Genomic DNA, 140,236 nt, shown 5'->3' on the forward strand with positions numbered 1-140,236 from the left:
CATCGTCGAGCCCGAGGTCGACCTCCTTGATTTCCTTAGACTTGGTGGAGGCGCGAGGAAGCTCCAGCTCTGGGATCTCCATGTCATCAGCGGGCGCTGTCTTGGCTTCGGCGACCACGCTAGCCATCTGGATGGAGAGGTCGGTGGCTTCAGCGAGAGCGAGACTCTCTGTCTTGCAGGCATAGGCAACGGAGAGGTTGGCCCGTAGAGCCAGGACTCCTACAGGCGAAGGCATCTTCATCACTAGATATGCATAGTGTGGTATGGCCATGAACTTGGCTAGAGCTGGCCATCCAAGTATGGCGTGGTAGGCGGTGTCGAAGTCAGCGACATAGAAGTTGATATGCTCGACGCGGTAGTTGCTTGCCGTGCCGAACTATACTGGTAGGGTAATCTCTCTAAGTGGTTTGAATGCCCTTCTAGGTACTACACCCCTGAAGGAGGAGTCTGAGGGTGTGAGATCTATTATCGCGAGGCCCAACTCCCTTAGGGCCCCGGTGAATAGTAGGTTCAAAGCACTGCCACCGTCAACGAGGACTTTTGTGAAGAGCACCTTCTGGATGGTTGCGTCGAGGACGAGGGGGAAACACCCTATGTAGTGTATGTCTGCCCACTAGTCGGCCCTGCTGAAGGTGATGGGGACCTCGGACCATGGGCGATAGCTAGGGTTGGCGGTGGTTTCCTCTGAAGTGACAGCGAGCACTCGTCAGGGCGGTGAGCTTTCATTCTCTTCTACTCTCAGTGGAGGTGAGACCCCGAAGATGGTGGCGACCACCTTATCGTGGTCCTGAAAGGCATTGTTGTTGCCCCCAAGTGATCGGCGACCTCTGGCTCCATTGTTGGTGTTGTCATCGAGCCTCTTGTCCTGGAACTCCTTAGCTAGGCCAATGCAGTCCTTCATCTTGTGTTTGGTGTTCTTGTGAAGAGGGCACAAGGCCATCGAGGATCTTTTGGTACTGTTCATCATAGTTGCGCTTAGCGCAAGGTTGACTGACAGCGGCGACGATGTGTTCTGGACGACGGCGGCAATTTTGGCCAGGCCTGTGTCCTCCTATCCAATCACGGCCGCTGTCACGATGGTAGCTGCGGTCGTCGGGGCGGCGGTCGCTGTGGCGCTGGTCGTCAGGGCGATCGTCGTAGCGGTGAGACGGGCGATGAGTGCCTGCATCCTTGTTGAATCGCACCTCGGCTTCCTCAGCGTTGGCGTACTAGTTGGCGGTAGTTATCAGTTTGCCGATACCGGTGGGCGGCTTGCGGTTGAATTTGGAGCAAAGCTCGCGATGGTGGAGTCCTCGGATAAAGGCGGTGATGACTTCAGCTTCCGTGATGTTGGGAATAGAGTTCCTCATCTCAAAGAAACATCGGATGTAGCTGCGGAGGAGCTCGGATGGCTTCTAGTTGATGCGGCTGAGATCATGCTTCATGCCGGGTCGAGTACACGTGGCCATATAGTTGTCGGTGAAGACTTTCTTTAGCTCTTCCCATGATCCGATGGAGTCCGGCGTAAGGCTGGTAAACCAGCTCATGGCGGGTGGCGTGAGCATGATGGGGAGATAATTCGCCATGACACTGGTGTCTCCTCCGGTGGCGCAGACAGTAGTGGTGTAAGCCTACAGCCACTGAGTCGGGTTCACTCTTCCTTCATAGGGCTCAACCCCGGTGATCTTAAAACCATAGGGCCACCGAAGCGTTCGGAGTGCCCTTGTGAAAGCTAGAGGCCCCTCAGGGTTGTCAACACCGTCGTCTACGGTGTTGCGGTTGGGGATAGGCTCAAGGGTTGAGTCTGGGTTGCCGTACTCCTTTTTGTACTCCTGGCGGCGACGCACTTCATCTTCATGGCGACCAAAGCGACGTTGCTCGATATGCCATCGCGTGTCCCAGAGGTTGCTGAGATGCACTCGAGCGTCCTGTTCGACCACCTGGTCGTGTTGGCAATGGTGTTCAGCGTGATGCCCCCTAGCCCCCCCTAGGGAGGTAGTGACTGGTCGGCGAAATGGCTTTGACTAGGGTGGCGATTGGATCTTGGCGCAGCTGATCGATGAATCGTGCTCGTGGAGCACGAAGGTCTCTGATCCTCGTGAATCTCATTGACGTGACAGTGAGCCGCTTTAAGCATGGCGGCGATCTTGGCGAGCTCGGGCATTTGAGGGAAACGAGTGAGCTCATTGGCGGCTACTGCCAAATTGGCGCTTGGAGTCTTGAAGACATCGTGGCCGTCAACGCAGAGAAATTCTTCGTCAAGATCGCGGTGGAGCGGGAGCGGTCTTCCTTGAGAATCGAGCTGATTATTCCGGGCAGCCTCGGGCCTCGCAATGGCTGCCTCATTTTCTCACCACTGTGCGTGGTTGATGTTCTGGTTCTCTCGAGCAACGCGCTCCTCCTCGGTTTCGCCATTTCGAGGAGGGCTGTCGATACTGACGTTGAAGATCGCACCACCCCAAAAGGGTGGAAGGAGAAATTGCTCGGAGAAGGTTTCGGCGAGGGTCTCCATAGAGCCCCGAGACTCAGAGCTCGGAGTTTCTTCCGAGATGGTCTGGAGGGGTACCCCGGGGCTCTGGCCTAAGTGTAGCATGTTGACGGCTGGCAGAAGCTCGATGGCGACCTGGTCGGTGAGTAGACGGGCGCAGTCCACCTGGTTGGCGAGTTTGCCCCTCAGGGCATGTTGGTAAGTGGCGGTGGCATTGGTGAACCCGAAGGGTAGGGCCATAACCCCTACGGTTTCCTAGGCAGCCTCTGATAGATCTAGATTGGAGGGTGGTCGGTGCTGAACTAGAGTGTCCAGAGCCGATTCGGCGTTGGAGAGACAATCGGCGAGCTTCAGTCCGACCCGATCGATGGACTCGATCAGATCGTCATTATTGATGTGCCTCCTCTGGTAGCAAGAAAGCGGGCGGCGAGTTGTTGCTGAAGGAGACCTCGGAATTGGCTCCGAGATTGGATCTGCAGTTGCAGGTGCGGGGGTGGTCGGCGCAGAACCGATCTGCCCTAGCTCGAGGAGCTCTCTGACTCCATCAGCGTTGATGACCCACGAGATGGATCCGGCCGTGAAGATCTAGCCGGGCTGCAGAAGGGACGAAGAGCCTACGGAAAAAGCCATCTTGTTCGACAAGGAAACAACACGCTTACCCCTACCTGGCGCGCCAACTGTCGATAGAATATCGTTGGCAGTCCTCCGAGGGGTATCCCACGAACGTAGATTGATCAGCAGAGGAGCGTGAGATCAAGAACAAGAAGGCTGTCAGTATGATGTAATACCCTACTCCTATGGTCTGTTGGTTTGTATTAGCTATAGTATGATATGCCGTGATTTTAGAGGGGGTCCCTGCGCGCCTTATATAGTCCAAGAGGCGGGGTTACAAGTCGGTTAGATCTGAGAGATAACCGGAAAGTAATAACTGATTACAGGAATCTTGGGATCATACATATCCTAACAGATCTCGTAGTATCTTCAGGATATCTTCCCGGTGTCTTGCGGGAGGCCACCGAGCAGAGTCGTACCCCGCAAGGCTTCGTCTTGTGGGCTGGGCCACCCCTAGGGGCGTAGCCCATGTGGCCTGCCATGGGTATCCGGGGTCGTACACCCCACAGCTATCCACGGTGTTACCCGCGTAGGAGCTTGGCCCTTGCGAGAGCATCCTTGTGAGGGGCTCCAACGAGGACTAGGGGGAGCGTATGCTTCTCGATACCTCGGTAAAAATATTGGCGTCGTTGAATAGGAGTTTGCATTTTCTACCCTTAAGCTTCTGCATTTATCTTTTGTACTTAGGTTGTGTGCTTTACATTTCTAGTTTAGCTTGCTAGGCTAGTTGATAGGATTGGAACCTAGGTTGCATAACTCTTTTGTGGTAGAGATAGAAACACAATTAGTAAAACCTTAGTAGCACATTCTAGATGGATAGATTAATTTATTGCATAGGTTTTGAAAGGGGAAAATTAGAGGCCACAGTTTAGAGTAGATTTTTAGAAAGCCTAATTCCCTCTCTTAGGCATCAAGGTCCCTTTAATTTTGTCAGTCACTTTTTATAAGTTGGCTTATGGATTGTTTTGTTGTTCATATAGATGGATCGAGGATGGATGTACATGTTTGGCACATAGAAATGTAGAGTTTGTTAATGGTGTGTATGTTCTTTTTGTGAGGGCCACCAATGCATACAACACAACTAACTTATGAGATGATGGATTCATATACCTCCCATGTGTCAATTGCAATCCATGGTCACATGCTTATATATGAAAGGTTTCAGAAAAAAAAATACTATATATATGGCCCGAAATATGCATGAGAAAGATGGTGAGAACTTACCTGATGAAGCACCCAGCAAACCAGCTAGACAACTGGTGCTAAAGAGGTGGGTTGACAAAGCCTTCTAGCAAACCAACTTGGCTACTAGTTTTGGGGAGGCGCTAGTCGACTAAGCCTCCGAACAAACCATCCACTTAGACATTGCCAATGAGCGACTATTTGACGAGAGCGTAACACTATGTTAGTTGACGACCCTTATGTGGAAGATGGTGTAGACCTTTGCGCGATGCGGAGCAAGAATTCCTTGATGCAAGAAATTTTAAAAATTTTGAGCGAACAAAATAAAGGATGCAAAAACATAGTTGTACCAGAGTCACAAATGTCAAAATTGAAGCATGATCTTATGTTGTTGTAGCTGAGAGCAAGTAATGTTGGTCCAATGCTAGCTTCATTGAAGGAGCTGCATGACAACACTTACCTATCCAAGAAAATGATATGTCCAATGGGATACAAGTACAAAAAATCCATACATGTCACAGTAATTGTATATTTGTATCATGTCTGAAAGGATCAAGATGCCCAAGAGAGGGGTGAATTGGGCTAATTCTAAAATTCTTTACAATAATTAAACCCTACACATAGCCCACTTCACCCCTTGTGCCTAGAATATGATTCTAATGATCTACCACACAAAAGTTTAGCACCCTAAGTTCCAATCCTACTCTAGCATGGTAATTCTAAGAATGTAAAGACAAGAATTGAATTGCTCAAAAGTAAATGCTCAAAGTAAAGAGAGGAGAAGTAACGCGGTGATGTTTTACCGAGGTATCGAAGAGTCACCACTCCCCAGTAGTCCTCGTTGGAGCACCCGCGCAAGGGTGTAGCTCCCCCTTGATCCGCTCAAGGATCAAGTGCTCTCTACGGGTTGATTCTTTGACACTCCATCGCGGTGAATCACCCACAACCGCTCACAACTTGAGTTGGGTCATCCACAAGCTCTGCCGGATGATCACCAAACTCCCGATCACCACCAAGTCGTCTAGGTGATGGCGATCACCAAGAGTAACAAGCACGAACTCTCACTTGACCACAACAAGCCTAATGAGAAGGGTGGATACACACTTGTTATTCTCCTTGCACTAATGAGGCCTTAATCTTGGATTCTCAAATCTCAATCACCTCACTAGGCTCTTGCTCTCCAAAGCACTCTCAAGGGTGTTTCTCAACTGATCAAATGGGGAAGAGACCTCCCTTGAATGAATAGAGGAAGTATTTATACCCCATCATTCAAAGCGAACCGTTAGGAGGTCGCGTCAGCGTTCTGCGGGGTGATCGGACGCTCTGGTTAAGGTGACCGGATACTCCGGTCAGTTGTCCCCGCCATAGAGCCGTTAAGCTGTGACCAGACTCTGACCTGCGTCCGGTAAGCTCTGACCGAACGCGTTCGGTCACGAAAACTGCTCTCTGTACCCTTATTGATGTTGACCGGACGCTGGAGCCCAGAGTCCGGTCGCTTCGCTATTCAGTGTCCGGTCAGCAACCAGAACCGGACCAACGTTTGGTCAGCACTGACCGGACGCGTTCGATCAGGATTCTCCCTCTCTGGAATATTACTGGAGTTGACCGGACTCTGGCACCCAGCGTCCGGTCACATTTCACTCAGCGTCCGGTCGCAACCAGACGACTTCTCCTTGATCAAATGAACTGACCGGACTCTACTACTAGCGTCTGGTCACAACCGGTTCAGCGTCCGGTCAACATTTGACCCTCCATTCACTTCCAACTCGACAACATATGTGAATGAAGTTTGCTCCAATTGATCTTAGGGCTACTTCGGAGCTACCTAGTGCTAGATTTGATAAGTGTGCACCACACCTATCCCACTAGACTCACCTAAGTCAAGCTACTAGTTCATACCCCCTTAATAGTACGGCCAAAGAAAAAATAAAGTCCTAAACTACTCTAAGTGTCTCTTCAACACCAAACGACACTTAGAACTAGTCCATCCTTAACCTTGTCGTCCATCCTTTGAAAACCGAAACGATTTCCATCGTAGGGGCATGACAACCATGATTGCCCAATCAATTACCATTACCATGACCTAACTTAATTGCCTCTGCAAAACACATGTTAGTCATAGTAATCACGTATTGTCCTTAATCACCGAAATCCAACTAGGGGCCTAGATGCTTTCAATGTCGATTATATGGACTTTGATGCATGTCCTGTGTACATAGCTTCATGGTACAAGTACAAGATGGTCAAGGAAAAGGTGGCGAATGGCGAGCCACAGAAGAAACCACCCATGAAGCCATGAAGGTTGTCATATTTCCCTATAATTCCTCATTTGAGGAAGTTGATCAAGGAGACAACAAGATACTGTGGCATGGGAAGAGCAAATACTAAAAACTTTCAAAAGCAAAACATACTTCCCCTGATCATAAATATAACGAAGTCCATCTAGTATGTTTGCCTTAAGTCAATTTTTTAAAACTATGGTCATCAGTTTCTAAAATTATATATAGATTGACAAAACAAGATTGACATTAATAGGTTTATTATAGAAAACCTTTGTAATATAAAGTTAGCTTAATTAAGATAATTTATATTTTGATATATGCTACATGTGGAAGTAAAAAAAATGAACTTTTATTTGTGACGAAAGGAAGTATACCCATCAAGTTTGTAATAAACTTGACAACAATAGCCACTGGATCTATTTTTTATATAAATTCTCCATGTAGGCGATTATGAAAAATAAATTAAAAATAACGATATAAATATGCATAGGAAATGATTGATATAGAGTTATTATTACAAAAGTGTGCGATTTATAATAGTATTAAGATCGTTCATGTCAACAAAACTTCATGATTTGCCATCCCAACTAACGCAAATTAACCGGTTCTTCTTGCTACTCGCATAATATAGAACAGATATTAAATAATGGAAGTACTTACATGTTGCATCCACAGATCAACCCAAGAAATGGGACCAAAATTCCATTAATGGACAAAGCAGAAACGACGAAACAGGAGCAAAGGGGCCCGAATATAAAGTCAAATACATGCATGCATGCATATAATATGCTGAGCTAATCACATAATAATTCACATTTTTATTTAACCACATGCCCCGTTCATCTCTCTGTCCCTCTCTCTGCACTATTTACTCATTAACAACATCGTATATGTACTTTACATGTGTGTTAAACACTTCAAATGTAATCACCACACACACGAACTTATCCGCTGCTCATCAACACAGCAACATCAGAATATAAGAAGGGGAAAAAATAACACCAGATGAAATGCCGGTAGTAATTTGCATCTGCAGGCTATATAGCCAAGTATTTAATTCACACTGATGAACTGTTTCTTCTTCCGTGGTTTCTTGCACTGAGTGATGCATTAGCACCCGTTGCTTAGCCCATGGACGTCGAAGTGCACCGGGACGTCATCCTTGCCGCCGTAGACACACTGCCCCGTGGCCTGCAGGGCGCCTTGCTGGCTCGCGGCGGCCTGGAAGGCACTGTCGAAGTACTCCGACCACCTGAGCTCGTCCAGCGCACCGGCGTAGCAGCTGTCGACGTGGCCGGCATCAGCCACCGCGCTTGCCCCGAGCTCCAACCATGGGAGGCTGCCGCCGGTGATGTTGGTGTTGCAGTGTTCGGCCTCTGCCATCGAAATCAGCGTGATGGAACTGGAGGCCGACGGGACGACCGGCCCCGGGATGGAGCCGCAGTGCTGCTGCTGCAGCGCGTCCATGTCGAAGCAAGCCCCCTGCAGGTAACACGGCCTTGACAGAGACGAAGACGGCACCCTGTCGCCGGCGACGGGCCAGTCCATGTCCACCGGGAGCTTGGTCACGCCGTCCAGCATTGGCCCCTCGAACGGCGCCGCCTGGATCGGTGTAGTAGTCGGGATGAGATCGACGTCCCCAAACACCGCGCGGCGGCTGTCGGTGGTGGTGGCCGCCGGTGCCGGCGCCACGGCAGGCTCGGCGAGCGGCTGGTGGGTGGCGGGGGTCGATGCCGCGCTCCCTGAGCCTCTTCTTGATGTACGAGTTCCAGAAGTTCTTGACCTCGTTGTCCGTCCGGCCAGGCAGTTGCGCCGCAATCTGAGACCACCTGGCCATATGTGAATCACCATGCACACAGAGTTATTAGATTCTCGCTAGCTCCATTGTTGCTCGCCATGCATGCATTTAACTATAGATGCAACTAACATCGAAGAGCATAATTCTTGGCAGACAATGCAAAAGATGTATGAAAAAAAGTTTACTTGTTTCCCAGCAAGGAGTGGAGGTGTATGATGAGGTCCTCCTCCTCTTGTGAGAAGGTTCCCCTCTTGAGGTCTGGCCTCAGGTAGTTTATCCACCTTAGCCTGCAGCTCTTGCCACACCTCTCGAGGCCTGAATAGAAACAAATCGATTAGCCAAAACAACACTGTAATGTACCACAGTTTTACTACCAAGTACTGAACTTCTGCTGCTGCTGCTAGCCTGCTAGCAAGTGAAGGTTCGATCCTAGCTAGTAATATAATTCTGTGCGTGTATACATGCAAGTAATTGATACCTGCAAGCTTGGGTACGGAGCTCCAGCAGCCGTTGCCGTACTGGGCAATGTGGTTCATGAGCTTCTCGTCCTCCTCGGGGGACCAGAGCCCTCTCCTCAGCTTCTTCTTGTGGCAGCACGACTGCTTCGCCATGGCGGGCAACCCCGTGGATGTCGTCGATGGATCGGTTGGGCTCGCTCTGCGGCAGGCGCCAACTAACCGATCCTTGACGACGATCGATCGTTATATGGAAGGCGAGATATGATGGTGGCAGGCCAGGGGCCGAATTGAAGAGAGGCCAGGAGAAAGAGAGAGATATATAAAAGATGCCAGCACCAGCAGCTAGCCAGCCGGTGTGTGCCGTGCCGAGCTGCCTGGAGCGAAGAGCGAGAGGAAGAGGAAGGTCGCTCTCAGGTAGGTGCAGGTACAGTGCGGTGCCGCTTGGCTTGGCTGCCTTTACAAGTGGAGCAATAGCTAGCGCGCGCCCACACTTTGCTGGGTTGCACGGATGCACAGCGGTGCAGCTCGCTTCTCTTGGCTCGCTTTGCTAGCTGTGTAGTGCGAGTCTGCTAGAGGCCCCGGAAAATAAATAAAGTTTGGCCATGGATCGTGTCGTGATAAGGCAATCTTCGTTCGCCAGTGCGTGCTCATAGGCATAAGCAGGAGGGGCCTCTCTCTTGTAACTGTCCACACAGCTGTGTTGGGGCAGTTGACCCCCCGGTGGCCCTTCCTCTTAATTTCTGGCCCCCTTTTTCTTCTTTCCTTCCCATGCATAATATATTGTGGGGATATACCCCGGTACCCATAAGACAAGACATGGGTCGCACCACCAGGGAAGATCCAGCCCATAAGATCAAGGCATTCGGTGCTTGGTTCTGGTCGACGTGCACCGCAAGGCAATCAGAAGAATCTTGGAGATAGAGAAGGATTTCAGATATGATACACTACTGGAAACAGGGCCTTTGCCGAGTGCAAACTACTTTGCCGAGTGTCAAAAATCGGACACTCGGCAAAGACCTGATTTGCCGAGTGCCGCACTCGGCAAAGAATTGCACTCGGCAAAGAATTCTTTGTCGAGAGCCGGGCACTCGGCAAAAAAAGGCACTCGGCAAAGGACTTCTTTGCCGAGTGCCAGGCTCTCGGCAAAAGCGCGGCACTCGGCATAGGCTGCTCCGCGTAATGGTGTTCGTCCACGTCCTTCTTTGCTGAGTGCATGCTGTTAGGCACTCGGCAAAGATTTTTTTTGGAAAATACTTTGCCGAGTGCCCCTGACACGGCGCTCGGCAAAGATTCAATTTATTTTGAAATGTCTTTGCCGAGTGCCTAACAGCTTCGGCACTCGGCAAAGGGAGGAATTAAAAAAATTACTTTTTTTGAAATAAGGGAGGAACTAAAAAAATTACTTTTTTTGAAATACCTTTGCCGAGTGCCCCTGTGAAGGCACTCGCCAAAGAGGAAATTTCTAAACAAAAATTTAAAAATTCTTTTTGTCGAGCGCCTTATTCTTGGCACTCGGCAAAGACCCCCTTTGCCGAGTGCCATGCCCCGACGCTTGGCAAATTTTCTTTTTTTGGCCTCCAAATTTTTTGTTCAGCCCTTTTAAAGTACCAGGAACTCCTCGTTAGAATTTGGGGATTTTTTGTGGCTTTTTGATATATTTAGTTACTTTATTTCGTTTACTTGAATTTTTTCAAAAAAAATATAAATTTGAATTGCACGTGGTACGAATAATGAAATTTAATGATTCAAAAAATGATAGTCATGTTACTGAGTGTAGTGTGAGGCCGAAACGGACCCAAAATTTCGGACATCTTGTTCACGAAACATGACCGCGAACTTGCGTGCGAAGTATTTTTAAATTCTATAAAAAGCAAACGAAGTCCGAAAATCATGAAACTTGTTGAGATGTCGTGATATCGTATGTGGAGGCTATGACAAAAATTTTAGAAGATTTCGTGCAAGTTTGTCACGTACGATGCTTGCAAACCGAAGAATCTCCGAAGAAGTTTCATGATTTCGTGAAGAGGCCGACAAGGTGGTAAGCATCGTACGTGACAACTTACGCGAAACCTTCTCAAATTTTTATCACAGCCTCCACATATGATATCATGACATCTTGACAAGTTTCATGATTTTCGGACTTCGTTTGCTTTTCATAGAATTTAAAAATAACTCGACCGTAAGTTCGTGGTCATGTTTCGTGAATAAGATGTTCGAAATTGGTGGTCTGGTCCTGGATACGGCCTCACATTATACTAAATAACATGAATATCATTTTTCCATTCATTTTTTCATTATTCGAATGACTAGCAGTTATAATTTGAATTATCCAAGAAAATTCAATTAAATGAAATAAATTAAATAAATATAAAAAAAGTCCGAGAAATGTGACACATTGGAACATGGAGTACCAGGTATTGTATGAGAACTCTAGAAAAAGTTTGGAGGTCAAAAGTGAAAAAATATAGTTTGCTGAGTGTAAAAAATGACACTCGGCAAATAACCGTTTTGCCAAGTGTCAGGACGTATGACACTCGGCAAAGAACTTTTAAAAAAAAATTAAAAACCCCCCTTTGTCAAGTGCTAGTTCGGGGGGCACTTGGCAAAGATTTTTTTTAAAAAAAAACCTCTTTGCCGAGTGCCAGGCCAGGTGGCACTCGACGAAGAATTAAAAAATAAAAAAAACTTTGCCGAGTGCCAGATCGGGGGCACTCGACAAAGGGGGGATTTAACTCCTGGCCCAGCCGGCCCACACACACCACACACACACACCCGCCGCCGCCGCCGCCCGCGCCAGCGCCGCCCACGCCCTCCCGTGCCCACGCCAGCGCCGCCTGCCCACAAGCTCCTCCCCATGGTCTCCCTCCCGCTCCTCTCCTCCTCCACCCACGCCGCGCCGCTCCTCCTCCACGCCAGCCGCTGCCTGCCGCTCGCGCCCCTCGTGGCCTCCTCCGACGCCGTCGAGTGGGCTGACAAGGAGGAGGAGGAAGAGGAGGCCAAAGAGGCCTTCGACGAGGAGGCTGGGGAGGTTGAGGAGGAGGTGCTGGCCTCAGGCGACGAGGGTGAGGGGGAGTACGCCGTGGTCGAGCCGCCCGAGGAGGCCAAGGTCTACGTTGGGAACCTCCCCTACGACATTGACAGCGAGGGACTCGCGCAGCTCTCCGACCAGGCCGGCGTCGTTGAGGTCGCCGAGGTGAGCCGGACGCGTCTCACCCCCTAAATTTCCTATTGACTTTGACGTGCGATATTCAGTTGGTTATAATTGCTATGTTGTGCTTGACGAAACCTAGAATTTACAGTAATAGCCTGTGCTCATTGTGAGTATGATCTTCAGTTGCTTCCTGTAACTAAATACTGCTCAGTAAACGTTTGATTCTGTCTATGGACTCGTTATGAACTTGTTTGCTATGTGCACAACTGTACATTCATGTTGCCTTCAGAATGCGGTGTTTCCCCAGTTTGATTCTGTCATATACTCATACGTCTTAGTCTATGGTACTTGTTGTCAAATGTTCCTAGAAATGACATGAGATGAATTCTTCTATTTTCACCCGTTTATGCTCTACCTATTAACAATACCTTTTTACAAATTTGGACTTATGTCGTGGAATTTAGAATGGATGTGTATGCAAAAGGGAATGGAAATGGAAGGAAATGAATTAGTAAACAGTTATCCATGGTGAGTGGCCTTGGAGTGCTGTCGCGTGTGTCACCATCGTCGTCACTGCAAGCAGAAGAACCAATCTTCTAATGGCATCGCATCAAAGCCAGGTCTGTGATGACACGTCCATGAGCCATGGCCATCATCTGCAGCTAGTTCCCTCTGCACATGCGTGTGCATGGAACAGAATATACAATGTTATCATCACCAGTCATCATGCTGGAAAATATGCATACTAGATTCAGTCACATTCAGTACTAGATTCGGTACATTGTAGTTAGATTTCGATCTATGGAGTGATACGAATGCTACATATATAAGTTCTAGTCAAAACTGCTATCTATCAAAATACTGTGGATCAACTCAGGAATTATTCCCATGAATCTCAGCATTTGCACACTACAAAAAGATGGTGGACGGTGGGAGAAGGAGGAGGAGCAGTCGTAGGAGGGAGCCGTCGCCTGCCGCCCCGTCGTGTGAGGAGGAGGAGGAGGTGCAGGTGCCCCAGGAGGAGGACGAGGAGGAGGAGGAGCAGGTGCCCCAGGAGGGTTCCGCTTCCTCCGACTCCTCTTTGAGTGTCTACTTGCGAGGTCCCATGAGCCTCCCACAGGTTCCGCTTCCTCACCAACGCCCAGTGATTCGTCCCGAAGGGCAAAAGTAAGTAACTTTATATGTTATCACCACTACTTCATATGATATGATGAAAAAAAACTAATAATTTTTCTTAATCACTTGTGTAGGAACTGGGTGGTTGTGTCGGGTGGTAGCGAACGGCTAGTCAACGGCATCCTAGGTCTTCTGTGCAGGCAACACTTCCCGGCATTGTCGCGTATGCATCGAAGATGGAGCCAGCCTACTCGTTTGACCACTATGCCGTCGCCCTCGATGCGGTGTACCCCAACAAGGCGGCGCGGGTGAAGGCAGAGTTTTGGGTAAGTCTCCCTCGCACAACATTGCTCAATACGTCGCATTCATTGGACTTTTCTTGAAATAATGAATGGATACATCACTTTTGTATGCAGACTTATTACAGATGCGAGGAGGGATTTGAGGCCAGGGCGGAGCAGGTGACTACCAAAGCCTGTAAAAAACTCGTCACCGACATGCATCATGAGGTGCGCATCCAGGCCATCGTAACCTACTACGGGTCGAAGCTTGGAGAGAGGAAAACCAAGAAAGACGCAAGAGAGATGCAGCTGACCCAGGAGCAGTACCTTGAGGTAAATGAAGAACATCAATATTGATTCATTTGAGATTAAGTTGGTTTAATTTGATCTTCTTATATGTCCAATACTTGATGACGTGTAGATAATTCCCTGGTGGTGCCAAGCGTATCCCGAGTGCTGGGCGATGATGGTGGAGAGGTGGTTCACGGAGGAGTACCTCAAGATACACAGGGATGCCCGAGACCATCGTTTGCAGATGCAAGGTCCAGCACATCATTAAGGCAGCCGCAGCCTCGCCGGATACAAACAAGCATGGGTACGCGAATTCATTTATCTATTTTGACGCTCAGTTCTGCCTGATTTCTAATCATCGTACTGTCTTTCTCATAGTCGGCGTCATATAGTGGCCAGGCTTGCTCGGACTTCTAGGCATGTTCTATGGCCCACAAGGGCAAGGCGACGTCCGACGTCTCCTTCAACCAAGAGGACTCGCCCGAGGCATACACGAACCCGAGCGTCCACACCCGCATCAGTGAGTACACTGAGGTGGCGAGGTCGCTCCATGGACCAGACCACAATCCGAGCACCCAGGACTTTGATGGAGAGGCCGTCATGAGGGCGGGGCAAGGCAAGAAGCATGGGCGGTTCTGGCTTGGCGACGGCGTCATCGACATGGCCTCTACTCCCTCTCTCTCCTCATATCCGAGCATGGAGCACGAGCGAGAGCCCGGCCATTCGCACACGGCCGACCGCTGCACAGCACCGGGTCGACGCACTCGAGGTTATTCCTGTTTTACTCGTCATATATTGATCTTTACACACCTTAATTAGCTTTGCATTACTGAAACATTAGAGTAAAAATATTACAGGCCCGGCTGGAACAAGAAATAAGGCAACGTCAGGAGCTAGAGGCCGGGCAGCAGAGGATGGCGGCCTAGCTGGAGGCCGAGCGGTAGGCCCAGGCGCAGAGGCTGACGGACATTATGAAGTTCCTACAAGGGCTTGGGCAACATGTGGGCTTCTCTCTGCCAGCTGGGCTATTGGTTCCACCTCCGCCTCCACGTCTGTAGCTGCAGCTACTCCTATGAGTATGAAAGTTTTTTACTTTCGCTTGTGCTTTGCTTGTATGGCCTCTACCTTCCTAGATTAGCTATCCAAATAATCTTGTCTCACATACAATCTTTTCTCCTTTCTGCAGTCTCCATCTGACGGTGGTTCGAATAATCCACCTCATGCACCTCTGAATGATGGAGTTAGGCCTCACCACAGTCGTAGTGGCCGAGATGAGTGCACGTTGTATTTTTTTCATTTGTTGTTCACTTGGTGACGGACTTGTGATATACTTGTGATGCACTTGTGGACTTTGATGGACTTGTGATGGACTTGTAGATTTATTTGGATGGACTTGAACACTTATTATTATATATGTGATATATATTGTGATGGATGTGATATGTGTGGATGGATGTGTGGATGGGTGAGATATATATGTGATGGATGAGATATATATGTGATGGATGAGATATATATGTGATATATGTTTGTATGAATTTATTTGTCATGGAATGTAAAAAAATTAAAAATTACCGTTTTGGGTCACTTTGCCGAGTGTTGCACTTGGCAAAGGACCCCTGTTGCCGAGTGCCATGGTCACAGCACTCGGCCAAAGCTGAAAAAATGGGCGCTCGAAAAATCATTTTTCTAGCTTTGCCAAGTGCCATGACCACGGTACTCAGCAAAGAATTTAAAAAAAAATCAAACTTTGCCTAGTGCCGGCCAAGGGCACTCGGCAAAGAATTTTTTTTTAAAAAAATTCAAACTTTGCCGAGCGCCGGCCAGGGGACACTCGGCAAAGAATTTTTTAGAAAAAAAAACATCTTTGCCAAGGGCCGGATAGAGAGGCACTCGGCAAAGATTTTTTTTTAAAAAAAAATCTTTGCTGAGTGTCCTGCCGGGTTGGCACTCGGCAACGCGACCATCAACGGGACCGGCCGTCCGTGCATGGTCGCTTTCTTTGCCGAGTGCCCCCCGGGGCTCTCGGCAAAGCCTTTGCCGAGTGCCCGATAAAAGACACTCGCAAAGAGGGGGCTTTGCCGATCAATTTTTTACCGTGTGATCTTTGCCGAGTGCAATTTGGCCTTTGTCGAGTGCCTCAGCCACTTGGCAAAGAACCTGAATCCAGTAGTGATAGATATCGTATTCCTTGTAAATACTTATCATATGGCCGAATAGATCTAGATCTAACCGACTTGTAACCCTACCCCCAGACTATATAAGGCGGGCAAGGACCCCCCCTCGAAATCATCTGATATATAATACAATACACCAAAGACACAGGACGTAGGGTATTACGTCGATCAGACGGCCCGAGCCTGTCTAAATCGTTGTCTCTGCGCCTTGGTTACCATCTAATTCCTGATCATGCACACCTCTACGACAAATCTACCATCTCGGGATACCCCTCGATGAACTGCCGAACATCTTTTGTCGACAGTTGGCGCGCCAGGTAGAGGAGTACATGCGTTTCATGGCGAACAAGATGAATTTCAAGATCAACAACACGTTCTCAGCCACGGCCCCGTGCATCAACAACACGGGCTGCCGCTGGGGAGGTGCAGCAACACAGCAAGCTCGCCGCTTGATTCGACCTCGAGACGTCGTTCATAAGCTCCACCACGTTTGCATGCCGGATCGTGCTCGAGATCTCCACCTACGATCGAGTCAACATCAAGATCAATCTACTCGGCAATTTCTTCCGTGCCGTGCGGTCAACAACTCGGCGGAAAGTACGCCGCCAAGAGACATCAATACCTCGCAATCGCGTCGACGGATCGCTACTCGGCACCAATCGACATGCTCAACGCTACACCGGATTATATGGAGGAGACTGGCAACGGCGGTGGTGCGCGAGCACATGCAGTACCACGACAAGAAGGCTGCGTCTGAGACATGCCATGCCATCTACAGCTTCATGCATGCTTGATGACGCAAGCAAGCAATCTATTGAAGGAACCGATGTACATGCAAGCCAATGACAAACAAGCAAGCTAGATCATCATGCAAGCCACAGATACTTCCATGTATACATGCATCTACGCTCGACGTTCTCACGAACAATTTCACTGTGCTCGTGTTCTCTTCTTGGTGCATAAGCCCGACTATGTCCAAGAACTTCGCCTCTCCACGTGGATCGACTCCATCCAGCTCCCACTACGCCCGTTCGAAGATGACCCCACGTACTCGTTTGACTACATTGAGCTGCCAAGCGAGCCGCCCGAGCCACGGAGCGAGCCATGCCGCATAGCAACAATGATCACCGCGAAGAACGATACTATGACAACTGCCGCCACGACTACAGGCCGGAAAGCTCAAGGGCCGGGAGATTTCATCGACACCGACCAGACGTTTTGACTAAAGCTAAGTACCTCTCCTATATCTGCATTTAATATAGCTTTCTCCAATTATTTTATCCAAGTTTTCGCCATGTTTCTCCAATTATTATTTCTCCAGTCATTCTCCATAATTAAATGTCTCCATATTTAATATCTCCGTGTTAAGATGCTCCATAATGCAATATCTTCTCCGTAAACTCGTCGACCAGCCACGTTCTCACTAGCGTTACTAGAAACAGCCCTGTTCTATATCTCACTCCTACACGTGCACGAGCGCCAGCCCTCTACGTTATGGGTGGTCGGCAGTGGCTCCTCGGCAACGCCTGTGCTCTTACGCGTACACGGGTGCCAGCCACTCCGCGCTATAGAGTTTGGGCTAGTTGGGGCTGGTGATGCGATACAGAACCAACTGGCAGGAAGCAGGCACGGAGCCAGTGGTGGGGCTAGGGGGGCTCCAGCCCCCCTACCGCTCGCGAGCAAGCGAAGCCCGTAGAGCCGGCGTTTGAAATTTCAGCTGTAGATGTATAGGTAGGAGGAGCTGAGATTTGCTGAACCTTTTCTTGCTAATTGTCGTTGTTTAGCCCCTCCTAAATTTTTTCCTAGCTTCGTCCCTGGCAGGAAGTACTCATATTAAAATATGAACACTTCAAACAAACATAATGTTTGTCTACTCCGCTCTGTTGCCTTCATCGCCAAGTTCCTATATTTATTTTTACGTCATGTACTATCAATTCTACATATTTATTGTAGGATCATCATCCCGGTGGTCGCACACCTGGCATTTGGACTTCTCCGCCAATCAACTGGTCGGGCCGCTAGGTTCATGGACTTCGACGCCGATCAGTTGGTTAGACTGCGGTGCATGATTCTTCACCAACCAATGGTCGGATTATCCCGTCGCTTCATCGTCAGCTACGCTGGGGCTCGCAGCTAAGCTGGAGACTCCTCGTGGCGGTAGTTATCAGTTTGCCGATACCGGTGGGCGGCTTGCGGTTGAATTTGGAGCAAAGCTCGCGATGGTGGAGTCCTCGGATAAAGGCGGTGATGACTTCAGCTTCCGTGATGTTGGGAATAGAGTTCCTCATCTCAAAGAAACATCGGATGTAGCTGCGGAGGAGCTCGGATGGCTTCTAGTTGATGCGGCTGAGATCATGCTTCATGCCGGGTCGAGTACACGTGGCCATATAGTTGTCGGTGAAGACTTTCTTTAGCTCTTCCCATGATCCGATGGAGTCCGGCGTAAGGCTGGTAAACCAGCTCATGGCGGGTGGCGTGAGCATGATGGGGAGATAATTCGCCATGACACTGGTGTCTCCTCCGGTGGCGCAGACAGTAGTGGTGTAAGCCTACAGCCACTGAGTCGGGTTCACTCTTCCTTCATAGGGCTCAACCCCGGTGATCTTAAAACCATAGGGCCACCGAAGCGTTCGGAGTGCCCTTGTGAAAGCTAGAGGCCCCTCAGGGTTGTCAACACCGTCGTCTACGGTGTTGCGGTTGGGGATAGGCTCAAGGGTTGAGTCTGGGTTGCCGTACTCCTTTTTGTACTCCTGGCGGCGACGCACTTCATCTTCATGGCGACCAAAGCGACGTTGCTCGATATGCCATCGCGTGTCCCAGAGGTTGCTGAGATGCACTCGAGCGTCCTGTTCGACCACCTGGTCGTGTTGGCAATGGTGTTCAGCGTGATGCCCCCTAGCCCCCCCTAGGGAGGTAGTGACTGGTCGGCGAAATGGCTTTGACTAGGGTGGCGATTGGATCTTGGCGCAGCTGATCGATGAATCGTGCTCGTGGAGCACGAAGGTCTCTGATCCTCGTGAATCTCATTGACGTGACAGTGAGCCGCTTTAAGCATGGCGGCGATCTTGGCGAGCTCGGGCATTTGAGGGAAACGAGTGAGCTCATTGGCGGCTACTGCCAAATTGGCGCTTGGAGTCTTGAAGACATCGTGGCCGTCAACGCAGAGAAATTCTTCGTCAAGATCGCGGTGGAGCGGGAGCGGTCTTCCTTGAGAATCGAGCTGATTATTCCGGGCAGCCTCGGGCCTCGCAATGGCTGCCTCATTTTCTCACCACTGTGCGTGGTTGATGTTCTGGTTCTCTCGAGCAACGCGCTCCTCCTCGGTTTCGCCATTTCGAGGAGGGCTGTCGATACTGACGTTGAAGATCGCACCACCCCAAAAGGGTGGAAGGAGAAATTGCTCGGAGAAGGTTTCGGCGAGGGTCTCCATAGAGCCCCGAGACTCAGAGCTCGGAGTTTCTTCCGAGATGGTCTGGAGGGGTACCCCGGGGCTCTGGCCTAAGTGTAGCATGTTGACGGCTGGCAGAAGCTCGATGGCGACCTGGTCGGTGAGTAGACGGGCGCAGTCCACCTGGTTGGCGAGTTTGCCCCTCAGGGCATGTTGGTAAGTGGCGGTGGCATTGGTGAACCCGAAGGGTAGGGCCATAACCCCTACGGTTTCCTAGGCAGCCTCTGATAGATCTAGATTGGAGGGTGGTCGGTGCTGAACTAGAGTGTCCAGAGCCGATTCGGCGTTGGAGAGACAATCGGCGAGCTTCAGTCCGACCCGATCGATGGACTCGATCAGATCGTCATTATTGATGTGCCTCCTCTGGTAGCAAGAAAGCGGGCGGCGAGTTGTTGCTGAAGGAGACCTCGGAATTGGCTCCGAGATTGGATCTGCAGTTGCAGGTGCGGGGGTGGTCGGCGCAGAACCGATCTGCCCTAGCTCGAGGAGCTCTCTGACTCCATCAGCGTTGATGACCCACGAGATGGATCCGGCCGTGAAGATCTAGCCGGGCTGCAGAAGGGACGAAGAGCCTACGGAAAAAGCCATCTTGTTCGACAAGGAAACAACACGCTTACCCCTACCTGGCGCGCCAACTGTCGATAGAATATCGTTGGCAGTCCTCCGAGGGGTATCCCACGAACGTAGATTGATCAGCAGAGGAGCGTGAGATCAAGAACAAGAAGGCTGTCAGTATGATGTAATACCCTACTCCTATGGTCTGTTGGTTTGTATTAGCTATAGTATGATATGCCGTGATTTTAGAGGGGGTCCCTGCGCGCCTTATATAGTCCAAGAGGCGGGGTTACAAGTCGGTTAGATCTGAGAGATAACCGGAAAGTAATAACTGATTACAGGAATCTTGGGATCATACATATCCTAACAGATCTCGTAGTATCTTCAGGATATCTTCCCGGTGTCTTGCGGGAGGCCACCGAGCAGAGTCGTACCCCGCAAGGCTTCGTCTTGTGGGCTGGGCCACCCCTAGGGGCGTAGCCCATGTGGCCTGCCATGGGTATCCGGGGTCGTACACCCCACAGCTATCCACGGTGTTACCCGCGTAGGAGCTTGGCCCTTGCGAGAGCATCCTTGTGAGGGGCTCCAACGAGGACTAGGGGGAGCGTATGCTTCTCGATACCTCGGTAAAAATATTGGCGTCGTTGAATAGGAGTTTGCATTTTCTACCCTTAAGCTTCTGCATTTATCTTTTGTACTTAGGTTGTGTGCTTTACATTTCTAGTTTAGCTTGCTAGGCTAGTTGATAGGATTGGAACCTAGGTTGCATAACTCTTTTGTGGTAGAGATAGAAACACAATTAGTAAAACCTTAGTAGCACATTCTAGATGGATAGATTAATTTATTGCATAGGTTTTGAAAGGGGAAAATTAGAGGCCACAGTTTAGAGTAGATTTTTAGAAAGCCTAATTCCCTCTCTTAGGCATCAAGGTCCCTTTAATTTTGTCAGTCACTTTTTATAAGTTGGCTTATGGATTGTTTTGTTGTTCATATAGATGGATCGAGGATGGATGTACATGTTTGGCACATAGAAATGTAGAGTTTGTTAATGGTGTGTATGTTCTTTTTGTGAGGGCCACCAATGCATACAACACAACTAACTTATGAGATGATGGATTCATATACCTCCCATGTGTCAATTGCAATCCATGGTCACATGCTTATATATGAAAGGTTTCAGAAAAAAAAATACTATATATATGGCCCGAAATATGCATGAGAAAGATGGTGAGAACTTACCTGATGAAGCACCCAGCAAACCAGCTAGACAACTGGTGCTAAAGAGGTGGGTTGACAAAGCCTTCTAGCAAACCAACTTGGCTACTAGTTTTGGGGAGGCGCTAGTCGACTAAGCCTCCGAACAAACCATCCACTTAGACATTGCCAATGAGCGACTATTTGACGAGAGCGTAACACTATGTTAGTTGACGACCCTTATGTGGAAGATGGTGTAGACCTTTGCGCGATGCGGAGCAAGAATTCCTTGATGCAAGAAATTTTAAAAATTTTGAGCGAACAAAATAAAGGATGCAAAAACATAGTTGTACCAGAGTCACAAATGTCAAAATTGAAGCATGATCTTATGTTGTTGTAGCTGAGAGCAAGTAATGTTGGTCCAATGCTAGCTTCATTGAAGGAGCTGCATGACAACACTTACCTATCCAAGAAAATGATATGTCCAATGGGATACAAGTACAAAAAATCCATACATGTCACAGTAATTGTATATTTGTATCATGTCTGAAAGGATCAAGATGCCCAAGAGAGGGGTGAATTGGGCTAATTCTAAAATTCTTTACAATAATTAAACCCTACACATAGCCCACTTCACCCCTTGTGCCTAGAATATGATTCTAATGATCTACCACACAAAAGTTTAGCACCCTAAGTTCCAATCCTACTCTAGCATGGTAATTCTAAGAATGTAAAGACAAGAATTGAATTGCTCAAAAGTAAATGCTCAAAGTAAAGAGAGGAGAAGTAACGCGGTGATGTTTTACCGAGGTATCGAAGAGTCACCACTCCCCAGTAGTCCTCGTTGGAGCACCCGCGCAAGGGTGTAGCTCCCCCTTGATCCGCTCAAGGATCAAGTGCTCTCTACGGGTTGATTCTTTGACACTCCATCGCGGTGAATCACCCACAACCGCTCACAACTTGAGTTGGGTCATCCACAAGCTCTGCCGGATGATCACCAAACTCCCGATCACCACCAAGTCGTCTAGGTGATGGCGATCACCAAGAGTAACAAGCACGAACTCTCACTTGACCACAACAAGCCTAATGAGAAGGGTGGATACACACTTGTTATTCTCCTTGCACTAATGAGGCCTTAATCTTGGATTCTCAAATCTCAATCACCTCACTAGGCTCTTGCTCTCCAAAGCACTCTCAAGGGTGTTTCTCAACTGATCAAATGGGGAAGAGACCTCCCTTGAATGAATAGAGGAAGTATTTATACCCCATCATTCAAAGCGAACCGTTAGGAGGTCGCGTCAGCGTTCTGCGGGGTGATCGGACGCTCTGGTTAAGGTGACCGGATACTCCGGTCAGTTGTCCCCGCCATAGAGCCGTTAAGCTGTGACCAGACTCTGACCTGCGTCCGGTAAGCTCTGACCGAACGCGTTCGGTCACGAAAACTGCTCTCTGTACCCTTATTGATGTTGACCGGACGCTGGAGCCCAGAGTCCGGTCGCTTCGCTATTCAGTGTCCGGTCAGCAACCAGAACCGGACCAACGTTTGGTCAGCACTGACCGGACGCGTTCGATCAGGATTCTCCCTCTCTGGAATATTACTGGAGTTGACCGGACTCTGGCACCCAGCGTCCGGTCACATTTCACTCAGCGTCCGGTCGCAACCAGACGACTTCTCCTTGATCAAATGAACTGACCGGACTCTACTACTAGCGTCTGGTCACAACCGGTTCAGCGTCCGGTCAACATTTGACCCTCCATTCACTTCCAACTCGACAACATATGTGAATGAAGTTTGCTCCAATTGATCTTAGGGCTACTTCGGAGCTACCTAGTGCTAGATTTGATAAGTGTGCACCACACCTATCCCACTAGACTCACCTAAGTCAAGCTACTAGTTCATACCCCCTTAATAGTACGGCCAAAGAAAAAATAAAGTCCTAAACTACTCTAAGTGTCTCTTCAACACCAAACGACACTTAGAACTAGTCCATCCTTAACCTTGTCGTCCATCCTTTGAAAACCGAAACGATTTCCATCGTAGGGGCATGACAACCATGATTGCCCAATCAATTACCATTACCATGACCTAACTTAATTGCCTCTGCAAAACACATGTTAGTCATAGTAATCACGTATTGTCCTTAATCACCGAAATCCAACTAGGGGCCTAGATGCTTTCAATGTCGATTATATGGACTTTGATGCATGTCCTGTGTACATAGCTTCATGGTACAAGTACAAGATGGTCAAGGAAAAGGTGGCGAATGGCGAGCCACAGAAGAAACCACCCATGAAGCCATGAAGGTTGTCATATTTCCCTATAATTCCTCATTTGAGGAAGTTGATCAAGGAGACAACAAGATACTGTGGCATGGGAAGAGCAAATACTAAAAACTTTCAAAAGCAAAACATACTTCCCCTGATCATAAATATAACGAAGTCCATCTAGTATGTTTGCCTTAAGTCAATTTTTTAAAACTATGGTCATCAGTTTCTAAAATTATATATAGATTGACAAAACAAGATTGACATTAATAGGTTTATTATAGAAAACCTTTGTAATATAAAGTTAGCTTAATTAAGATAATTTATATTTTGATATATGCTACATGTGGAAGTAAAAAAAATGAACTTTTATTTGTGACGAAAGGAAGTATACCCATCAAGTTTGTAATAAACTTGACAACAATAGCCACTGGATCTATTTTTTATATAAATTCTCCATGTAGGCGATTATGAAAAATAAATTAAAAATAACGATATAAATATGCATAGGAAATGATTGATATAGAGTTATTATTACAAAAGTGTGCGATTTATAATAGTATTAAGATCGTTCATGTCAACAAAACTTCATGATTTGCCATCCCAACTAACGCAAATTAACCGGTTCTTCTTGCTACTCGCATAATATAGAACAGATATTAAATAATGGAAGTACTTACATGTTGCATCCACAGATCAACCCAAGAAATGGGACCAAAATTCCATTAATGGACAAAGCAGAAACGACGAAACAGGAGCAAAGGGGCCCGAATATAAAGTCAAATACATGCATGCATGCATATAATATGCTGAGCTAATCACATAATAATTCACATTTTTATTTAACCACATGCCCCGTTCATCTCTCTGTCCCTCTCTCTGCACTATTTACTCATTAACAACATCGTATATGTACTTTACATGTGTGTTAAACACTTCAAATGTAATCACCACACACACGAACTTATCCGCTGCTCATCAACACAGCAACATCAGAATATAAGAAGGGGAAAAAATAACACCAGATGAAATGCCGGTAGTAATTTGCATCTGCAGGCTATATAGCCAAGTATTTAATTCACACTGATGAACTGTTTCTTCTTCCGTGGTTTCTTGCACTGAGTGATGCATTAGCACCCGTTGCTTAGCCCATGGACGTCGAAGTGCACCGGGACGTCATCCTTGCCGCCGTAGACACACTGCCCCGTGGCCTGCAGGGCGCCTTGCTGGCTCGCGGCGGCCTGGAAGGCACTGTCGAAGTACTCCGACCACCTGAGCTCGTCCAGCGCACCGGCGTAGCAGCTGTCGACGTGGCCGGCATCAGCCACCGCGCTTGCCCCGAGCTCCAACCATGGGAGGCTGCCGCCGGTGATGTTGGTGTTGCAGTGTTCGGCCTCTGCCATCGAAATCAGCGTGATGGAACTGGAGGCCGACGGGACGACCGGCCCCGGGATGGAGCCGCAGTGCTGCTGCTGCAGCGCGTCCATGTCGAAGCAAGCCCCCTGCAGGTAACACGGCCTTGACAGAGACGAAGACGGCACCCTGTCGCCGGCGACGGGCCAGTCCATGTCCACCGGGAGCTTGGTCACGCCGTCCAGCATTGGCCCCTCGAACGGCGCCGCCTGGATCGGTGTAGTAGTCGGGATGAGATCGACGTCCCCAAACACCGCGCGGCGGCTGTCGGTGGTGGTGGCCGCCGGTGCCGGCGCCACGGCAGGCTCGGCGAGCGGCTGGTGGGTGGCGGGGTCGATGCCGCGCTCCCTGAGCCTCTTCTTGATGTACGAGTTCCAGAAGTTCTTGACCTCGTTGTCCGTCCGGCCAGGCAGTTGCGCCGCAATCTGAGACCACCTGGCCATATGTGAATCACCATGCACACAGAGTTATTAGATTCTCGCTAGCTCCATTGTTGCTCGCCATGCATGCATTTAACTATAGATGCAACTAACATCGAAGAGCATAATTCTTGGCAGACAATGCAAAAGATGTATGAAAAAAAGTTTACTTGTTTCCCAGCAAGGAGTGGAGGTGTATGATGAGGTCCTCCTCCTCTTGTGAGAAGGTTCCCCTCTTGAGGTCTGGCCTCAGGTAGTTTATCCACCTTAGCCTGCAGCTCTTGCCACACCTCTCGAGGCCTGAATAGAAACAAATCGATTAGCCAAAACAACACTGTAATGTACCACAGTTTTACTACCAAGTACTGAACTTCTGCTGCTGCTGCTAGCCTGCTAGCAAGTGAAGGTTCGATCCTAGCTAGTAATATAATTCTGTGCGTGTATACATGCAAGTAATTGATACCTGCAAGCTTGGGTACGGAGCTCCAGCAGCCGTTGCCGTACTGGGCAATGTGGTTCATGAGCTTCTCGTCCTCCTCGGGGGACCAGAGCCCTCTCCTCAGCTTCTTCTTGTGGCAGCACGACTGCTTCGCCATGGCGGGCAACCCCGTGGATGTCGTCGATGGATCGGTTGGGCTCGCTCTGCGGCAGGCGCCAACTAACCGATCCTTGACGACGATCGATCGTTATATGGAAGGCGAGATATGATGGTGGCAGGCCAGGGGCCGAATTGAAGAGAGGCCAGGAGAAAGAGAGAGATATATAAAAGATGCCAGCACCAGCAGCTAGCCAGCCGGTGTGTGCCGTGCCGAGCTGCCTGGAGCGAAGAGCGAGAGGAAGAGGAAGGTCGCTCTCAGGTAGGTGCAGGTACAGTGCGGTGCCGCTTGGCTTGGCTGCCTTTACAAGTGGAGCAATAGCTAGCGCGCGCCCACACTTTGCTGGGTTGCACGGATGCACAGCGGTGCAGCTCGCTTCTCTTGGCTCGCTTTGCTAGCTGTGTAGTGCGAGTCTGCTAGAGGCCCCGGAAAATAAATAAAGTTTGGCCATGGATCGTGTCGTGATAAGGCAATCTTCGTTCGCCAGTGCGTGCTCATAGGCATAAGCAGGAGGGGCCTCTCTCTTGTAACTGTCCACACAGCTGTGTTGGGGCAGTTGACCCCCCGGTGGCCCTTCCTCTTAATTTCTGGCCCCCTTTTTCTTCTTTCCTTCCCATGCATAATATATTGTGGGGATATACCCCGGTACCCATAAGACAAGACATGGGTCGCACCACCAGGGAAGATCCAGCCCATAAGATCAAGGCATTCGGTGCTTGGTTCTGGTCGACGTGCACCGCAAGGCAATCAGAAGAATCTTGGAGATAGAGAAGGATTTCAGATATGATACACTACTGGAAACAGGGCCTTTGCCGAGTGCAAACTACTTTGCCGAGTGTCAAAAATCGGACACTCGGCAAAGACCTGATTTGCCGAGTGCCGCACTCGGCAAAGAATTGCACTCGGCAAAGAATTCTTTGTCGAGAGCCGGGCACTCGGCAAAAAAAGGCACTCGGCAAAGGACTTCTTTGCCGAGTGCCAGGCTCTCGGCAAAAGCGCGGCACTCGGCATAGGCTGCTCCGCGTAATGGTGTTCGTCCACGTCCTTCTTTGCTGAGTGCATGCTGTTAGGCACTCGGCAAAGATTTTTTTTGGAAAATACTTTGCCGAGTGCCCCTGACACGGCGCTCGGCAAAGATTCAATTTATTTTGAAATGTCTTTGCCGAGTGCCTAACAGCTTCGGCACTCGGCAAAGGGAGGAATTAAAAAAATTACTTTTTTTGAAATAAGGGAGGAACTAAAAAAATTACTTTTTTTGAAATACCTTTGCCGAGTGCCCCTGTGAAGGCACTCGCCAAAGAGGAAATTTCTAAACAAAAATTTAAAAATTCTTTTTGTCGAGCGCCTTATTCTTGGCACTCGGCAAAGACCCCCTTTGCCGAGTGCCATGCCCCGACGCTTGGCAAATTTTCTTTTTTTGGCCTCCAAATTTTTTGTTCAGCCCTTTTAAAGTACCAGGAACTCCTCGTTAGAATTTGGGGATTTTTTGTGGCTTTTTGATATATTTAGTTACTTTATTTCGTTTACTTGAATTTTTTCAAAAAAAATATAAATTTGAATTGCACGTGGTACGAATAATGAAATTTAATGATTCAAAAAATGATAGTCATGTTACTGAGTGTAGTGTGAGGCCGAAACGGACCCAAAATTTCGGACATCTTGTTCACGAAACATGACCGCGAACTTGCGTGCGAAGTATTTTTAAATTCTATAAAAAGCAAACGAAGTCCGAAAATCATGAAACTTGTTGAGATGTCGTGATATCGTATGTGGAGGCTATGACAAAAATTTTAGAAGATTTCGTGCAAGTTTGTCACGTACGATGCTTGCAAACCGAAGAATCTCCGAAGAAGTTTCATGATTTCGTGAAGAGGCCGACAAGGTGGTAAGCATCGTACGTGACAACTTACGCGAAACCTTCTCAAATTTTTATCACAGCCTCCACATATGATATCATGACATCTTGACAAGTTTCATGATTTTCGGACTTCGTTTGCTTTTCATAGAATTTAAAAATAACTCGACCGTAAGTTCGTGGTCATGTTTCGTGAATAAGATGTTCGAAATTGGTGGTCTGGTCCTGGATACGGCCTCACATTATACTAAATAACATGAATATCATTTTTCCATTCATTTTTTCATTATTCGAATGACTAGCAGTTATAATTTGAATTATCCAAGAAAATTCAATTAAATGAAATAAATTAAATAAATATAAAAAAAGTCCGAGAAATGTGACACATTGGAACATGGAGTACCAGGTATTGTATGAGAACTCTAGAAAAAGTTTGGAGGTCAAAAGTGAAAAAATATAGTTTGCTGAGTGTAAAAAATGACACTCGGCAAATAACCGTTTTGCCAAGTGTCAGGACGTATGACACTCGGCAAAGAACTTTTAAAAAAAAATTAAAAACCCCCCTTTGTCAAGTGCTAGTTCGGGGGGCACTTGGCAAAGATTTTTTTTAAAAAAAAACCTCTTTGCCGAGTGCCAGGCCAGGTGGCACTCGACGAAGAATTAAAAAATAAAAAAAACTTTGCCGAGTGCCAGATCGGGGGCACTCGACAAAGGGGGGATTTAACTCCTGGCCCAGCCGGCCCACACACACCACACACACACACCCGCCGCCGCCGCCGCCCGCGCCAGCGCCGCCCACGCCCTCCCGTGCCCACGCCAGCGCCGCCTGCCCACAAGCTCCTCCCCATGGTCTCCCTCCCGCTCCTCTCCTCCTCCACCCACGCCGCGCCGCTCCTCCTCCACGCCAGCCGCTGCCTGCCGCTCGCGCCCCTCGTGGCCTCCTCCGACGCCGTCGAGTGGGCTGACAAGGAGGAGGAGGAAGAGGAGGCCAAAGAGGCCTTCGACGAGGAGGCTGGGGAGGTTGAGGAGGAGGTGCTGGCCTCAGGCGACGAGGGTGAGGGGGAGTACGCCGTGGTCGAGCCGCCCGAGGAGGCCAAGGTCTACGTTGGGAACCTCCCCTACGACATTGACAGCGAGGGACTCGCGCAGCTCTCCGACCAGGCCGGCGTCGTTGAGGTCGCCGAGGTGAGCCGGACGCGTCTCACCCCCTAAATTTCCTATTGACTTTGACGTGCGATATTCAGTTGGTTATAATTGCTATGTTGTGCTTGACGAAACCTAGAATTTACAGTAATAGCCTGTGCTCATTGTGAGTATGATCTTCAGTTGCTTCCTGTAACTAAATACTGCTCAGTAAACGTTTGATTCTGTCTATGGACTCGTTATGAACTTGTTTGCTATGTGCACAACTGTACATTCATGTTGCCTTCAGAATGCGGTGTTTCCCCAGTTTGATTCTGTCATATACTCATACGTCTTAGTCTATGGTACTTGTTGTCAAATGTTCCTAGAAATGACATGAGATGAATTCTTCTATTTTCACCCGTTTATGCTCTACCTATTAACAATACCTTTTTACAAATTTGGACTTATGTCGTGGAATTTAGAATGGATGTGTATGCAAAAGGGAATGGAAATGGAAGGAAATGAATTAGTAAACAGTTATCCATGGTGAGTGGCCTTGGAGTGCTGTCGCGTGTGTCACCATCGTCGTCACTGCAAGCAGAAGAACCAATCTTCTAATGGCATCGCATCAAAGCCAGGTCTGTGATGACACGTCCATGAGCCATGGCCATCATCTGCAGCTAGTTCCCTCTGCACATGCGTGTGCATGGAACAGAATATACAATGTTATCATCACCAGTCATCATGCTGGAAAATATGCATACTAGATTCAGTCACATTCAGTACTAGATTCGGTACATTGTAGTTAGATTTCGATCTATGGAGTGATACGAATGCTACATATATAAGTTCTAGTCAAAACTGCTATCTATCAAAATACTGTGGATCAACTCAGGAATTATTCCCATGAATCTCAGCATTTGCACACTACAAAAAGATGGTGGACGGTGGGAGAAGGAGGAGGAGCAGTCGTAGGAGGGAGCCGTCGCCTGCCGCCCCGTCGTGTGAGGAGGAGGAGGAGGTGCAGGTGCCCCAGGAGGAGGACGAGGAGGAGGAGGAGCAGGTGCCCCAGGAGGGTTCCGCTTCCTCCGACTCCTCTTTGAGTGTCTACTTGCGAGGTCCCATGAGCCTCCCACAGGTTCCGCTTCCTCACCAACGCCCAGTGATTCGTCCCGAAGGGCAAAAGTAAGTAACTTTATATGTTATCACCACTACTTCATATGATATGATGAAAAAAAACTAATAATTTTTCTTAATCACTTGTGTAGGAACTGGGTGGTTGTGTCGGGTGGTAGCGAACGGCTAGTCAACGGCATCCTAGGTCTTCTGTGCAGGCAACACTTCCCGGCATTGTCGCGTATGCATCGAAGATGGAGCCAGCCTACTCGTTTGACCACTATGCCGTCGCCCTCGATGCGGTGTACCCCAACAAGGCGGCGCGGGTGAAGGCAGAGTTTTGGGTAAGTCTCCCTCGCACAACATTGCTCAATACGTCGCATTCATTGGACTTTTCTTGAAATAATGAATGGATACATCACTTTTGTATGCAGACTTATTACAGATGCGAGGAGGGATTTGAGGCCAGGGCGGAGCAGGTGACTACCAAAGCCTGTAAAAAACTCGTCACCGACATGCATCATGAGGTGCGCATCCAGGCCATCGTAACCTACTACGGGTCGAAGCTTGGAGAGAGGAAAACCAAGAAAGACGCAAGAGAGATGCAGCTGACCCAGGAGCAGTACCTTGAGGTAAATGAAGAACATCAATATTGATTCATTTGAGATTAAGTTGGTTTAATTTGATCTTCTTATATGTCCAATACTTGATGACGTGTAGATAATTCCCTGGTGGTGCCAAGCGTATCCCGAGTGCTGGGCGATGATGGTGGAGAGGTGGTTCACGGAGGAGTACCTCAAGATACACAGGGATGCCCGAGACCATCGTTTGCAGATGCAAGGTCCAGCACATCATTAAGGCAGCCGCAGCCTCGCCGGATACAAACAAGCATGGGTACGCGAATTCATTTATCTATTTTGACGCTCAGTTCTGCCTGATTTCTAATCATCGTACTGTCTTTCTCATAGTCGGCGTCATATAGTGGCCAGGCTTGCTCGGACTTCTAGGCATGTTCTATGGCCCACAAGGGCAAGGCGACGTCCGACGTCTCCTTCAACCAAGAGGACTCGCCCGAGGCATACACGAACCCGAGCGTCCACACCCGCATCAGTGAGTACACTGAGGTGGCGAGGTCGCTCCATGGACCAGACCACAATCCGAGCACCCAGGACTTTGATGGAGAGGCCGTCATGAGGGCGGGGCAAGGCAAGAAGCATGGGCGGTTCTGGCTTGGCGACGGCGTCATCGACATGGCCTCTACTCCCTCTCTCTCTCATATCCGAGCATGGAGCACGAGCGAGAGCCCGGCCATTCGCACACGGCCGACCGCTGCACAGCACCGGGTCGACGCACTCGAGGTTATTCCTGTTTTACTCGTCATATATTGATCTTTACACACCTTAATTAGCTTTGCATTACTGAAACATTAGAGTAAAATATTACAGGCCCGGCTGGAACAAGAAATAAGGCAACGTCAGGAGCTAGAGGCCGGGCAGCAGAGGATGGCGGCCTAGCTGGAGGCCGAGCGGTAGGCCCAGGCGCAGAGGCTGACGGACATTATGAAGTTCCTACAAGGGCTTGGGCAACATGTGGGCTTCTCTCTGCCAGCTGGGCTATTGGTTCCACCTCCGCCTCCACGTCTGTAGCTGCAGCTACTCCTATGAGTATGAAAGTTTTTTACTTTCGCTTGTGCTTTGCTTGTATGGCCTCTACCTTCCTAGATTAGCTATCCAAATAATCTTGTCTCACATACAATCTTTTCTCCTTTCTGCAGTCTCCATCTGACGGTGGTTCGAATAATCCACCTCATGCACCTCTGAATGATGGAGTTAGGCCTTCACCACAGTCGTAGTGGCCGAGATGAGTGCACGTTGTATTTTTTTCATTTGTTGTTCACTTGGTGACGGACTTGTGATATACTTGTGATGCACTTGTGGACTTTGATGGACTTGTGATGGACTTGTAGATTTATTTGGATGGACTTGAACACTTATTATTATATATGTGATATATATTGTGATGGATGTGATATGTGTGGATGGATGTGTGGATGGGTGAGATATATATGTGATGGATGAGATATATATGTGATGGATGAGATATATATGTGATATATGTTTGTATGAATTTATTTGTCATGGAATGTAAAAAAAATTAAAAATTACCGTTTTGGGTCACTTTGCCGAGTGTTGCACTTGGCAAAGGACCCCGTTGCCGAGTGCCATGGTCACAGCACTCGGCAAAGCTGAAAAAATGGGCGCTCGAAAAATCATTTTTCTAGCTTTGCCAAGTGCCATGACCACGGTACTCAGCAAAGAATTTAAAAAAAAAATCAAACTTTGCCTAGTGCCGGCCAAAGGGCACTCGGCAAAGAATTTTTTTTTAAAAAAATTCAAACTTTGCCGAGCGCCGGCCAGGGGACACTCGGCAAAGAATTTTTAGAAAAAAAAACATCTTTGCCAAGGGCCGGATAGAGAGCACTCGGCAAAGATTTTTTTTTAAAAAAAAAATCTTTGCTGAGTGCCTGCAGGGTTGGCACTCGGCAAAGCGACCATCAACGGGACCGGCGCCGTGATGGTCGCTTTTCTTTGCCGAGTGCCCCCGGGGCTCTCGGCAAAGCCTTTGCCGAGTGCCCGATAAAAGACACTCGGCAAAGAGGGCTTTGCCGATCAATTTTTTACCGTGTGATCTTTGCCGAGTGCAATTTGGCCTTTGTCGAGTGCCTCAGCCACTTGGCAAAGAACCTGAATCCAGTAGTGATAGATATCGTATTCCTTGTAAATACTTATCATATGGCCGAATAGATCTAGATCTAACCGACTTGTAACCCTACCCCCAGACTATATAAGGCGGGCAAGGACCCCCCCTCGAAATCATCTGATATATAATACAATACACCAAAGACACAGGACGTAGGGTATTACGTCGATCAGACGGCCCGAGCCTGTCTAAATCGTTGTCTCTGCGCCTTGTGTTACCATCTAATTCCTGATCATGCACACCTCTACGACAAATCTACCATCTCGGGATACCCCTCGATGAACTGCCGAACATCTTTTGTCGACAGTTGGCGCGCCAGGTAGAGGAGTACATGCTGTTTCATGGCGAACAAGATGAATTTCAAGATCAACAACACGTTCTCAGCCACGGCCCCGTGCATCAACAACACGGGCTGCCGCTGGGGAGGTGCAGCAACACAGCAAGCTCGCCGCTTGATTCGACCTCGAGACGTCGTTCATAAGCTCCACCACGTTTGCATGCCGGATCGTGCTCGAGATCTCCACCTACGATCGAGTCAACATCAAGATCAATCTACTCGGCAATTTCTTCCGTGCCGTGCGGTCAACAACTCGGCGGAAAGTACGCCGCCAAGAGACATCAATACCTCCGCAATCGCGTCGACGGATCGCTACTCGGCACCAATCGACATGCTCAACGCTACACCGGATTATATGGAGGAGGACCTGGCAACGGCGGTGGTGCGCGAGCACATGCAGTACCACGACAAGAAGGCTGCGTCTGAGACATGCCATGCCATCTACAGCTTCATGCATGCTTGATGACGCAAGCAAGCAATCTATTGAAGGAACCGATGTACATGCAAGCCAATGACAAACAAGCAAGCTAGATCATCATGCAAGCCACAGATACTTCCATGTATACATGCATCTACGCTCGACGTTCTCACGAACAATTTCACTGTGCTCGTGTTCTCTTCTTGGTGCATAAGCCCGACTATGTCCAAGAACTTCGCCTCTCCACGTGGATCGACTCCATCCAGCTCCCACTACGCCCGTTCGAAGATGACCCCACGTACTCGTTTGACTACATTGAGCTGCCAAGCGAGCCGCCCGAGCCACGGAGCGAGCCATGCCGCATAGCAACAATGATCACCGCGAAGAACGATACTATGACAACTGCCGCCACGACTACAGGCCGGAAAGCTCAAGGGCCGGGAGATTTCATCGACACCGACCAGACGTTTTGACTAAAGCTAAGTACCTCTCCTATATCTGCATTTAATATAGCTTTCTCCAATTATTTTATCCAAGTTTTCGCCATGTTTCTCCAATTATTATTTCTCCAGTCATTCTCCATAATTAAATGTCTCCATATTTAATATCTCCGTGTTTAAGATGCTCCATAATGCAATATCTTCTCCGTAAACTCGTCGACCAGCCACGTTCTCACTAGCGTTACTAGAAACAGCCCTGTTCTATATCTCACTCCTACACGTGCACGAGCGCCAGCCCTCTACGTTATGGGTGGTCGGCAGTGGCTCCTCGGCAACGCCTGTGCTCTTACGCGTACACGGGTGCCAGCCACTCCGCGCTATAGAGTTTGGGCTAGTTGGGGCTGGTGATGCGATACAGAACCAACTGGCAGGAAGCAGGCACGGAGCCAGTGGTGGGGCTAGGGGGGCTCCAGCCCCCCTACCGCTCGCGAGCAAGCGAAGCCCCGTAGAGCCGGCGTTTGAAATTTCAGCTGTAGATGTATAGGTAGGAGGAGCTGAGATTTGCTGAACCTCTTTTCTTGCTAATTGTCGTTGTTTAGCCCCTCCTAAATTTTTTCCTAGCTTCGTCCCTGGCAGGAAGTTACTCATATTTAAAATATGAACACTTCAAACAAACATAATGTTTGTCTACTCCGCTCTGTTGCCTTCATCGCCAAGTTCCTATATTTATTTTTACGTCATGTACTATCAATTCTACATATTTATTGTAGGATCATCATCCCGGTGGTCGCACCACCTGGCATTTGGACTTCTCCGCCAATCAACTGGTCGGGCCGCTAGGTTCATGGACTTCGACGCCGATCAGTTGGTTAGACTGCTCGGTGCATGATTCTTCACCAACCAACTGGTCGGATTATCCGTCGCTTCATCGTCAGCTACGCTGGGGCTCGCCAGCTAAGCTGGAGACTCCTCGGCGTTCCGTCATTTCGCCGCCGACCAGTTGGTTGGGCTGCTCGGTGCACGTTTCTTCGCCAACCAACTGGTCGGATTGTCCGTCGCTTGATCGTGAGCTACGCTGGGGCTCGCTAGCTAAGCTGGAGACTCCTTGGCGTTCCATCACTTCGTCGCCGACCAGTTGGCCGGTTTGGCTACTCGGTGCACGTTTCTTCGCCAACCAACTGGTCGGATTGTCCATCGCTTCATCATCAGCTTTGCTGGGGCTCGCCAGCTAAGCTCGGGACTCCTCGGCGTTCCGTCACTTCGCCACTGGCTAGTTGGTTGGGCTGCTCGGTGCACGTTTCTTCACCAACCAACTGGTTGGATTGTCCGTCGCTTCATCGCTAGCTACGCTGTGGACTCCTCGGTGTTCGGATTCTTCATGCAAGCGTCGCCAGCTAAGCTGGGGACTCCCTTGGTGGTTGGATCTTGCTACGTCCATTGGTGTACTATCAAGCTGCTCCATGCTATTCGGATCAGGGTGCTGATCTTGGGCAGCAAGTCTGGGGTCTTGATATGCGCGTGTCAGATGACGTCGGTAAGCTTTCAGACTTCTTTTCTTTGATGCTGCTTCAAGATTCATTCTTCATCTTCCAGCAGGCTCGAGGACTAAGTGGCTACACTTCACCTGGCGGTGAATGTAGTGCTTATTTCTTGACTTACCCTCCTTATTGACGGAGTCTAAGTGGCTACACGTGAAAGGTCCTAATGGCTAGAGGGGGGTGAATAGCCTAATAAAAAATTCTACAACAACACTTAACCAAATGGTTAGACAATTATGAGGCGAAGCAAGTGTTGCGCTAGCCTACTCAAAATGCAAGCCACCTACCACAATTCTAGTTTAGATAGTGTCAATTCACACAAGAGCAATGACACTACCCTATGTTAGTGTGCTCTCAAAGGCTAACTAAAGAGCCACACCAACCAAGCATGCAAGCTCTCACAACTAGCTACACTAAAGAGCTTGTCAACTAGTTTGCGCTAAAGTAAAGAGAGTGATCAAGAGGGTTATACCGCCGTGTAGATGAATGAACCAATCAATCACGAAGATGAATAACAATGATGACCAATCACCTCGGAATCAATGATGAACACAATGATTTTTACCGAGGTTCACTTGCTTGCCGGCAAGCTAGTCCTCGTTGTGGCGATTCACTCGCTTGGAGGTTCACGCGCTAATTGGCTTCACACGCCAAACCCTCAATAGGGTGCCGCACAACCAACACAAGATGAGGATCACACAAGCCACGAGCAATCCACTAGAGTACCTTTTGGCGCTCCGCCGGGGAAAGGTCAAGAACCCCTCACAATCACCACGATCGGAGCCAGAGACAATCACCACCCTCCGCTCAACGATCCTCGTTGCTTCAAGCCGTCTAGGTGGTGGCAACCACCAAGAGTAACAAGCGAAATCCGCAGCGAAACACGAACACCAAGTGCCTCTAGATGCAATCACTCAAGCAATGCACTTGGATTCACTCCTAATCTCACTAAGATGATGAATCAATGATGGAAATGAGTGGGAGGACTTTTGCTAAGCTCACAAGGTTGCTATGTCAATGAAAATGTGCAAGAGAGTGAGCTTGAGCCGGCCATGGGGCTTAAATAGAAGCTCCCACAAAATAGAGCCGTTGTACCCCTTCACAGGGCACAGCACGGGGTGACCAGACGCTCCGGTCCGATCGACCGGACGCTGGCCCTCAGCGTCTGGTCACGTGATTCACGCCACGTGTCCTCTGCTTCAAATACTGTTCGTCAGATTTCAACGGTCGTCTGCTGACCGGACGCTCCGGCAAAATTGACCGGACGCTGAACCACCAGCGTCCGGTCGTTTACAGTAAGGGTCCAAATCCGGTTTTCTTCGATCGGACGCGTCCGGTCCACCTTGACCGGACACAGACCAGCGTCCGGTGCAAAACCCCAGTCACTGTGTCGCCATGTCAGTTTGACTGGACGCAGAAACCAGCGTCCGGTGCATCTCAGGTCCAGCGTCCGGTGTTTTCAGACCCAGCGTCCGGTCAGTTGACCGACGCCAGCGTCTTTGCGATCAACTTGTTTTCACTTCTAACTTTTTCACCCTTGCTCCAATGTGCTAACCACAAGAATTTGCATCCGGCGCAATAGAAAATAGGCATTCCATTTTCCCGAAAGCGTCGAATCCCGCCGAGCTTGAGGGACCCAAACCCATCTCAACCCTGCAAACACCACCTCCTTTGTAAATGTGCCAACACCACCAAGTATATCACCTTGTGCACATGTGTTAGCGTATTTTCACAAATATTTTCAAGGGTGTTAGCACTCCACTAGATCCTAAATGCATATGCAATGAGTTAGAGCATCTAGTGGCACTTTGATAACCGCATTCCGATACGAGTTTCACCCCTCTTAATAGTACGACTATCAAACCTAAATGTGATCACACTCTCTAAGTGTCTTGATCACCAAAACAAAATAGCTTCTACAAAATATACCTTTGCCTTGAGCTTTTTGTTTTTCTCTTTCTTCTTTCCAAGTCGAACCACTTGATCATCACCATGCCATCATCATCATCATGCTATGATCTTCATTTGCTGCACCACTTGGAGTGTGCTACCTATCTCATGATCACTTGATAAACTAGGTTAGCACTTAGGGTTTCATCAATTCACCAAAACCAAACTAGAGCTTTCAACACGTCTCCTAAGGGGAAGAATTTTCAAATTTTATCTTGAGCCCCTTACATCCTTCTAGCAAGCCTTACTTGGCTAAGTCCGAGGTCTTCTAGCCAGTTAAACTGGTCAGCATTGACTTTCACCGCCCAGGTCACCAATTAAACTGGTTGGCATTGACTTTCACCGCCCAGGTCACCAGTTAAACCGGTCGACTTTGATTTTCACTGCGTAGGTCACCAGTTAAACTGGTCGGCTTCGACTTTCACTGCTCGAATCACGGGTTAAACTGATCGGCTCCACGTCAAACTGCTCGAACTTCTTCAAGACAGCGTTGCTCAAAGGATACAAGGTGCTCGGGGACTAGCTGTGGGGATATACCCCCCGGTACCCATAAGACAAGACATGGGCCGCACCACCAGGGGATGTCCAGCCCATAAGATCAAGGCCTACGGTGCTCAGCTCTGGTCGGCGTGCACCGCAAGGCAATCAGAAGAATCTCAGAGATAGAGAATGATCTGTTCGAATATGATAGATATCGTATTCCTTGTAAATACTTATCATATAGCCGAATAGATCTAGATCTAACCGATTTGTAACCCTGCCCCCAGACTATATAAGGTAGGCAGGGACCACCCTCGAAATCATCTGATATACAATACAATACACCAAAGACACTGGACGTAGGGTATTACGTCGATCAGACGGCCCGAACCTGTTTAAATCGCTATCTCTACGCCTTGTGTTACCATCTAGTTCCTGATCACGCGCACCTCTACGATAAATCTACCATCGCGGGATACCCCTGGTGGCACTTCCTCTTAATTTCTCGCCCCCTTTTTCTTCTTTCCTTCCCATGCAAGATATCTTCACTTACCTTACTTTTTCCATGATCTTTCCTTAATCATTACTACTCTTTCATAAAAAAAAATCATTACTACTCTCGCCCTTCTCAGACAAATATATATATGTCGTGTTTTGACCTTGCATTGCTAACAGAAGATGCATGTATCATGATGTACACTTTCCTTTCCCGGAGGATATCTCCTGGATGTGGCAGTTATCATTTGCATGCACCTGTGATAATATAAGCTTTCGCATAAAGAGGCAATGTCCAATGTTTTCATAGAATATTATTTTTAGACAAATTTTAAACCTCATAAATTTATTTATTTTTGGACAAAGAGAGTACGTACTGAACAGTTTTTAAGAGAACCATATTGAAGGGAACCATAGGCTGACCCCAAGGGGAGTGATCGAGGTGAGAGCATCTCCAATAGATTACTGATCATATATCCAATGCCAAAAAAAAATGCAATATAAGGGAATGTGGTTACTCTGATAGATTACTCATCTTATCCCTAATACCTAAAAGTTTTAAGTTATTAATCAAAATCCACAAAAGTTTTAAGTTATTAATCAAAATCCACCCACCTCTCCCTCAAATGTAGGAGATCCACCAGCTCTCCCCTATCCATTTTTAATGTATTGATAATCTTTTGAGGAGGAGAAGAAAAAGCTACACTACCAATAATAGAAGATCGCATATATAGACTTTTAGGAGACGAGGGATAAGTAATCTGTCTGAGATGCTCTGAGAAGAATTAGATCGCAAAAAGAATTAACCTACAGCTCTAACATGAGACTACACAAGATAAACTAAAATTACCTAGTCAGATGTGCACTCAAATTTATCTAGTGTGCTATGTGCAAGTCACTGGTCATCATCAGTGTATGATCCGATGGATCTTTCTTCCCTTCACCGGATTATCCATTATTGTTCACTATGAACTTGATCCAGTGCTTCTCTTGACATCATTTCTTCTTGGATCTCGATTGTGCTTCTTCCATCCCTTGTTCCTTAGCATCCATTGGACCTATGTAAACAGGCCCTAAGACATCTTAGCATAAACGTCAGTTCTATTGATCATGTACATGGTTTCAGTCACCAAAACACCATTAGCACCTACCATGCACCTGGAGAAAAAATAAAGGTACCTAAAAGATACCATGTTGCATGCATGCATGGCCCTGTGGGTGCGGTTCTCTTCCCTCCCTTTACCCAGCTCGATTTGCTAGTGCCCAGAGCCGATCCGTTGGATTGCACGCCACTCAGCAATCCCGCGGTTCTCCAACAGAGCATTCGAGCGGAGCAGCAGACTCTACAGGCACGAGCGGGAGCATATGCACACGCCGCTTGCGCGGCGGCCTTCTTTCAAGCCTCCGGCCGGCTGGCTGCGCCACCTGCGGACGCGGAGCAGCCGGCGCACTCACGCAGTGCGGAGCTGGTTCGCGCGGAGGTGACGGTGCGGAGGGGAAGCCACCGGGCTTCCTTTATCCTTAGCGGATGGTCCAGCGCGGGGGCCGGAGCGGGAGCCGCAGACGACGGCGGCTGCTCCGCGCCCAACTTCCCCGGCAGAGTCGGTGTGCTTAGCGGCGGACCGAGGGGATGCCACCGGGCTTCCTTTCTCCTCCGCGGACGGTTCACCGCGGGGCTGCAGCGGGAGCCGCAGACGATCAGCCTGTTCGCAGGATGTTTTCAGGGTCTATTTCTTTTTCTAACCAACAGTGTTTTTCGAGCTTATCACTCAACAAATCAACCAACCAGCGAACCGACCGGATGGCGATGGCTTCCGCCCAACTTCCCCGGCAGCGTCGAGGTCCTCCGCGACGGACCACGACGCGCTGCCGTCGATCCGCGTGGCGCCGTCGGAGGTGGACGAGTTCTCGATGTGGACGGACGCGAACTGCTGTGCCGACCGTTTCGTTGTGGCGTGCGACCCGACTACGGTCCAGTTCGTTTGGTTTATAATTTATACTTTTGATTTGTCTTTTTAGTTAGAATAATATTTTTTTATAATAAATTAGCTGGAACACTATTCCAATTTGTTTTTTTGAGCGAAAGGAACGGGCCTACGTGGCGCGTCGCGGACCTCTCCCTCCGCGTGGAGACCGACGACGAGGTGATGGCGCCCGCTCCTGTGCTCCATGGTCGGGCCCACATTCTGCGCTATGGGGCCCGCCAATGCAACGCGTTACGCATGCAGGAGCAAACGGCGTCCTCCTCAGTCCTGTCTACTGCTCGAGTGGGAGTGTGGGACCCTCCATTGCCTTGCGTGCTCATTCTGCATGTTGAACACGCAACCAAGCTCTTGGAGATCCTCCACGTACACATCATGGGGCCTACCACATGTTGTATCTGAGAAGCTTCATTTTGGTATTGTTCTCTGCTACTCAGGTTTCTGTTTTTTCAGCAGGATGGGAATATGGAAGTGGCAAAGCTACTCTGCTGTTCGGGTTGACCGCCGATACTCGTCGATGCTGATCCTCAGATTTAACATTAGGGCCATGTTTAGTTACCCCATTTTCCAGAATTTGGCACTATGCAAAAAGAAGATTCCCCGTCACATTAAACTTGCGGTACATGTATGGAGTACTAAATGTTGACGAAATCAAAAACTAATTGCATAGTTTGGTTGTACTTTGCGAGACGAACGTTTTGAGCCTAATTAATCAATGATTGGACAATTATTACCAAATAAAAACAAAACGCTACAGTGCGCTACAGCCGCCGCTCTTTCCGGCGGCGCCAACTCTGGCAAGCAACTAAACGCGGCCTAGGAGAAGTGGAGCCAGACTCTTGAGTCCGGTGAAGCTCATACGGTATCTACGACTCAAGATCAACAATGAGGATCTCCGATGTCTCCGTCGTGGCCATGCCTCTGCCATGGTCCGGCGCCTCCGATGAAGATATCACCACCAGTGTTTTCTCCAGCATGGTCCGGCGCCTTCGATGGAGATATCACCACCAGTGTTTTCTCCAGTTGAAAGATAGATTATCTTCTTCAAGAGCGACAGATGTCCAAGAGGATAGACTTTATTTGAGTCATTATGTTGACTCCTTTCTATTTTTGGGACGTACAGTCCCAAATCTTTGCACTCCGTTGTTATCGTTATAATATATGGAGTATGTGTTGTTGTCAAACAAACAAACAAAACCTTTGGCTTCGTTGGCTGCCAACGTGCTAGCTGCATCTCCCACGTGTGTAAAACAATGATTATATTGGGCACACAGGTAGACACGTGGATTAATTAATACCGTTCCCTTCTATATATATCTAGATCTCTCTATATAGAGAGAACTCGTGTAGCTGGCTACAAAATAACTTATTCTATAGCCACTTTGAGTTACGATAATTACTATATTAATTTAAGATATTATAGTAACTTCATACTAAGTGGTTTACTATAACGTTATGGTAAATATCTCCATGTATTATAGTAACTCAACTATCGTAAATATGTATTGATATTATCATAAATTAATATATAAAATTATCGTAAATAGAATGGCTACGGAATAACTTATTTTGTAGCTGGCTACTGAATATATATAACAAAAATTAAAATTCATAAATTTGATTATATATATATATGTTCGATATTAGAAGCTCTGCGCTTCCAAACTGCATCTACCTGTGTGCCCAATATAATCAAATTTATGAATTTTAATTTTTATTAATTTCAAATTTATGAATTTTATTTTTTATGCATCCCGTGGATTTGAATATTTTTTTGAAAAAATTAAAATTCATAAATTTAAATCATGACACGTGATGCCGATTGAATGCATAGAATCAATGGTAAAGATGCGTAGAAAAGCTTTTGGCGCTGACGATGCATAAAAATTAGCAGTTAGATGAATAAAAATTAATTCGCTACCGCGTAGAAACCTCTTCACGAGCTGGATGTTCCACCTGACATAACCTGACCAGGCTGACGCACGCATGCATGCATGCAACCCAATCCAATCTCGTCCATTTTTTCATTATAATTCTTCGACGAAGCATCCAACTCAAAAACAGTTTTCACCGTTGAACTCCAGACATTTCTGTGCACGATTCAAGATCCATTGTGAATATATTTTTGAAAAAAAATAAAATTCCTAATTTTGCACATTAGAATATAAATATTTATGCTTCTGTCTACGCATAGAATCTTGTGAATGAGAGCATACAAACATGGAGACAACCTTGTCTTCTCCTAAATTTGAAATTTGAATCATGGCACGATACAGCCGATTGGGTGCATAGAATCAATTATCAAGATGCACAAAAAAGTTTTTGGTGCCGACGTTGGATACAAATTAGTGGTTGAATGAATAAAAACTAATTTTGTTACCGCGTAAAAACCTCGACACATGGAGACGACCTCGTCTTCTCCAAATTTTGAAATTAGAATCGTGGCTCGTGATGGCTGATTGAGTGCATAGAATCAATAGTCAAGATTCGCAGAAAAGTTTTTAGTTTCAACGTTGCGTACAAATTAGTGGTTGAATAAATAAAAATTAATTTTATTACCGCGTAAAAACCTATCCACATGGAGACAACCTCGTCTTCTTCAAAATTTGAAATTTGAATCATGGCACGTGATGGCCGATTGGGTGCATGGAATCAATGGTCAAGATGCGCAGAAAAGTTTTTGCGCCGACGTTGTATAGAAATTAGTGGTTGGACGAATAAAAATTAATTTTGTTACCGCCTAAAAACCTCTCCACGAGATGGACATTCCACCTGACACACCCGTGATTGCCTCCACCAACATCATACTTCCCACTATGGGGGTGTATAATTAACATGGGACCTCTCACACCAAATGGAGAGGAATCGATTCCAGTCATCCTACATCACAACAAAGACATAGAAACATGTCTCACACCAAATGGAGATGGCTCGATTCCAGCCATCCTACATCACAACAAAGGCATAGAAACATGTTTTAGTAGGCGCAGAAATTTTACAGTGGCAAGAAAGGCATAGAAATATGTTTTAGTAGGCGCAGAAACCTTATAGCGGCAAGAAAGGCATAGAATCAAGTTTTAGCATGCACGGGAATCTATTCGTGAAACTAATGTCAGTTATATTAATGCAAAAATCACAACAACATAGCATATAAATCTAACTTGACAAGCGTACAAAGCTCAGTGGAGAGAAAGCAGTTGGAATGTACATCAAAAATCCAAAATTGCGTGTAAATCAATTGCATAGAAACCTTGGTTTCTTACACATAACACTCAATGGGCAAAAGCAATTGGAACATAAATAAAAAAATAAGAATCTATTGGATAGAACAATGTATAAAATTGTGTACACAAGCAACCAAATCTGATGGTGAGGGGCGCGCGCGCACACACACACACGTGGTGAGAGGGTTGTTGCAGGGGCGGAGCGCATCACCTCGCCGTCGAATGTTGCTGTTCCGTGTCGGACCCACATGAGCTCGCCGAAGCTGTTGCTGTTGCCTCCGCGACCTCACCGGTGCTGGAGCGGCGCTACTGCTCGTGCCGACGCCAGGGGCCACGCATCTAGCGTGGTGGTCGGGAGGGGCCGCCATGGGCTGTCGTAGGGAGGGGGCGCCAGGATGCAGCGTGGGGAGGCAGGCGAGCACCGCTGGATCCGCTGCTCTGAGAGTGAGAGAACTAGAGGAGAGAGAAACGTGGGATTTCAAATGAATTTGAAAACATGCGTTGATGGCTTATTATCTGGGCATGCGGGAGCTGACTGCGCCCACCCATCAACGACAACGTCGGACCCACGCACGAGACGCTGGCTTACGGTGGGAGGCTAGTTAGGTGTAACTAGGTGGATGCAATTTAGGCTGGGGCTTCCACTAAACTATTGGAAGCCCAAAGCTCTCAATATATATATATATAGGAGCTATTACATTCTTGTCCCTATTTTGAACCCCAATTGTGATTTTACCCCTATTTTCTTCTACTTTGTGTTTTTACCCCTGCTTTTTCAAAATGAAGGTTCATTTTACCCCTACTCCGTGAACAGCAGGTAACGGTGTTAAAAAAATTGAAAGATGACAAGTTTGCTCTTTTGAATATTGCGTTTTGCCCCTATTTCAAACCTCAATTGTGATTTTACGCCCACTTTCTTCCACTTTGTGTTTTTACCCCTACTTGTCCAAAATGAAGGCTCCGTTTACCCCAATTCTTAACTCAGTTATCTACATCCAGATCAAAGCAATTAAAAATTAACAAAAGCCCTGTGAAAAGACAAACTTACCCCTTATCTCTCGGTCGTCTCTCTCAGGGCCGTCCCTCTCAACGCTAGCAGGCAGCGGGCGGCTGGGTGCGGTGGCGGTGGCAGCGGAAGGGCAGCGTCAGGCCGTCGGGTGGGCGCGGCGAGCGGGCCCGTGCGGCCAGGTGGAGAAAGCAGCGTGGGCGCGCAGCCAGGCACGTGGCTCTGCTTGGCGCGGGCGCGCGCGGCTTGGCCGGCGTCGCGAGCGCGCTTCTAGTGAAAGCAGCCGACCATGGAGCCGAAGACCTGCCTCTTCCTCGAGACACGGGTCTAGAATTGAGAGAGAGAGGCGGGTCTTTGGCTCCATGGTCGGCTGCTTTCATGAGACGCGTGCGCCAAGCAGAGCCACGTGCCTGGCTACGCGCCGACATCAGGCTAAGCCACGCGCGCCCATGCTGCTTCCTCCACCTGGCCGCACGCGCCCGCTCGCCGCGCTCGCCCGACGGCTCGATGCTGCCTTTCTGCCGCCACCGCCGCCACACTAAGCCGCCCACTGCCTGCTAGCGTTGAGAGGGACGACCCTAAGAGAGACGACCGAGAGATAAGGGGTAAGTTTATCTTTTCATATGGCTTTTATTAATTTTTAATTGCTTTGATCTGGATGTAGATAACTGAGTTAAAAATTGGGGTAAACGGAGCTTCGTTTTAGAAAAGTAGGGGTAAAAACACAAAGTGGAAGAAAGTGGTGGTAAAATCACAATTGGGGTTTGAAATAGGAGCAAAAACACAATATTCGAAAGGGCAAACTTATCATCTTTCAACTTTTTTAACACTGTTACCTGCTGTTAACGGAGTAGGGGTAAACTGAACCTTCGTTTTGGAAAAGCAGGGGTAAAAACACAAAGTGGAAGAAAATGAGGGTAAAATCACAATTGGGGTTCAAAATAGGGGCAATAACGCAATAGCCCCATATATATATCCTACAACTAAAAAGAACAAAGTGTGGACATCGTTTTGGTGCGACAATTGCATTGGTTCGTCTGTCTGCCACTCCATGCGATCAATTACACCTCTCACGCTGTCCAACGGGCGAGCGAGAAAAGGAAAGGCACGATAGAAAAAGAAACGGCCATCCCTGCAATCCCTGCCTGCTTTGAAGGAAACAAATCGATCACCTAAAGCCATATGCATGGAAGGAAACAATAATCATGCATGGAAGGAAACAATAATCATGCATGAAACAATAATCATACATGGAAGGAAATAATGATCATCTATGGAAGGAAACATCTGTTGTGCCAAATAAAAGATGTACAGGTTATACATGGTGAGACTGGTGAACCTTCTGTAATTTCTTAAATGAATATTCCCACCATTAGTATATAGGTCAATTCCCCTACGTTTCTTCGTGCTCCCATTAGCATATAATATGAAAGTATTGTTGTGTCCATCACCACTTCCAATTGACTACTCCCATTAGCATATACTTCCTCTACCCTAAAATATAAGTCGTTATGGGATGCGTGCAGGTCAAAATTTCTCAACTTTGACTAGATTTGTAAAAAATACATGCAACATTTATATCTCTAAATAAGTTTATTATGAAAATATATTCAATGTTCTATGTAATGATACTAATTATGTATTAAAAATATTAATATTCTTTTATATATAATTGTTCGAAGTTAAAAAAAAGTTAACTTCTCGGGAAGCGAGAATGAATTCTATTTTGAGACAGAAAGAGTATATGAAAGCAGTGTTGAAAATATTTTAACAATCAACTTCGTCTTTGTCTGATTGGTAAGCTTAGACATCATAATGACATCAAAAATTTCGACTCTCATTTACACCCTAATGGATCAGTGCAAAGCATCACAATCCTACAGCATACTCAAATAGCAACCTTAAAGTTATGATATTTTCAAAGGGTGGACAATAAAGACCATCTTAGACGTTCTGGCATTAGAGTATATACGTGCAGACATATATGTATGGTGGTGCAAGTGAGTAGCCAGCAGGAGTCAAGAGTCAGGGGTGTTTGGATCCTAGGACTAAACTTTAGTCCCTGTCACATTGAATTTTTAGCAGTGTTTTCCTAAACGCTAAACGGTAAACAGTCGGTCACCTACCGTTTAGCCATTATTCGGGCTAAATGGTCCACTAAACGGGCTAAACGGTCAATTAAACGGGTTAAACGGACGATTAAACGGAAACGGCGCACCACCGTGTAGCGTGTACACGGCGTGTACACGGGCTACACGGCCGTGTAGGCGAACAGTGATTTTTAGATATCAATTAGGAAGACTAAACATGAGCTAATTATAAAACTAATTACATAAGTTGTGGCTAATTTGCTTGCCAGCGCCATGTACAGAATGGTATGGAGATGTGGTGAAACTTATTCGTGGATTTGTTGGCGCACGAAAGAAATGGATATCGGAAATATCTTCCTGTCGGTATAAAAAATGATCTTATCCGCATCACGGAAAGATCTACACAGTAGAGTTTGTGAGCCACGACGCCACGCTCTCTGTGACTGTGTAAATTTCACGAACTTAGATTTTTGGATTAAATGTCACTTTAACGTCGGTCATATACTTTTACAGTATTGTTATCTTATCGTGCGATCCGTGTGTTTTTAGTACAAATGTTTAGCTGTCCCATAGCAACGCACGGGCACGAACCTATTTGCATATATACTCGAACCTGTGTGTACATGATTATATGGAGATGCAGCGGAACTTATTCATAGATTTATTGGCGCATGAAAGAAATGGATATCGTAGAATTCTTTTTGTCGATATAAAATATTATCTTAGTCGTATCACGAAAAAGTCTATACAGCAGAGTTTGTGAGCCTGCGACGTCGCGCTCTCCGTGACTATGTTAATTTTACGAACTTTGCTTTTTTAATTAAATGTTATTTTGACGTCGGTATTTAATTTAATAATATTGTTATCTTATCGTGTGATCCGTGTGTTTTTAGTATAAAAGATTTAGTTGTTCCGTAGCAACGTACGGACATGCTACCTAGTGTGTATATATATATATATATATATATATATATATATATATATATATATATAGGTACGAGGTTTGTATCCCAGTGATGATTGATTCATTTTACACACGTACTTACGTGTGGCACTACAACACAGATAATTTTTTACAATCACCACTTATTTGTTCACTTAGCACACCATCTCTAACTAGATCGCAGAGCTATGCCTCTTACGAATTGTTCCTCAAAATTTATTCTCGAAGGCGCTTTTTTAGCGGTCTGTCTCTAGAAATGTAATCATTTTTAAGGAAAGTTTTCTGAAAACGATCATCCCAGAAATATTTTCTGGGGTTCACTTAAGTGTACCACTCCTGAAATAGGAGAATTTAGGTGCGGTAGGCTTAAATGAACTATACCACTACTACAGAATCAGCCTTCAATGTCACCTGTCGGTTTCGTTGTAACCGGCAGTGATAAGTTTTCACTGTTAGATCTTAGCTTGAAAATTAGAAAATGGACAATTGGGGTCCCGAAAAACTGACAGCGAAGGTCCATATTACTGCTCATTGGTGGCTGAAACCGGTAGTGATATGTCACTACCAGTTCATGGCTTGAATCGGCAGTGCAGTTGTGCTATCACTGATGGCTTTTGGCTTGAGCCGGTAGTAATAGCCGCAAAGTAGAAAAGCCGATGTCATCCTCCCTCCTCCCTCCCATCCTAAGCACACTCAGCCAAGAGGCGCCTGTGGCAGAACCGCACAAAATAACACGCTTTCGAAAGCGCTCGTCTTCCATTAGACACTAAGCACCTCGAAAGTTAGCTACATCGGACAGCTCCGTCGAACCAACCCCAATGGAGAACTCGAAACAATCCACGTTTTACATCCAGAATCCAATAATGAGTACAAGCTTACAATACTTAGTCCATTTCATACAACAAAAGTTCTTGGAAATTATTTATTACACTACCAGAGTTCAGAGTGCGATAATTAAACAGCGGAATGAAAATAAACATCTAGCGGAAACGATACAAGGATCTGTCTATGCCCACCAGAAGAATCTTCCACACAAGAGCTACTCCTCAAGCTGCACCTGCAACAGGGGTAAAATAAACCCTGAGTACACAATGTACTCGTAAGACTTACCCGACTAGTGGGAATAGTTTCCCGACTCTCAAGGATATTAAAGGCAATATGGGTTTGTTGTGTTCTTTTTATTTACGAAAAGCATTACTAATAGTTCACCCTTACAGTCAAGTTTTATTAGCAGTCATGATTACTTCATTAGCTAACCATTTTAGGTAAGCACATGTTCTAATTTCAAGCAAGGGTTCAGTAATTAGAACTATTTCACTATCTTTCATCTTTTAGTTCTTACTACGGTGCTAGACCGTAGCCAAGTCATACCGTCTCACGAAAATGGCGATTCGTGAACCAATGAATCCCAGCTGGGTACCTCGAAACATATGCCCCATTTGTACCCCAGGCACAAACAAGACCAACCCATTCCACTCCTGTTACGGGGTCTAGGTCTCCATCCAAACTTAGACTCCAAGCCCCCACACTTGAGATCCGGTCTCAGTATGGTGCTTAGACTTCCACCTTTCCCCGCCTTCAATCAGTCAATCCGGAAAGAGCCGGAACCCACGACAAGAGCGTAAGGAGCCTTTCCGCTCCCATAAGCAAGTATGTGCTCAGGATAATAAGTCTATGACCTGACTACCACCCACAGCAACGGACGGTCCTTAATCAACACGAATAGAGAAAATAGTACAACTAAGCTAAGCCCCATTAGCCGCAGGACATAACCTGTTACACCCACCAATACCCACACTATATCTCTGCCCTGTCTCCATTTTTTCTTTCATCATTTTATCATGAGAGTAATTATAATAATCACCTATTATGAGTAACGGCAGGTTACTCACGCTACCAAAAATCTAAGCATAGCAGCTACTCGAACATGTACTAATAGGACTCATAGGACAGTTATATCTATGCATGTGGTTTTCAAAAAATTCCTGTAACGTAAATGCACATCAAATATATATATTTAGTGATTATCAAAAATAAGGGTTATGCACCGAGGCTTGCCTTGGACAGGCGTGGTGTCAGTCGAGTCAGTCAGTGGCAGCTCTAGGACCTTCTCCTGCACAAGAATCTCCTTCTCATACTCCTCGATGATCTCCTCAGACTCGTGATCACCGGTGGTCACGATCTCCGTCAACTCATTCTCTACATGCATGCGATGATGATGCAACACTTAGCATTTATGCAACAGCAACTTTTAAAATAAGAATACGTATACTAAGCTACTAAGCTAGCTCTAAAGACTAAGGTATTAAGCTAACTATGATCTTTATCAAGCAAAGTGTTGGGTTCAACTAACAAACACCTAGTTTTATAAATGAAGGATATATCTTTATTCCTATTAATGATTTAATGCATATTTGAAACAAAGAGCATTTAATTACCCTAATGCTTAGTCTATTCTAAAGCTACCAAAATTACAGTGAACACATAATAATACAATGAAGCTACCATAAAAATTTCAGGACTAAAGCTATCACCAATTTACCACAAAAATTTCTACAATATTTAACCTAATAATATTAAGCACTCTCAAATGATTTAATAGACCCTGGTATCAATATGTATATATATATGAACTAAATATAATAGCAGATAGAGCATAATTTTAGGAACCTAACAAAATTTGTTTCACAATTTTTGGACACCTACAGGATTTTATATAATTTATCAAACATTAGCTCAAAAATTAAATTAGAAAATTATTTCTAATTCCTTATGAAAAAGAAAAACGAATACGCCCGTGTGGCCCACGCGACACAACGCGCGGGCGAGCGCAACGGCCCGCAGGCGCGGCCCACGCGAGACGGCCCGCGTTGGCTGGCGATTTAGCAAAAGAGACCTCGAACTTCTCTCGAATTACAACTAAGTCCTAATGCTATTTCCCACTCTCTCAAACCTTCTCACTTAACCCCCTGGCCTTCCTGGAATTCCCTCGCGCACACCCCCGGTGACCCAGCGCACGGCGGCACGGCGGCCGGTGGCACAGCGCGGCTGCGCCGACCACCAGGGACCTGTGCTGGCCCGTCGGTCGGGCTGACCTTTCACCACGGTCCAACCGCCTACACCAAGCTACAACGCGGGGCAGCGGAACGCGCTGGAGCGAGCTGCAGCGATGCGCGGCCGTCCGCGGTGGCGGCACAGCTGCCCCGGCGATCCAGAGCACCTAAGAACCTAATTGGCTGGCGAGGGTGCATCAGTAGACTACCGTGGACCTAGCTGAGGTGATGGTTGTGGCGGATGATGATGGAGGAAGGCTGGCCACGTGCGGCCGAGCCGTGCGGTGGTGCACCACGGTGGCACGGTCACGTCAGCGATGAAGGGGAGGCGGTAGCGATTTGGCTAAGGCATGCAGGGTGAAGAGGGAGTCAAGGCAATGCTAGTGGTGCAGGTGAATTGGCTCGAAAGGGATGGTAGGAGGGCTGCCCACATCCACGGCCAAACGCGGCCTTATAGGCACAGCGACGGGGAAACTCCAAAATTGGAGCTCGGTCGTGCGCGCTTGAAGGCTGGGTAGGGTCAGGCAGCGAGAGGACATGATGGTGAAGCTGTGGATACGTTGAATTGAATGGAGGTGATCGTTCATAGGGTAATCTGATGGCGTAGCTCGTGGCGACGGTAGAGGGAGAAAGAGAGAGACGGGACGCGGCAGGTGGGCTTGGCTTGACCTCGCCTTGGCGGGATGCGGTCAGCGAGATCATGGAGACCCACGCGCAGGTGCTAGCAGACAGGCGCGTGTGTTCGTGACCGTCGTGGCCCACGTGCCGCGGTACCATTAATGACAAGGCGACAGCGAGCCCGACCACGTGCGTGCGGCAGAGGTGGCAACGCACTGAGCCGGTAGCGGCTCAGAGATGCAGAGGGAGGCACAGACAAGACGGCGAGGCGGCGGCACCGACAGTGGCCGCATCGTGGCGCGAGGCGGTCGGCAGCGCGGCGTGGCCAACGGCAGCACCGCCTAGCTGCGCAAGCAGCAGCGGTGGCTCCGCACGCCAGGAGCCAGCGGTGGCCAGGCCACAGCCAGGCCCGAGCAGCCATGGCTGACCACACGCGGCAGCACGCGTGCGTGCGGGACAGTTGTCGTGGCGACTCCGAGCGCCCGAGTGTGGTGACTGCGCCCACGCGGCCAACCAGCCCGAGACCATGTCGTGCATGAATTTTAAAGCGTCTATAAAAACTAAACGGTTGCTTCAGGAGCCAAACCATCTTCACCAAGCTCAAGAGGGCATATGAAACTACCAAATCGAGCTATAACACTACACCACCCCTTAACCCAATCTCTCAAAATAATTTGCTAAACATAGCAATGTCTAGTCGTTGACAAACTTAGAAATTTTGTAAGTTTTTGAGCTGAACTTGATTTCAATTTACAATTTCTATGCTAGTAGAAATATTAGTTAGTAATATCATTTTTCAACAGCAAGTATTTCACTGTCATCTACAAAGTTTGTACTTCAAACTTTATTTAAGTATCACATACATGTTCTATAGCATTTTTGTTCAATAAAAATTAGTTTTAAACCCTACTTGATATACATGAACTATTGAATCAACTATCGTTTAACATTTTAATTGATCATTTTAAGTTACAAAAAATTTATCTACACACTCTATCACATGCATTAACACATAAACATGATGCTCACGACATGTTTTAGTAAATGATTTATGATGTAACACCGAGGGTGTTACAGCGCCTTTCCCCATCTCTTCCTCCATTGTTGCATTCACCAAATTGCTCAATGAAGGTCTTGGATTTTCAAGCATGGGTATGATCTTCTTGCTTTAAGGTTAGTAACAAGCATCCACTCCTTTGAATTTGTAGCTTTACAATTGTTTTGATGGCTAGACTGTTTGATTCTCATGCTAGTCATTTCCTCATTTTAGAGATCACTCTTCAATTGGATCTTGAGGAAGGCACTCAAATTATGGTGAATCCATCTTTGCCCTGCTACCACAACAGTTTGGCTGACTTTACATTTTCATACAACCTAAGCACGTGTGGGCTATAGAAAAATACCAAACAACCTTTACGAGCCCTTCTCTGGTCTTGCTACCCTCGTTCATGGAGGACCATAACCTTTTGCCATGAGTGAGTAACAATGCAGAAGAGACAAAGGCAGAGCTAGAACGAATACAAATGGGATGCGATTGTTTTATGGGTGTACGTATATTGTGAAAATTTAATCATAATTACTATTTTTGGCTTTAGCATGGGTGCGCCCACAACCCCTACTCTCCACATAGCTCCACCCTGAGAAGGGAAAGTGTAAGCAGGTAATATTTAGTTGTATGTTTTGTACTAGTGTAGTATCAGTTTCAAAAACCGCCTCTAGATTTCGTTTTCTACGGGTCGTTTTGACAGTAGCGTGCATCTGTGGCGTCCTTTCCGATGGAGATGCATATATGCATGCCCAGCCGTATGCATGAGTCGTTTAACTGTTGCATGCTTATGTCGTAGCTGCTTACACTCACAAGCAAAAAAGCAAAGCTTCTTTCGGTCGATCGTGACGTATGCGTTACCTGCAAGCCATGCAAACTTCTGACTTAATAAAGTGCTCAGGCTTCGTACTTACGTACATAGTGCGTGGTATACCCTACACAGCAAAGTATGACGAAATTGTTAGCACGCAATGTATATATACGAGCAGTGGCATCAGTATTCAGTAGTCGTGCTCTCGGTTCCTTTTCCAAAATTTTGATCCATTTTTCCTGCGTTTTTTATACACACACGCTCGTCTTTATAATAATATAAAAAATGATGTCCTCCACGATCCACGCCATGGTAGACGACATTTAATTAATTTCTTTTCCTGATAAGTTAATATATATAGATCGCATTATTGTTTATTCAACGGGCAGTCTTTGTTTTCCTTTAGATGGAAATTGGTGGACGGTTGATGATTTAGTATGAGCTTCCCTACAGCCGACAGAACTCCTGCTGCAAAATGATATAAAAAAAGGTCCTGTTGCAAACAGGAACCGGTGAAGAGCTCAATGTAGCGATAAAGAATCTTGCTAAAGAGCTCGGATTGATTAGACGTACGCTCGCTGCTACAATCTAGTCATGGATGTAGATAGGATGGCTGGTATTGAATTAGGTACCAATGCTAAAATCAGACTAGTATTGAAAATGAGCTACAATACAGAATCAGATGTTTGGATGTAGATGAAATTGCCATTTGAAATCTAGGGCCATGACAAATACCAAATGAATGTTTGGATGTACATCTCTCGTCGAATTGAATTGACTCGTCTTCTTCCCTACCCCGTCCTTCCTGGACACAGCTCCCATGGCTCAGGCACGGGCACGGGCTCGAGCTCGGACATGGACCCGCCACCCCACTGATGTGGAGGAGACCGGGCTCCTGGGCTAGCGGCGGAGAGGAAGAAGGGGATCTCGGATCACTGGCAGTAGGCCGCCGGTGGTGGCTAGACTCGACGGTGGTGGTCGGACTCGACGAAGAAGTTGTACCTACCGGAGCTGGGGAAGAAGGTGAGATCCCACATCTGTGGGACCTAGGGAAGAAGGAGAGGGAGGCGTCGGGGCGGTGACCTTGACTGCCGAAGCTGGGGAAGGAGAGGGAGGAGTCAGGACGGCGACCTTGACTGCCGGAGCTGGGGAAGAAGGCCTAGGGAGGAGAGGGAGGCATCGGGGCGGCGAGACGGCGGCGTCGAGGCGGCTTCGGAGCGGGGAGAGTGTAACACCTCTGGTGTTACGAGCTCGCTTAGCACCTAGATTAAGGCCTAAGGGAATTTATCAAGGCAGGTTTCTTGGGTGTTAGAGTTAAAACTCGCATTAAGGTGCTAATGAAAATCCCGACAAAGAAATAGACGGGTAGATTTAATCGTTTGGCACGAAAAATAATTTTTACAAACAAAAATAAAATATAACTTGTAATTGGTAGTTAAATGAAATTTGAAGTGCAAGTTTATTAGATGAAAATGCAACAGCTGATTTGGTGAATAGATGTTGTTCCATGGTATTTCTGATGGCTCAAAAATCGAATTGGAAATTAAAAATTTGCCCTTTTCGTTGAATCGGCAAAAATTCGAAGTTGTGTTGAGAGTACACTTTTTGGTGATTTATAAAATGCAAAATAGTTAAATAACGCCCTGATGTTTTGGTTCTATTGTTTGGTATAAAGTGTGGTTGTGGGTGAAGTTTGGTAAAGTTTTCACCGTTTAAAAATTCAACCAAAAGTGCTTAGGAATGTTAGTTCTAATTGAAACCTTGAATTCTTTTAAGTATGAAACGATAGTAGACAATGCCATTTTGGCATTCGATTTCCAACAAAAATGGTTAAGCACTACATCTATGTTTCCGCACGATCGGTTGCAGTTAGGTGTATACTAGGACGAGGTGCAGGTCGTGGTTACGTTAGAGTTACGATGCTCATGCAAAAATTGACCGAACTTCGCTAGAACGCGTTGAGGACATGTCATTGGCGCTCTGTTCGTAACCAGCGCCTGTAGCGAGCGATCTCAGCCGCTCACCTCAACTACCTCGCCTCGTTTGCTCTCGGTCGTTCGCTCCACCAACCCGAGCTACTGCTGCCTCTGTCTGCCTCTACCGAGCAAAGCACCCACCCATCGCCGGCCCCTCCCTCGCGAGCGCGCCCCAGCCCGCGTTGTCCCGTGCCTCTCCCTACTACTCCTCCCATGGCAACCTCCCCCGCTCCTCCGCGTGTAGCACCGGCGCCCCTCCTCTTCCTCCACATGTCACGCGCCCTAGCAATGCAGGCTGTCGTGCCCCCGCTGGACTGTCAGGGATGAATGGGCTCACCGCCTGGCTGTCGGCCAGCCGCGGCTACGCGCCACGCGGCCGCTGCTGACCATGTCGTCCATCCCATCATTGTTCATGTAGGGAACCACCATGTACCGCGTCGCCGCGCTGTGTGAGCGTGGCCGGGCAGTCATGCCTTGTCGTGGCTGGCGCTCCTTCCCGACCGGGTTTCGGCGCGCCGCCTCCCCTGCCGCGGCCGTGTGTGGCCGACGTGCCGTGCTCCGCCCTGGTCCACGCCGTGGCCAGGCCAAACCCGATCGTGGCCCACGCTGCTCCATCTCTGCTACAACACCCCCATCGTGGTCGCGCCATTGTCGCCGAGCAGCTGCGGTCGCACCTGGGGGTGCTCGGTCGCCAAGCCGTGTCACCACCGCACGTCGCCCCATAGCTGTGGACCACCTCATCCCGTGTTGTTAGCACCCAGGGATGCGAGCCGGTCCGGAGCACCCCGCGGCTGGTCCTCCGCCACCGTCGTGCCTTCCTCGGCTAGAAATCAACCACTGGCCGGTTCCCCTACCATGCTTTGCTTCTAAGGAGGACCAGAGGGACCGCAGGGTAAGAAAAAAAATTTTCCAGGGTCCCCAATGTAAAAATCTGACTCACATGAATAGTGTTTTTGTGTACTGCAAGTTGATTTGAGGATAACACAGGGGCCTCTTTGCAAATGTACCACCTCTGGCCACCATGCGCGCCACACTGAGCTCGGCCATGCTTTCCTCTCCTTTCTTGCTTCCTCATCCTTATTCTTGATGGTTTGGTTCCTCATTGATGTCACGACATTGCCCGTGAAGCAGTTTCACCGGCGGGCCTTCATAGCAACGGGAGCGCCGCTGTTGCCGCGGTGCACCGGCGCCACCTTTGCTGCGCATGTGGCCAGCGCAACTCTGGCCTTTCCCGCCTTGACCCATCCCTCGGCTAGGACTATGGTTAGCCCCCATTGCTCATCGCATTGCGTTTTGGTTCTAGTACTTCATCTTTGCGCTAGAACAAGCTCGTCGTCCCGATGAACTCCGCCGCCACCGATCTGAACATGGACGGACATGAGCGACCATGCCTAATTACCTGACGTTGTCGCCCTAGTTCCGTGGTCACCACTCGACGTCGCCGCGCAATCGTGCATGTGCGAAGCATCCACCGCCAGCTAGCCACAGCCTCGTTGTCGTGCGCAGCCATGGTCATGCCGCCGGATCGCCCTGCCGATGCTCTGCTCTAGAGTCCCTCGTGGACCAGGGTTTGTAAATATAAACAAGTATAGGGGGTTATTGTGATAAGACAGAGGGAGTAATGAATAGTACAAATAGGGTTTGGCGATTAGAAATATAGATTGGGGGTTTTATGCAAAACGCGCCCGCGCCCTGGGCCTCCCCTCCTGGGCTGGCCTACTCCAGCGCGTGGGCTAGAGGCCCACTCGCGCTAGACCAGCTTCCCATTGGATTGGGCCGGCTTGGGCTGAAATGGCCTTCGGAGCCTTTTCCTTTTTCTCATTCTTATTAATTCCTTTAAATTGGCTGAAAATTGTAAATCCCATAGTAAATCAAATAAAAATCGTAAAATCACAAGTCCAATTTTGTTGAACTCTACACAGATTGTACTACACAGTGAACAGATAAAATCATATGCTTTAGTACAAGATAATTGTCTTAAAAATTAATCTAGTGTTTGTTGTAATTAATTAAATTAGTTCCTTTAGTCCCAATGCTATGAAAATTTTATGGTAGGTTCATCGTATGGTTAGGTGTCCACTGTAATTTTTGCAGCTGTAGAGAAATTAAATTGCTAAGATAGCAAATGAGCCCTAGTTTGAATATATAGTAAATCAAATAAATGAAATAAAGAAACACCTTGGAATTGTATAACTAAAACACTTGTTGGGAAATGACACCTTTCTCAACAATGTTGATATGTAGACTAACGCGTTAGAGCTATCTCGTTAGCTTGTGAGGCGTGATCGGATTTCTAAGCATTTCGGCTGTCGTTGATTATTTACATCTATGTATTTGCATCAATACCTATCATAATAGGAACGACAATGGATCGATAGTATCAACTAGAGTAGCTGAAAAGATGGTGCCAGGGATCATGTCACGGAGATGGAATGCTAACTTTTGGCTATATTTTACCCAGGCAAGCCCCGGTGCATAACCCCTACTTTTCTACACTTTAATTATATTTGTGCATTAAGTTTTAAGGAGTTGAATAAAACCCACTTGTATATATAAATCATTATACTATGAGACTTAATAGTATGATAGGATCATGTAGATTGCTATGCTATAGGTCCCGGTAGAAGTCGAGTGATTGTCTGTCACTCACGAGAGATAGAAAATATATTATTATTGTTACTATATTATTATCACTTAGAATATATATATATATATATGAATGACAAATGGAGACCGGGCAGGGATATGGTTTGGATATTGGTGGGTGTAAGAGGTTGTGTCCTGGAACCAACGGGGCATAGCTTGGTTACACTATTTCCCTGTCTGTGTCGGTTAAGGACCGAACATTGCATTGGATTCTAGGTAGGTCATAGACTTATTATCCTGAACACATACTTATGTATGGGCACGGGAAGGCTTGTTACTCTCTTATCATGGGTTCTGGCTCTTTTCGGACTGACTTTTAGGATGGTTTTTGGGTGGAGGTCCAAGCATCGCATTGAGTTCGGGACTCAGGGGAGGGAGCTTGGAGTCTAAGTTTGGACAGGGACCTAGACCCCATGACAGGAGGGTAGTGGGTTGGTCTTGCTTTTGCCTTGGGTACAAGCGGAGCGTGTGTTTCAAGGTACCCAACTAGGCACATTGATTCATGAATCGCCGGGCGATCCGGTATGGCTTGTCTATAATCTAGCACCGTAGTAAGAACTAGAAGATGAAAGATGGTAAAATGATTCTGATTGCTTACCACCTGCTTGAAAGTTGCACAGGTGCTTACATAGAAAGATTAGTTAATGAACTAATAATGACTGCTAATAAAATTGAATATAAGGACACACGTTTAGTAATGCTCCTGCAGATGCAATAAACCCACAAGCCAGATAGCCTTACATATCATTGGAGTCTTTTCTTTCCTCCTGTCGGGTAAGTCTTGCTGAGTACAATTGAGTACTTAGGGTTTTATTTCCCGTGTTGCAGGTGACAGGCGGATGCTAGAGCTGACTCTTGTGTGTGGATCCCTCCTGGTGGGCTCAGAGAGGATTCCTTTACGCTGCAATCATAGTTTTTATTTATAACTCTCACTAAATGTTTTTATAAATAGAAGTTTTATAATATGTTGTCATGATTTATATATTAATGCTTCATCGTGTCATGGATACATATTTATTCTGTTGTAACTCTGATCACGTGTTTATAATCTGTTGTTAAATTAAATTATTCATAACTCTGATAACTTGATCATATTCCGCTATTATAAACAATAAACATTATAATCTGATGCTGCATGAAAAGTGATGTAAAAAATGACTAAAATGTTGTAAGCTTTATTCTCTCATTTGTGATCCTGATAGAAAAATGTGGATTTTTGGGTTCTCCCTTGGGGTGTGCTCGATCGAACCACGTAATTTGGTGTCTTCCCTTAAGCACTTAGTGTCTAATGGAAGATAAGTACTCCTGGAAGGCATTAGATTAGGCAGTTTTGCCACAGGTGTTATTAGAGCATAAATGAGGAAATAAAGCATCAGAACCTATTTCTAAAATAAAACTTGACAACAAATTCTTTTCAAAAAGTTAGGATGTTGCATGCGAAGTTATATAAGTAGCCCTATTACTATGGTTATGTATCCAGGATAGATGATACTTTGCTAACTTAGGTAGGCTTAATCAAGTTTTCTGTAGGTACACTTACCCCGAGAATAGTCTGATAGTATCGACTAGCTACAGGGAGAGAACGATGTGCCAAAAATCTGAGAACGGTTGCCCTATATGTTGGCAACAGTGGATGGACGTATAGGACGTGCATTCATGCATATCCTATTTGTGCATTGTAGTGCCGTAATTGCTTGCAGATACGCCATCCATAGGTGTCACGCATGTCGTATGGTGCACGACTAAACCGTCCTTGTTCCAGAGTCATTACAGCACTATGACTTCATGCTCCGTGTTCACCTCTGGTTCACGCCTATCATGACCCTCGTCTCCCCATACTCTTTTCTGTGCTCTTTTCGGACTCTTGCCTTGTAGTCATACTAGTCAGTAATGACCTCGGACATCGCTCGCCTCGAACGCACGAAAATTTTGGTTGATTCATTTATAGCGATCTCATGCTAGAACCTTGGTGGACCACGCCAGGACCACTGATCGCTCTGCCTTTATAAGTAGTACCTGGCTTAGCTATTGGTACTAGCACTCGGTGCACTTTAGCTCTCCTAGCTTTTTCGTTTGAGCAAGCTTTTTGCTCAGTCCTTTCTTGCAACCATCACCAGGGATGGTAGCAGCCTAGGTTAGTAGTTACTGCCTGAACATTGAGGGTTTTCCCAAAATCCTGCATGCCACCCTACAAAAGCTTGGAGTCCAAGATTGTCCTGAGTATGAGAGCCGTGAGTATGAAAAGCATGGCACTGAGCGGTGTGAGGTTACCGTCTACATTGGGAAGAGTGAAGAGTTCCCTGACATCACTGAAGCCTGGAATGTGACCGCAACCGGGTTTTGCTTCGTCGACACCTACCAGGTTGTGGCCCACAAAGCCTTGTGGTACCTTTGCCAGATCTATGAGGAGCCCATTGCTCATACCCCTATGAGGTTCTTTCCACCTTTGGAAAAGAATCGACGGTCATGAAGGGCTCACATGGAGGCTTTGTAAGGGCAGGATGCACAAGAAGACAGTCCAACCATGGCGCACTTGACCACGTACCTGCTTGCTCTGGATGAGTAGTATGATCGGCAAGCCTCGGAGCTAAGGAAGTGCCTCCGGCGAGCCGGGGAAGCCGAGATCTTCTCCAGGATGCTCCAGGTGCAACTTGCTAAAGCGCATGCCAGTGTGGTAGCCGTAGAGAGTCGGGAGACTGCCATGTCAAAAGCTCTGAAGGAGGCCAAAGATCGACATGCCCATCAGTTGGGAGAGGCCTATCTGGTCACCAGGACCAAGTGGCGGACGCTGGCTGCTGAAAGGCAGGATCCCTTGATCGTGGAGGGGATCCCTATCCACCCACCAGAAAGAAGCAGAATCGGTGTTACAGTACCGCCAGCACCTCCACCCTCAGAAGTGTTAGAAGTAGAACCCTTGATTCCTCTTACTCAGCCATTGCCAAGAGAGGAGGTAGATCCATAGCCAGGGCGGTAGAAGAATCCACCAAGCCTGGGAAAGAAGATGCGTGGTCCAAAGTAGATTAGTTGCCTTGGGAAGATGTACCATAGTTAGTAGTGACTTTTGTCGTGTTCTCTAGTATTCTACTCTTGCCGTTATTTTCGTTCGTAGTTGTTGAGGTAGTCTGGTCGTAGGGAAGGTGAATGATGTGTTGAGAATGGGAGAGTGAGTGCATGTATGTTGCACTAGCCTAGGGACATTTGGAACGTGCATTTTATTTATTTCGTTGTGTTTATTGCGTCCATCTACCCTTAAGTTTGTGAGACATGCTTAGAGTTTTCAAGGGCGATGTTAAGTGGGTTACAAGAGAAGATACCATTCTGATGCCAGCAGACCAGCCGTGATTGGAAAACATAGGACACGGTATCGACTAATTGTGAATGTCCCAGCAGAACACTTGAATTTCATTAAATCAAATCCATCGTTGAATTTGAATTCCTTGACCCTTGTTGCGAAAGGAACCCTTGTTGTTTGAATCTTCCCTTGCAATACTCCTCTTATTCTGTGGTCTATGACCCCACCGCCTTCATGGCGTGTAAGTTGGTAATAGTTGCCTAGTTAATAGCTTATGGTGTCGCGACAAAACCGAGGGCCCCTGTGGAACAGTTGCCATATGGTGACGCTGCTTGGCATGCACTGGTATCGAGGTTGTTGACCAAGTACCTTTACTGAGTTACACCACTGTACCACTTTTGCTACAAAATATTCTCCATGGAAATATTCGGGTGTTCAAACGGGAAATCCACAACGGGTTGATGAAATAGTGTTCTCTCAAAATAAGCAAGAGAATGTGGTTTTGGAGGACGAACGTATCACATGGTCTTAGTCTACATGAAAGACGGATGTGGTCAAGGAAGGGAAAGAAAAGCAGAGTAGTAAAAGCCAGAGTGGACGTCATGTCCCAAGCCCTATGTCTAGCTTGACTGCACTACGCATGCTGGGTTATTTCACTGTGTGCCCTACGGACGCCATCTATGTCGGGCCCATTAGCACCCCATTCTTGCGTGGCCGCGACATCGTGCCACACTCACCGTCTTCGTGCACTGTGCGTTTCTCTTTTCCCCAGCATTCGGTCGGCTCTCGACCCCACGCTCTCATCCCCGTACCAGACCCCCCCCCCTTCCCCCTCCCTTCTTTCTTCTTTTGGGGACATGGGCACCCTCATGCCTCCCTCGACAAGCAAACCCCTCTCCTCTCCTCTCCTCTCCTTTTCCCCCTCTGTCGCTCGTGTAGGAAGCGTGCCATGGCTGACCTTATCCCCACAGCATGAACCATCTGTGTATCCCATCCACGCCGTCTCCACTTTCGGTGTGTTGCGCCCCACCTCCGTTCACCACTATAAGATGCCCTTGGTCCTTGCTCTTCTTCTCCATTCCCATTCCCTCAAATCTGAAGCATAGCTACGAGATCCAGTCGTCATTGTGGAATTAGGCTCGTCAGTCCGAGGTGATAGTGTAATCTGAGAAGAAGAAAGGATCTGGTTTTCGAAGAAGTTCAAGTCCACTGTTGGTTAGTTCGGTCTTAGAGTTCACGATGTTTGACTTCTCAGTCTCCTATTTCTGGATCTGTTCATCATACACCATCTTTCGGATAATCATTATATTGTTATTTCTCCATTGCCCATGTCTATCTCGACTTCTGGATTAAGCCTTGGTTGTACTAGGTTGCTCTAAACCATGTATCCCTAAATCCCCATGTGGTTTAGTATTCGAAGTCGTGTAATCTTTCGTGTAATTTCTGATCTACGAAATGTAATAGCGTTTTCCCCTCTTCTAATTGGCTCCGAATCTCGGGACGAGATTCTTTTTAGGGGGGTTGGTTGTAACACCTCTGGTGTTATGAGCTCTCTTAGCACCTAGATTAAGGCCTAAGAGAATTTATCAAGGCTGGTTTCTTAGGTGTTAGAGTTAAAACTCGCATTAAGGTGCTAATGAAAATCCCAATAAGGAAATAGATGGGTAGATTTAATCATTTGGCACGAAAAATAATTTTTACAAACAAAAATAAAATATAACTTGTAATTGGTACTTAAATGAAATTTGAAGTGCAAGTTTAGTATATGAAAATGCAACCATTGATTTGGTGAATAGATGTTGTTCCATGATATTTCTGATGGCTCAAAAATCGAATTGGACATTAAAAATTTGCTCTTTTCGTTGAATCGGCAAAAATTTGAAGTTGTGTTGAGAGTACACATTTTGGTGATTTCTAAAATGAAAAATAGTTAAATAACTGAAAGTGCATCTAGCCCTTTAGTGGTTTTTGGATGATTGAATGACAATGTAATTAAAGGTCTAACCCATTTGCTAAGTGTGGACAGGTAATAAGTTATCTCACAGGTACTTAATGAAAGCCAAAATAATGTGTTGTTGTATAAACAATCTAGTTCAAGCATAAGACAAGAATGCAAATGGAATTCATATAAAGACATATTTATTGTGGGATTTTCATGTACTATGTGAAAGCAAGCTCGTAAGAATTAATTAATGAGACATGAGGGATTGCATATGGAATGGTCTCATATTTGAAGCTTGCTAAATTGAAATGAAAAATATAACAATACAAATGAATGGATGATTCAACACAAGATGTGACTTCATGGCTTGAGATGGTGAAGATAGCAAGGAAAGGCTTCGAGGTACTAAGCAAGGGTGAAGGGAAAGCGATGGCTTGGCGGCTGAAGAACCAAGCTAGGGTGAAGAAGGAAGTACTTGCATTTAGTTGAGGTACTAATCAAGCTATGATGGTCATGTCTATGTGGAGGATCAAATCACTATTGGAGTGTTTGATGGAAGTGACTTGATACATTTGGGATTATTCAAATTTGATGAATGGAATCAAGTCACGTGCTCAAGATGGCTATACTCAAGTGAAATGATCAATATCAACATGTTGGCACCCTCACTTGATGAAGAGTGGAATACACGGCTTCGGTTGAAAGAGATCAACTCAAAAGGTTTAAATTCGTTATATTTTTAAATTTGAGTTAATAGGAATGACGTACTATTAAGAGGGATGCATCATGTTGATAGATAATATTTCATAAGTGCTCAAGCCAACCCATGTGAGTTTTTAGAGTGTTTGAGAGACAAAAGAGGTAACTGATTTTTGCTGGTCTGGCAATACCGAACGTGTCAGGTATTTGCCCAGCAATGATAATATTGTTGATATCGGGTTGGTTCATCGGGAGTTCCGACGTAAGTCGGGAGTTCCGATGGTCGGGAGTTCCAGCATAGGTCGGGAGTTCCGACGTTTCGTGCTTAACTTACTTAGAGAGTTCACTGTCCTAGTCATACCAGACGTGTTCGGTATTCATACCGAACGTGTCTGGTATGGACAGCCGGAGGTCAACGGCTAGTTTTCAAATGCCTTGAGGGTTAGGAGTTCCGACATGAGTCAAAAGTTCCGACGGTCGGGAGTTCATGCATGCATCGGGAGTTCCAACACCTCACATACTTTAACTCAGTTACCATGGTTTTCAAATGTGCTAAGGGTCAGGAGTTCTGACATGAGTCGAGAGTTCCGACGGTCAGAAGTTCCGGCATTCATCGGGAGTTCCAATGCCTCACAAACGTTACTGTAACTCAATTACCGTTGGCGTAGTGTAAGTCATACCGGACGTGTCCGGTTCCGGTATGACAACGGCTATAAAACGGCTAGTTTTTCAAGGGGGCTATAAATACCCCCAAGCCTCCACCTTTGGAGGCTGCTGATTCTGCTGATACATATACGCGTTTTTGAGCCTTGCCAACTCTCCCAAACCCTCTCTTAGTGAGTGTGTGATCTAAATTGCCAAATCAATTAGTGGGTTGAGAGAAATTAAAAAAGAGAGCCATCCAACCACTTGTGCATATTGTCAATCTCGTGATTCGCATTTGTCACTTTTGGACTCTTCGGTCCTAGATGGCTAGGCGTCGCCGGAGAGCACTCAAGAGATTATGGTGTGCCTCGGAAAGTTTATAACGGTCGATTCCACCACCTCGGAATCAACTAGTGGAAGGAGGAAAAATAGTTAGAAAAGACTCCGGCTAGAGTGACCTTTGTGGTACCCTCTAGGGCTGACCTTCGCTGGGACGCCCGTAGCCTCCTCAATGGAGAGTAGGACTCGAACGAGTCCGAACTTCGGTAAAACAAATATTGTGTCTCAATTCGCATTTCATTTGATATTTGTGTTGCTCTTGCTCTTGTGCAGGTTATTTGTGTATATTGTCATATCTAGTAGGTACCTGCAATTTGATTTGAAGTTAGAAATCAAAAGGAGCAAGTTTAGAGCTGTTCCACTGAAACCATGTATACCGAACACATTCGGTATTTCCTGCCTGTGCTGAATATATTCATTCTCTATTCTAACTTTGTATTGCAGGGTCGTAACTTCTATATATATTCTTTATACCTTGTTTACTCTGTGGTTAACTTATGAGGGGTGGTACTACACTTAATTTGGAGTTTCCAGTTTGGAAACTGTCTTTACTAATCATTTCCGCATTTAAAAGTGTTAATTTTTAGAAATAGCCTCTAGGCGGCATCCTAGGTCCTTTTAATAACACCCTGATGTTTTGGTTCTATTGTTTGGTATAAAGTGTGTGCTATGTCATGAAATGGTTGTCGTTGAAGTTTGGTAAAGTTTTGACCGTTTAAAAACTCAACCAAAAGTGCTTAGGAATGTTAGTTCTAATTGAAACCTTGAATTCTTTTAAGTATGAAACGATAGTAGACAATGCCATTTTGGCATTTGATTTCCAACAAAAATGGTTAAGCACTACATCTATGTTTTCGCATGATCGGTTGCAGTTAGGTGTACACTAGGACATGGTGCAGGTCATGGTTACGTTAGAGTTATGATGCTCATGCAAAAATTGATCGAACTTCGCTAGAACGCGTTGAGGACATGTTGTTGGCACTCTGTTCGTGAACCGGCGCTAGTAGCGAGCGATCTCAGCCGCTCACCTCAATTACCTCACCTTGTTCGCTCTCGGCCGTTCGTTCCACCTACCTGAGCTACTGCTGCCTTTGTCTGCCTCTACTTGTATCTGCATGCCTCTGTCGAGCCGAGCACCCACCCATCGCTGGCCCCTCCCTCGCGAGCATGCCCAAGCCTGTGTTGTACCGCGCTGCTCCCTACTGCTCCTCCCGTGGTGACCTCCCCCGCTCCTCCACGTGTAGCACCAACACCCCTCCTCTTACTCCCCGTGTCATGCGCCCTCGCACTGTAGGCTACCGTGCCCTCGCCGGACTGCTAGGGATGGATGGGCGCACTACCTTGCTAACGGCCAGTCGTAGCTGCGCGCCACGCGGCCGCTGCTACCCATGCCACCCCTCCCGCCGTTGTTCGCGTAGGGAACCGCCGTGTACCAGGCCGCCGCGCTGTGTGAGCATGGCCAGGCCGTCATGCCCTGACGTGGTCGGCCATCCTTCCCGGTTGGGTTCCGGCACGCCGCCTCCCCTGCCGTGGCCACGTGTGGCCGCCATGCCGTGCTCCGCCCCGGTCCACGCTGTGGCCAGGCCAAACCCGGTCGTCGCCCGCGCACCTCCCCGCGCTGCTCCATCTCTGCTGCAGCGCCCCCATCATGGTCGCGCCATCGTCGCCGGGCGGCTGTGGTCGGCCCTAGGGGTGCTCGGTCGCCATGCCGTGTCGCCACCTCACGTTGCCCCGTAGCTGTGGGCCACCTCATCACGTGCTGTTAGCACCCATGGATGCGGGCCAGTCCCGCGTACCCCGTGGCCTGTCCTTAGCCACCACCATGCCTTCCCCGGTAGGAAATCGGTCGCTAATCGGTTCCCCTGCCCATGCTCTGCTTGTGAGGAGGACGAGAGGGACTGCGGGGTAAGAATAAAATTTTTCTAGGGTCCCAAATGTAAAAATCTGACTCACATGAATAGTGTTTTGTGTACTACGGGTTGAGTTGAGGATAACTCAGGGGCCTCTTCGCAAATGTACCACCACTGGCCACCATGGGCGCCGCACTGAGCTCGGCCATGGTTTCCTCTCCTTCCTTGCTTCCTCTTCCTTATTCTTCATGTTTTGGTTCCTCACTGATGTCACGGCAATCGCATTGCTCAACGCATTGTGTTTTGGTTCTAGTACTTCATCTTTGCGCAAGAACGAGCTTGTCGTCCCGATGAACTGCCGCCGCCACCGGTCTGCACGTGAACGGGCATGTGCGACCATGTCCAATTACCTGACATCGTCGCCCTAGTTCCGTGGTCACCACTTGATGACGCCGCGCAATCACGCGCGTGCGAAGCATCCACCGCCAGCCAGCCGCAGCCTCGCCGCCGTGCACGGCCACGGTCACCCCGGCGGATCGCCCTGCCGATGCTCTGCTCTGGAGTCCCTCATGGACCGGGGTTTGTAAATATAAACAAGTATAGGGGTTATTGTGATAAGACAGAGGGGGTAATGAATAGTGCAAATAGGGTTTGGAGATTAGAAATACAGATCGGGGGTTTTATGCAAAATGCGCCCGCGCCCTGGGCCTCCCCTCCTAGGCTAGCCTGCTCCCACGCGTGGGCCAGAGGCCGACTCGTGCTGGACCGGCTTCCCATCGGTTTGGACCGGCTTGGGCCGAAATGGCCTACGGAGCCTTTTCCTTTTTCTCATTCTTATTAATTCCTTTAAATTGGCTAAAAATTGTAAATTCCATAGTAAATCAAATAAAAATTGTAAAATCACAAATCCAATTTTGTTGAACTCTACACATATTGCACTACACAGTGAACACATAAAATCATATGTTCTAGTGTTTGTTGTAATTAGTTAAATTAGTTCCTTTAGTCCAAATGCTATGAACTTTTTATGGTAGGTTCATCATATGGTTAGGTGTCCACTGTAATTTTTGCAGCTATAGAGAAATTAAATTGTTAAGAAAGCAAATGAGCCCTAGTTTGAATATATAGTAAATCAAATAAATAAAATAAAGAAACACCTTGCAATTGTATAACTAAAACACTTGTTGGAAAATGACACCTTTTTCGACGATGTTGAGACATAGACTAACATGATCATATTCTGCTATTATAAACAATAAACATTATACTCTAATGCTGTATGAAAAGTGATGTAAAAAGTGACTAAAATGTTGTAAGCTTTATTCTCTCATTTGTGATCCTAATGGAAAAATGTAGATTTTCGGACTCTCCCTTGGGGTGTGCTCGACAAAACCGCGTAATTTGGTGTCTTCCCTTGAGCACTTAGTGTCTAATGAAAGACAAGTACTCCTGGGAGGCATTACATTAGGTGGTTCTGCCACAGAGAGGGTGGCGTCTGGTGGGGGCGGTGTTGCGTCGGGTCGGGGGCGCGAGGGCGGTCGCGTCAGGTCCGGGGCGTCAGGGGGGCATCGCGTCGAGTCGGGGGAAGAGGGAGAACAATTTCAGCCAATACAGTGCCTTACCCCTCTGTATTGAGAGAGGTCACTCCTAGTTCTAGCCCAATACCAAGGTAGTGGGGTTACAATTCTAAATATCAATACCATGAACATCCAAATAGCAGAATTCAGGAAACATGATTCCAATTCCATATTCCTGGCTCCAATACATCCAAACAGGGTATAACGGTTTCTTTAATGGTTATCCAAATATAGTCATCTTATATTCCGGATTTCTTGCTAGCCAAAGATAGAGCGAAAATGGCTCACTAGAATGTGCATGAGAGCAAAATGATATAGAAAATGATTTTTATGGAGATGGCTTTTCAAATGATGATTTAGATAGTGAGTTTTAGAAAAAAAAAATCTTAGAGATGCTCTTAGTTGGCAAACAGGATATACACTAGTAGAGAAACGAGCTGTACTCCCGGTTCTCAACCCCCTTCAGTCCCGGTTTTGGAACCGGGAGCACGAATCCGGGACTAAAGGGCCCCTCCTTTAGTCCCAGTTTCTCACCCGGGACTAAAGATCCACCTTTAGTCCCGGTTGGTAATACCAACCGGGGTTAAAGAGGCCTCCTGGCCTGGCCACGTGGGCCGGCCCTTTAGTCCCGGTTGGTATTACCAACCGGGACTAAAGGTTTTCTTTTTTTTCTTTTCTTTTGCTTCTATTTTCTTTTTCTTTTTTTTCTTTTTTCAATTGATGATTCGTTCGCATTCTACGCTGCTAGCGGGAATTTCAATTTTCGTTCGCATTCTACGCTGCTACCGGGACTTTCAATTTTTTTTTCTTTTTTTTTGTTTCTATTTTCAATTGATGATTCGTTTTGGCTTTCGAATACGCATTCTACGCTGCTAGAATATACGTATTCTACACGTTTATAATGTACGAAGGACTTTTAGTCAAGGATGCAGCGGTACGATCTTATAGAACAGATCATGTTCAAGTAAGATCGTGGTGCATGGCTCCAGAGCTGAGCTTTTAAGTTAGCTTTCATCCTTCTGAGCAAGCGAGGTGGTGCTAATATGTGGGACTGGCCAGCAATTCCAGCATATTGCGTACTGGGCCGCTCCATTCTGGTATATGCTCTCTCCTATGTGTGGGCTTCAGGTCGAGCCAGCCCATCGAGGCTCCTGTAAACACCCAGGACTAAAGATATACCTTTAGTCCCGGCTCGTAATACCAGCCGGGACTAATTGCTACTTCCTAGTACAAACTGTAACCGGGACTAAAGCACGGCAACAAACTGTAACCGGCTCATAATACCAAGCACACAAGTACGTCTCGGTCGCCATCATGCATGCTCGTCACTCTTCGTTTCTTATTGCTACTTCCTAGTACAAATTGTAACTGGGACTAAAGCACGGCAACAAACTGTAACCGGCTCATAATACCAAGCACACAAGTACGTCTCGATCGCCATCATGCATGCGTCGTCACTCTTCGTTTCTTATTGCTACTTCCTAGTATAAACTGTAACCGGGACTAAAGCACGGCAACAAATGCAAGCAGGGGACAGCATCTCGTCGGTGCACACATTATTGATCAGGCTTGAAAGCACAACCACTATTGTCAATTTGTCATGGCGTCATGCATGCAAGAGGGGGAGACTACGGCAATATCAATATATAATCAATCCAATTAGAAGTTTTTGCACGTCAATAATAGTACATTGCGTGCTACAGTGCAAGTTGTGCGCACACGTACACGGGTTGGCACGCAATAAAAACTCTGTACTTTGTAACGTACTTTTGGCCGTAGCTTGTCCCATTATACACTAGTAGTAGTAGTTTGTGAGCGCACCCAACGCTTACTACTCCTTTTCGTAGCTGGTTCACGTGTCCTAAAGGGAGGTGGGCCAAAAGGTGTGTACCACTACTGGACCCAACCCAAGGAACGCGAACGACGACCGACGCCATGCTGCAAACCGTACCATCACATGATTAACGGGAGCGCGCGCGAGACATGCATGGCCTGTGTACGATGCCTCCTCGATCGCATGTGTCGATCGATCGGCTACTCGGCTAGGCAAAGCTTCGTGCATGCCTGCTGCCTTTCCTTTGCGTTTAACTGTTTGATGAATCGATCCGTGGAGAGCTAGATTATGCCCTCATGGGTCTGTATGGGACAACTCTACGAACTCCATCGTGGAAAAGCTCTACCAAAATAAAGTTTTAGGAGCATCCCTTTAAGCGTTCTCATAACTTTACCTTTTTTTTTTCCTTGGAGCAGAATCTATTTAGCTGGAAAACATAGTACGAAGCTAAAAAAAACTAGAGCGGAGCAGTCCCAAACATATTGTATATATATGTTTGGTTGCCCTGTATGTATGAGTAGAGCAGTATATAAAGTTGTCTGAAGAGTGCGTTTGGTTAGTTTCATGGTCTACACCCAAATTGAGCTTCACTTCCAGGTCTGACACGTTGGATGCAGGATGACGGTGGTGGTCTGGACTCACACGTCACTCTTACAGGCTAGATAGGTTGTATCTGCTTATACATATAACCAAAGAGTATCTCAGTTTTTTTTTTCATCTGCTCATGCATACACTTTGTGTTCTTCCACTCAACGTGTGTCCCTTAAGCTAGGATAACCAAACACTTGCTATATATCCCAGCAGCTACACGTGTACATATGTGGATCGTTGATTTGGCCATCCACTACTGCAGAAAAGATTATGCGAGGCGTTTTGAAAATGGCATCGGAGACGGGCGGACATTTGAACCGTCTCGGTTAATGCCTGGGATTAACTGAGGCAGTCATTTTTATTAACCGAGGCGGTCACATTCAACCGCCTCACAAAATCGATTTACGGAGACAGTTAAAAATCTATTAACGGAGGCGGGCCTTATAAGAGACCCGCCTCCAAAAATCCCCCATTTTCGGGAGGCCCGCCTCGGTTAATAGGTTGAGGCCCAATAAGGCCAGCGGAGGCCCGATAGCAACATTCAGATATAAAAACCTAACTTAGGGTTTTCCAATCCTCAGTCTTTGACCGGCTCCCACTCCTCTCCCATCTCCCTCTCCCGAGTGATACGCGGCGGCGGCGGTCTCCTCCCTATCCCCGAGTCCCGGGCACACCCTCCCTCTCCCTCTACTTCTCAGGCTCCGGTGGTGCGGCTAGCGCGGTCTCGCGCGGGCGCGCCCGGCGGCACGGCCACCACCGGAGCACCAGATGCGGATCCGGAGGCACCAACAAGCACAGATCCAGCGGGTGCCCCTTCCTCCACCACCGGTGCATCCAGATGCGGATCCAGCGGTGGCGGCACGTCCAGGTGCGTGGCGTGGCAGGCGGCGGCGCTCTTCCCCCACCAACGACCCTCTCCTCTTCCTCTCCCGGATTCGGCGACCGTGGATGGGCTGCGCGTGGATCCGGCGTGGGTGCAGTGGATCCGGCGTCTCCGACCCGTGTCTCCGGCGAGGACGCAGCGGTTCCGGCATCTCCGACCTGCGTCTCCAGCGAGGATGCAACGGATCTGGCGGTAGGCTGCCAGATCCCGGTTCGACGCGCGGTTCGGCTAGGATGCTCGCACCGACGAGCAGCTGTGGCGGCGGCGGCGCGTGGATGGACTCGGCAGGCCCGTGGATGGGCTCGTCGGGCTTATCCACGGGTTTTCTTTTTTTGTTTTTTATTTGATTTACCGAGGTGGGCATCCAATCGCCTTGGAAAAGGTCCCATTAACTGTGACCTTTCGTCCGAGGCGGTTGCGAGTTCGCCTCGGTAAATTAATTTTGCCCGGTAAAGTTTTGTGTAGTAGTGATCTTCAGCAATGCGCATGTAAGGAAAATGGACTCTTGGCCCATTTACTTTGGATTTTGGTGTTTCATGACCAACACAACCAAATTGGACTAATGAATTTGCAAGTGTTTATTTTGTAGTTCAATAGGGTGCAAGACGTGACTTGGACGAAGGCGATGTGGTGATCCGATGATCAACACTTTAAGAAAGACCTTAGAAGCACAAGAGAAGACCCAAGATATCAAGCAAAGTCCAAGCATGAAGATAGGAACCAAGCCGTACGCAAGATCGTGAAGAAACGAGCTCACAGAGGCGACCGGACGCTGGACCGGACGCTGGAAGCGCGACCGAACGCTGGACCGGTGGCTCGGCAGATAGGCGACCGGACGCAAGGACCGGACGCTGGCGGCAACCGACCGGACGCAGAAACGCAGCGTCCGATCGAGTACAGAGAGGTTCCAGGCGTGCGAAACTACGACCGGACGCGTCTGGTGGCAGGCGACCGGACGCTGGCAGCGTCCGATCGGTGGTTCGCGGCTGCAACGGTCGGGACGACCGGACACGTCCGGTCAGGACGATTCAGCGTCCGGTCAGTAGCAGATTTACGGGAGTTTGACCCCAACGGCTACTTTCTCAGTGGGGCTTATAAATACAACCCCCAACCGGCCATTTGAGAAGTGTGGAGCTGAGGAAACATACCAAGGGTGTTGATACACTATTTTAGTGATCTCCACATGCATAGTGCTTAGTGCTTTATTAGGTTATTAGAATAAGTACTTTGCGAAGTGCTTAGGTTAATTAGACCACCGCTTATGCGCTTGCTCTAGGTGTATGCCTAGTGTTTAGTGAGGTTTGCATACCTCTTGCCACCCCGTGCTTGCGAGCACAAGAGTTGTACATCGGAGGGGCTTGAAGTCTTGCGAGATCGCACCAACCGCGTTTGTGGTGCGGCCGCCACCGTGTACCGAAGGGAACAAGGCCCGTGGCGTTTCGGCCGAAAGCTTGATAGTGACAACGGCGGGGAGCATCCGGGAGAGGCTTGCCGGAAGGCACATCGGAGACCCACTTGCATGTGGGGAAGGCCTGAAGCTATCCACGGAGTTACCCGACCGGGAGCTTGGCCCTTGCGAGGGATTCCTTGCGAGGGGCTCCAACGAGGACTAGGGTGAAGCTTGCGCACTTCTCGATACCTCGGTAAAAATACCAGAGTCGGCGACAGAAGTTTGCATATCTCTACTTTGCTCTTTAAGCTTCCGCATTTACATTGATCATATTATTATCATTTGCGGTAGAGATAGCAACACACTAGCAAAACCGTAGTTGCACATCTAGATAGATTATCTTTTGCATAGGTTTTGCTAGAGGTAGAAAAAGAGGCCATAGTTTTGAAGTAGATTTTTTAAGTTGCCTAATTCACCCCCCCCCCCCTCTTAGGCGTCACGGTCCCCTTCAATTGGTATCAGAGCCGGTTGGCTCATTTTGGACCTTTGGCTTAACCGCCGTTGAGCCGACGCTATTTAGAGTGGTTGGGATGGATACCGCTAGGTCTCCGCACTTTGACGGCACTAACTTCCCATACTATAAAGCTAGAATGGCTTGCCACCTTGAGGCGATTGATTTAGGTGTATGGAGAGTCACTCGTGACAGGATGAAACCCATTAAGAGTCCCGAAAAGCCCACAAAGAGTGACGAAAAATAAATGCATTTTAATGCTAGAGCTAAGAATTGCTTGTTTGAATCATTTAGCATGGATGTGTTTAACCAAGTGTTCACCTTAAATACGGCACATGAAATTTGGTTAGAACTCCAAGAGCTCCATGATGGCACAAGTAATGTCCGTGAGCAAAAACATTGTCTAGCTAAGCAAAATTATGATTCCTTTGCTATGAATGATGATGAGCTTGTTCGTGATATGTATTCTCGATTGAATCTAATTATCAATGAGCTCCATTCAATAGGATTATTAAAGCTAGATGATGCAGACATCGTGAGGAAGATCATCTCCGTTCTACCACAAAAGAAATATGCAAGCATCATCACCATCCTTCACAACATGGAGAACTTGAGCACCATGACCCCGGGGATTGTCATTGGCAAGTTAGTGGCATTTGAAATGTCACGTAAGATGGGTCAAAAAGAAACTTCTTCATCAAGCAAAGGCAAAGCTCTCGCTTGTAGCAAGAAAAAAGAAGATGAAGGGCAAGAAAGTTGAGACAAGCTCAAGCTCAAGTTCCTCAAGTAAAGATGAAGAAGAAGATGAGGATGATGATGATGATAATGAAGATTCAAGTGATGATCAATCTTCCTCCTCCACCTCCGATCTTGATGAAAAATCAATCAAAATGGTCAACAAAGTGGAGAAGATGATCCAAAGGCTCAATGTCAAGGGTGTGCCCATCCAAATTCAAGATTTCATTTTCACAAATCAAAGAAAAGAGCAAAGAAAGAGAGGATGCTATGGATGCGGCGAGTTGGGGCACTTTGTGGAAGTTTGTCCAAACAAGCCCACACCCAAGACAAAGAAGAAGACGTACAAGAACAAAGCCCTCACAACAATAAGGTCATGGGATGATTCTTCAAGTGAAGAAGAAAACCATCACAAGAGGCGAGGTCACAAGCACTCATCATCAAGCTCTTCTCGTGTGTGCCTTATGGCACGAGGTAACGAAAGCTCATCCTCTAGTGAGAGTGATAGTGATGATGATTTGCCTTCTTACAATACAATTGTGCAACAAAATCTTAAATATGCTAAAGTTTGCACTAGTCAACAAAAGAAGCTCAAAAATTTAAAAGAAGAGCTAGGTAGTTCACAAGAAGCATACAAAAATTTGCTTGAACAATATGAAAACTTTGCAAATCTCAATGTTGAACTATCTACTAAAATTGAGCAAATTGAGGCTAGTGCAACAACAAGTGCATGCACAATTAATGATAAGCAACTTGAAAAGAAAAATGAAAAATTAAAAGAAAAGTTAGCCAGCTCACAAAATAATTATCAAAGTTTGCTTGCTAAAATGGAAATCATGGGCAAACATTGTGATGAGCTAACTAATAAAGTTGCTAATCTTGAAGCCGTTAGCACAACCCCCACCAAGGCATCCAAAAAGAAAAGTTCTATCTTTAACATGTCTAAAAAGGATGCATCTACTTCTTGCAATGATTTATGTTTAGACTCACCTTTGTGCAACCAAGTTTGTGTTGAGAAAGTTGTTGTAGATACATGCACACAAGAGGTTGCAAAGGAGAATGAGCAACTCAAGCAAGAAGTAGCTCGCCTCACCAAGGACTTGACTCAAGTAAAGGCAAGGCGAAGCAAACCCAACTTCATCAAGATAACACCGTCAAGGGAGTGAAGAAGCTTGATGAAGGACAAACCATGGTTTGTTACGTGTGCCATAAGGAAGGTCACAAGTCCTATGAGTGCAAGGTGAAGAATGGGGGAGGAGCAAAGAAGAAGGAGAAAAAGCAAACAAGCAAGCTCTCCAACACCTACACCAACAAGGTGGACAAAAAGGCCTCCACACCTTATCTCTTGAAGAAGAAGAAAAATGACAAGGTGGTGGCCATCAAGGTGAACAAGCAAGCCAACAATGGGGTCAAACGCTTTTGGGTGCCAAAGGAAATCATTTCAAATATGAAGAGCACCAAGAAGGTTTGGATCCCGAAAGGGAAGTGAGAAGTCCATCGGACTTATGGGGAATTTGGAGACTTGGCAAAGTATGGGTGTATTTCATGGGGTGCATCTTGATGGACATAGTCATTGCCAAGTAGATTAGAGAATACTATGGACCCAAATTCTCCTTCCCATGTTAGGTAACTAGATGTCATTACTTTAAATTAGTATTCATTTCAATTGGTTTTGTCCTTCAATTGATATACTCTTAAAGCGTCTAGTTATCTTTCATGCCTATGTTTGCTTTTACTTGCTTAAATCTTTTGTCATGCATTCAATAGGTACATCATATGGTAGGCTTGCTCCGTTTCATTATCAACCCTTGAAGCAAACCTACATGGTTTAAAAATTGTTTAGAAGCACGGCACATAGCTTGTTTTACAATTATTTATCTAATATGTGCCAAAGTCCAAATTATAGATAATCTCTCCCAAATATCATCTTTCAAGTGGTATTTTTGATACTTAAATCAATGTGCACAAATGTTAAAAGTATTCAACACTTGTGTGCACAAATTTAGGGGGAGTTTATTCTACAAGTTGGATGCTTTGAGACTAACACTTGTTCAAATGGTTTTAATTTTTCAAACCTATCACTTGTGTAATAGTCTCATTGTAAGGAAATTGGAGTCCCCGGAGTTAAGCATCATTCTTCAATTGGCATCATCATGTTGATCACTTTTCTTTTTTATATGCTTTATCCATGCGTTATATAGATAATAGATTAAACTCTCTTATACAATAAATTGCTAATTATGCATATGCTTTGCTTTCTACCATATGCATGCATATATTTAGGGGAGCTTAGTCTATATAATGTGAGAGTCAAATTTTTGTGATCCATTTCACTCTTTATACAAAGGATCACAAAATTTGACCCTCCCTTGTGCTACTAATGTCTTCCTTTTCGGTGTTTGATGCCAAAGGGGGAGAATTTGAAGGACCAAAGGCAAGCATCAAGTTGATGTCTACAAGTGGTAATGGTCCGAGAAAGGGAGGAAAGTGAATTATGGATTAGTCTCAGTAATGGGAGAATTTTTTTTAGAAAGCTAGGCTTTAATCCATAATATCATATGGGGACATTTGCAAGGGCAAGACATGCTTTTAAGTAAAGTTTTAATTGGTATCTGTCAATTAGTATCATATAACCTTGCCCTTTGCATTGCAACCTAGCAAGTAGGTAGTTTTTAACTTCCAAATTCTAATTATTTGCTTGCTTTGGTCGTGTTGGCATCAATCACCAAAAAGGGGGAGATTGTAAGGAAAATGGACACTTGGCCCATTTACTTTGGATTTTGGTGTTTGATGACCAACACAACCAAATTGGACTAATGAATTTGCAAGTGTTTATTTTATAGTTCAATAGGGTGCAAGACGTGACTTGGACGAAGGCGACGTGGTGATCCGATGATCAACACTTTAAGAAAGACCTTAGAAGCACAAGAGAAGACCCAAGATATCAAGCAAAATGCAAGCATGAAGATAGGAACCAAGCCGTACGCAAGATCGCGAAGAAACGAGCTCGCAGAGGTGACCGGACGTTGGACCGGACGCTGGAAGCACGACCGGACGCTGGACCGGTGGCTCGGCAGACAGGCGACCGGACGCGAGGATCGGACGCTGGTGGCAACCGACCGGACGCAGAAACGCAGCGTCCGATCGAGTACAGAGAGGTTCCAGGCGTGCGAAACTGCGACTGGACGCGTCTGGTGGCAGGCGACCGGACGCTAGCAGCGTCCGATCGGTGGTTCGCGGCTGCAACGGTCGGGACGACCGGACGCGTCCGGTCAGGACGATTCAGCGTCCGGTCAGTAGCAGATTTACGGGAGTTCGACCCCAACGGCTACTTTCTCAGTGGGGCTTATAAATACAACCCCCAACCGGCCATTTGAGAAGTGTGGAGCTGAGAAAACATACCAAGGGTGTTGATACACTATTTTAGTGATCTACACATGCATAGTGCTTAGTGCTTTATTAGGTGATTAGAATAAGTACTTTGCGAAGTGCTTAGGTTGATTAGACCACCGCTTATGCGCTTGCTCTAGGTGTATGCCTAGTGTTTAGTGAGGTTTGCATACCTCTTGCCATCCCGTGCTTGCAAGCACAAGAGTTGTACATCGGAGGGGCTTGAAGTCTTGCGAGATCGCACCAACCGCGTTTGTAGTGCGGTCGCCACCGTGTACCGAAGGGAACAAGGCCCGCGGCGTTTCGGCCGAAAGCTTGATAGTGACGACGGCGGGGAGCATCCGGGAGAGGCTTGCCGGAAGGCATATCGGAGACCCACTTGCGTGTGGGGAAGGCCCGAAGCTATCCACGGAGTTACCCGACCGGGAGCTTGGCCCTTGCGAGGGGCTCCAACAAGGACTAGGGGGAAGCCTACGCGCTTCTCGATACCTCGGTAAAAATACCGGAGTCAGCGACGGGAGTTTGCATATCTCTACTTTGCTCTTTAAGCTTCCGCATTTACATTGATCATATTATTATCATTTACGGTAGAGATAGCAATACACTAGCAAAACCGTAGTGGCACATCTAGATAGATTATCTTTTACATAGGTTTTGCTAGAGGTAGAAAAAAAGACCATAGTTTTGAAGTAGATTTTTTAAGTTACCTAATTCAATCCCTCTCTTAACGTCATGGTCCCTTCAGCGCAATCTGACGACAGGGACCATCATCGGCAAACTAGCTTTGCATTTGCCATCATATAGCAGTTACGTTGCTTTGACCGTTATAGGTCTTATAGGAGAAGAAAGTTTAGTAATATATAACAAAACCGGCCGTTGGCAGGTATACATCCTCCGTGCTAGTACGTATTACCTCCCTCCCAAATTATAAGATGTTTGACCTTAAGTTTGATCATTTGTCTTATTCAAAAAATTTATGCAAACGTGGTAAAATTTAAGTAATTGTCGAAGAACTTTTATTAATAAAGCAAGCCACGACAAAAAAATTTGCACAAAATTTTGAATAAGACGAGTGGTGTGTAAAAAAATCAAACGTCTTGTAATTTTGGATGGAGGGGTACCTAGCTAGTTAGCCGTGTGTGGCTGCAGCTAGCTCGCCGTACGTAGACCGGATCGGAGCAGGAGGTAGAGTCGTTAGGTTATCTCCTTTTGTGCGTCGGCGAAAGTACGTACCCTAAACCGGCCGGGAGCGGTAGGCCGTGCGCGTGGGGCCGTCCGGTCGCCGTCCCGGCCGGGTACAGTGCAACCACCCCTCACATGGCCAAGACTCCTCTCTGACGCTGCTGCCTGCAATGCATGCTGTGTACGTTGTACGTATTAGCTAGCGTGTAGGACGAGTAGCTGCTAGCTCCTCTACGTAGATGCATGGCCAAGGTAATTATTCAGATATAATATATCTAAGCAGAGCTAGAACCCCGTAATTAATTAAGCAATTGAAGATGCTGATTCACGTTCAAAATAGTCTGATCTTGCTTCCTAGGCCTCCTTTTGTCTAATTAAAATCATAGTTTTTTAGACTAAACACCACATATGTTACAGGGGCTACATGGACTCGCCCCAGGCTACAGCCCGGGCAGCCTGGGCCCTGGATCCGCCCCTGGTCAGCGGTGTCATCTAGGTCTCTGAACTTCTAAAGTGATATTTGTGGGTCTCTAAACTTGGCAGACGGTGTCATCCAGGTCCCTAAACTTTTAAGGTGATCACCGCAGGTCCCTGAACTTAGCTGACGGTGTCATCCCGGTCCACAAACTTTTAAGGTGATCACCACATGTCCATAAACTTAGCAAGTGATGTCATCCCTGTCTAAATGTAATAATATTAAAAGTTACCTATAGTATTAAAAGTTTTTCTATTAAAAGTTACTTCTAATTATAGTATTATTTTTAAAGTTTTAATAATAACAGTATTATAGAAGTATTTTTTCTCTATTATTGATACTATAACATTATTATTAAAACTTTTGACACTATAATACTATTATTAAAAGTTCTAATACTATAACACTACTAGTATTACAGTATTAATAATAGAGAAAAGTTACTTCTATAGTACTACTATTAAAACTTTTAAAATACTACTAAAATTAGAAGTAACTTTTAATAGAGAAAACTTTTAATACTATAGGAACTTTAATATTATTTTAATACTATTAATGATACATGAATACTAAATTAATTTTAGTATTTTCTATTTTAGTTTAAACCTAATATATTTGTTGTTGTAAATTATTTTAATACTTTAATTTATTTTTTGCTGATAATTTATATTTTCATGATAAATATTATATAAATAATGATTAATTAATTGACACATGTTGGATCCATGGCTAACGTATCGTCAGCGTGCCATGCCAGCTTATAGAGTAGGTTAGACCACATTAGGACAGGGATGATGCCGCTTGCCAAGTTTAGGAACCTGCGGTGATCACCATGAAAATTCAGGGACTGAGATGACAACGCCAGCTAAGTTTAGGGACCTACGATGATTACCCTAGAAGTTCAGGGATCTAGATGACACCGTCTGCCAAGTTTAGGAAAAGTTTAAGAACCCATAGATATCATTTTAGAAGTTTAAGGAGCTAGCCACCGTTTTTTATATTATTATTATTTTCCAGAAAGGTTGAGCTCTACTAATCAGGAAGAGTGTCATCTATAGGGCCCTGTTTGGATCCCTCTAGTTGTTGCCAGTTTTTAAGAATCTGGCTTTTAGAAATTGGGTGGGATCTAAACACCCTAGTTTTTGCTGCAAGTTTTTGTTGAATTCTTAAAAACTAGGAAGCTGTTGATACCTAGCTTTTACTAGTTTTTTTTTCCTATAGAGCAATAAATGACTTCAGATTCTTAAAAACTTGGGAATCCAAACACCCCACCAGTTTTTGCTCAGAATCTAGCTTTTAGAAACTAAAGACAAAAAACTGGTTTTTAAGAATCTGAAACTGATCCAAATAGACCCTATATCACTTACCACTAAATTTGTAGCAAAGTCAGACGACAAAACTTTATGGGAATATTGTGTTCTTGCCCCTACTTTGATGTTCAATTGTGATTTTACCCTTGTTTTTGTCATCGTTGTGATTTTACCCCTGCTTTGTAACTACTAAGGCTCAATTTACGCTTACTTTTAACTCTGTTAGTTGTATCTGGAATAAAAAAATTTAAAAACAACAAAACCCTTCACAGTAAAACCAAAAGACAACAATACCCCTTATCCACTCATACCATGCTCAATCCCCCATCCTCTACCGTATCCTCTCTATCTCTCTCATTCTCCTCACGTCAATCCTCTGAAACCCTAGCAGCGGCGTGGGTGTGGGGTGCGGCTGGGCGGCGTGGGCATAGGGTGCAGCTGGGCGGCTCCTTGCGCCATGCGATGAGGGCACGGGCGTGGCCCCGAGCGGCTAGGCCCCATTCGTCGGGCGGGCAGGCACCCAGGAGTCGGGCGGCCAGGGCCCAACGGCTTAGCGTGTGGTGCGGCTGGGCGACGACGAGGGACGGGCGTGGCCCTGAGCAGCCAGGCCCCGTTTGTTGGGCGGTCAGGCGGGTGAAAGGTCCTAATGGTTAGAGGGGGGTGAATAGCCAATAAAATTTCTACAACAACACTTAGCAAACCGGTTAGATAAATATGAGACAAAGCGAGTGTTGCACTAGCCTACTAAAAATACAAGCCACCTACCATAATTCTAGTTTATATAGTCTCTATCCACACAATGGTTATGTTACTACACTAAGTTAGTGTGCTCTCAAAGGCTAACTAAAGAGCCACACTAACCAAACTAACAAGCTCTCACGACTAGCTACACTAAAGAGCTTGACGATTAGTTTGCAGTAATGTAAAGAGAGAGAGCAAGATGGTTATACCGCCGAGTCAAGGAATGAACCAATCAATCACAAAAATGAATACCAATGAAGACCAATCATCTTGGAATCAAATGATGACACAATATTTTTTTACCGGGGTTCACTTGCTTACCGGCAAGCTAGTCCTCGTTGTGGCAATTCACTCACTTGAAGGTTCACGCGCTAATTGGCATCACACGCCAAACCCTCAATAGAGTGCCGCACAACCAACACAAGATGAGGATCACAAGCCATGAGCAATTTACTAGAGTACCTTTTGGCTCTCCGCCGGAGAAAGATCAAGAACCCCTCACAATCACCACGATCGGAGCCGGAGACAATCACCAACCTCCACTCGACGATCCTCGTTGCTTCAAGCCGTCTAGGTGGCGGCAACCACCAAGAGTGACAAGCAAATCCCGTAGCGAAACACGAACACCAAGTGCCTCTAGATGCAAACACTCAAGCAATGCACTTGGATTCTCTCCCAATCTCACAAAGATGTTGAATCTATGATGGAGATGAGTGGGAGGGCTTTGGCTAAGCTCACAACGTTGCTATATCAATGCAAATGACCAAGAGAGTGAGCTTGAGCCGGCCATGGGGCTTAAATAGAAGCCTCCCCATGAAATAGAGCCGTTGGCTCTCTGTTCTCTGAAAAGTCAGGGCGACCGGACGCGCCGGTCAGATTGACCGGACGTAGGACCCCAGCGTCCAATTGTGCGATGCACGCCACGTGTCCCCTGCTTTAAACGTTGATCGCCCGATCTCAACGGTCATCAGTACATTTAAAGTTGTGATCGGACGCGCACAGTGCCACAACCGGACGCAAGACCCCAGCGTTCGGTCACTTCTAGTAAGGTTCCAAATGCGACTAGATGCATCAATTTGATCATGACCGGATGCAGGACCCTAGCATCTGGTCATTTCTAGTAAGCCACCACTCGTGACCGGACGCATCCGATCATGCTCGACAGGACTCACCTAGCGTCCGGTCACTCACTGTCTCCTCTGTGCGCTGCCACGTCAGCAGGACCGGACGTACTTAGCCAGCGTCCGGTCACTCTGTGAAATCCTATCTTTTCTGTACAGGACGCCGGTGGCACCATCGGACTGTCCGAACTCTATGGGCAGACACTCCGCCGGTGAAGTTTCTTACCCTTGCTCAAATATGCCAACCACCAAGTGTATCACCTTGTGCACATGTGTGTTGGCATATTTTCACAAACATTTTCAAGGGTGTTAGCACTCCACTAGATCCTAAATGCATATGCAATGAGTTAGAGCATCTAGTGGCACTTTGATAACCGTATTTTGATACGAGTTTCACCCCTCTTAATAGTATGGCTATCGAACCTAAATGTGATCGCACTCGCTAAGTGTCTTGATCACCGAAACAAAATGACTCCTACTATTTATACCTTTTCCTTGAGCCTTTTGTTTCTCTTTCTCCTTTTCCAAGTCTAAGCACTTGATCATCACCATGGCATCACCATCATCATGTCATGATCTTTATTTGCTTCACCACTTGGAATGTGCTACCTATCTCATAATCACTTTGATAAACTAGGTTAGCACTTAGGGTTTCATCAATTCACTAAAACCAAACTAGAGCTTTCAGCGGGGCTTCTTCAGCGGCGCGAGGGCCAGCATCTTCGACACCATCAACGATGCCATCCGAGTACCCACCGCCCTCCATGCGCACCGCGACGCCATCGCCGAGCGCCTCTACACCGCACTCATCGCCCTACCCGCGCCAGAGGCGTCAGGGCACCCCACCCGTGGCCGGCCGCCGCTCCTCCTCCCCGAAGGCGCGGGCAGCGTGCCCAGCCTCTGTAGCTTCAACCGCGCCGAGGTCGTCAACAACGGCGACGGCGGCGCCGCGCCAAGGAACAAGAGCGATGACGACGTCATCGCCGAGGCATTCCGTGTCAAGGCGGCTCTTTCCCATGCTCAAGAGAAGGTTCCTCCATTGCTTCGTTGTTTGTTGATTCTGTTCCTGATTTGCTGATGTTGGCATTAATCCCTTCTGATCAACCCTGTTTGTTGATTTTGTTTCTTTGCTGATGTTGGCATTAATTCCTTCTGATCGACTTTGCTGTGTGTTCAACTTTCTTGCAGTCAGAGGCCGAGCTGCTCGAGCTTCTCGGGTGGCTGGGGCAGCTGGAATTCACGGTGGACGCTATCAGGGTGAGCCGTGATGAAAGTGAAACTGCCGCTGCTGCATGTGCTTGATGAACTCTTCTTTGTGCCTTTGTTCATATCTCTCGAATCACTTATATAGGCTACTGAGATTGGAATGGCTGTGAAACCGCTGCGAAAGCATGGCTCGAGGTAGATTCGGCAACTCGTCCGATCGCTTATTGAGTAAGCTGCTTGTGCTTTTCCTTGCCCAGAAATGTCTAGTTCTTTATATTACTTGGCCATCATTTTAGACACTAGTTTGGTCTTATGCAGCTTTCTCAGATTTACATGTTTGATTGATGTTATGCTTGATCTGAATTTTTAGAGGTTGGAAGGCTACTGTTAATGAGTGGGTGAACAATGGAGATCCCATTGTAGGTAAGGAATACAAAAGTCAATGTAGCTGAAATAATTCACAGATCATACACCACAATCAGTGGATGCTTCTTGCCTGGAACAGGAGCAGTGACCCCGGCGAGATGGATTTATGCGACGTTGGTGAAGAGATTAGGTAAGATTTGGAGCTCCTCGGATTTGGTCCGTAGAAAAATTAGTATCAATCTGTAGGAAGAATGAGTTTCTGTCTGTAGAGCGATTTAGCTAACTGTATATTCGGTGATGTGATTTGTAGGCCAAATTACATGGATATGAGCCTTGTTGTTAGAGTTATGTCATTTTTCAGTTTGCCAGATGGGGGACCAAAATCATGGCGACAGGGGTAGAACCTTGCCTACTCAAGTTGTTGACATGCATAGCTTTGACCTGCTGCAGCTAGTTAATTTCATAGCTGAGCACTACATGTGGGCTGGAACAAAAGGAACAAAAGGAACAGAAGGGGCTGGAACAGAAGGAAGAGGAAGGGGAGGGAGGTTGGCTGCATTGTTAGGAATAGATGCATAAATGTGATGTATGACAATAAATATTTAATATCTCATTATTAGCTACCGCTTTTGTTGGACTTGTATGTTAGATAAGGCTTGGTGCTGTATGGATACTTTTGCTACACTTTCACTTGATGTGATATTATATATCTATATTTGCATGCTGTGTGGAATCATATGTAACAAGTTGTGCAATGATGCTCCCATTTTTTTTAAAAAAACAGAGGTAAAATCACAATGTATTCAGTTAAGTAGGGGCAATTTCGCATGAGCAAACTTGTCCTTACTGAGCCCATTTAACACCATTATCTGCTGTTCACGGAATAGGGGTAAACTTAAGCTTCGTTTTCAAAAAAACATGGGTAAAATCACAACGATGACAAAAACAAGGGTAAAATCACAACGATGACAAAAGCAAGGGTAAAATCACAACTGAACGTCAAAGTAGGGGCAAGAACGCAATAACCCCAAACTTTATAAGCATGCTTTAGTTGCTAGAAAATCAGCAACGCTATTCTGATCTCATTATGTAAACAAACCCCGTAAATCTCATCGGCGAGAGCGCTCTTGATTCCTTTATTACCTGTAGGACTAGGCGTCTAGGCGGGATCTTTTGTCAGTCCCCAAATTCAAAGCCTGACAAGATATAACAGTCAGTTTCCACGGTGATTGGTTGAGAACCATTGCATAGCTGGAAGGAGAGCCTCTCTATACCTATACGCAAGCAGCAATATAATTCAGTCCCTTCTGCGTCAAAACACTAAGCGCGTGTTCCCACCCTAAATTTTTAAAAAATGCTATAGTACCAATCACATCGAATCTTGCGATACGTGCATGGAGCATTAAATGTAGACGAAAAAAAACTAATTGCACAGTTTGGTTGGAAATTGTGAGACGAACGTTTTGAGCCTAATTAGTCCACGATTGAACACTATTTGTCAAATAAAAACGAAAGTGCTACAGTGACCCAAATTCCAAAATTTGGGCAACTAAACACGCGCTAAAATTGAACTCATGCCAGCCACTAGCACATTTTCTTTTTCATCCCTTGCTATTATATCCAAAGACAGTTATTTTTGATTAATTGTACTACTAAATTTATCTATGAATTTTTAGTACTTATATATATAATATAAGATTAATTATAGGTCTAGGTTGGTCGTGCTGGAGCCTCTCTATACCTATACGCGCGCAAGCAGCAATTCAGTCCCCTCTAATAATTAGCATGATATAGCTTCACCTTCCTGCTCTCGGAATATCTTCCATCAGTTGTTCATTAGCTAATGTATATGCACCACCGACAATCTCTGATCTCACCGGATTATATTAGTCACAACTCGAAATGCATTGAATCCAGTATATATACGTTCTGTCGACTAGTTGCATGCTCCAAATTTTAGCTACTCCTTATTTATTCATTGATTAGTAGCATGCGAGACATGCCTGTGTAGCCCCGTTCGCTGGTCTGAAACTTGGCTGAAACTGACTGAAAAATACTGTTCCGGCTGAATTATTGTAAGAGAAAAACACTGTTCCGACTAAAAAAAAGAAGCCAAACAAATCGAATATGGGGTAAGCCGAACAAGACTATGTCCTCATGCCTATATATACTTATGGAGTCATGCTACAAGCGTCTACGTCTATACTGTCTTCTCTAGGAAAATCCGCACTATACCTTACCATTTGCCAACCCATGCATGCAAGTCGTGAATGGGCCAAAATGGTCCAGAAAGGAAAAGGGGCCCTCTCTCTTCTCTTGATTTCTTGAGTTAGCCTTTTTCTTTTTCTTTTTCTTTTTCTTTTTTTGAGGGGAAACTTCTTGCGTTAGCTGATTCTGCTATATGGTCTGTTAAATGGGCTGGTTGAGCTGATTCTGCAGCCGATGGGGCTGCAAATATCCAGGCGGGCCGAGCCCATTAAATTTTGAATAACACTGAATGATGAAGATCAACTGTATTTTATACCATCCTATATACTCATTATCCAAATTTTTGAATTAACTGCGACATCACTTACAAGCCATTTATATATGTATTATTTCTTTATTTACGTAGCTTGTATGCTAGTAACATCCTGCAAAATTGCGTTACAGGTATTTGCAGTAGCTCCGCTCGATCGTTTCAATATAAGAACGGGGGCATCACCGTCCTCGTCAAGTACAACGGAATGAATCATCATTAGGAAAGAAGAAATATGTGCAATGAAATGAAGCATTTCTATCATCCTACGCCTTGATTTGGAGCTAATGTGAGAACCAAGAAGTATGAGTGATTATCAAGTACTAAATTTGCTTTCACATACAGTGCTAGATACTAGCTAAGCTAGAAGCCAGGAAAAGCCACTTGTCTACTGGCTTCGTATATATTGAAATTTAATGTTTCTATATAAGAGCCTGTTTGGCACGGCTCCTCCTGAGCGGCTCCTCCGGAGGAGCCGGAGCCGTTTTGGAGGAGCCACAAATTGTGGCTCCTCCAAAACGGCTCCGGCTCCTCTGTTTTTTACTGAAAAACGGCTCCTCCAAGATAACGTTTGGCAGGGCTCCTCTGGAGGAGCCGGAGCCAGAGCCGGAGAGGAGCCCTGCCAAACAGGTCCTAAATCGCTCTGATGGAGAACGCAAAACAGTCAACCTTTGCAGACACGATCGTGTGCGGGTCAAGGCCGCCTGATTGTGAATTTGTGAGTGTGTTCGGTCGAGGTCTTTGAGGTATGTGTGTGTGTGTCTATATATATATATATATATATATATATATATATATATATATATATATATATATATATATATATATATATATATATATATATACACTATAAATTTGAGGGTGTCCCATCGCGATTGCTGTTCATCCGGCGCGCCCACAGACTCAGTCCCTGTAGATGAACAGTAACTGATTATGATGAGCAGTACCTGACCCGCTAAGGAACAGTACCACCGTTTTTCCCTTCCTATAGGCGTTCACTGTTTTCCGCGCGAGGTTATATATATATATATATATATATATATATATATATATATATATATATATATATACACAGTCCCGTTTGAATTAAGTCCATAGTAACCCATGTATATGCATGCTGATGTGAGTTTGTGAGGGCCGTGTTTAATCTCAACCTTGGTTCTCGATGGTACCACCATCTCGGTGCTAACCATTTTTTTACGTGAAGCAAGGCTAAAAGCGTAAGTAAATTGAGTGTGCGGCTCACTCGGCGCGCAGAGTTAGAGAAGGCTGCACTGTCAGAGAGAATATAGGTTTGCCTTTTAATCTTTAGAAGATTTTGGTGACCCCTAAAATAAAATTGTTCAGGATCCCATATCAGCGTCTGGTACGTTGCTTCGCTTGCATCCCCCGTACTGTTTATATGCATCAAATCTTCAAACGGAACAGTACGTACTAATGGGAATAATACCACAGTGGTACAACTTCCCAGTGGGACGGATGGCTACAGAAGATGTCAACGGGCAGCTAGTCATAATTGGCGAGAGAAGAGAGGGATGGTCGATCTGGTCCCCGAGCGAGAGGCCTGGGACGCCCACTGCCCACATGGACCACGTAATAAGATCCATTGATCCGTGATATTTCAGGACGTGGGCTTTGTTTAGATACCCTCAAAATTCCAAGTTTTTTCACTCTCTCCGTCACATCAATTTTTAGCCGTTTGCATGGAGCATTAAATGTAGGTAAAAAAATAACTAATTGTACAGTTTAGTTGGAAATCACGAGATGAATCTTTTGAGCTTAGTTGGTCCACGATTGGACAATATTTACCAAATAAGACGAAAGTGCTACTATTCATCGAGTTGAAATTTTTTTCAATCTAAACAAGGCCGTGACGAGAGTTTCAAAAGCTTTGAGAAGAACCAACCAGTTTGGACTTTGGGCCCCAAATAAATCACACTGATGGAATGACACCTGATGGAAATATTGCAAACTTTGACGATCAGAAATATTATTGGAGTGGGAATAAATCACAATAAATACTGTAAGTCTAGTAACAACTCCGATGCATGCATATTTCTCTTCGTCGTTGCTGCCATACTTTCTCCTACTAGCCTTAACTTGTCCGGTGATACTAATCACTGGCAGGGGGTCATTTTGGCTCTTGTGCTAGGGTCAAATAGTAATTAGGATAGAGGCATAGAGGGGTTGTATAACTTCACCTCATGTTTAGCTAGCTAGTGAGACGTTACGAGGAGGAGGAAAGGAAAGGAAACAGCAGCAGGCCGTCGTCTCACAATTGTGCAGGTGCAGGTGTGGCTGCCTGCCTGCCACCTAATTGTCATCACTCCAGGATGGCACGAAACAGAAACATCACTGCAGCCGGGTCTTTCTCTACTGGCATTTCTTTTTCTGGCACGAACATTCTGGCTGGTTGGTTGGCTTATTCGCACTGTTTCGCTACAGTATTTATCTCTCTTGCGCTGGCAGCAGCCACAGCCCGAACGGCTGGCTTACCCAGCAGCCGAACAAGGCCTCGGCTTCCCGCACAACCACTGCACCTGCACGAGGAGAGGAGATGGGCCTGGGCGCCTGGGCCTTCCCTCCCTGGTCGGCTGCTGGTCCCTGCTGTGTTTATTGTGCACAGCAGTAGGGTAGTACTACAGCACAGTATGACTTGGGCTCTGGTCAGAGCCCGGATTCAATGCCGGGACCGGACGTGTCCGAGTCCGACCCACCAAATGGCTGGTCGCGCGCGACGAGAGCGGAGCCCATTAATTGCAGGCCTTCCAGCCTTCAATGGACAATGACTTGATTGCTTTTCTTTTTCTTTTCTTTTTTTCTTTTAATTAGCGGATGACTTGCCGCCTTTTGGTTGGGCCGTGGATTGTCGTAAACGATCGTAAATTTTCAGCCGGAACAGTATTTTTCTCTCACACAAACCAGCCAGCAGTACTTCTTCACGAACCAGCAACGATACGAACCAGCCAACCGAGCAGGCTGTCTGAAATGCCGCCGCTTCGTGTTGAAATGCTAAATCTCAATGGAGTATGTATATGTGCAAGAAGAAAGCTGAGGCCGGGTGCGGTCAAACTCGCGCGGTCGTCAGATAGGAGTGGTATCCTCTTGGCTCTTGGAGCCATTGGATGCGATGCTCCTGCCGCCACTGCTAGGGAGGGCTCGGCTGTGCTGTGTGGTGAGTAACGACTGTGGCTGTGCGCTGACAGGTCAATTTCGCAGAGATGCATGCATGTCTTTCGCAGCATCCCGACGATGAGAAAGGAAAAAGCCAAAGTGCACGGCGGTCTCGGTCTCGGTCTCGGTCTCGGTCTCGGTCTCGGCAGAGCAAAGAAGCCAAGACTGGACGAGGAGGAAGAAAAGAACCATGCTTGCATTGCATATTTGCATGCCGCGTATGTACCCGGACCAGTCCAGACCGTACCCCAGGAGAAAAGCTCGGCGGGAGACCGGTCGGCCGGCATCATGAACCATGCATCATGGATGGTTGGTTCTCGCCGCGTACGGCGAATCTGGAAAGAACCGCCATCGAACCGACCAGATCGAGGTGGTGTCACTGCATGCCTTTGATTAGGATCTTGCTGCCAGCAGCTTGGAGCCCGTAGGAGTAGGCAAACACCCAGCCCTACGTGGCCAGATCGGCGCTGACCGATTCCCCGTGCATGTGCAGGTGGTGTGAGGATCGGATCAGACGGCCGGGCATATCCATCCATCTGTTGTCACGTGCTTTCGGCACCAAAGAAAGCTCCAGTCCAAGCTTATTATGCCTATATACAGTACGATCGGAATGGAAGGCAAAAGGCAGCCGAGACTGATCCAGAGACGACGACCAAAACTAATGCGACAAGGCACGAGATCAAAGGCCGCCCGCGTGGCCGCGTGGCTTCATCGATTTCCGGGGGACCGATTTTTTTTTTTTTTTTGCTTTTTTGACTTTTTAAAAAAAGATTTTCACAAATATGTCTCCGGTGGTATTCTTTCAAAAAAAAAAAAATAGATCTTGACCTCGACGCCGTGATAATTGGCGCCGAGCTTACACGTCTCGGCGTCAATTGCTTTGGCGCCGAGGTCCAGGGTCGTTTTCTGGATATCGCTAACGTGGCTACCTGCGTGGCGCGGATGTGTCATGAGTTCGGCGCCGTAGATCTTAGCGCCAAACTCGGCGCCGAGCTATGGAAATTGACAAATTTAATTTTTTTCCCAAGACTTGGATATTGAGAAATGTGGTTAGCTCTAGAGTTTTTACAGCGACTTACTGTTTGATCACTTAAAACAATCTAGAAATACTTAAGATAAAAAATTTGTGATCTACCAAATGTACAGCACGTCCGGACGACACAGTGCAGATCTCGGCTCCTACAGCACGGCCGGGCGATGTAGAGCTCGGCTCCATCCGTCTGCTGCATTGCTAACCGGAATAGTAGTACGTACTATGTGCATGTGCAAGCATGCAAGCATGGACGCAACACACCTCACTTGTAAGCACGTTTGACCTGTAAGCACATGAAAATATGGCTAAGTCTAGAATTTATGATCGTGGCTAAGTCTGATTTTTTAGAGGCTCTATTCGCTTATGCTGAAATTTGGCTTATGCTGATGCTTACGTTCATTTGTTGTGAGAGAAAAATACTGTTCATTCGCTGAAAAGTACTGCTGAAGTAGTTCAAGCGAACCGTGGCTAAGTCCAAACTTGACGAGACTTGTTTTGTTGTCATCTCCTCAAAGAGTATTCAAACTCGTAGTAAGGTATCAAACTGAGTTGCAATACAAATTTAGAAGATAAAATATCGCAAACATGTCAATTCACTGTCGACGATCAAGGGATTAGAAAGATTTGGAGGGGCCAAAATAGCACTGTATTCAAACTTATGGTCACTATTCGGTCATGTTAAAGACTGATTTAGGTTTAGGTCCAAAAGAAAAGTTTGTTGTACTCAACTCAAACTACAACTTCTATTAAAGGTTAAACTCCATATCTAGAAAAGAAACTATAGTACCCTGGTCAAAATAGCATCGTGGAAAAAAGGAGTTAACTATTGATCCAACACTTAGAAGCATTTTTAGGCTAGTTCATGAACGTAAACCCCTGATCATTTTTTGTAATTATAGATTATCTTAAGATCTACGGCGCCTAGCTCATGCCACATCCGCATCACGCAGGCAGCCACGTTAACGACACCTAGAAAATGACCATGAACCTCGGCACCAAAGCAATTGACGCCGAGACGTACAACCTCACCTATTGTCATGGCGCCGAGATCAGAGTTTATTTTTTAAAAGGATACCACCAGGACGTATTTGTGAATATCTTTTAAAAAAAAGCTAAAAAAAAAGTCGGTCCGTGGGACGGAGCCGGACAGACAGATCAGCGCACACGCCCGTTGATTTCCTGCCGGTGCCGAGCTGCCGCCTGCCGGCCGGCCGGGAATCTCCGCGCTGCCTGCCAACCCATCCCCGCCCGGCGTAACATGCATGCGCGCCGCGCCAGCACCAGATCACAATCGTCGGCATGATAGCGTGAGTTACAACATGCCCTCCACGAAATCTCGTCTCTCGATCACCGGATGCTCAAAAACAAATGCAATACCGCAGTTACAACATACATATGAATTCCACACGTACGCCTGATGCAGCGACGACCTCTCCGATCCCTCGTGTGTGTGTGGAGAAACAAATGTATTAGGATTTAGGCACCGTCTTTAAAATTTGACTTTAACTGGGCTTGTTCGTTTGTCTGAATTCTGGAAGAATTTGGATGGTTTGGAGGAACGCTGGAGGAATTTGTGAGAGAAAAACACTATTCCGGAGGAAAAAATAAGCGGATTAAGCCGGATTTAAGGGCACGCGAACAGGGCCACTAACCCACTACTAGTGAAGAGGGCGCACACTTTCGGACTAAGTGATTTCAAATGAAAAAACATGTCAACTACAAATGTGTAGATTGCCTTGAGAACTACTTAAGTGTGGTCTACATCATGTCAACATAGAAAATTCAATTTTGAACTTCACAATATGAGAACTCGAAACAAAATTTTGATACTGGGAATAATTTTAGATAAAAACTTGTCAATTATAAAATTTTATATCGCTGAGCTCTATAATTTTGATACAAAGCTCGTCTTCATATCCAGGCTCATATGCAAACAGTTATTATTATAAAAAAAAACGGTTCATCTTAAGACGGCGGTCTCTATCCTCTGTTAATCGAGTTCATATGCTCTTAGGATTTTTGGGGGCCACGCCTATAAAAATTTGTCTCTCTTTTTTGCCTCACAATACCAATGTGTTGCATGTTTACCTACTGTTGTTCAGGCGTCATCTATCATCTGGGAGTAGAAATATGATGTTCAGGCGTCATCTATCATCTAGGAGTTGAAATATGATGCCGGTGAAATGGTCAAGGAGCATATGAAGCATATGAAATGGATAGACAAGCAACTAAAGAAGCGCTCCAAGCCATTTAAGTATTTTAATGGCATTAAAATGCACAAACGGCAGCAAACTGCTTAGAGTGGGTTTTTTAAGGTCATCATATGAAGTTCAGAGAAATATCTAATGCCAGGGCAGGCAAAATAAGATTGTGTCCTTGTTTTCTCACTAAAGGACCTCTAACTCTTGGTTTTTTTTGCACAACAAGTGCTATTTCTTTGAGGATGCAAGTTACACATGGAAGTGGACATGACGACCCAAAGCATGCGCATGAGTGGGTGTTCCTCAAGTTCTATGAGACTCACAACCACTTCTACACAAAATCTTTTACGCAGCGTTTCCAAAATAGTCTCGGAGGCGAACGGTCCGGTTGCCCGCCTTGATTATTCGAGGCAGGGCATGCGTGTCACGATCTTTTGCTCGGGCATGCATGATCATATGATCTGGGTGTTTTTTTTCGAATTACACAAGTACAGACGCAGAAACTCAACATGCACGCACACTCACCACTATGGATACACATAGGCAAATCATATCTCTCTGAGCACCTTCGAAAGACTGTGCCGACAGTACAGACGCAGAGACTCAACACGCACGCACACTCACCCCTATGAATACACATACGCAAATCCTACCTCTACAAGCACCTCTGAAAGAATGTGCCGGCCATCTCGAGTTTGATGAAGTCACCACAGATGTCTCGCTGTCGACGGGAACGTCGCCTACCACTACTGAAAGCACAACGCCGTTAAATTCTGAAATAAATCTAGAAAAATACAAACATACGTGTGAAGTCGAGGACTTAAACCCGATTAAACAGACAAGGAACCTAACCAGCTGAGCTAGTTCGCATGGGTGCGTTGTCGCCTCATAGATTGAGACTGAGATAGCTCTGCGCTCTTGAATCTTGACTTTCAGGCTTTTGGATTTCAGAGTTCAGACCTTGCAAGTCTCGTGTTAAGTACTTGGTTTCACACTTAGCAGTAAACATCATTGCGATGGGCAAGTTAACGGAGGTTATTGCTATCCTCATTGAAAATAAGGATGCGTTTCATCGGATGGCTACGGACTCACTCCAGTCTGTTTGGTGTGACTCACACTCACCTCTCGAGTCACACGAAGCTTGACCAAGGCCTTGTTTAGTTCGCGAAAATTTTTGGGAAAGGGTACTGTAGCACTTTCGTTGTTATTTGGCAATTAGTGTCCAATCATAGTCTAATTAGGCTTAAAAGATTCGTCTCGTGAATTTCGTCTAAACTGTGTAATTAGTTTTATTTTTTATTTATATTTAATGCTTCATGCATGCATCCAAAGATTCGATGTGACGGGGAATCTTGAAAATTTTTGCAAAATGGAAGGGAACTAAGTAGGCTGACACGCCATCAAAGAGCAAAATGCAATCTGCATTGGAAAAATTTCCAGTCCTATAATTTCCAGAGGTTCTTGACCTAATACATGCCTTCCAAAAAGGCTCTAAACCATTTTGGTCTGAGTGTGACAAAAAAAAATGGACTAGTTCTTGAAATTTAATTAGTCTGTTAAAATTTGAAACCAACAATTGTTAAGTAAAAAATGTAAAACTCTACTACAAGTTTCTTGCTAACTACTTTATTGATGCAAGTGGATTGCACGTGTTTCCCACTGAATTTGTCTCTGTTTCATGCGGAGCCGTTTGGATGTGAGAATCGGTTCTGATTCTCTTCAGAATCACTAGAAACTATGCTAAGCAGTCAAATACAATATTGTTTCTAGGTACAAACATTTGTAACGATTCTCTCTTTTGACTAGAGATCCTCCTGATTCTGATTCTTGCTTTCCTACCTCCCATTTAATCTAGAAGTACTTGTAGTGATCCTCTTCAAGTGAAGCTAATTAAAATTTGTTGCTTTTGAATTATTCTTCATCCATAAAAAATGTCATTTTTTTTGTAAAACTTAGATATTTTAATGATTTTTTTTCATGCAAAACAATGGTTTTCACCACTCTTCAATAACCAAGATCCGCCCAACTAGTCAAACAATTTGATAAAGCAATTCTGATTCACCATAAGAAACATTTCTGAAAAGAAACTGAACCGAAACGTTTTTAAGGGAATATGGATCACTACCAAACGCGCTAACATATATACCCATTAATAGATTCGAAAGAGTGCAAATTTAATCAGACCGGGCGAATAATTCTCAAATTTATTCAAACGATTTCTGATATGCATTTTAACAATTTGTTTTCATGAAACTTAGTTCAATAATCTGGTGGGGAAAGGATGTCAATAACTTTGTAACACTTATTCATCGCTAGATACTTAATCATTAATAAAGTAGTAAATTTTACAACTTTCCCTTTCTCCTCCCACCCCCATTTTCTCTGTAATGAACGAAGACATGGATGTCAATTGTCATGAACACCAAAATTTGTATTTTGTCCCCTCCATTTCAAGTTATAAGATATTTTGACTTTTGTAGATACATAACTTTTTGCTATGCATTTAAATACACACTATGCTGAGATATATAAAAAAATAATGCATCTAGAAAAGTCAAAAGTCTTATAGTTTAATAAAACGGAAGGAGTACTTTGTTTTAGGCATATATATGCGAACACTGAGTGTGGACGATTCCACATTCACCCCGTTCGCTGGTCTAAAACTTGGCTGAAACTGGCTAAAAACACAGTTTCGGCTGAATTGTTGTGAGAGAAAAACACTGTTCCGGCTGAAAAAAAACGAATAAGCCGAATATGAGGTAAGCCGAACAGGGCCATTATGGATGCGATTCTATGTTTTGACCAAAATGTTCAATCTTGACGCCCCATCATTGTCTCACATACCTGTTGGGATTTGTCTTTTGCCTCTCGCCGTGCGCTAGTTTATTTGCCTTGTTTTACATTTTCCATGTAGTAATTACAAGTTTACTACCGGATCACCACCAACTTTTGTCTGATTTCTGTGTGAACACGAATCAGGTTAGTTGCTTAAACAAGTTGTCTAGTGACTCAGTTGACTTGGGGACAGAACTAAATTGATCGATGATAATGAGTTAATGACGTCGACAACAACGAGGACCGGTACGCGGTAGTAGTAGTGGTGCATTCTTCAAGGTTTACATTTAAAACATGGACTCTGCCCTGTTTTCTTGTTTTGTATTTTTTTCATTAAAAAAATGACCTGGAAGAATTTGCAGCAGAAATATGAAATAAGCATGCAATAAATCTAAATACATAAGGCTTGTCTTGGGCGGTTTATGTCCTAACTAGCCCAACAAAACTTTGGCCATGAACAAATCTTTGGAAAGATAATGACGCTTGGTTTATAGACATGCCAACTAATTACAACACAGGGAAAAATGTGCGGGGAATGTAGACGTGGTTAAGTCCGGTAGAGTTGAGAGCGACACCAGATCAACGTGATCTTGTTCCGTACATAAAAATCATAAGAAATAAAAACAGTCCAAAAGGGTCACAAATCCAACACAAGCTTGATTGATAGTATGCAATAACGTTTTCTTAATAATAAGTGGTATAAAAGACTGTAAAGTCCAATACAATAAATGGGAATCTGACATGTGATGGCGTACGAAGGAGGCGAAGTCACGCTGAATTGTAGTACAGATGCCTGATCAATCATCAGAATTTCGCCCGCTATCTAGTGGCGCTGCCAAATTTCTCCCGACACACGCCTAACATTGGCCAAATAAAAAAAAATCCTGCCAATATATTTTTAAATTTGGCTTGGCACGTCTTGGCTTGGCACGTCAGCAATCCAAATTAAGCTGCCCAACAAAAGGTTATTTGAACATTTTCAAGTTATATTGTCAAAAGGGGTTTCATTACAACCAAGACGATGTATGTACACACACTTGCACAAGTAGGGGTAGTAGATAAGATAGATCATGGGCTTGTACGAAGAAGATTTTATAGCAGAGGCTTGACTTTAAGGACTCCTGGTACGCAGGTTAGCTTGCTAGCTTAGGTAGCGTTTAGTTCCTAAAATTTTGTAAAATTTTTCAAGATTCCTCGTCACATCGAATCTTTGGACGTATGCATGAAGCATTAAATATAAATAAAAAATAAAACTAATTACATAGTTTAGACGAAATTCACGAGACGAATCTTTTAAGTCTAATTAGACTATGATTAAACATTAATTATCAAATAACAACAAAAATACTACGGTACCATTTCGTCAACTAAACACGGTCGAATGTTTTCCGGATGTGAGCAAAACCCCAAAGTCCAGCCCTCCGCATCCGTATCATGGCAACGATGATGACGAAGGCCAGGGGGGTCCCTCCCAGCTTTGACTCTTGCAGGCAACACCACTAGGGGGGCCCAAAATATTAAAAAGGCCGGCCGTAGTAGGGGGCTGTAGGGAGGAAAACAACATTACAAAGCCGAAAAAGAGAGTTCTACCATCTGTTTGAACATTGAAGCAAGCAAAAACTTTGCTCCAGACTGGCTTTCTGCTAACAACAATGGTAGAGTACGAGGGGCCTGTTTAGTTCCATCAAAATTTAAACTTTGGCACTATGTAAAAAGAAGATTTTCCGTCACATCAAACTTGCGGTACATGTATGGAGTACTAAATGTTGACGAAATCAAAAACTAATTGCACAGTTTAGTTGTACTTTGCGAGACGAATGTTTTGAGTCTAATTAGTCAACGATTAAACAATTATTACCAAATACAAACGAATGTTACAGCCTTTCAGGCGGCGCCGATTCGGCATGGAACTAAACGTGGCCGAGAATGGACATGCATGTCGAGTGAGAGACTTTTTGCACCAAGACTGACGACTTGTATCAGACGTTGAATATTGTTTGGTCGCACAAGAAACTATGAGTATTTTTTTTTCTCATTTTCAGTTGAGAATTTGATTAAAAGGGGGGGTGGGGGATGGCGTAGCGTGATCAATAAGGCAAAAACCGGCCTACCTCTACCTCGGCAAGCATTTCAAATCAGAAATAAAAATCCGGACCCCACAAATTATTACGCATACAAATTCTAGAAACTCCTTGCTAAACCAAAAGAACTGGAAGCAAAACATCAGCCAGTTAAATTACTGAAAATCAGCTATTTTATAGAAATAAAACATATTTATAGAAATCGGTTTATTTTCATAAGAAAAAATGTGGGGGGGGGGGGGGGGGGGGACATCCTAAAAAGGAGAGAGAAGAAGAAGCAACGCAAGAGCCAAAACAGGAGAGGCGGCGAGGGACCAGCGTGCAAATAGCAAGCCCCTAGCGACGACTAGCGTGCTGCGTGCCGGCCGGACAGACGGCGGAGGAGGAGGAGGAAAGCCGAAAGCACCAACTCCCCCCTCCTCTCTCGTCTCCACTCCACTCCACTCCACTTCCTCCCTCGCTCGCTCAAACACAGCACAGCTTCCAACGATTCCATTCCCAGCTCCCTCCCCACCTTTTCCTCCGTCCGCCCCCCCGTTCCACCCATCCCCCCCTCCCAACCCATTTCAAATCGCACCAAAACCCCCCGAGGCCGAGGACCTGGAGCGAGGCCGCCCCTCTCCGCGCCCGCCGCAGCCAGGCACCCGCCCCGCGTAGATCCCCCATTCCTCGATCCCGTCGCTCGCCGCCGGCCAGATTCCGGATCCGCCGGGAGGTCTCGTGCGGAGGCGGGAGGCGCTGCTGTCTGTGGTCCGTGCCTGCCTGATCGGTTGCTGCGAGTTGGCGGCGGGTGGTGGTGCGGCGGCGGCGGGTCCTGGCATGGGGTTGCGGCGCCGGGGCATTTCCTCGACCAGGCGGTCGGCGGAGGCCTAAGATGCGAGGGCGGCTGGCCCGGGGAGTGGGGCACCAGCTCGGGGACCGCTTCTCGCCGTGCGCCGGCGTCCGCCTGCTCATGCTGCCGGCCGCCCGGGGCCCTCGGCGACGGGCATTGGGGCGCGCTCTTCCCGCGGGGTGCTGAGACGCAGACGCGCGCGCGTGCGTCCGCCCGCCCGGGCCCGGCGGCCATGGGCAACAGCACGTCCCGGGTCGTCGGCTGCTTCGCGCCGCCCGACAAGGCCGGCGGCGGCGGCGGCGTCGACCTCGACTTCCTCGAGCCGCTCGACGAAGGGCTCGGCCACTCCTTCTGCTACGTCCGCCCGGGCGCCGTCGCCGACTCGCCCGCGATCACGCCCTCCAACTCCGAGCGCTACACGCTCGATTCCAGCGTCATGGACTCGGAGACCCGCAGCGGGTCCTTCTGCCACGAGCCCGCCGCCGACGACCTGGCCGCCGGGCTGCAGCGGCCCTGCAGGAGCTTCGGCGAGACCACCTTCCGGACCATCTCGGGGGCCTCCGTCAGCGCCAACGCGTCCTCCGCCAGGACGGGCAACCTCACCGTCTCCCTCGCCGGTGACGTGCAGGAGCCCGCCGCCGCGTTCGAGAGCACCGCCTCCTTCGCCGCCGTGCCCTTGCAGCCGGTGCCGCGGGGGTCGGGGCCGCTCAACACCTTCCTGTCGGGGCCGCTGGAGAGAGGATTCGCGTCCGGCCCGCTGGACAAAGGCTCCGGCTTCATGTCTGGGCCATTGGACAAGGGAGCCTTCATGTCAGGTCCAATCGATGCTGGCAGCAGAAGCAACTTCTCAGCACCTCTTTCCTATGGCCGGAGGAAGGCTCGTCTGGGGCTTCTTGTACATAGGATTAGCAGACCCATGAAAACCGCATTGTCCAGAACATTCAGCAGGAGCTCACAGAATCCAGGCTGGGTTCAGAAGTTTCTGATGCATCCTATGGCTCAACTGCCCTGGGCAAGGGACGCAAAGTCCAGATCAGAAGGCTCGCAGAATGGGTTGGAACCTGGGATACCTGAACCTGAGTATAGTGTGACAAGGAACCTTCAGTGGGCTCATGGAAAGGCAGGGGAAGATCGGGTTCATGTTGTTCTATCCGAAGAGCAAGGATGGCTGTTCATTGGAATTTATGATGGTTTTAGTGGCCCTGATGCACCTGACTTTCTAATGAGCAATCTATACAAGGCCATTGATAAAGAACTGGAAGGACTGCTCTGGGTTTACGAAGACAGCTCTGAAAGGTGTGACCATGTATCTAATCTTGAAGAAGGTGAATCAGTTGCTGCTTCTGTGAATGCTCCTCATGATGATACTGGCCACTTCCAGAGTGACAATGGGAAACAAGAACAACTTGGTAATTTTGGAAAACAAAATGTCTTGCCTGGAAAGGGTGGTGATGAAAGTGCCTTGCAAGTTCAACCAAACTGTACCAGCTGGGAAGAGAAAGATTTGGCTGCACAGGATTCAAGTAGTGAGAAGTTGGGCAGGGATGAGATAGTTGAGGAAATGGCTGGAGCTGATCTGGGAAATGATCTCCAAAGTAGAGAATCACACAACTCGAACAGAGGTCTTTCAGGTACAGATCTAAACACCAGCTGTAGCTGTGCAACAGAAACTAGTGCCTATTGTGATCAGCATGCCAAGTTCTTGAAAGAAAACAGAAAGAGCAAGCGTCTTTTTGAGCTTCTTGAGATGGAATTGCTACAAGATTATAACAAAAGGTTATCTAAGGCGTCACCAGAGGAAAGGGAAATACCGAGCTTGCATGTTGCACAGGCAGGCACTGCAGAAGGGAGCTCAAGAAACACAGCTGAGATCTCCAGGTGTTCATTGGCAGCAACTGGAGAATGTTTCGATGATTCTGAAGATCTTGGAAGTTCAAGACATGCTGATAGTGTACTTGGCACGGATCTTAAAGAGTGTACAGGGTGTTCAGTATCTACATCTTCATCAGGGCACAAGCAAGTTACGAGAAGATTTGTATTCGGATCAAAGTTGAGGAAGATGTACAAAAAGCAAAAAATGTTGCAGAAGAAGTTTTTCCCATGGAACTACGATTGGCACAGAGATCAACCTCATGTTGATGAAACTGTTATAAAATCTTCAGAAGTCACTAGGAGATGTAAGTCAGGGCCAGTAGAGCATGATGCTGTATTGAGGGCAATGTCACGGGCACTTGAAATAACAGAGGAAGCGTACATGGAAATTGTGGAAAAGGAGCTTGATAGACATCCAGAGCTTGCATTAATGGGTTCGTGTGTCCTTGTAATGTTGATGAAGGACCAGGATGTATATGTCATGAATCTTGGGGATAGCCGAGCTATATTGGCACATGACAATGATCAGTACAATAGCTCAAGTTTCTCAAAAGGAGATTTACGACATCCAAACAGGTCAAGGGAGTCACTTGTCCGTGTCGAACTTGATAGGATATCGGAAGAGTCGCCGATGCATAATCCTAACAGACACCTAAACAGCAATACAAAAGCTAAGGAACTCTCAATATGTAGATTAAAAATGAGAGCGGTGCAACTGTCAACTGACCATAGCACGAGTATCGAGGAGGTAATAATTCTGTTAAACAAATGCTATTCTTGTTTTCACTTCCTAATGGCATCTGCTATCATGTACATATTTGACTTTGAGTTCTTCATCTACCAATCCTGCAGATTTAACAGTTCTTTTGATCAATTTTCTTTATTTCCTTAAGGAAACAGCGATGCGATATAATAACTTCTAGTTGTGCAGTGTGCCTTAGTTAATTCATCGATGCTTTTTTTCTCGAATACGCAGGAGAGCTGCATATCATTATATTAAGCAATACAGCGATGCTAAAATATGCAGTCTCCTGATTCGAGTTGATTGTGGCACAGAATTTGATAGAATTGATTGTATTAGAGTCTACATCTCTTCATATATCCAAATATTTTACTTGATACTGTAAAATCACGATTGTGGTTTTACAAGGTATTGGTAAGTAGTTCAGTTAAGTTAACAGGAAATTAGCAATCGGAAAAGTTATTTAGAAAATAAACATTATGCTCTAGCTCTTATATGTGCTTCTGTGATTTTTTAGATACTATTCCTTTCAGTTGGTCAAAAATATTCAAACTCACCAGCTACCTTGAACTTTTTGAAGTACTGGTTTGGCCCATCATCATCATGTGTCCAAATGAATTGACCATAGACTTCTTGCTCAAAACTTGTGCCAGTGAATACATGCAAATCACTGTGTCCTGAACTGCAGCTAGATAGTCTTTTTTTTCTCGAACATGCAGGAGAGCTGTCTATCATTGCATTAATAGAAGAAGAGAGTTACAGCACGCACGCACCCACCCCACTGTCATGATAAGCTATAACTGCCGCTTTGAAGACAAAGAACGACCCAACCCAACGAACTTAAAAACCCAAGCTAGGAGCAGTAAGGAAAGAGAGCACCTTAGCTCATGCCGTGCACCAAAGCTGAGATTCCTCCCCAGCAAGACAAAGGGCTGTAACTAGGCTTGAAGAAACGCCATTGAACACACAGTCGTTTCTGTGTTTCCACAGCATGAAATTAGCAACTGGAAAAGTTATTTAGAAAATAAACATTATGCTCTAGCTCTTATATGTGCTTCTGTGTTTTTTTATATACTATTCCTTTCAGTTGGTCAAAAATATTCAAACTCACCAGTCACCAGCTACCGAACTTCTTGAAGTACTGGTTTGGCCCATCATCATCACGTCCATAGATTTCTTGCTCAAAACTTGTGCCAGTGAATACATGCAAATCACTGTGCCCTTTTGTCCTCAACTGCAGCCAGATAGTCTTTTTTTTCTCTTGAACATGCTGGAGAGCTGTGTATCATTGCATTAATAGAAGAAGAGAGTTACAACACGCACGCACACACCCCACTGTCATGATAAAGCTATAATTGCCGCTTTGAAGAGAAAGAAGAACGACCCGACCCAACGAACTTAAAAACCCGAGCTAGGAGCAGTAAGGAAAGAGAGCCCCTTAGCTCATGCTGTGCACCAAAGCTGAGATTCCTCCCCAGCAAGACAAAGGGCTGTAACTAGGCTTGGAGAAACGCCATTGACCACACAGTCGTTTCTGTGTTTCCACAGCAACCAGCTAGATAACAGTCTCAGCCTGACTTCTTGAGTTATCTAAGATGATCAGTTGAGCTTACTCACTAATTTAGCTATGCAGGAACTGCTAAATAAGTTCTGCAAAACAAAAATGTTGACTCTAATATTTCTGTTTGTCCAATATACCAAATTCCATATCTAAAATAATTTTTGAAATATAAGGATTGCTATATTGAAGGGCAGGCTTGGTGCAGGCAGTAGAGTCTTACCGCCTGTGACCGGAAGGTCCCGGGTTCGAGTCGCGGTGTCCTCGCATTGCACAGACGAGGGTAAGGCTTGCCACTGACACCCTTCCCCAGACCCCGCACAGAGCGGGAGCTCTCTGCACTGGGTACGCCCTTTAAGGATTGCTATATTGATTATTGAACATTAGTATACCTTGCTTGCTATAATTGTTCGGTACATCCTTTACAAGAGATCTACATACCACAACCTAGTTTATTTGCATGTAAGCTCATAGATGACGAGAGGTCTAGTGCTAACTTCCATTTAATTGTTCTCTTTATGAATTCATACCAATTGATTTATAAATTTGCAGTTATCCGGAAGGTAATCTTTTGCAACCTTTCAACATTCATTTTCTGTGCTGGACATTGCAGCAGAGAAATGAGCCATCAGTACTAGTTTCTTCTTAAACTGCCTGGGTTCACATTATTACCTTTTTAGCATCTAGAGAACTTATTGCTCACTAGTTTGATTATGGCCTTATATTGCCCGATCTTTAGATTGTAAGTGTCGTTTTTATGTACTTTCGTCCAGTGTTTTACACCTGCAGACATTAATTTGGAAGGGTGTCTAATTGGCGCTGTTTATTACGTCCTGATGTAAATGAAATCAGGCATATCTTTCATCTTCTAGAGATGCCTTTGAATGAATCAGTCTGGTTTCTGTAGCTAGGTTATGGTTTTTGAGGCGTCCTGTGGCGCTGGGGGTACGCCTGGATGCCTAGACGATGTGGCGTGACTAAAACCTTGTGGCGCCTGGGCTGGGGTACACCTCAACACCTAGGCGGCGCCTCAAAAACCATAGAAGAGGATATAAGACTATTAGTTTTTTTCTTCATTCCTGCTCAGAACAAATCCCCAGTTGGTTCATCCAGTCTGTTAAAGCATTTAACTTACTCTTTCAAATTTCATTGTTAAATCTGGTTAGCGTTCTACCTTGAACTGTTACAATGGTGACTACTGGCTACAATTTGTTTAACCATTCAGTTTTGTGATGATGCACTTCAGGAAGTCTTGAGGATTAAAGTAGAACATCCTGATGATCCCCAAGCTGTCTTTAATGATAGAGTGAAGGGACAGCTGAAGGTTACTAGAGCATTTGGTGCTGGTTTTCTAAAGAAGGTAAGTTCATATGACCTTGCATACCTATGACTGATAATTTGTCCTACCTTAGTATGTCAAACAATTATGTGACTATGTCAGTAGTCTTTCATTTTTTTTATCATGCTGAGGTGTGATGTGCCTCTCATGCCAGAACCACATCCTTCAATTGTTTCTGTGCTGCTTGTGTTAAATAATGGAAACTAGGTATGTATTTGTCTGGGTTTTGATCAAGGCTAGTGTACACAGCAGACTAACAGAGGGCTCCATGTCCACTAAAACACCAGGAAAGAGTGAGCTAAGATGCTAGTCATTGATGCATATCATCTCCAATAGTTGTCATAATGAAATATCTTCCTATCTTGTTTCATTATGCATTAAACTGCCACATGCTGGTTCATATGACATTAGCACACGCACACCTACAGTGCCTAGATTTCAAGGTGGCGGTTAGAATGTAGCCATCCCTTATTGCCTTGATAACCATGCAAAGGGCAGAAGAGGCTAGGTCTGGTGGTCACATAACTGAAGATGAACAGATTTTATGGACAATTGTGGCAGTAGTTTTTTCTTAATTTGTTTAACTAAACTTCAAATAAAAATTCCATTGGTCTAGGATGATCTCAGTACTTTCAAGAGGCAAAACATGTTTATTTTGTTGCAACATAATCTTGTGTTCAATTGGTTGAGTTGTCTTTTTTGCCTGTTGCAGCCAAAATTTAACGAGGCACTACTTGAGATGTTCCGCATCGACTATGTTGGAACATCACCATATATCAGCTGCAACCCTGCTGTACTTCACCATCGTCTCTGCGCAAATGATCGGTTTCTTGTACTGTCGTCAGATGGATTGTATCAATATTTCAGCAATGACGAGGTAGTTTCACATGTGTTGTGGTTCATGGAAAATGTACCAGAGGGAGACCCAGCGCAATACCTTGTAGCTGAACTTCTTTGTCGTGCAGCCAAGAAGAATGGTCAGTTCTGCCTCTGCCTTAATTATTGATGGCAATAAGACTATGAAAGTACTTTTGAAATCTAATTGTTGATGGCAATAGAAAAGAAATTTGTATTTTAGCTAAGTCATTTTTCTGGGTGTTGAATGACACATGCAGGAATGAATTTTCACGAGTTACTGGATATCCCCCAGGGTGACCGCCGGAAATACCATGATGATGTTTCTGTTATGGTAATCTCACTTGAAGGAAGAATCTGGCGATCTTCTGGATGAGTGTTGAAACATGACCCAGTCTGTTCCTTGCAGCCTTGCTTAGTGTAGTAAATCTCAACTAGGAAAGGCACCAATGTCTTGCTCTGTCTTTATTTTTCAACCATGTTCAAATTCTGGCAATCCATGTGCCTTTTCTGTCTTCTACATTTTGGATTTGCGCTGCATCCTTGGGCAGTCCGAGTCCGAATTGACATATACAGGTTTTTCTCTTTTGTTATTAGGAAAAAAAAAGGTTCTTTTGAGGGCAGATATGTTTTCCCGGTGTTGTGGGGTTGTTATTTTCTGTTTGCTATATTTTTCTCTTTGCCAAAAAGGATCGTTCTTTTCTAAGTTGGGTCACAGGTGGCGGGTGTTCAGGTTGCTGCGAAGCGATGCTGACTTGCTGAGCAAATATGCATTATACAGTTGCTTATGTAATAGTATAAATTGTTTTGGGGCATAGGGGTTGGAAGTTGCATCAAAGAGCAGCTTGTGCTGGTCACTTATGCAGTGCCTGTGGTCCTACTTTGTCAATTTGATCTGTAGCAGGCTTGTCCGTGCTCAGCAGCGTTTGATCCTTTTTTGACGCTGGGTGAAAATGGACCCAGGCACAGTGAGTAGCTGACTGACTTCCTCGAAGTTTGTCGGTGCACCACTCATGAAATTCAGCTGATCAGACAGACCATGACCTCCTTGCCTTTTGTTTAGATTCCTATTCTCGTTGAGGACCTGTTAGTTACAACCAGGAAGTTCAACATGAACAAAAGATTCCAGAGGAATGTGGTGGACTGGTGGTTATCGGCCCATGATGAATCAACCTCAACTATGAGATAATGACAGTGTGATTCTGAACTTGGAATATATGCTATGACCGAACTTTGACCCAGCATTTTTCTCTGGAGCCTCTCACTGCTGGATTCCCCATTGGGATATGCTAGAGAGATGCTGGCTTGCTTGCATTCGGGGTTGAAAATTCTGGTATGGTACCATTGTTGTGTAGTTGGGGTTTGGCAGGTTTGATAAGTGCAGAGTGTGAAATGATGTGGTCAATTCTGAAATAACTGCATGAAGTGGGGGAGTATGTTGAGAGGACTTTTGAGGCGTTGAGCTTTAGGAAAGGGAGAGACCACAAAACTAGTTTTATAAACCCGAAAAACAACTGAAATATGGTTTGGTTCACATGATCACTTCCTTCTTGCCAAATGCACATTGTTCAGCATAGGATATAATCATATATTAAAATCGAGAAAAAATAACTCACAGAAACTTCCATGAATTGCACACTAAGAGATATACTCTTATTTTTTCTTTCAGAAATATGTAAATTCTGTTTGACCTTCAGATCATAAATGTTGTAATAATGGATTAGCTATAATCTAAAAATAGATTAGATGTACCCACAAAACTAGTATTGAATTGTTGGGCTCCTCATGAACAACCCAATCTTAGCCCATTTTTTAGACAGATCCACAAACTTTGCATTGAATTGTTGGGCTCCTCCTCACAGAGAGGAAGAACCCTCCAAAAATAGGCGTATGCTGCTTGGTGCAGCGGGCACACGGTATTCTTTAGTAAAAGGCGAAAGAATAGTTCGCTCTGTGCCCACTGCGCAGCTGCGTGCTCTCCCTTCAGCGCTGTGAGCCCTTGTAAATAGCAGCGCTCCCTGCTGCCACTGGCTTCAGCAAGCGGTTTGGCACTAAAACGACAAGCGCTGGCCGCGCCGCGCGCACTGCGCCCGCGGTCTACGCGAACGGGCCAGTGGCCGACTGCAAAAAGGCCTACGCTGTGGATTTGCATTTCCTGCAGGCAGAGCCAGACGCAGTGATGAATCATGATGCCCACTGGCCCAGAGGACTGAGCAGCCGCTTGCTGTCCGGCCCAAACAAATGCTGTGAAGTGAAGCGCAGGGGCTTGCCGGGCTCGCCCGGCTCCCCAATTTCCATTGTCCATTTCAATCTGTGGTGACTGTTCCGAGTACCGACGTGTATGTATATATATATCGGGCTTCCGTGAAGAAATCCAGCCATTGGATTGGTCCTCGTTTCCACGCTTTCCCTCAAGCTCCGTTGATTCCGAGCAGATCAAGGATTAATTTAAACGAGGTCTAGCACGTCCAATGCCATGGATTGAAGAACTTCTTTCAGACACCATGTCCAGTGCAAGGAAATGAATAAATTTGTTTGCACGAAAGAGTATAGGCGAGTGTCAAGAGTGCAAAAGAGTATAGATTGTCTCGTTAGCTTTACATATTTGACTAATATAAATGAAGTAATCTGTCTCTATACATAATTTTATTTTACTATTCTATAGGCTAGTCATATATGATGTTTTCATCAAATGTGTTATATGAACTGTACAACCCTTTGAGTGAGGAGAACACAGGAAGCTCAGTGAATACACACACTCCCTCCATTCTCTTTTATAAGACACACACATATATCAAGAATCAAACTTTAAACTTTAACATTAATTTGGCTAACAATTTTTAATCATTATGATAGTTGGTATGGTTAGATTTGTAATTAAATAATATAGTATCCAATTATCATAAGTTTATAAACATAAACCACACCTTACAAAAGAGAATGAATGGTCAAAGTGTATAAACATAAGTGAACACCTTTATTCTATCCAATTATTATAAATTTATAGACATAATATAAAACAAATAAACGGTCAGAGTGTAATTTATGATAAGTGTCATATCAAAATCATGGAACCCCCTCTCCAACGCCGCACCGTCACAGCCCTACACCTCGCCCTCTCTGTCCTTAACGAAAGCCCCAGCGCAACACCAGCTCCACATCACCGCCCCTCCCAGCAGTGGCCCCACGTGGGACATCAAGCGTGCAGAGGTGAGCTCCTCTCGGTGACATGACATATATGTGCTGCTAATTTTGAGAGAGAGAGAGAGGAGTAACAGAGAAGGACAAGGAAACACAAGGCGACTGAATCGAGATAGGAAAAGTCTAAGAATGACGGAGGGCAGGAAATTAAACAATGGACAAAGCTGGAGGGCCTTTTAGGAATAAAAAAGCAGGTTTGAAGAAACGCTTCGCTGTTTAATTAGGAGCAACTCCGAGAGACTGTTGTACCCTCCGACAACTTCTTTAAATAGATCTCTTAATATAGACATCTTTTATTTTAGATTTCTCGCTAGCAGAGATAGAGAATGAAAATGACTCTCTAGAATGTGCATAATTTAGAGATGGTAAGAGGTTATAAAGATATAGAAAACGATTTTTACTTAAATGACTCTTTAAATAATAATTTAGAGAAAGAATTTTAAAAAGACTCGCAAATGCAGTGTATCCCGGAAGCACGTGTGGCTATCGCCGGTCGTTGAGCCCGGTAAATCCTGAGTCGGTACATCGTGCTGTCCACGCTTTCAGTTGAGTACGACCGCGACCGCTCCTTGGATGGAGGCCTGCAGCCCAACAGCAACTGCCCGGCGATACCCAACAGCTAGCAACTGCTCGTTGGCCAATAATCATTTCGGCAAATTTTATTTTGAGGTATATACGTATGTCGTCATCAACTCATTTTTTTTTATGGAATCATCAACTCATCGTACGTAGACTGAATGGTTGCTTGTCTTTGTGCTTTCGTAATAGCTTCTCAGATTCGTTTTTGACAAATTAAGCGAACAGCTAGTAGCTCTATTCGATTAAAGGTATTGCCACATTGGTAGTTGCATATAGCTGTTGTACAAGCAACTAAACTCGTCGTACAATCATCATCCAGAGCATCTCCACGAGTCTTTCTAAAATTGAATCTCTAAATCATCGTTTAGAGTGTCATTTGAGTAAAGATCGTTTTTTATATCTTTATACCCTTCAACAACTTTTTTATATCTTGTACAGAGTCATCCTCGCTCTCCATATTTGGTTAGCGAGAAATTCGGAATAAAGGATGTCTATATTTGGAGATCCAATTAGAGAGGCTGTTGCAATATATTTTCCCCCAAATTCTCTACTTCTATAAATTAGAAGAGATATATAGAGTTTTTGGAGTTGCTCTTAGGTCATTAGGTTACACCATGTCGTCATCATGTCCCATTGATCATCAGTTGAATGGATGAACTGTGCAAGGGCCGAATGAATAAACCTTCTTTGTTTTTATCTCTAGTGCAAAGGGGGACAAAAACTCACCCTTTCAACAAAAGCTTTAAACCATACGTATCTATCAAAGTCGAATATATATGCATTGATTCATCTTATATAATGATGAATGCCATTTGATCTTTAAAGACGCATGTACAAGAACTGATGATAAAATAATGCATCGTTGCAGTAACATTGCAAGTACAGAGCTAGATGAATGAACCTTTGATTAATCTTCAGTCAGAGAAGAAGCAGCTCGCGATCGTCAGAGGATGACGCACCCGTTGCCCGCGGCCTGCTCCTCGTAGCACACCACGGCACCGGGGAAAGGATGCGCGTGCGCCGGGGCCAGAACCGGTGGTGGACGGCAGGCGCTGCAGCCGGCGCAGCACGGCGGCGGCGGCGGCTTCTTGGCCTCCTGGTCGGCGGCGGGTTTCTTGGCGGCCTCGTCGGGCTTCTTGGGCGGGCTGTTGTCGGGCTGCTTCTCCGGGCCGACGCTGAGGACGCGCGCCTCGAACCTGGCCTTGCGCAGCGCCTTGGCCACGCGCACCACGTCCACCTCCCCCACCACCGTCAGCGTCCCCTCCCCGTCCACCGCCACCGACTTCACGCCTACGACACCGCTCACGCACAACCAACCAATGCAGCACTACTGGTTAGGTTACGCTGGCCGGCCGCCATTGCAGCTAACAATCACAAGCAATGCAAATTCATGTGCATGTAAAGCGTATGTGATAGTTGATACCCTGGAACTTGGCGACGGTGCTCATGGCTTTGGCCTTGCACGCATCGCCGACGACGTCCACCTTCAGCACAATCTTCTGCAATAATCAAAAGACCCAGCAGATGTATTACTCAACAATGTAGAGCTAGCGATGCTTAGTTACAAGAACAAAATGTGGGGGTTTTTTTTTGCGTTGGATTAGATGCAGTGAAAGAGGGCGCCAACCGAGGAGTACTAGCTGATGACAAACCTTGCAGTCCGGCATGGCGACAGAGGAGGAATCGATCCACCGGGTACGCCCGCCAAGGGAAGAAGAAGAATATGGAGAGGGAGGCGTGTTGTTCTTCTTCAATTAGTTGGGCTCCCTCCCCCATTGGTGGTGAAGACACAGCTGGGTTATATTATATGGCGGTTAGGAGATACATCGATCCTCTCGTCATATATATATGACAATTAGCCGCCATCACTCATCAGACATGCCGAGAATTGCAAAATGATTTCCCTCCGATCCTCTCGTCTGGTTGCAGCGCGTACAGTAGTCATGATTGCGCAAAGGTCAACGACCAACGCCGCATCAGGAGATGCACTCCGCAGCTTGATTGGATGACTATGACAAATCAAATGAGCCTTGATTATCTATTAATTTCTCGTATTTTACATGTGTGAGGAACCACAGATTAGTAGCATTGTAAAAAAAAAACTCGGCCTACGGTGGGCAGACAGCCCCCGCAACTTTGTGCTTAAGGAAGAAGACCTTCTCACGCAGGCCGAGAAAACCCCCGAACACCGTGTCCCGCCCTTACACAGGGGCCCGTTACCCTGTGAGTGGGCCGGTCCGTTGCCTGTGCTTTGGAAAAGTCGAGACAGACGAGGAGATTTTTTTGGTGGGTCCCGGAAATTCTGCCCACCGCGGGCCTTGAACTCCGGTCGGCAGGCAGAGGCCTTAAGCCTCACCTCCTGGCCAGTCGAGCCGAAGCTCGTCTCCCAATTAGTAACGATGATATGGTTTGCACTGGTGATACTTCTTCAGGAAGTCCCACGGTGGCATTCTGATCGTTCTTTAGCAGGCATGGAAGAGGATGGATGGCGTCGGAACGGAGCGGAGAAGTGAAGACTGAAGAGGTGACGGAGGGAGAAAGGAGGGCGAGGCGATGGATTGGTTGCATCCGATTTGTCTATGGCAGACCGGTGATCCTCCTCTACAGCGCTCAGAGTAAAGCTAATAATACAGCCGGTTTGTTGGCTGTTAAGAGCTGCCCTACGAGGTCGTATTGATTGGTTGAAAGGCCTGAAAGAAAACGTAGTTCTGGGGGGGATTATACCTGTTGGTACCGGATTCCAAAAATTTGTGCATCGTTCCCCACAAGACAAGAACCTTTATTTCGAAATTCAAAAAAAAAATCTATTCGCGTCGGAAATGAGAGATATTTTGTTTCTCCATACAGAATTAGTTTCTTCTGATTCTGACGTAACAAACAATTTCTATGAAACATCAGAGACCCCGTTTACCCCTATTTATACGATTTAAGTATACATAAAGCAATTTTTTTTACTTTAATTTAAACTATACTTTTGACCTTAGAATGCTAACGGGTCTGATTTTCGATTTTGTATTTGAATTTGAATTGTATTTTAATAAGTAAAAGAAGTCAGTTAATTCATGTTTCTTGCAGCCTTCTCTCAGCCTATTCATATAGTAGTTGACTCTTTACAGTTAATACATGGCCCACTTGTCTCTCTCACAGATTTTTTTGGTTCTTATGCCCAAGCCAACTGTAAGCTTACAGCCCATTTCTCCTCTCTCTACTTCCCTCTCTCCTTCACCTCAGCATTTAATCGACTTACAGTAGCTCTCACTGCGTGATGGCAGGCGCGTAGACTGCACGGGACCGGGCAACTGGATAGCCGAGGGCCCGAGGCGCACGCTGACCGACGCCAGGCGGTCAAAACTGCAACATGTGCAAATGGGATAGGCCGCAAGATCTATATCTACTAATAATAATGAATGAATTTCAGGGTAAGCAGTTCTGTTGTTACTTTTTAGATGGAGCGTAATTATGTTCTCAATTAGGAACAAAAAAAAGTAGTACCAAGCTCAAAAGGAGCCTTTAGGGCACGTACAACGGGTCTCTTGGACCCGTCTCGGTGATGACATATTTGCAAAAAGAACCCCGTGCGTAGAGACAGAGCCATCGTCGTCTCACGAGACGACGAGGAGAGCTCGTGGCCCGAGGCCGAGTCGCCGGCTCCAGCACCGTTGTACGGGCACCTCGCCGACCCCAGGGTTTCGCGGATCCCAGGCGCGCGGGGGGTTCAGTTTGGGCGCGCGCTGGAGGGATTTCTCGCGCCAAACTGTCGAGCGCCTCGTCCGCATCTAGGAAGAGCAAGGGTGCCTCACCGGCGGAGGCGACGGCGGTGCCCCAGACCCTTCCTCCGTCCAGCCGTCGCGAGCCGCACCGCAGGCTCCGGCCCGGCCGCCATGAGACGCGCGGGCCAGCTCCGCTGCGCCGTTGGGCTGCGCACGGGCGAGCTCTGTCTCGGCCACCACGAGACGCTCGGCCCAGCTCCGCCGCGCCGCGGGCTGCGCACGGGCGAGCTCCCGCCCCGGCTGCCGTGAGCGCGCAGGCGGGCTTCCTCTATGGTAAGAACACCAATTCTAAATGTATTGTTCCTGTTGTGCGTTGTTGAATGAAGAAGTAGCAGACTTATCTCTGAATTGCCTGGAGAACATAAACAATGCCTTGAAACCCATTAACAAATTGGCAATTGGTTGATGGCTACCAGAAGCGTGGATGAAGTTGGTTAGTATTATCAAATTTATGCCTTCTAATAGTCGTTGGTAGTGTAAATATTTCATGAGTTCTTGTTCAGATCCAACATACTTCAGAAATTTGTGAAAACAATTAACCATTTTGTAAATCTTTTGTGAGTTCTTGTTCTACATAAATTATCCACTTGTACCTGCAAACAACCAGTATGCAAAAACACTGAAACAGAGTATCTGATTATATATTGGTCATTTTAATTACCTTTTGACTGTAATTCATATTCTCAGGGTGCTGCAATTTACAATGTATCTGAAGTATTTGAGAATCCCTGATAGTGAGTTTTATATTCTCTCTTGGTGTCAACAGATAATCAGGTAGTTGGCTCAGAATCGCAAAGCTACACGCAAAAGCTGGCTGCGAAAGAAGATGATGGTCTGAGCATCAGCGACATGCAAACTGAAGTTCTTTTATTTTCAGCGGTGACTTTCCCAAATTCCTGACAGTTAATATTTGTCAATGTGCCATAGGCTTACATACAACTTCACTAAAAAAATAGGCTTACATACAGCAGCTTGAGAGCTGTAAGCTGAAGCTTGACAGTTAATTTTCTGCTGCTTTTTTCATCAATGGTGTGCAGGAACTCCTCCATGGACGTGACAATTTCAACAGGACTAAAATGTTTCAGATGCAGGGCTTGGGATGGCCATGTTCAGTCTAGGTGTGTGCTCATTTCTGAAATTGCGGTGCTTCTCTGATGTCTAGCTTGGTGATCTATCATCTCAGATTGAAGCATTCTAATTCTGAGGAGATACTAATGCTGAGATCAGGTATTTCTTTTATCCCTTATATAATTGTGCTGGTTTAGACCACTTTCTTATATAATTGTGTTGTAGTACTTGCCATCTGAATATTTGATTGCTATCTGGACTACAATATTGGTTTTACCTTCCCTTCCATGGACAATTACATTTGTTGGGTTCTAAAAGCTCCTTTACCTTCCTGTATGTAGTCAGGTGATATGCATGAAGAGGTGGAGACTCATAACAGAATGCTATGATGAGCAGGAACAGTGAGCAGCCTCCAGTGTTTTAGTCATGTGTTTGGTTATCTGTTATCTTAAAACTAGAGCCATACGTGGCCATGTTTTGGTTATCTGTTATCTGAACATGCCACACCCCTCTAAATTGCATGCTGACACGTGATATCTGATCCATTATCATGTAAATGTTGTTGGTGTGAATTGAGCGTAGCTGTGATCCATTTTCTAGCAAATAGCAACACAATGGTATACAAAAATGGTATTCATGATTGATCTTGTGGCTACATGCAAAGCATTAATTAGCTTGCAGATCACTCCTATCCGTGGGTTGTATGACCTGTCTTTTTAGCTGTCTGTGTGTCAAATTCAAGGCTCTTAGAGACGACCCCCGTCTGTGGGTTGAACATGCCCTTATGCGTGTTTGGATTGATGAGAATAGGGTCCATTCTTATAGTGAGATTCTGGATTCCAGACAGTAAACGTAGAAATCTTGATTAGTTTTTTTTTCTCAATCACGCAAAATGTTTGCACGTCTTTGTATTAAGGTAGAAAAAGTTTAATATAATACGTCTTAGCCCGCGGCCTAGGGGTTTAGAAGAGTTTTGTATGGACGCTCAGACTCTCCCTAGTATACGAAATCTTGATTAGTGAATGTAAAATCTTGATTTTAGATAAAAGAAAGGGAGATGAATATTAAATCTCATTCTCATGAGTGATTCTTGGCTTTGTATATTGAAAATCTCCAAATGGTAGGTTTGAGGTAGATAATTGGCTCATCCTAGAATCTAAGTGTTTGGAGCTTATTCTCATTTTTGCACTCCATTCTCACCTTTCTTGGAAGATCCAAACAGAACGTAAGGCGACCCACCAGCTCTTCACATTTTTTGTTTGGTTATAAAGAATGAAATACATGGGGTGGAGCTTCTCATAGGCTGACATATATAGGCACATGTAGGCCTGTTCGCTCAGCTGCAGCGACGAACTCCATTGTATGCATACTTAAACAACTTACTAAGGTTTGACACTAAACATTAGTGAAATTTTACGGTGCTTGGAAAAACTAGAACCATCCACTTGTATAGATCAGATGGCTATAAAATAAGAAGAGTCAAGATAGTAGAACTTAAGTTGTGGACGAGAACTAGGAATCTATGGGTCCCGAACTAAAAATATATGAGCAAAGAATTATTTCAAATAAATTTAAAAGGTAGAATAGTACTTTATCTTATCTGCCCCTTGTCTCCGAGTTGTCGTCTCTCCTTTCTTGTCTCCGAGCGCAGGCCGTAGTCCTCGCCGGTCGCCGCTGGTGATCTCGTCCAGCTTCTCCGCCTCCGCCTCGATCTCCACCTGACATGTCGGAGGCGGCCTGCTTGGTGTTCCCTGCGTGACGATGACGCCGGCGAGGATGCCGAATCCCTGCATGGCGAAGACGGCGGCGATGAACCTGCCGCGGGTCTTCTTGTTGGCGTACTCGGACATGATGGTGGCACTGAGCGGGTAGTCGCCGCCGATAGACAAGCCGAGCCAGAAGCAGAAGAAGCAGAGCGTGGCCATGACGCCGCGGGCGTGCTCCCGAACGAGAGCCCGGAGGCGAGGGAGCAGACCACCATGAGCAGCAGCGTTATGCCGTAGACGCTCTTCCGGCCAATACTGTCGCTGAGCCAGCCGAAGAAGAGCTACCCCGCGAGCGTCCCGCACAGTGCGACGCCGTTCACCATGGCCGCGACGTTGGGTGGCAGCGTGCCCGGGTCTGGCTTGGTGGGGTCGGTGTAGTAGACGTGGTCGAGCAGCTTGGTGACGAGCGAGATGCAGAAGAGGTCATAGACGTCGGTGAAGAAGCCCATGCCCGCCACTCTGGGAGGCAGCGAGTTCTCGCGGCGCGCCTGCGAGCAGCGTTCGTGGAATTAGGTTAGGGATTTAGATTGTGTACCGTGTACATTAGGAAAAGTACTAATCTGCCCTTAATTATAATTAATTACTGTTCTTAATTTAAGACCTGCGGTAAATATTTTTTACGGGAGCAACCACCGGTTCCTCCAAGCACTGTAACAAAGCTCATAAGTGTTTGGTTTCTTTACCCGACTATGTTGAAGTCTGTGCTGGTAAGAATCTGCTCGCTCACGTAAGAGCAACTCCGACAGGTCGACTAAAACCAGTAGTCAAATTTTGTTGTTTAGCAATTTTGTAAAATATAAAACTCTTTAAAATTGAAGAGATCCACAACAGCCTTGTTATTTTACAAAGTTAGATAGTTAGCGTATGTGGTTGGCTATATATGGCCACTGAAAATTAAGGGATAGCCAGTTTTCTATTTTACAAAGTCAGATAGCACATCTATTGGAACCTATTTTTTGCTATACAAATCGTAAAATAACATCTACAATAAGAATAGCCAATCTGTTGGAGTTGCTTTAAGAGAGCCAGCGCGTGCCGACGCAGCAAGCGAGGCGAGACAAGCGCGTATCGAGAACCGGTGGTCCTATGACCGTTTTATTTACCATGGGTGCGTACATAAAAACTCTATTTCCATCTTATACATCAAATCAGACAAACTAGCCAGTAGTAAATAATTTATGATCTAGCCTAGCTAACCGAACAAGCTGTTAATTGAACAGAGCTCCTGTCTTTACTTAAAAAAACACGTATCGAGGACCAAACAGGCCCTTAGGCGGCTGAAGATGCGACAAGGCAAAGATTCTCCAGGAAGCCAACCAAGGTGGAATGAGGAGAGGGTTTGTTTGTGGGCAAAATTAGAGGTGGGCAAACAACAAATGTATTAGCTAAGGAGCCAGATCTAGCACGCGAAGACGACATGGTCAATGACCGAAAGAAGTAGAGGTGTGGAAGTACCCAATGGTACATACAAATGAGAGTGTGCTCAAAATTCATAAGATTATTTGTTACCTAAATTATTGATTAATAAAGATTATAATTTTTTTACGCTAAAAACTTTGGGAGAGATCCCCACAGTATGCTTTTCTTCTACAACTAAAAAGACTAAAAATAAGACTATTTTTTTGTGTGACTTTTTTTTAGGTCGCTCCTCCCTTCCGGCCATGCGATACCCCGCGCGATAGAAAAAGAAACTGTCATCTCTGCGATCCCCGCCTGCTTTGAAACAAATCGATCACCTAAGGCCACATGCATGGAAGGAAACAATAATCATGCATAGAAGAAAACAATTGGCAAAGATCAAGCAAAACTCCTTCCTTCCGGCCATGCGATACCCCGCGCGATAGAAAAAGAAACTGCCATCCCTGCAATCCTCGCCTGCTTTGAAGGAAACAAATCGATCACCTGAGGCCACATGCATGGAATGAAACAATAATCATGCATGGAAGGAAACAATTGGCAAAGATCAAGCAAGACGACTCAATGAGGTTGACTCTTAATTTTAGTGTTTTCAGCATGCATACCTGAAATTAAAAAGTGGCTGCACCTTGAGAACATCAGTGGTGCCAAATAAAAGATGTGTAGGTTATACATGGTGAGACTGGTGAACCTTCTGCAATTTCCTAAACGAATATTCCCACCATTCATATATAGGTCCATTCACCTACGTTTCTTCGTGCTCCAATTAGCATATAATATAAAAGTCTTGTTGTGTTCATCACGACTTCCAGTTGACTACTCCCATTAGCATATACTTTCTCTGCCCCAAAATATAAGTCGTTATGGGATGTGTGCATGTCAAACTTTCTCAACTTTGACTAGGTTTATAAAAAATACGTGCAACATTTATATCTCTAAATAAGTTTATTATGAAAATATATTTAATGGTCTATGTAATCATACTAATTATATATTATAAATATTAATATTCTTTTATATATAATTGGTTGAAGTTAAAAAAAAGTTGACTTCTATTTTGGGACAGGGAGAGTATATGAAAGCAGTGTTGAAAATATTTTAACAATCAAGTTTGTCTCTGTCTGATTGGTAAGCTTAGACATCATAATGGCATAAAAAATTTCGACTCTTATGGACATCCTCATGGATCAGTGCAAAGCATCCCAATTCTATAGCATACACAAATAACAACCTTAAAGTTATGATATTTTCAAAGGGTGGACAATAAGGACCATCTTAGACGTTCTGGCATTAGAGTATATACGTGCAGACACATAGGCATGGTGGTACAAGTGAGCAGCCAGCAGGAGTCGAGAGTTATGGAGTGTTTGGATCTCAAGACTAAACTTTAGTCCCTGTCACATTAAATTTTTAGATGTCAATTAGGAGGACTAAACATGAGCTAATTATAAAACTAATTACATAAGTTGTGGCTAATTCGCTTGTCAGCGTCGTGTATAGGATTGTATGGAGATGTGGTGGAACTTATTCGTGAATTTGTTGGCGCACGAAAGAAATGGATATCGGAAATCTCTTCCTGCCAGTATAAAAAATGATCTTAGCCGCATCACGGAAAGATCTACACAGTAGAGTTTATGAGCCTGTGACGCCATACTCTCTGTGTAAGGAAAATGGACCCTAAGCCCATTTACTTTGGATTTTGGTGTTTGATGACCAACACAACCAAATTAGACTAATAAATTTGCAAGTGTTTGTTTTGTAGTCCAACATGGTGCAAGACATGACTTGGACGAAGGCGACGTGATGATCCGATGATCACCACCTTAAGAAAGACCTTAGGAGCACAAGAAAAGACCCAAGATATCAAGCAAAAAGTCTAAGTTTAAAGATAGGAACCAAGCCGTACGTAAGATCGCGAAGAAACGAGCTCGCAGAGGCGACCGGACGCTGGACCGGACGCTAGAAGCGCGACCAGACGCTGGACCGGTGGCTCGGTAGACAGGCGACCGGACGTGAGGACCGGACGCAGAAACGTAGCGTCCGATTGAGTACAGAGAGGTTCTAGGCGCGCGGAACTACGACTGGACGCGTCCGGTGGCAGGCGACCGGACGCTGGCAGCGTCCGATCGGTAGTTCGCGGCTGCAACGGTCAGGAAGACCGGACGCGTCCGGTCAGAACGATTCAGCGTCCGGTCAGTAGCAGTTTCGTGGGAATTCGACCCCAACGGCTACTTTCTCAGTGGGGCTTATAAATACAACCCCCAACCGACCATTTGAGGTGTGTGGTGCTGATGAAACATACCAAGAGTGTTGATACACTATTTGAGTGATCTCCACATGCATAGTGCTTAGTGTTTTATTAGATGATTAGCATAAGTGCTTTGCGAAGTACTTAGGTTGATTAGACCACCGCTTATGCGCTTGCTCTAGGTATTTGCCTAGTGTTTAAGTGAGGTTTGCATACCTCTTGCCACCCCGTGCTTGCGAGCACAAGTGTTGTACATCAGAGAAGCTTGAAGTCTTACGAGATCACACCAACCGCGTTTGTGGTGTGGCCGCCACCGTGTACCGGAGGGAACAAGGCCCGCGGCGTTTCGGCCGAAAAGCTTGATAGTGAAGACGGTGGGGAGCATCTGGGAGAGGCTTGCCGGAAGGCACGTCAGAGACCCACTTGCGTGTGGGGAAGGTCCGAGGCTATCCACGGAGTTACCCGACCAGGAGCTTGGCCCTTGTGAGGGATTCCTTGTGAGGGGCTCCAACGAGGACTAGGGGGAACCTTGCACGCTTCTCGATACCTCGGTAAAAATACCGGAGTCGTCGACGGGAGTTTGCATATCTCTACCTTGCTCTTTAGCTTCTGTATTTACATTGATTATTTTACTACGTTTGCGGTAGAGATAGCAACACACTAGCAAAACTATAGTTGCACATCTAGATAGCTTATCTATTGCATAGGTTTTGCTAGGGTTAGAAAAAGATACCATAGTTTAGAGTTAGAATTTTAAAGTTACCTAATTCACCCCCCTCCCTCTTAGGCATCACGGTCCCTTCAATTGGTATCAGAGCCGGTTGGCTCATTCTTGGACCCTTGGCTTAACCGCCGTTGAGCCGACGCTATTGTAGAGTGGTTAGGATGGATACCGCTAGGCCTCCATAATTTGATGGCACTAACTTCCTCTACTATAAGGCTAGAATGGCTTGCCACCTTGAGGCGGTTGATTTAGGTGTATGGAGAGTCACTCATGACGGGATCAAACCCATTAAGAATCCCGAAAAGCCCACAAAGAGTGACAAAAAAGAAATGCATTTTAATGCTAGAGCTAAGAATTGCTTGTTTGAATCATTTAGCATGGATGTATTTAACCAAGTGTTCACCTTAAATACAACACATGAAATTTGGTTAAAACTCCAAGAGCTCCATGACGGTACAAGTAATGTCCGTGAGCAAAAACATTGTCTAGCCAGGCAAAATTATGATTCCTTTGTTATGAATGATGATGAGCTTGTTCGTGATATGTATTCTCGATTGAATCAATCATCAATGAGCTCCATTCAATAGGATTATTAAAGCTAGATGATACAGACATAGTGAGGAAGATCATCTCTGTTCTACCACAAAAGAAATATGCAAGCATCGTCACCATCCTTCACAACATAGAGAACTTGAGCACCATGACCCCGAGCATTGTCATTGGAAAGCTAGTGGCATTTGAAATGTCACGTAAGATGGGTCAAGGAGAAGCATCTTCATCAAGCAAAGGCAAAGCTCTCGCTTGTAGCAAGAAGAAGAAGATGAAGGGCAAGAAAGTTGAGTCAAGCTCAAGCTCAAGCTCCTCAAGTGAAGAAGAAGATGAGGATGATGATGATGATGAAGATTCAAGTGATGATGATCAATCTTCCTCCTCCACCTCCAACCTTGATGAAGAATCAATCAAATTAATCAACAAGGTAGAGAAGATGATCCAAAGGCTCAATGTCAAGGGTGTGCCCATCCAAATTCAAGGCCTCGTTTTCACTAATCAAAGAAACGAGCAAAGAAAGAGGAGATGCTATGGATACGGCGAGTTGGGGCACTTTGTGGAAGTTTGTCCAAACAAGCCCACACCCAAGACAAAGAAGAAGGTGTGCAAGAACAAAGCCCTCACAACAATAAGGTCATGGGATGATTCTTCGAGTGAAGAAGAAAACCATCACAAAGAGGTGAGGTCACAAGCACTCATTATCAAGCTCTTCTCGTGTGTGCCTTATGGCACGAGGTAATGAAAGCTCATCCTCTAGTGAGAGTGATAGTGATGATGATTTGCCTTCTTATAATACAATTGTGCAACAAAATCTTAAATATGCTAAAGTTTACACTAGTCAACAAAACAAGCTCAAAACTTTAAAAGAAGAGCTAGGTAGTTCACAAGAAACATACAAAAATTTGCTTGAACAATATAAAAACTTTGCAAATCTCAATGTTGAACTATCTACTAAAATTGAGCAACTTGAGGCTAGTGCAACAACAAGAGCATGCACAATTAATGATAAGCAACTTGAAAAGAAAAATGAAAAATTAAAAGAAAAGTTAGCTAGCTCACAAAATGATTATCAAAGTTTGCTTGCTAAAATGGAAATCATGTGCAAACATTGTGATGAGCTAACAAATAAAGTTGCTAATCTTGAGACCGTCAAAAATACCCCACCAAGGCATCTAAAAGAAATGACATAATTAAAAAGGATGCATCTACCTCTTGCAATGATTTATGTTTAGACTCACATTTGTGCAACCAAGCTTGTGCTGAGAAAGTGATTGTAGATATATGCACATAAGAGGTTGCAAAAGAGAATGAGCAACTCAAGCAAGAAGTAGCTCACCTCACCAAGGAACTCAAATGAAAGGCAAGGCGAAGCAAACCTAACTTCATCAAGATAACACCGTCAAGGGAGTGAAGAAGCTTGATGAAGGACAAACCGTGGTTTGCTACGTGTGCCACAAGAAAGGTCACAAGTCCTATGAGTGCAAGGTGAAGAATAGAGGAGGAGCAAAGAAGGAGAAAAAGCAAACAAGCAAGCTCTCCAACACCTACACCAACAAGGTGGACAAGAAGGCCTCCACACCTTATCTCTTGAAGAAGAAGAAAAATGACAAAGTGGTGGCCATCAAGGTGAACAAGCAAGCCAACAATAGGGTCAAACGCTTTTGGGTGCCAAAGGAAATCATTTCCAACATGAAGAGCACCAAGAAGGTTTGGATCCCGAAAGAAAAGTGAGAAGTCTATCAGACCTCGAGGAATTTGAAGACTTGGCAAAGTTTGGGTGCATTACATGGGGTGCATCATGAAGGACAAAGTCATTGCCAAGTAGGTTAGTGAATACTATGGACCTAAATTTCCCTTTCCATGTTAGGTAACTAGATGTCATTACTTTCAATTAGCATTTATTTCAATTGGTATTGTCTTTCAATTGGTATACTCTTAAAGCATCTAGTTATCTTTTATGCCTAACGTTTGCATTTACATGCTTAAATATTTTGTCATGCATTCAATAGGTATATCATATGGTAGGCTTGCTTGGTTTCATTATCAACCCTTGGAGCAAACCTACATGGTTTAAAATTATTTAGGAGCACGGCACATAGCATGTTTTACAATTAATTATCTAATATGTGCCAAAGTCCAAATTGTAGATAATCTCTCCCAAATATCATCTTTCAAGTGGTATTTTGATACTTAAATCAATGTGCACAAATTTTACAAGTATTCAACACTTGTGTGCATAAATTTAGGGAGAGCTTAATCTACAACTTGGATGCTTTGAGACTAACACTTTTCAAATGGTATCAATTTTTTCAAACCTATGTGTAGTAGTCTCATTGTAAGGAAATTGGAGTCCCCGGAGTTAAGCATCATTCTTTAATTGGCATCATCATGTTGTTTTCATTTCATATTTATATGCTTTCTCCATGCATTATATAGATTAAACTCTCTTGTGGAATAAATTGCTATTTATGCATATGCTTTGCTTTCTACCATATGTATGCATACATTTAGGGGAAGCTTAGTCTATATAATGTGAGAGTCAAATTTTATGATCCATTTCAATTCTACACAAAGGATCATGAAATTTGACCCTCCCTTGTGCTACTAATGTCTTCCTTTTCGGTGTTTGATACCAAAGGGGGAGAATTTAAAGGACCAAAGGCAACCATCAAGTTGATATCTACAAGTGGTTATGGTCCAAGAAAGGGAGGAAAGTGGATTATGGATTAGACTAAGTAATGGTAAAATTTGTAGGAATCCATAATGACACATAGGGACTTTTGTAAGGGCAAGATGGTCTTCGATTGGTATCCGAATAGGTTTTTCTAGCATTATATAATCTTGCCCTTTGCATTGCATCCTAGCAAGTAGGTAGTTTTCAAATTTCAAAATTTCTATCTGTCGGTGTTTTGGAACCGGGGGTCCCTCAACCAACGAGTGAATTTGTGCTGCGTGCCCCTATCCTGGATGGTGATGCAAAGAGACACAAGGTTTATACTGGTTCAGGCGATCGAGGCCCTACGTCCAGTCTGAGGGATCAATCTTGTATTCCTTGCACCGGAGTGCTCGTAGTAGGGGGTTACAAGCTAGGTGAGAGAGGGAGCTAGCCCCAGGTCTCGGCGGGGGAGGTGCGGGCTGCTTGAGGCGTTGTTCTCAAGCAGCGTGGAAGCGTGTAGTTCTATTGGGGTGTTCGTCTTTCTGTCTGTTGCTCTCCCTAGAAATGGCTCCGGTCCCTCCCTTTTATACTCTAAGGGAGAACCAGGAACGTACATATGTTGCTACATAGCGCTCTATAAATGGGGGTGGCGTGTCCGAGCCCTGTAGCCGGCCACTGTCGTGGTATGGTCGATGGAGTGGCCCCATCCTTGTCGTGCAGAAGTGACGCGCCGGTCATACTTGGTCTTGTGCGTCGTGGGGCTCCAGTATAGCTTGAGGCAGGACATGGCGGGCGACGTGCTGGTCATCGTGCGATGACATCGTAGGGAGCCGTGGCTCTGCAGATGTCGAGGCCGAGCCATCGTGGGGGGCTCGGCGGACATGGATCCTTAGGCTGCTGAGCCCCTGAAGCAAACTGCCGAGGCCTTGGAGGGAATTATTGGTCCTGGGTACTGATTCCGAGGCCACAGTATCCCAGACGTGGCTCCCCACGCTGCGTTGTTCTCGGAGCAGGAGTTGGCAGCACAGTGAGGCATGGGCGTCAACCATGTGCATAGTGGTTGGCACAGTGGCGGGTAACCCCTGCCCAGTCCTGCCTCCTGTCCCGTCGGCCATTCCACTGTACTGTGCCGAGCATGCGGCCGACGTCAGGGGCAGCAGTTGGCTGAGTTAATGCGACATGACGTTTTGTCAGAGGGACGGGTGAAGGAAGAGGCAGCAGAGTGCTGCCGAGCCCGCCTCGCACGAGACGGAGGGTCGGCGGCCCGGCCGAGGCCTGCGACGAGAGGGGGTTGGCCGAGGCCTTCGGTGGGGGATCGCCCGAGGTCAGCGGTGAGGGGGCCTCGGGCAAGTCGGAGAATTGGCCGAGGCCAGCGGTGTTTAGCTGGTTTCGATCTTTACGAAGTCTAAGCAGTCGTTTTTTGGTTCTTGCTTAGGGTACTCCTTCTCACGGTATCCGACAGTAGCCCCCGAGCCTTGGGGGAGTGGAGGCACTCCCCCTGAGGTTCTAACGAGAATTGGCTCTTGATAGTTCCTGTCGGGATGGTGTTTTGTACTCGAGGTTTTGGTGGGTGCGCGCGAGCGCACCCGCCGGGTGTAGCCCCCGAGGCCCTGGAGGAGTGATTTCACTTCTTCAGGGGCTTTTTTCTCTTTCGAGTGAGGGGTTTTCATTGTGTTTGCCGGGCCCGTGGGTGCGAGTTCGGATCGCAGGGTCTCGACGATGCTGCGGAAAGAGCCCCTTAGCCTCCGCCTGGAGCGAGAGGGCCGTCAGGGGTTCCCCCGGCTTTTTGTACGACCCTCGTGCTTCCTTTTCGCTCGGAAGGAGGGGTGGAAGATGCCATGCTACGCTCGGTGGGCGCGAGCGATGGCATTTCTGGTGAGCTGTTATCGGGTAAGTCCGAGTGGAGGCCCGTACCCCGTTCGCTAGGGGTCGGCTAGCGGTCCGGAGACGCGCTCCAAGAGTACCGGCGGGTTTCTCTAGTGGGTGCCGAGGCCGTTCGCTGGGCCTCGGTGGCTCGGTGCCTCCCTACGGTGGGATCCCATTCGGAGACCTCCCTGCCGGTCTCGGACACGACACAGGGCACGCTCGTACAGGCTCGCCCGTAGTCGTCCCTGACTCTTTTGCCCTGGGGCAGCTGTCGAAACCCCTGGGGGCCCAGCCTTCGAACCCCTGGACCGTAATGGGCTCGGGTCGCTTGTCTTTATCTTGGGTGCAGGAAGAGCCCCCGAGCCTCCGCACAGAGCGAGAGGGTGGTCAGGGGTCCTCCCGACTTTTTTGTCCGTCCCCCGCACGTCCTTTTCGCTCGGACGGGGGGCTGTTTGCCGAGCCCACTCGTGTGTGAGCCTGAGCCGCTGGGTCTTGGCAAAGTTGCAGGAGGAGCCCCCGAGTCTCTCGCACGGAGCGAGAGAGCAGTCAGAGGTCCCCCTGGCTTTTGGTTCGCCCCTCGCGCGTGAGGGTCTGTCTGCCGAGCCCCCCTCGGGTGCGAGCCTAGGTCGCGGGGTCTCGGCGTCTTTTGCAGAAGGAGCTCCCTAGCCTCTGCACGGAGCAAGAGGGTCGTCAGGAGTTCTTCTGGCTTTTTGAATGACCCTCGCGCTTCCTTTTCGCTTGGAAGGAGGGTTTGTTTTGCCGAGCCCCCTCGTGTGCGAGCCCAAGTCGCTGGGCCTCAGCAATGTTTTGCAGGAAGAGTCCCTTAGCCTCTGCATGGAGCAGGAGGGCCGTCAGGGATTCTCCTGACTTTTTATTCGACCCCCGCGCTTCCTTTTCGCTCGGAAGGAGGGGTGGAATGTGCCATGCTACCCTCGGTGGGCGCGAGCGATGGCATTTCCGGTGAGTTGTTATCGGGTAAGTCCGAGTGGAGGCCCGTACCCCGTTCGCTGGGGGTCGGCTAGCGGTCCGGAGACGCGCTCCAAGAGTACCGGAGGGTTTCTCTAGTGGGTGCCGAGGCCGTTCGCTGGGCCTCGGTGGCTCGGTGCCTCCCTACGGTGGGATCCCATTTGGAGGCCTCCCTACCGGTCTCGGACACGACACAGGGCGTCCCAAGCATTTTGCTTGCTTGGGCCTTGGCCTCGTATAGGCTCGCCCATAGTCGCCTCTGACTCTGTTGCCCTGGGGCAGCTGTCGAAACCCCTAAGGGCCCAGCCTTCGAACCCCTGGACCGTAGTGGGCTCGGTGCCCAGTTCCTTTGCCTGAAAGGAATCGGGTGGGGGTTATTTCTCTCCCTACGGCTAACAACGGCAGGCGCGTCTTTTGAGGCGGCTTTTTCGGGGAGGCAAAACGGTGCCTGCTGCTGCTGCGGTTGGACGCGACGTGGTGTCAGTCGATGGGACGTAACCGTACGCGTGATTAATGAGGAGGGAGTGGGCGCGTGGGCGGTAAGACCGGATCTAGATAACCGCAGCGGATTTTCTGGGGGAAACTTCTCCGATTTTGTCGCCCGGTGGTTTCGTCTCGTCCCTGCATAAATACGCAAAGAGCCTCGCCCTCCCCCTCCTTACCTTTTCCGCGTTCGCTTTTGCTACCTCCGTGCTGTTGTTGAGAGCATAGAGCGGGGAGGAGAAGGGCGAGAGAGAGAGACTGAAAGAAAGAGGGAGAGAGATTACCGCCGTAGCAGCGTCCTCCGCCGCGCAATGGCTGGTGGTCCCATCATCCTCCCGGTGGATCCCTGGGAGCGGTCTGACGTCACCGAGGAGAAGCTGCAGTCGCTCATGGAGGCCGGTCTTCTTCGCCCGATCACCGACCCTGATGAGCCGGAGTGGATCGCTCCGGGGAACGAGTCGGAGCCGAGGCCGCGCGACGGCTACGTGGTGAGCTTCGTCGTCTTCCACGAGCGAGGCCTCAGGTCACCGGTGGATCAGTTCATGCGGGCGCTCCCGCATTACTATGGCGTGGAGCTTCACAATTTCAGCCCCAACTCCATCGCGCAGGCGGCCATCTTCGTCGCCGTCTGCGAGGGGTACTTGGGGATCGCTCCCCACTGGGAGTTGTGGCTCCACTTGTTCCGAGCGACGTTCACCACCAAGCCGGGGGGAACGAGGGGGGCTCGGAAGGTGCTGAGGGCCGGCGGCTGCACTCTTCACGTGCGCCAAGACCGGCAGTCCCTCTACATCCCGGCCCAGCTGTCATCATCCAACCGTCGTTGGTATGACAGCTGGTTCTACCTCCGCAACGACGACGGAGGACTTCCCCCTTATACCGGGCGGGTTGTAGAGAGTCAGCCAGAGAAATGGGGATACGGCGTTATCAAGGTTGATCAGCCTAGGCTGGAGCCGCTCTTGAGGGCCTTGGGGAAGCTGCGTGACCGCGGCCTTTCGGCGGCCGTGGTCGTGGCGGCTTTTCACCGCCGGAGGGTGTTGCCGCTGATGGCCCGGCGGCGGCGGCTGTTCGAGATGACCCCGAGCGACCCGATTGCCGGTATCAAGATGTCCGCCTTCGCCCTTACCGACGACGAGACCTTGCGTCGGGTGAGAGAGGCGGTAGACGGGAAGCCGAAGATCGACGATTTGATGCCGTTCCCGATGCGCCCGTCGCGGGGGCACATTTCACTGGTAAGTCGGATGTTGCCGAGGCTTTCGCGGCCTTCTTGTTTTCCGCCTTTTTTGTCTGTTGTCTTACTTCGTCGTTCCCGCAGGGGATAAGAGACGTGCGAGACTCCCCGCCGCCCATTCCCGAGGACGCCCGGTGGCGAGCCATGAACAGGGCACGTGCTGAGGAGGAGAAGAAGAAGAAAGATGCCAAGGAGGCGAAGTGCACGAAGAAGCTCCTCGCACGCGAAAAGCTGGACGCCCGTCACCGACGTCAGAAGCTCGACGGTCTCCCGTTGGAGCCGTCTCCCTCGTCGTCGGTGTCGGATTCTTTGGGTGACGGTGGCGGGCGCGAGGTGGGGACGGCCTGCCTGGAACACCTCCCCGACATTAGGGAGATGGTGCCCCAGGGCCGGTGGCGGCCCATCCTGGGACCGAGGCCGAACCGCCCAAGGCACGGGTGTCGGAGGAGCGTGCCGTCGGCCCGATGGGCCCGACGGTGGAGGTGGAGCGAGCGACGGTGGGGGCGACCCCATTGTCTCCGCGAAGGGTCGAGGAGGTGCCGGGGTCCGGCGGAGGCCAGCTGGCACCGGTGGACACAGAGGCCGTGCTGCTGCTGCCACCGCCGCCATTGCAGAGGAGGCTGGCGGTGCCGAAGCGGCTGCATCCCCGTTCGCGGTAAGCGTCTTTTTCTAGTGGAGTTCGTAGTACTTCTTGTTTGCCCCTTGGTCGCATGTTGACCTTGGGAGTGTCTTTGCTTCCAGCCAGAAGCATCTGGTGGAAGATCCTACCTTGGCGCCCCGTAAGGCGCTCAAGGTGAACGTTAGCTCCTCCGCCCATCAGGCAGCGGAGGCGCAGGCTGGCGTGCAGCGTGGCGCGGCGTCGGGCGGGGCCGTTTCGGAGGAGGCGGCTGCCCAGGAAAAGGGTGCCGAGGCAGCCGCGGAGCGAGTGGAAGAGGAGGAGCCCGCGCCCCGTGATGTCGTGGGTCTTGGGGCGAAGGAGGCTGGGGCGTCCACCATCGCCGAGGCCATTGAGGGTGAGGCCAGAGCCCCCAAGACCTCCGAAGTCAAGGCGGTGGACGCCGGGGCCACCGAGGTGGAGATGGCGGAGGCCAGAGCCCCTGGGTCCATTGAGGCCGAGGCGATGGAGATGGAGACGGAGCAAGTTTTGGCGCCGCCCCTGGTTCAGACAATCTCGTCTGATGATTCCTCCCATGGGAAGGAGGTGGCGGACATCGAAGCGGCCAGTACCGCGGAGCAGCCAGTCCCAGATCCCGCCGAGGGGAGTTCGGCCCTTGTCCGGCTATGGCCCGAGCCCCGTGGGTGGAACTTCCCGCGTGTTTTCTGGCGGAACCGGGCTGACCCTGAGGGGGAGCCCGTGTTTGCCCTTGAAGATATCGCAGAGGGGGGCGATGGGATACCCTCGAGCAGTACCGCCAACTGGCAGTGCGGTCGCTGCAGACAGCGATGACTATTATGGGAGGGGACTTGCCCGGTGTCACCCAGGTAAGTACTTTCCCCTCTCGTGCCGCGTTGTTTTCTCTCCGAGCCCCCTCGCAGTGTTTGACGTGCGTTTTTTGTTTTGCCTCTTTAGGAGCTAGAGACCCGATCCCTTGGGAAATCGGTGTTCCTACGAAGGGAGAGGGATATCTGGGACCAGCTCCGGCGGCAGAAGGGCCTGCTCGCCGATGCCCAGGGGCTTTTGTCGGCGTGGAGTGCGGAAGTGGAGGACCTCCGCCTTCGTTGTGCTGACATTCAGGCCGAGTTGGCCACGGCTAAAGAGCAGTCTGCCCCTCTGGTAGCGAAGATCAAGGAACTGGAGGAGGAGCGAGACGCCTCCAGGTCTCGGGCCCAAGAAGCGACGGCCTCTGCCAAGGCCATAGCCGGGCAGCTGGGTGCGGAGCAGAGCGAGCATCAGCTGACGAAAGTCGCCTTGGCAGAGGCTACCAAGGCGGCCGAGGCCTCTCGGGTCGAGGCCTTAGACTGGAAGAGCAAGGCCGAGGGTAAGTTCCGCTGAACCGTGCTCCTTATTCTTTTTGTTCTGGTTCGCGTTTGACTCCTGACCCCTTGTTGCGACGTAGATCTGGAGAAAGAGGCCTCCCAGGTGGCTGAGGCCTCCGTCGCAGCGCAAGCGGCGCTGGATGTTGAGGTCTGGGAGCATGAGGCGCTGCGCAGCGCTGTCCGTATCGCCTGCGAGGCCCTGGACGTCGAGGGAGTCCAATCAGCCAGCTCCCTTGGGAGCCGCCTGATTACGTTGAGCGGCCGCGTCCACGAGAGGCTCCGGGAGGCGTTGCACACGGGCGTCAAGCGCGCCCTGGCCGTCGTCTCCTCGCACTACGCCATCAACCTTGAGGCTGTCAGCGATGGCTACGTGTTGCCAGAAGATGACGAGGAGGCTGATGCAGAGGTCGTGAAGCTGTTGGAGGCAGCCGAGGCACCTGGCACAGCGCTGGCCGGTCTATTTGAAGAAGAGGTGGTCCCTCCCGCGCCGGCCGCCGACCCTTGAGCTTTGACCTGGGCCAAAAGGGGCCATGTAACCGGATTGAGTTAGTTGCCATACCGTGACATTTTTGTGGCCGTCGGGGCCTTTAAAGTATTTGCGTATGTGCGTCTTTTAACTGTTTCTTGTTTTACTTCGAGCCTGTGCCCTCTGTCTCGATCTTGGGAACCCGTAAAGAAATTCCTCGGAACCTTAAGCCGTCCTTTGGCGAAGGGTGGTGAGGGAGCTACCGTAGCCCAGAGGCGTAGGCCGTTCTCATGATTCGACCGGCCCTTTGGCCTTGAGACAAGCTTTTGGTCTTTGGGTTTCTTGTGAAGGTCCCGTTGGAGCGCAAGAGAGTTTGGCGTAGAAATTTTGTGAAAGACCATTAACAAACGGTGTTCGGGACTTAGGGGGTTCCCCTTTTTAGCCCCCGAGGGAGGCTCGGCTTTGCAGAGGCAGAGCCGAGTCTCCCTTATAGCGCTATTGTGGCGTCGAGCCCCTATTGATAGACAAGCTCTCTGTACAGAACTTCCTCGGAGCCTACGCTGTTCTTTGGGTGAAAAGGTGGTGAGGGAGCTGCCGTAGCCCGGAGGCGTAGGCCGTTCTCACGGCTCGGCTGGCCTTTTCACCTTTGAGACGATCGTATGGTCCTTAGGTTCTATACAATCGACTTGTCTATAAGGGGGTTCCTCGAAAGATTATAACAACTAAGAACGCTTCTTTATTGTATTTTGAGAAACAATGTAAACAACGTTTGGAAATTTAAGGGTAGAAACGACGTAGCTGTTCTATGTTCCAAGCGTTGGTGAAGATTTCGCCCTTCTCGTTGGCTAACTTGTAGGTCCCGGGCTTCAGCACTTGAGCGACGATGTACGACCCTTCCCAGGGTGGGGTTAGCTTGTGGCGGCCCTTGTTGCTCTGCCTCAGTCTCAGCACCAGGTCACCCACCTTCAGGTCTCGGCTTTGGATGCACCGGGCTTGGTAGCGTCGTAGGGCTTGCTGGTACCTGGCCGAGTGTAGCAGCACGATGTCTCGGGCTTCCTCCAGTTGGTCGAGGGCGTCTTCGCGGGCAGTGCGGTTGCTTTGCTCGTTGTAGGCCTATAGTCTCGGGGAACCGTATTCCAGGTCAGTGGGGAGGATGGCCTCGGCCCCATAGACCAGGAAGAACGGTGTAAATCCCGTGGCTCAGCTCGGTGTATTTCTCAGGCTCCAAATGACCGATGGGAGTTCGGCAAGCCATTTCTTGCCGAATTTCTTCAACCGGTTGTGTATCCTAGGTTTGAGACCTTGTAGGATCATGCCGTTCGCACGTTCTACTTGGCCGTTTGTCCTAGGATGTCCTACGGCCGACCAGGCCACACGGATGTGGCGGTCGTCGCAGAATGTCAGGAACTTGTGGCCGGTGAATTACGTCCCATTGTCGGTGATGATGGTATTTGGGATTCCGAACCTGTGGATGATATCCGTAAAGAACAGCACCGCTTGCTCAGATTTGATCTGAGTGATCGGACGAGCCTCGATCCATTTGGAGAATTTGTCGATGGCTACCAGCAGATGGGTATAGCCCCCGGGTGCCTTCTGTAGAGGCCCAACCATGTCCAGCCCCCACACAACGAATGGCCATGTGATGGGGATGGTTTGGAGGGCTTGGGCCGGGAGGTGCGTCTGTCGAGCGTAGTACTGGCATCCCTCGCAGGAGCGTACTAGCTTCATGGCGTCGGCCACTGCTGTTGGCCAATAGAAACCTTGGCGGAAGGCGTTACCCACGAGCGTCCGAGGCACCGCGTGGTGCCCGCAAACTCCTGCGTGCAAGTCCCAAAGTAGGGATTGGCCAGCCTCGGTGGTGATGCATCGTTGGAGAATACCAGATGGGCTACGCCTATACAACTCGCCGTTGCAGAGGACGTAAGTCTTGGCTCATCGCGCAAGCCGTCGGGCCTCGGCTCTGTCCGCTGGAAGCTCTCCTCGAACGAGGCGATCAAGGAAAGGGACTCGCCAGTCCGTTCCTTGGTCGGCCTTGGGAGGCTCTGCGTCAATCACCATGGCCTCGGGCTTGGCTGGCGGGGTCTCGGTGGCAGAGGGGGCCTCGGGCCCTGCGGTGGGCTCGGCCGATGGGCCCTCTTCTGTCGCCGAGGCGTAGTCGACAGATGGCTTGTGGAGGTCTCTGGCGAAGACGTTTGGGGGGACCGGGGTTCGCGCCGACGCCATCTTTGCCAGTTCGTCTGCGGCCTCATTGAACTTTCGCGCAACGTGGTTGAGTTCGAGACCGTCGAACTTGTTCTCTAGGCGACGTACTATCGTGCAGTACGCCTTCATTTTGGGGTCATGGCAGCTTGACTCTTTCATCACCTGATCGACGACGAGCTGCGAATCACCCCGTACGTCGAGACGTCGCACTCCAAGTTCGATGGCGATTTGTAGGCCGTTGACGAGGGCCTCGTATTCGGCCACATTGTTGGAGGCGGCGAAGTGAAGCCGGATCATGTAGCGCGTGTGTACTCCGAGGGGCGAGACCAGGAGCAGGCCCGCGCCAGCCCCAGTCTTCATCAGAGACTCGTCGAAGTACATGGTCCAGCATTCTGATTGGATCTGAATGGGTGGCAGCTGTGTGTCGGTCCACTCGGCTACAAAGTCAGCCAGGACCTGTGATTTGATCGCTTTCCGAGGCACGAAAGACAAGGTTTCCCCATGAGTTCGACAGCCCACTTGGCTATTCTACCCGAGGCCTCCTGGTTTTGGATTATCTCTCCCAGAGGAAAAGACGACACCACAGTCACCGGGTGGGACTCGAAGTAGTGACGCAGCTTGCGTCGAGCCAAGACTACGGTGTAAACCAGCTTCTGGATGTGGGGGTAACGCGTCTTAGTCTCGGAGAGCACTTCGTTGATGAAGTAGATAGGTCGTTGGACGGGTAGAGCATGTCCCTTCTCCTGCCTCTCGACTACTACGGCCGCGCTGACCACTTGGGTCGTCGCGGTGACGTAGAGTAAGAGGTGCTCGCCCTCGGTGGGCGGAACTAGGACGGGGGGGTTGGTGAGCAGTGCTTTGAGCCTGGCGAGGGCTTCCTCGGCCTCGGCGGTCCAAGAAAAGCGCTCGGACTTTCTTAAGAGGCGGTACAGGGGCAGGCCTTTTTCGCCTAGGCGCGAGATGAAGCGGCTTAGGGCCGCAAGGCATCCCATGACCCTCTGCACCCCTTTGAGGTCTCGGATCGGGCCCATGTTGGTCACGGTCGAGACCTTCTCCAGGTTGGCCTCGATTCCACATTCCGAGACTATGAATCCCAAGAGCATGCCTCGGGGAACCCCGAAGACACACTTCTCGGGGTTGAGCTTGATGCCCTTCTCTCTGAGACATGTGAAGGCAACCTCCAAGTCGCCGACGAGATCACCGGCCTTCCTGGACTTGACTACGATGTCATCCACGTAGGCCTCGACGGTTCGCCCGATGTGTTCACCAAAGACTTGGATCATGCACCGCTGGTAAGTAGCCCCTGTGTTTCTGAGGCCGAACGGCATGGTCACGTAGCAGTACATGCCGAATGGGGTGATGAAAGAAGTCGCGAGCTGGTCGGACTCTTTCATCTTGATTTGGTGGTAACCGGAATACGCATCAAGGAAGGAGAGGGTTTCGCATCCTGCAGTGGAGTCGACGATTTGGTCAATTCGTGGTAGTGGGAATGGGACCTTCGGGCACGCTTTATTTAGACCAGTGTAGTCCACGCACATCCTCCACTTGCCACTTTTCTTCCTGACTAATACAGGGTTAGCCAACCACTCTGGATGGAATACTTCCTTGATGAACCCGGCTGCCATGAGCTTCTGCACTTCTTCGCCGATGGCCCTGCGCTTCTCCTCGTCAAACCGGCGCAGGCGCTGCTTTGCTGGCCTGGAGCCCGCCCGGATATCTAAGGCGTGCTCGGCGACCTCCCTTGGTATGCCCGGCATGTCCGAGGGACTCCACGCGAACATATCGACGTTCGCATGGAGAAAGTCGACGAGCACGGCCTCCTATTTGCTGTCGAGGGTGGCGCTGATCTTCAGTCCTCGGCCGCTGGGGACGGTGGGATCGACGGGGACGAGCTTGACGGCCTCCGCGGGCTCGAAGGTCCCGACGCGCCGCTTGGCATCGGGAACCTCGCTACCAAGCTGGTCAAGATCGGCGATGAGGGTCTCGGCCTCCACGATGGCCTCGGCGTACTCGATGCACTCGACGTCGCAGTCGTATGCATGTTCGTACGTGGATTTGACGGTGACGATGCCGTTGGGTCCTGGCATCTTGAGCTTGAGGTAGGTGTAGTTGGGGACCGCCATGAACTTGGCGTAGCACGGGCGCCCCAAGATGGCGTGGTAAGCCCCCTTGAATCCAACCACCTCGAAGGTGAGGACCTCCTTGCGGTAGTTGGAGGGAGTGCCAAAGCAGACAGGCAAGTCGATGCGCCCGAGGGGTCGTGTGCGCTTTCCTGGCACGACGCCGTGGAAGGGCACGGAACCGCCTCGGAGCCATGACTGGTCGAGCTCCAGGAGCTCCAGAGTGTTGACGTAGAGGATGTTGAGGCTGCTGCCTCCGTCCATGAGCACTTTGGTAAGCCAGGTGTTGCCGACGATCGGGTCGACGACAAGCGGGTACTGCCTGGGGTTTGGAACATAATCAGGGTGGTCATCCCGATCAAAGGTGATTGCCTCTCGAGACCAGTCGAGGTACTGGGGGGTGGCCACCTTGACCGAGAAGACCTCCCGGCGTTCCCTCTTTCGCTGGCGCGCCGTGAGGCATGCCGAGGGTCTGCCAAAGATCATGAAGGCATTGCGTACCTCGGGGAACCCATCATCTTTATCACCGTCCCTCTCGCCGGCGCCCCTTTTCCTAGCGTCATCGTCGTCGGGGAGCCCAAGCCTGGCGTAGTAACGCCGGAGCATGGTGCATTCCTCGAGGGCATGCTTCACCGGACCTTGATGGTAAGGACAGGGCTTCTTCAGCATGTCGTCAAATAGCCCGGGGCCCCGGGGGCCTCGGGGATTCCTGCGATCTGCTGTGGCGACATGGCCGGCCTCGAGGACCTCCTGCTTCCCTGGGCGACCCTTCTTCTTTCTCTTGGGGACGCGGGTGGGCGAGGCCTCGGGGGCCTCGTCCTTCTGCTTCCCCTTGGCGTCGTTGTTGGGGAAGATGGCCCCAACCACCTCTTCGCCCGAGGCGAAGTTGGTGGCGATGTCAAGGAGTGCGACCGCCGTGGTTGGTACGTTCCGGCCTAATTCTCGGACCAGGTCTCGGCAGGAGGTGCCAGAGAGGAATGCTTGGACGATTTCCGAGTCACCGACGCGGGGCAACTCGGTGCATTTCTTGGAGAAGCACCGGATGAAATCTCGAAGAGATTCGTCCGGCTTCTGGCGGCAACCTTTGAGGTCCCAGGAGTTCCCGGGGCGCACGTAGGTGCCCTGGAAATTCCCGACGAAGACCCTCACCAAGTCGCGCCAGTCGTGGATCTGTGCGGGGGGAAGGTGTTCGAGCCAGGCTCGCGTTGAGTCTGACAAGAACAAAGGGAGGTTGCGGATGATGAGCAAGTCATCGTCCACACCACCTAGCTGACAAGCCAGGCGATAATCGGCTAGCCATAGCTCAGGGTTCGTCTCGCCGCTATACTTCGTGAGGTTGGCAGGTTGCCGGAACCGGGCTGGAAAGTGAGCGTTGTGGATGGCTCTACTAAAGACCCGAGGGCCAGGTGGCTCGGGAGAAGGACTGCGGTCCTCTTCGCTGTCGTAGCGACCACCTCGGTGTGGGTGGTAGCCCCGGGCGGCTCCGTCGTCGTGGCGCCGTCGCCTGCCAACTACTTCGTGGTCGCCTTGTGCCTCGCGTTGGTGTCCAGGTCGGTCGCGCACCGAGAGGGCCCTGTTGACCGTCGACGCGCGAGTAGGCTCGGGACGGACCGAGGCATCCTGGCCCTGGCGAGGTCGCGCCGTGGGTTGCTCTGAAGTGCCTCCGCACCGGCGGGAGGCGGAACTTTCGGCCTGCTGCACCGCTGCGGTCTCGAGGAGGTCACGGAGCTCTCCGCGGACCCGTCGCCCCTTGGTGGTGGAGGGCTCGGCATTGCTCGGACCAGCATCGCAGCCGCTGCGACATTCTGGCTAGCGCGATTAAAGATTGGGGTAGCTCATCCTCCTCGCTGTTGTTGATGCGGTGATGGACGTCGCGGGCCCTCCGTCGGGCTCCGCCACCCTCACCATGCCCTTGCTGCTCCTGCTTGAGAGTGTCCCGAAGCTGTTGTAGAAGGAGTCGGTCTTGCTCGACCTTGGCTTGAAGCTCGTGGAGCTGCTCCAGGTCTGGGCGTCGATGCTCCCCGCGGACGGGATTCTCGTTCTGTGCTATCGGGGCTTCAAGACGCGGAGGTGTGGCATCGCCCGCCCCTGCCCGGGGCGGGGAATGGTTGCCTATCCTCTCGTCCTCTTCACCCGCCCTTGGCATCCCGAGCCCGACATGGAAGCACTCACGAGATGGATCGTAAGTCCCTTCGTCGTCGGAGTCGGAATAGCCGAGGCAGTAGTCGCTTGCGGCCAAGAATTGGCGCAAAGCCCCAGGGTTGTGGAGTTCGGAGAAATCCACCCCGGGCCATGCCTCGTCCTCGTCCGAGGAGTCGGAGTGGGTGCTCAGGTCGAGAGCGAAGCGCTGGCGGCGTTCTGAGGGGTGCTCGTGAGCGGCAGTGTAAGCGTAGGCATAAGAGGCGGCGGCATTTCTCAACCCAAAGGGGTATGGGGACGGCACCGTCTCTAGATTCTGCCCCGCCGGGGTCGGCTCTTCAGGGAGTGGTGGAACGGAGCTAGACGACTGGGCATCGCCGCGAGCCACCGGCGATTTTCCTTTGTCCATGCTCAGGCCAGACAGGTCCCCAGCCAGGGACCTCATACCAACAGCTGGTCGTAGGATATTGGCGGGGAGTGGCGTGCAGCCCCGGGTTCGCGTAGCGTCGGGGTCGCCTTGCTCGCGTCGTGCCTGGCAAGCGCGGTGAGAGCGGCCGCCCGGACGCCGCCTGCGCCTGGGCTGCCGGGGCGTGACTTCATCGTCGGACGGTGGGGCTCGAGGAGTGAGGAGCACCATGTCGTACTCATGCCCTAGAGACATGAACTCTAGGCTCCCGAACCAAACTACGGTGCCGAGACGCAATGGTCGTATGGGGTCTGCCATCTGGGTCCTGCTGGGATGACGAAAACGACACGCAGCCCCCCCTACCTGGCGCGCCAACTGTCGGTGTTTTGGAACCGGGGGTCCCTCAACCAACGAGTGAATTTGTGCTGCGTGCCCCTATCCCGGATGGTGATGCAAAGAGACACAAGGTTTATACTAGTTCAGGCGATCGAGGCCCTACGTCCAGTCTGAGGGATCAATCTTGTATTCCTTGCACCGGAGTGCTCGTAGTAGGGGGTTACAAGCTAGGTGAGAGAGGGAGCTAGCCCCAGGTCTCGGCGGGGGAGGTGCGGGCTGCTTGAGGCGTTGTTCTCAAGCAGCGTGGAAGCATGTAGTTCTATTGGGGTGTTCGTCTTTCTGTCTGTTGCTCTCCCTAGAAATGGCTCCGGTCCCTCCCTTTTATACTCTAAGGGAGAACCAGGAACGTACATATGTTGCTACATAGCGCTCTATAAATGGGGGTGGCGTGTCCGAGCCCTGTAGCCGGCCACTGTCGTGGTATGGTCGATGGAGTGGCCCCGTCCTTGTCATGCAGAAGTGACGCGCCGGTCATACTTAGTCTTGTGCGTCGTGGGGCTCCAGTACAGCTTGAGGCAGGACATGGCGGGCGACGTGCTGGTCATCGTGCGATGACGTCGTAGGGAGCCGTGGCTCTGCAGATGCCGAGGCCGAGCCATCGTGGGGGGCTCGGCGGACATGGATCCTCAGGCTGCCGAGCCCCTGAAGCAAACTGCTGAGGCCTTGGAGGGAATTATTGGTCCTGGGTACTGATTCCGAGGCCACAGTATCCCAGACGTGGCTCCCCACGCTGCGTTGTTCTCGGAGCAGGAGTTGGCAGCATAGTGAGGCATGGGCGTCAACCATGTGCATAGTGGTTGGCACAGTGGCGGGTAACCCCTGCCCAGTCCTGCCTCCTGTCCCGTCGGCCATTCTGCTGTACTGTGCCGAGCATGCAGCCGACGTCAGGGGCAGCAGTTGGCTGAGTTAATGCGACACGACATTTTGTCTGAGAGACGGGTGAAGGAAGAGGCAGCAGAGTGCTGCCGAGCCCGCCTCGCGTGAGATGGAGGGTCGGCGGCCCGGCCGAGGCCTGCGACGAGAGGGGGTCGGCCGAGGCCTTCGGTGGGGGATCGCCCGAGGTCAGCGGTGAGGGGGCCTCGGGCGAGTCAGAGAATCGGCCGAGGCCAGCGGTGTTTAGCTGGTTTCGATCTTTACGAAGTCTAAGCAGTCATTTTTTGGTTCTTACTTAGGGTACCCCTTCTCACGGTATCCGACACTATCATTTGCTTGCTTTGGTCGTGTTGTCATCAATCACCAAAAGGGGGAGATTGTAAGGAAAATGGACCCTAAGCCCATTTACTTTGGATTTTGGTGTTTGATGACCAACACAACCAAATTGGACTAATAAATTTGCAAGTGTTTGTTTTGTAGTCCAACAGGGTGCAAGACATGACTTGGACGAAGGCGACGTGATGATCCAATAATCAACACCTTAAGAAAGACCTTAGGAGCACAAGAAAAGACCCAAGATATCAAGCAAAGTCTAAGCTTGAAGATAGAAACCAAGCCGTACGCAAGATCGCGAAGAAACGAGCTCACAGAAGCGACCGGACGCTGGACCGGACGCTGGAAGCGCGACCGGACACTAGACAGGTGGCTCGACAGATAGGCGACCGGATGCGAGGACCGGACGCTAGCGGCAACCAACCGGACGCAGAAACGCAGCGTCCGATCGAGTACAGAGAGGTTCTAGGCGCGCGAAACTACGACCGGACGCGTCCGGTGGCAGGCGGCCGGACGCTGGCAGCGTCCGATCGGTGGTTCGCGGCTGCAACGGTCGGGAAGACCGAACGCGTCCGGTCAGGACGATTCAGCATCCGGCCAGTAGCAGTTTTGCGGGAATTCAACCCCAACGGCTAATTTCTTAGTGGGGCTTATAAATACAACCCCCAACCGGTTATTTGAGGTGTGTAGTGTTGAGGAAACATACCAAGAGTGTTGATACACCATTTGAGTGATCTCTACATACATAGTGCTTAGTGTTTTATTAGGTGATTAGCATAAGTGCTTTGCGAAGTGCTTAGGTTGATTAGACCACCGTTTATGCGCTTGCTCTAGGTATTTGCCTAGTGTTTAAGTGAGGTTTGCATACCTCTTGCCACCCCGTGTTTGCGAGCACAAGTGTTGTAATCGGAGGGGCTTGAAGTCTTGCAAGATCACACCAACCGCGTTTGTGGTGTGGCCGTCACCGTGTACTGGAGGGAACAAGGCCCGCGGCGTTTCGGCCGAAAAGTTTGATAGTGAAGACGACGGGGAGCATCTGGGAGAGGCTTGCCGGAAGGCACGTCGGAGACCCACTTGCGCGTGGGAAAGGTCCGAGGCTATCCACGGAGTTACCCGACCGGGAGCTTGGCCCTTGCGAGGGATTCCTTGCGAGGGGCTCCAACGAGGACTAGGGGAAGCTTGCGCGCTTCTCGATACCTCGGTAAAAATATCAAAGTCGTCGACGAGAGTTTGCATATCTCTACCTTGCTCTTTAGCTTCCGCATTTACATTGATTACTTTACTACGTTTGCGGTAGAGATAGCAACACACTATCAAAACCATAGTTGCACATCTAGATAGCTTATCTATTGCATAGGTTTTGCTAGGGTTAGAAAAATATGCTATAGTTTAGAGTTAGAATTTTAAAGTTGCCTAATTCATCCTCATTCTTAGGCGTCACGGTCCCTTCACTCTGTAACTGTGTAAATTTCACAAACTTAGCTTTTTGGATTAAATGTCACTTTAACGTCGGTCATATATACTTTTACAGTATTGTTATCTTATCGTGCGATTCATGTATTTTTAGTACAAAAGTTTAGCTGTCCCATAGCAACACACGAGCACGAACCTATTTACATATATACTCGAACATGTGTGTACATGATTATATGAAGATGCAGTGGAACTTATTTATGGATTTATTGGCGCATGAAAAAAATAGATATTGTAGAATTCTTTCTGCCGATATAAAATATTATCTTAGCTGTATCACAAAAAAGTCTATACATTAGAGTTTGTGAGCCTGCGAGTCGCGCTCTCCGTGACTCTGTTAATTTCACGAACTTTGCTTTTTGAATTAAATGTCACTTTGACGTCGGTATTTAATTTAACAGTATTGTTATCTTATCGTGCGATCCGTGTGTTTTTAGTACAAAAGATTTAGTTGTCCCATAACAACACACGGACACGCTACCTAGTGTATTAAAATTTTTAAAGGAATTTACAAGGTATAAAGATTATAAAATTTGAATCTACATTTACGTTCACGTCTTATAAACTTGACTTTTGAGAGATTACTTGTTACAACAATG

At 47.5% G+C, this 140,236-nt stretch overlaps 4 protein-coding genes, 1 non-coding gene and 3 pseudogenes across 5 annotated transcripts; 3 read left to right on the forward strand and 5 right to left on the reverse strand.

Moving 5' to 3' along the window:
• Window positions 1-7,359: 7,359 nt before the first annotated feature.
• LOC136497498 (transcription factor MYB8-like) lies at window positions 7,360-9,107 on the reverse strand (annotated as a pseudogene).
• A 2,546-nt stretch (window positions 9,108-11,653) lies between these two features.
• LOC136465125 (31 kDa ribonucleoprotein, chloroplastic-like) lies at window positions 11,654-12,019 on the forward strand. Its single transcript, XM_066463988.1, has one exon. It carries the CDS (start codon window positions 11,654-11,656, stop codon window positions 12,017-12,019), a length of 366 nt encoding a protein of 121 aa, XP_066320085.1.
• A 12,094-nt stretch (window positions 12,020-24,113) lies between these two features.
• On the reverse strand, window positions 24,114-25,860 carry LOC136497504 (transcription factor MYB8-like). Its single transcript, XM_066493337.1, has 3 exons — window positions 25,573-25,860; window positions 25,280-25,409; window positions 24,114-25,125 (listed from the first exon to the last, which is right to left on the reverse strand). The coding sequence occupies exons 1-3, from the start codon at window positions 25,703-25,705 to the stop codon at window positions 24,408-24,410; spliced, it is 981 nt and encodes a 326-aa protein (XP_066349434.1). The 5' UTR covers window positions 25,706-25,860; the 3' UTR covers window positions 24,114-24,407.
• A 2,546-nt stretch (window positions 25,861-28,406) lies between these two features.
• LOC136465135 (probable mediator of RNA polymerase II transcription subunit 26b) lies at window positions 28,407-83,840 on the forward strand (annotated as a pseudogene).
• A 14,078-nt stretch (window positions 83,841-97,918) lies between these two features.
• On the forward strand, window positions 97,919-105,388 carry LOC136543701 (protein phosphatase 2C 32-like). The gene is made up of 4 exons (XM_066536080.1): window positions 97,919-100,986; window positions 103,785-103,898; window positions 104,590-104,854; window positions 104,993-105,388. The coding sequence occupies exons 1-4, from the start codon at window positions 98,599-98,601 to the stop codon at window positions 105,106-105,108; spliced, it is 2,883 nt and encodes a 960-aa protein (XP_066392177.1). The 5' UTR covers window positions 97,919-98,598; the 3' UTR covers window positions 105,109-105,388.
• A 1,194-nt stretch (window positions 105,389-106,582) lies between these two features.
• LOC136512486 (U5 spliceosomal RNA) lies at window positions 106,583-106,702 on the reverse strand. Its single transcript, XR_010773102.1, has one exon. It is a non-coding gene; the product is annotated as a U5 spliceosomal RNA (small nuclear RNA).
• Window positions 106,703-109,455: 2,753 nt separating this feature from the next.
• On the reverse strand, window positions 109,456-110,249 carry LOC136497513 (heavy metal-associated isoprenylated plant protein 43-like). The gene is made up of 3 exons (XM_066493349.1): window positions 110,165-110,249; window positions 109,936-110,011; window positions 109,456-109,802 (listed from the first exon to the last, which is right to left on the reverse strand). The coding sequence occupies exons 1-3, from the start codon at window positions 110,177-110,179 to the stop codon at window positions 109,456-109,458; spliced, it is 438 nt and encodes a 145-aa protein (XP_066349446.1). The 5' UTR covers window positions 110,180-110,249.
• Window positions 110,250-114,921: 4,672 nt separating this feature from the next.
• LOC136465146 (probable inorganic phosphate transporter 1-12) lies at window positions 114,922-134,020 on the reverse strand (annotated as a pseudogene).
• Between the last annotated feature and the right edge of the window lie 6,216 nt (window positions 134,021-140,236).

The sequence above is a fragment of the Miscanthus floridulus genome, chromosome 1 (assembly GCF_019320115.1).
Source record: "Miscanthus floridulus cultivar M001 chromosome 1, ASM1932011v1, whole genome shotgun sequence".
NCBI classification, from domain to species: Eukaryota; Viridiplantae; Streptophyta; class Magnoliopsida; order Poales; family Poaceae; genus Miscanthus; species Miscanthus floridulus.

What these genes read in the sequence shown, in the direction of transcription:
- LOC136465125 (XM_066463988.1), top strand. Translation starts at nt 11,654, where the DNA reads ATGGTCTCCCTCCCGCTCCTCTCCTCCTCCACCCACGCCGCGCCGCTC.
- LOC136497504 (XM_066493337.1), bottom strand. Translation starts at nt 25,705, where the DNA reads ATGGCGAAGCAGTCGTGCTGCCACAAGAAGAAGCTGAGGAGAGGGCTC. An exon ending in CTCCGTACCCAAGCTTGCAG is followed by an intron (nt 25,410 to 25,572) that starts GTATCAATTACT and finishes GTTTCTATTCAG; the next exon opens with GCCTCGAGAGGTGTGGCAAG. An exon ending in CACTCCTTGCTGGGAAACAA is followed by an intron (nt 25,126 to 25,279) that starts GTAAACTTTTTT and finishes ACATATGGCCAG; the next exon opens with GTGGTCTCAGATTGCGGCGC.
- LOC136543701 (XM_066536080.1), top strand. Translation starts at nt 98,599, where the DNA reads ATGGGCAACAGCACGTCCCGGGTCGTCGGCTGCTTCGCGCCGCCCGAC. An exon ending in GTGCTGGTTTTCTAAAGAAG is followed by an intron (nt 103,899 to 104,589) that starts GTAAGTTCATAT and finishes TGCCTGTTGCAG; the next exon opens with CCAAAATTTAACGAGGCACT. An exon ending in TCGTGCAGCCAAGAAGAATG is followed by an intron (nt 104,855 to 104,992) that starts GTCAGTTCTGCC and finishes TGACACATGCAG; the next exon opens with GAATGAATTTTCACGAGTTA.
- LOC136497513 (XM_066493349.1), bottom strand. An exon ending in CACCGTCGCCAAGTTCCAGG is followed by an intron (nt 109,803 to 109,935) that starts GTATCAACTATC and finishes GCGGTGTCGTAG; the next exon opens with GCGTGAAGTCGGTGGCGGTG.